Source organism: Primulina eburnea, chromosome 11 (assembly GCF_022965805.1).
Source record: "Primulina eburnea isolate SZY01 chromosome 11, ASM2296580v1, whole genome shotgun sequence".
NCBI classification, from domain to species: Eukaryota; Viridiplantae; Streptophyta; class Magnoliopsida; order Lamiales; family Gesneriaceae; genus Primulina; species Primulina eburnea.
Window position 1 is genome coordinate 9,080,156 of NC_133111.1, and position 144,179 is coordinate 9,224,334.

Here is a 144,179-nt window from a genome sequence, read left to right on the forward strand (position 1 = left end):
AGAGAGTTGGCAGTAACTATTGGGTGCAGAAAAGAGAATTGGCCTATCAAATATCTCGGGCTTCCCTTGGGAGGTAATCCCCACAAACTGGAATTCTGGGAATCAGTTTTATCGAAAATGTCCAAGAAGCTTGCAAGCTGGAAAAAAGGATTTCTATCGAGGGGCGGCAGAACCATCTTGATTAAATCTGTTCTGTGCGCTTTACCATCTCACTACATGTCGATCTTCAAAGTGCCGGTCAAGGTGGCAACAATGATGGAGAAATTGATGAGGGATATTTTGTGGGATGGAGCTGATGGGGAGAAACACTATCATGTGGTTGGATGAAAACAGGTTATTAAGCCTAAGGATAAAGGTGGATTGGCTTTGGGGGATATTTGTCTCCGTAATAAAGCTTTGCTGGGTAAATGGTGGTGGAGAGGGTCGGTGGAAAGGGGGTCCATGTGGATTAAGATTATCAAGAGCATTTATGGAATACAGGAAAACGGTTGGGACTTGGGGCGGGCGGATAGAGTGACATTCAGAAGTCCTTGGAAGTTCATTTCTCGATCTTACCAGGCTTTCCATCAACTAGTTAGGGCTGTGCCTAAGCAGGATAATCTGGTTCGTTTTTGGGAGGATATTTGGGAGGGAGAGGTCTCATTTAGGTTTAGATTTCCCTCATTATTTCGTATTTCTGTTTTTGTCAATAAACCTATCAGTCAGTTCTTAGAAGTTGTCAATGGGGAGGGAGGTTCATCTTTCAATTGGGATGTCAGGTTTAGAAGAGATCTTTCGGAGAGTGAGTTGGGGGAATTTACAATTTTATCGGGTGTACTTCAAAATACAACATTGGATATGAGTGTTGAGGATTATAGAGTTTGGTTGGGAGATCAGTCAGGGTTGTTTTCGGTTAGTTCTTTTTATAATTCTTTTTTTAGTCTTTCCAATTCCATTGCTTTCATCAGTTTCGATTATATCTGGAAAATACATGTCCCACAAAAGATTAAGATTTTCTCGTGGATTGTGGCATTGAGGAAGCTTCCTACGTCCGACTCCATACAAAAAAAGTGGAAGAATTGTTCAATGTGCCCACAGTGGTGTTGTTTATGCAGACTTGCAGAGGAGAACCAGGATCATTTGTTGTTGCACTGTTCATTTGCTACTGGTATTTGGCACAGAGTTTTACAAGATCTGGGATTTCAGTGGGCTATTCCGAGGCAAGCAAGAGATCTATTCCTTATGGAATTCGTGAATCAAGCAGATAAAAAGATGACCAAACTATGGAAATTGATAATTCATCATGTATTTTGGTCACTTTGGTTGGAAAGGAACAAAAGAATATTTGAGGATGTTGAGGACTCTGTCGATCAAGTATGGGAGAAATTGAAATTCAGAATTGCGGCATGGTCATCAAACTTGAAAGAGTTCCGGCATTTGGGGATTTCTGACTTAGTGAGGGATTGGAAATATGCGTGCATGTAATAGTTTTATAAGATGAATAAGGTCCTATAAGTTATGTCTATTGCAGCTACTGATGGGTTAGGTAGTAGCTTTGTATTGCGTTGCGGATTTCTTATCCGCAATCTGTTGTAACCCAAATCTTTATATATATATAAAATAGTCTTCTATCAAAAAAAAAAAAGAAAAATAAAAAATATTATAGCTGTGTGTATTTTAAATTTGCTGGAACCCTCAGCCAAGTGTACCTGATGTTGTATGTGGATGATATGCTCCTGACCAGCAAGGATAGAAAGGAAATAAACCAGTTGAAGCAACAACTCAGTGAGGAATTTGAAATGAAAGATATGGGAGCAGCTAGTAAGATCTTGGGCATTGATATTCTGCGTGACAAGAAACAAAGGAAAATGGTGTTGTCTCAAGAAGATTACATAAACAAGATCTTAAGCAAGTTTGGAATGTTTACCTCCAAATGTGTGAGCATTCCTCTGGCACAACACTTCAAACTCACTGGTCTCACAGTCTCCACAAGAAGCTGAAGAGATTCGATATATGGAGAAAGTTCCCTATGCCAATGCTATTGGCAGTATCATGTACTGTATGGTTTTGCACTCGTCCTGACTTGGCATATGCAATCAGTGTAACTAGCAGGTTCATGGCTAACCCGGGTAAAGAGCACTGGACTGCTCTATAGTGGGTTCTCCGATATCTGAATGGAACCAAGGATGTTGAATAAGTTACATGGCAGAAATAAATCCATCTAGAGTGGTTGAAGGCTATGTGGACTCAGATTTTGCAGGTTGTATGGATACCAGAAAATCTCTGTCAGGTTACATCTTTACAGCATTCGGTGGAGCTATCAGCTGGAAGGCCACTTTACAAAAGGTAGTTGCTTTGTCAACAACTGAAGCGGAATATATGGCAGCAACCGAGGCAATAAAAGAAGGAATGTGGCTCCTTGGTTTCATAAAGGAAGTGGGAATACAACGGGAATTTGGTTGTATACTGTGACAACCAAAGTGCTATACATCTCATGAAAAATCCAATGTATCATGAGAGGTCCAAGCACATTGATATAAAAGTCCACTTCATACGAGAAATCATTTCGAGAGGTGAAATTTAGGTTGAAAAGGTTGCTTCAGAAGACAACCCTGCAGATGCTTTGACTAAGGTGCTATCATGTCTCCAAGTTTAAGAAATGTCTAAACTTGGTCAGGGTTGGAAAGACGTAGCAAAAGGGACTGAAGCAGCCAGAAGCGATGGGAGCAACATAAGACAAGGTGGATACAATAATCACAAACAGAGCCAAGGTGGAGAATTGTTAAGAAGGGGTTGGCCCTGTGTGTGTTTGGTAGGTCTTGGAAAAGGTTATCAAGGACTGGGATAAATAACAGAAAGAGGATATCCATTCTTCAAGTGATTGCTAACGGTTTTTTAAATCAGTTTTCATGTATATATATATATGAAAGTCACACTTGTATATATAAGAGAGTCCATAGATTGATGATTTATTCTGTAAAACTCTCCTTGACTTTGATAGTGGAATTCTTATTGTTGCTGGCTGCCGTGGATGTAGGTTGAAAAACCGAACCACGTAAATTCTTGACTCGATTATTTTCGTGAATGATTCTTGATTGCTTGCTTGATGTGAATGATCGCTTCAAGAGCTTAAAACAAAGTGCAGAGGAAGATTGAGATAAAAGCTTCTGGTAATTGTTCAATCCATTCTTGATAAATTCTTCAAGGGTGTGATCGTGAATCATAATCACTACAAAAATCTACTATTAAATTTTCATTTTTGAAACATTTGACCAATGGCGAGGAAGATCAAACTCCTAAAAACTTTTCGGGCCATCGGGCAAGTTTGATCTTCCTCCTAAAAACTTTTCGGGCCATCGGGCAACTTTGTCATACAAGACTTGTCTGGTGTGGTTTACCTAATTAACGTAGTTTGTAGGTTATTGCGTTTGTCCCGGATTTAGTCAGTGTGAATTGAAATATAGCGGCTAAGGGGTTAAAGTTGATCGTAGTTGATATTTATCATATCCATATTCATTATTTTGAGAATCTTTTTACGTTTAGTTTCTAGCAGAGTTGTCAACTAATTTAAAAACTTCAGGAATTTTCTCCATAACTCATAATTGTATGTCTTACCTAAAATATGCTAAAATGTCTTTTGCTTATGAACCTGATAAATTTCTTGTTATCTTGGTTTAACAAGAAAGGTACCATCATTAAACCGAACAAGCTTAAAACCGTTTCTGAATGAACTGTACATATGTCCAATCTTATTCACTTTCAAAACAACTTGATGTATTGATTAATTATAAAAACTTGTGTGGTTTCTACATTTACCATACAATGCCAACATAAGCAATATGCAGGAGGCTTCTCATTCTCTGCAAGTAGGAGATGCTGCACAAGTAGAAGACGCTGCAGCTGATGTACTGGCTAATCAGAGACCTGGCAGTAGTGCTGCTAATTCTAATCCAACGCAGATCATGTCTGAGGAACAGAGAGCTCGCATTGAAGCCAACAAGTTGAAAGCATTAGAGAGAGCTGCTGCTAGAGGCCGTTCTTCACGACCTGTTTGATGGCTCAGCTTTTCGGTCTGAATTTTGGAAATTTGATGTATTTTGTCTGACTAGGAAAGTAACGCACGTGGTTGACTAATGATCAAAACATGTTACGAAATTTAGATATTGTCTAAAATCATTTGAAGAACATGATGTTTAAGAGTATTTGTCAATCTAAATAATCATATATGTTCACTTGTTCATATGACAAACTTTTCAATCAACCTGATTATGACATAATAACAACTCTATCAAACTATAAAAGATTTTTTCATCCAAATATAATTCATAAAAGAAAAATAATAAATATAAATTAATAGAGTAATGGATTTTACCCATGGTCCAAACAACAATGTACTTAATTGAAGTACACAAAAGATAATACTAAAGGTCACAAGAATATAATAAACGCATGAACAAAAAATAAATGTCACAAGACATCAATTTCTACCAACATAAATATAATTGAATGATAACTACTAAAATGAATTAAATCCTATTAACTTTAACATGGATAATGACTAAAATAACTCCATCAATTATGTCAAAATGCAAAACACGAGGTCATAATAGGAAGCTCACAAATAAAACTCATATACATACATATATATATATATATAACTCATTTTTACGTGACTCAAGTTTAATGTAGAAGGGGCATGATGGCTCCAGGGTATCTATATGTTTCTGCTTTATATACACCACTTCATGCTTCTTAGAAATATTACTCCACCATTCTGTTTTGTAGCATTCACAATTCACCTCCAACTATTAAAAGCGACAAGTCTGAGACGATTTTACTTCCTTTTTAGGTTAGAGAATAAAAAGGTCATAATAAAATTCTGTCATTTTGTAAGGCAAATGGCAGATTTGAATAAATTAGTCAATATTTATTTTAAATATGACAAGAATTGCTTTTCCAAGTGAAGGGACCACCGCATAAGACGTACTTCCCAAGCACCTAAACCTAATGGCACCCAGTTTTCAAACTTCACCCAAAAATATCCACTAAAGTAGCAACTGCAATGTAAGTAGGACAAAATTTGGCGATTTTCTTTGACTATGACAATTCCATCGCATTTATCCATCCCATACTTTCAACCACCCAACAATAATCAACACGTTTTTTTACAAAAACAAAATTTGATCTTTCTCCAAACAGAAAAAAGTGGTTTTGACTACTGCAAGTCTGCAACACAGCATACATTCCTCAAGAATTTGAAATTGTCAACTCCCACAATATTTTTCATTGAACTAGATCCATCTTTAGATTTCTCATCTAACTAGATTCATGAATGAAAATATCATAAGGACGATTGGAACTCTGAAAACCAATTTCTCTGTAACATATTCATAACTGTAACAACAAAAAAATAATTCAAATTCATAGACACATGTCTGGGAGTAACATCTCCCGTGTTCATTGTTAATGCGAAAATTATATACACTGGATTTCATAACTTACTCATGATAAAAGGGGAGAAGATTCATTGGGTATAAGACAACCAGTCTTGCACTGATGTGATCGAAAGCTAGTCGTCGAGTTGATGTTGTCAAGCCAAGTTACTAACTGCTGAGTACAAGGCCTTATCCTAGGACTCTCATTTAAACAAAGACAGGCAATCTCGAAAACGGCTAGCATCTCCTCTGCGTATTGTTTCTCATAAATGAACAGATCAAACACTTCGATTTCCCTTTTCTCCCTTTTCATTTGAAGCACCCATGAGATTAAATCTCGGTACTCTTTTGGTCTACACATGTCCATGGGTCTCTTGCTGGTTAAAAGCTCCAAAAGAACAACCCCAAAACTATATATATCTCCCTTGTAAGTGGCAACAGAGGCTTGGCTATACTCAGGAGGGATGTAGCCTAATGTTCCGACAAGATCCGTTGAGACATGGGTGTCATATGGTAGAATGAGCCTTGCAAGACCAAAATCAGCCAAACGAGCTTCAAATTTCTCGTTCAAAAGGATGTTGCTCGACTTAATATCTCGGTGAAGGATGTGAGGTTCACAAGATTGGTGCAAGTAAGCAAGGCCCCTTGCTGATCCTTGCGCAATCTGCAACCTGGCTTTCCAATCCAAATAGGGAGGGCCATCATTTTTCTCATGCAACCAATAATCGAGGCTGCCATTCTCCATGTATGAGTATACTAGCAGCCTGTCATTCTTGTACTTGCTATATCCCTGAAGACGAACAAGATTTGGATGCTGAACTCTCGAAAGAGTTTCAATTTCAGCATGAAACTCCCTCTCCATCTGATAATACTCACCTGAAAGGCGTTTTATCGCCAACTTCATTCCACAAGGAAGGACGGCCCTATAGACCAAACCGAATCCCCCACAACCGATGATATTTGATTGATCAAAATTATCAGTAGCCTTCAAAAGGTCATCCAGAAAAATTTCTTTATCGTTCTCGTTCTGACAAAGGATAACAAGACTTGAACCTAATTCGTCAAAATCCTTCTCATTAGCAATAGCGTCCTCCATTTCTGGATCCACGACTTTTTGCCTTATCCCCCTTAAAATAATGACAAAGGTGATAGCAAGAAAACTAACAGTTCCTAGTCCAATTCCAACAGCCATTGCTATGGTAGCACCTCTTGGTCGTTTCTTTGATTTTTCAGGTGGTACGCTGGAGGCTTGGACACAAGGATGAGAAGCATGTTCACCACACAGCAGTGGGTTCCCTTCAAAGCTTGAGTTAGGAAAGGTACTGAACTGAACTCCAGGGGGAATTGGCCCGGAGAGATCATTGTGAGCGACACTGAACTTTGACAAAAAGCTAAGGCTACTCAAAGAAGACGGTATTGTTCCATTTAAATTATTGAAAGAAAAATCCAAAGTCTCAAGGCTCCTCATGCCAGACAAACTGCTTGGAATAGTTCCAGATAAATTATTGCATTTCAAATCAAATATATGCAACTCTTTCAGATTGCCGAAGTCTGGCCAGATTGGTCCAGTAAGAAAGTTATTGCCGAGTTCCAGGGTAGGAGGAAAGCTCAGGATTTGTTTATAAGGGTACCCTCTGAGACTAGTGTTCTTTTTCACGAAATATGTAAAATCTGGTGAAGGTTCCTTCAGTGTAATATCACCGTAGATAAGGGTCTGCAGAGTAGTAAGTTCTTCTGGAATGTGCCCAGTAAAAGAGTTGTTCGACAAATCCAAGTAAAACAAAGATGAAAAGTTTCCAAACCAAGACGGAATAGTACCCTCCAAGAGATTCCATGACAAATCCAACAGTTGCAATTTTGTGGAGCCTTTCAACCACTGGGGAATAATACCAGTGAGTCCGCAATTGGCAATAACTAGAGCCCTGAGTCCCGAAAACTGTAGACTAGGATAACTTGGCATTGATTCACCATGAAAATTCAATGTAAGAATTAGAGTGGTCAAGTTCTTGCAGTGTTGTAAAATATCCAGTGCAGCAGTAAGGTTCAAAACACTAGAGTTCGAAAGGGAAAGGTAAGAAAGAGACTGAAAATTCATGAAACTTTCAGGGATTTGCCCCTTGAAGTTAATCTTGGCGAAATTTATGGCTTTCAATCTTGGACAGGTTGGAAGGTTATCAGGGATCTTACCATGAAACTGATTAGTAGCTAAATCAAGTGAAACAAGATTAAGCATTGCTGTACAGTTGAAATCAATGGTACCAACTAAAGAATTGTTTCTCAAACTAAGAGAAGTAAGAGTTCCTGAACTTGTCAATGAATTTGGCAGTGTACCATTAAAATAATTCGATTGAGCTGAAAAAGATTTCATATTCAGGAAGTTGTGAAAAACATCTGGAATATTTCCTGAGAACTCATTGAAGGATAAATCCAGGTGAACAAGATTTGAAAGATTACCAATGAGGCCACTGAGCTGCCCAGAAAACATATTTTCTTGAAGAGCCAAGTTTCTCAAATTCGAAAGACGGAACAGGTCTTCAGGCAATCTGCCAGAAAGATCATTTGCGGCAAGAGTAAAATCCTGCAATGAAGTACAATTCCCAAGTTCCAATGGAAGACACCGACTGAAATAATTGGCTCCCAAATTCAGAACAGAAATCTTGGTTGAATTGCTACAAATCCCAAGAGGAACAGGACCAATTATCGAATTTTCAGAAACATCAAGAACCCTGATAGAGGGCACGTTTATGTCGGCGGGAAACCACCCAGAAATGTGATTATAGCTCAAATCCAAGACTTCTAACGCTGGCAAATGGAACAGTGATCCAGGGATGGGGCCCTTAATAAAATTGTGAGAAAGATCAAGGGTTCTGAGCTGGTCCAAACTTCCCAAAGATTCAGACAGATTCCCGGCAATCCCTTTCCTTCCAAGATCCAACTTAACCACCCTACCGGTGACATTAGCTTCATTCAGACCAAGAGATGACGAGGAGTTGCAAGTGATACCTGCCCAACTGCAGCAATCGGGTGAAGATGAATCGATGCCCCATCCTTCAACTCCCAACTCCAGGTTCTTCCAGAAACTCACTAATGCATCCAAATCATTAGGGTTGCATATCAAGCTCTGAGAATTAATGATCTTGGCTTGTAAAGAAAACCCAAAAAACACAAAGATAATACAAAATTTGAGCACAGTCATCTCACGAAAATGGAATAAAAGGGACAGACACAACACCACCCTCAAATCAAGAATCTGTGTTGCCATTCTTTTTCGATCTAAGAACATCAAGAAAAAACTGGACGAAAGAATTGGTAATGAAAAAGAAGATCTTTACCACAAATGTGGAGTGGGGTTAGGCCTAAGCGGAAGAAACCTACAATCAGTAGTGCCAGAATTATAAAATAAAAACAATAATTACTACAGTTGGGAGGAAGAAAAGATTATATTTTTGACTTCAAGAACCACTTCGCTGGTCCAAATGAGGCAGCTGTAGAGTGGTGCACTGCTGCCTTTTCTACTCCTAATATATACATATATATATATATATATATGTATATATATTAGGCGTGGTAGAAGAAAGATGGTGTGTGTGTTGGTTGGGGAGGCGACTCTTATCATGAAAAGCAAACGCATTCACCATTATATTTGGACATCTGACTTTAATTAGAAATAAATAAAAAGGAATGAATAACTTCAAAAGGAAAGGAAAAATGATAGAAAAAATCAAAAAAATTTATGTGAGACAGTCTTATAATCAATTTTATAAGACGAATATCAAATATGACTCAGTTGTTGGAAAAATAATATTTTTTATATTAAAATTATTACGTTTTAATAATATTTATATGAAAAACGATGTTCTCAAAGCTTAATATTTATATATTTTTTTCGTAAATATAATAATATTTATTACATGAATTCTTAAAATAAATGATACACAAAATTACATCGACCTAAATATAATAGGATTTGTAAACTAAATAATGATTAATCAAATCTTTCATTATCTCATGGGCAAAAATTTGTGTAAGACGGTCTCACGAGTCGTATTTATGAGACGGATCTCTTATTTGGGTCACTCATGAAAAACTATTACTTTTTATGCTAAGAGTTACTTTTTATTATGAATATGGGTAAGGTTCACCCGTCTTACATATTATGACCCGTGAAACGATCTCACATGAGACCTACTCTATCTCATGAAATTAAAATTGCATTCAAATCACAAAATTTACTGTACACAAATTTATAATTGATCAAAATCCTTAAGCACAATAATAGAGCTATTTATAGCAACTAGTAATCATCACATAATTCCAAAACACCAAAATTTTATTTTTAAGAAAAACAAAACTTTTAGTTATATATTGACAAATCATATGAATAACTACATAATCAATCATATAATAACTGAATTAATCGGAGCACATGTTGTTTTATAAATTTCTAAACTTAGAAATTGAATTTTGGAGCCTTTTTCCGCATCCGAGCTCCCTTTGGAGCTTTTTCCCAAAGATTGGCTCTCTATGGGATCTTTTCTCTCACATGATTTTCGATGTGTCATCATTCAAATAATAATAAACAAACTTATCCCATTGGGACGCAACAGACAGATTGAATAGATCAAATCGAAATGAGACAGACGGAAGAATGGGATTGGAACAGAACTCACCAAAAGTTGCAAGTGCAAAGCAAACGATTTATAGCACATATACAATATACTATAGAATTTTAACACATACATAAGTCTTTAAAATATATATAAGCCCACTTAATATAATTCAAAGGTGTGGTTCGAACTTGATTGAAATTTGGACAGAACCTAGGCTGAACTCAAACAGGACTTGGGATATTTTGGATAGTACCTCGAATAAGTTCTGGACGTGAACCTCAGGCAGGGAAACACCTAAAGAAATGCGAGCTAGAAACTGCACAAACTTGACTGCGAACACACAATTTTGGTTTCTTGAGGTAGACTTGATCGTAACTAGCTTGGTGCTCGACTGCTTCTCGAACTCTTGGTGTTCGGTTGATCGCTAATTGGCTCAAATTCAGGTAGATAAATGGAGAGATAGACATCTTAAAATTATTGGCTAGATGTTGTGCGAACTCGACTAGTCACCCACAAACAAGACAATTTCTTGCTTGAGGAAGTCCGACTAGTGTGGTTTGAATGGCTCGATTGTAACACGATTGTCACCCGACTTCTTTGGACACTTTTTGGATTGAATTAAAAGTGAAAAAATGGACATAATGTTGCCTTGAAACGTTACTTCGCTACTGCACGAAATCGATTTGGAAGGCACGATTTTGGCAGCCTTGTGTTGCTCGAATTGTTGAGAGGCTTTGAGAGGATTTTTTGTTACATTTCTTCAACATATGATAGGGTATTTATAGGCTGAATTGTGGCACTCCAAGGGGTAGTCTTGGCTGAAAACTTGGTGTCCAAGTAGTCAAAATTTCATCAACAACCAAAAACCACTTTAGTTAACTCAAAGGTCTTTTCTTGCACATTAAATTTGTCCAATCCTTTATCTCTTCACTTGGATACAATTTTGGTTTAATCAGGACATAAGAATGAAGTTTCTTTGATCTAAAATTTCAAGTTCATGAGCTAGGGGTTTGTATCCTCGAGACACTCGACTTCAGTCTTGCGGTTTTTTTTTTTTGCGATGTCTCGAGCTCTGATATGCTGAATTTTGCACACCTTGAGCTGAAATTTCAATTCCAATTGTTGAGATTTTAATTAGACATCTTGAACTAAAATTCTTGATGTTTATTGTTTGTTTGATTTGTTTCGAAAATCCAAGTCCTCCCAAGAAAAATAAGAAGTTCAATATAAATGCAAAATGTCTTCCTTTGTTTGATCCTCTCAAAGTTGATGTTATTTTTTCTCTCAAGTATGTTAATTAATTTAGATGAATTGATATTTAAATCATAAATCTTGAAATTGTGACAAAAAACACTTTTTGTAGGCAAAGATCCATGAAAACTCGTAGCTAGCGCTGCCAGACACCCAGTGCTGCCCTCACGGTTCAAGAAAATTCCAGGGCACAGACGGGTGCTTAGGTTCTTCCTTTTCACAACAAGAGACACTTAATTAGGCACCACTGGGTTGTTCCAGGCCGTATTTGGGGCACTTAGACCATCTCCAATCCTTGCTCCACAATGGAGTTGCTCCATTGTGGAGCAAGGATTTTCACTCCAATCCAGCACCAAAAATGGTGCTGGACTAGAGTTGCTCTAAAAGCAACTCTACATGTGGCGCAGCACAAAGTGCTGCGCCACATCTATTTTATTTTTTTTAATTTTTTTTTTTGTTTTTTAATAATTATAAATATTTAATATTCTATTATATATTAATTATATAATTAATATTTTTATTTTTAAATTTTTAAAATAATTTATTCTTGAAACATAAATAATAATTTAAATTTTTTTAAAATTTTTTAAAAATTAAATAAATTGTATAATTCTATTTTTTTTAATCGATTTTCTAATAAATAATGAAATAATATAATTATATTTATTATGTATAATTGTGTAATGAAATTATAAATAGTTATTATTGAATTAAAATTAATATTATAAGAATATTCTGAGAATATTCTTTTTTAGTGTAGAATGTAGTGTAGATAGGTTGGAGATGAATTTAGTGTTACACTATTGTAGTGCAGAATATAGTGTAGAATGTAGTGCAATGGGTTGGAGATGGTCTTAGGCGCCCATTTCAAGCGCCTCTCTTGACGCATATAACAATCATTTGAGTTTTTCTTTATCTTCTTTTGCTTAATTTATTCATTAACCTTGAAACATTTCAAAAATTCCCTATACGAATGAAATTAATGCATAAATTTATGTGACATCGAAAGAGAGTTTGCATAGAGAAATCATCGCATCAAGAGAGATAGCTTTTAGTTTTGAACCTTTCTTAATAGTATATTATCGATTTACTAGACCACGAAGTGAACATGATCTCTTGAAATTCTTGGTTTTTTGTGCAGAACCAAACAACAATTACCTACACAAAAACTTTCCTATAATTTATTTTTGGTTTTTCGGTTGTGTCCGGTTTGGCCATTAAGCACATCTTGGCTTCATAAATGTTTTTTGAGGCGGCCCGTCCTCACTCTTACATAGGTGGTATCTCCTTTGAGGACTTTCCTACGATACTCCGTCATTTACATGTAAAGAAACTATTAAAAGTACAACCTTATCCTCGCTACATTTGTAGGAACAAAACTTTCCATTATATGAATGAGAAGAGAGTAATTATCAAGTGTTAGAATAAGTTATCATAATTTAATTATCCCATTGAACCAAGATCTTGGGATCACCAATTAACAAGAATAAGTTGCTATTATGATAACTTTATTTTGTAGATTTTAAACTCATTTCTCTTGACAAGCTATAGACTTGATCTCCATCCAAATCTTTTTAACGCCGTCAAATTATCTCATTATTTCACTCAATCAAAATTGACAACAATACTATAGATCAAGTTTAGCATGATATACTGTATTTGACGTACACGTTCAGACCTATCATCATTTTATTTAATTTCTGTATCGTACTTTAACATAGTATTTTTACCTTAAATATGACATCCCCACGCTTGGAGTTGTTTATATGATTTATGCTATTTTTGAAGTTACACAAACTTTGAAATGTATAGAGCGATATTAAACTTGAATTCTAAGTGTTAAAAATTATAAATCCAATTCCAAGAATTAATTTTATTCAAACTTGGATTTAAGCACAATTTCTTAAAGAATTCGAAACAAACTTCTAATATAATTCTAAAGTTCGAATTATAAATGCACAACTTAGAAATCCAAATTCAAGTGTTATATATTATAATTTTGGATATAAGAGCGAAAGCTTATAAAATTCACATGTAAAATTAAATTAGAAAGAAACAAGAAATCAGAGAGATGTAGTTCAAATACAGTTGTCAAATTCTTCCCCCCACAAATTTGGGCAAGCATAAATTTATCAGTTCTAAGAGACATAATAATGAAATTCAAATTCAAGATTTTATATCCCATTAAGTTTTGATTTAAGCGCACTTACTGAAATAATTTAAAGTCGTCCAAGTTCCTATAAAATTAGAAATCCAAAATTCAAGATTTAGCTTGCTAAATTTGGATGATTGATTAAGAGTGATTGTTTAAAGAACTCAAAACTTTATGATATTATAAGAAATATGAGCATATAAATCCAAATTAAAGATTTTATATTTTGCTAAGTTTGGACTTAGTCGTTATTACATAAAGAAATCAAACCTTATACAAAATTCTCAAATTTGACAACATTGTATTTTTTAAGTGTATCATATCACTTGTAGTTGAATTGTATTGAAACTTCCGAACTTTAAACATTATAACTTAAAAGAATAAACTCAAGATTTTAAATATCTTGTAAACTCAGATTTAGGCGTGTATGCTTACAAAATTTAAAATTTAGAATCTTGAATTTCATTCACAATTTGAATTATAAGCATAAAAGCTTATAAGGGTTATTTTAAGATTTAATATCTTGAAAATTCAAAATTTTAAGCGTACAAGACTTACAAAATTCAATTAGAATCAAATAACAAATATTACAAAAATTTGTCAACACATATACAACACATTGTATATAATTGATACATAATTCTTACGTCCATCAGAATCCACTAAAGATTCATATTTCATTTCGCAAGATAGACATTTCATATCTTGTACTGTCATCAATGAATATATAACGAATTTTTTTCTTCTTATATTTAAAGAGCCATGTAACTTTCCAATAAATGGATTAAGACCATAAATATTTCAACGCATATCATATTTGATGCTGTAAAATTTTAGACATATGATTGATTATCCGTAGTCTAAATTTAAATCTCGAGTGTCATTCCAATTTACTGTTTCTTTAGTTTCAAGAATTTTCTTAAAATCAACAAACAAAGTATTGAATTCTTGAGTTCATGCGTTTAGCATAAACTTCATGGTTCATAATTTTCAATATTTGCATATCGCTGAGAAAAATAACATATTCATATTTCAATCAAAAAATTCAAAATAATGTCACATTTAAGAATTATAGCAAAAAAAGCAATGAAAAATTTCAAAACCTGATATTTGAAATTAAAAGATTCGCAAGTCTTCATATTTTTGTGAGATTACATAATTTGAAGTCGTTTATGTTCATAGTCAACACATTTTCAAATACCAAATAACAAAAGAACAACTATAATCAAATTCGTCTCAAGATTGTTGGTGAAGATTTCTCAAGAACATCTTCACAAGATTTGCAACCTGAAGATAACAAGACTCAAGAAATTATGTTACAAAATTCTAAGTCGAGGCAAGAGAAAATTTTTTGTTCTTAAGACGAATTTGCCCATCACATGATGCTCAAGTGATATGCAAATTGTCTCCTTAGATACAAAGATTTCTAACTGGTGATAGTAACACTACAAATCACGAGTTTCATAATTAGAAAATGAAGCAAACTCTCTTCTGAGAAGAAAAAAGAAGAAAAAGTTCAATATAAATGCAAATGCTATTTCTTTGTTTGATCCTATAAAAGTTAATGCATTTTCTCTCTGAAGTATGTTAATTCATTCAGATAAATTGATATTTAAGTCATTAATCTTGAAATTGTGAAATAAAGACATTTTTTGGAGGCAAAGATCCATGGAAACTCGTAAATTTTGTCAAATAGTGTCGCCAGGTTCTTAGGCGCCACTTTACGGGAGCCTAGCAGCCTACCTCACGACACTGGAAAATTCCTAGGCACATAGTGGTGCTTAGGCGCCTCCCCTCCTGCCGAATTGTTCCGGACCACATTTGGGGAGCCTCATTCCATGCGTTTCAGCGCCTCCCTCGGCACATACAATAATCGTTTTGTGTTTTTCTTCATCTTCTTTTTCTTAATTTCTACTCATTAAGCCTTAAAACATTCCAACATAGACTATTTATATGGTATAACATAAATTTCACATAATATATTTATATGGTGTAACATAAATTTCACATAATATATCATATATTTTAATTCGACGAGATGAGACCACTACTATATATCTACTTTTAACTCTACAATGCAAAAAAAAAAAAAGAGCACAAAGAATTTTATAATAAAGTGCAGCATGGATCTTCATCTTGTTAATGTGAGTGCGTTTCATTAGAAATGATGGTTTGTCACTTTTGTGGTGTAATTTAAATACAATGTTTACTGGCCATACGTTATTTTTATTAATTACAATGTCCTATGAATTTTCATTGCTTACATAGTGGCCACTCGATTAAAAATATTTAAATAATTGTTGTCCATTTTTTTTATATGTGGTTCATTAGCGAATAAATCTTTTGTTAGGATCGATTAAGGGATCATCGTTGAGCTATGATAGCTCGATCTTGAAATATTGAACATCGATGAATTAAATCGAGTTTGATTTTCAAACTAAGCGGAAGACACTCAAAATAATCTTTCGTAGAAACCGATTAAATATTTTTGTAAAGCATTTAATATATATGCAAGTTGGATGAGTACAATTACTTTGGTTGAAGCATTTTATCAAACATTTTATATGCAATAATTTGGTATTTGAAGAACAAATAAAATGGTTCAACAATGCTTCTTGTGTTAATAATTTCACACTTGAGTAAATATGATAGAAACACAATAACAAGTTTTGTTAACATCAAATTCAGAATTACAAACATGAAATATTCCAATATTTTTATTGATAATTGTAAATTTAGAAAGAATCATTATGCGTTGGGAAGAATATAAAGCGATTTATATAGCATTTGATAAACAAAAGGTTGTACTAGATTTTCTCTTTAATTACATCATAATAAATAGAGTCCATGAAAGGTGGAAGGTTTTGACTTTTAAAAGGAAAATTTAGAATCAAATACTTGAAACTTTTCTATCGAAAAATTATATGATGTAATTAAAGGGACAAAATCTAGTACAACCTTTTGTTTGGAGCCTAATGTCAAAGTCCACTATCAAATGCTAAAAAAGTCTTATAAATCGAAAAATCAATTCCATTCAAGTTTTCTTACCTAGAAATCTTTAGATGAAATACTAATATTCTTTCAGAAATTTTCCCAGAGTAATGTGCTTGGATAACCAAAAAAAAAAATTTAGTTGAAAAGATCTTAGTTTTAATTCGAAATTATTTTACAATAAAATTTTTTTTATGGGTACCCAAATGGTAAATAAAATCCAATTAAAGGATCAGTTTTTATCAAGATTTTTATAAATATCTTCCATTAAATCTAGTGAATTTATATATAAAAATTTATTTTTTAACTATATTTAATTTATTAGTGAAATTTTAACAAGTTGTACAGATATAATCATTTATCTTTCACTAATAAAAAACCAGTTTTAGTTAAAAATTAATAAACTTAAAATTTATAATTTGAGTGGAATTTCTATGAAAATTAATTTTCAATCCAATACTAACTAAATGAGAAAGGGTAAAGTTAAGATCAAAAGTTTAAAAGGGAGGTTGAATAAACTCTTCAAAATTTTCTTCTAAGCTTGAGCTAAATTTAATAGTTGTTAGTCGAAAGTAAATGATACGAGGTATATAGAAGTTCGAAAATAAAATCTTTCTACGTCTCCCCTTCTTACAATCAATGAAGAAAATTACTAAAACACTTTGGTTTTATAACAATCCATTTCAGCCATGACTCTTATCAAATGTCTATACTGAAACTCTTAGTACCTATTCTACAAAAATACAAAGACAAACCGTCCGTTGAACCTTAAGTTTAGACATATACAAACACAACTAATTTGAAAGAACAACTTGAACCATTGGAGTTGGTATAATAACACAAATTGATCTTGAAAGATCAGATAACAATGTATGTGTGTGCTATGGAGCTGATTGAAGATAAAAACAATGACAAGAGATCGAGATCTATGATAAAACGGATTATAATAGCTTCGGTAGTCTTCTTAAATCTTGAAATGTGCCTTTATGTAGATGAACTCTTTCAACGATCACTTGTACAAATATCCAAGACAAAAGCAAGCTATCTTTTGTCTCGTTTTCATAATACTTCGCAATTAATGCACATTGACACGTATCCAAATACGACCATTAACGGATTTTGAAAAGTTGATTCATCAGAGAGAAAATGATACACATATCTTTGTCTTATTACGAGACATTCTTGAACTATAGATTTTGGTTAATGTGCATTGATTTTTTTTACTAATCTTCTGAATTGTTGTGCTGGTATGCAGCTATATTGTCTTGATGCACAAACACGTCAACTAGATACCAATTTGCAGCTTGAGCTCTTTACATGGTCCGACTTGAGTCTTGAGAGAAGTTTGATCTTGCAGAGAGATATGCAGTCTTATAGAATAATAACTAGATATAAAAATATGCAGACCAACTAGAGTCTTGAATAATAGGTTGTTCGGCTTGACTACATAGGATCCATCTCGAGACTTGTAAATACAAGAAAATAGTAGTTGAATTCTATATTAGCTCGATGTTATTTATTATCACCAAAACTAAGGTATTTTCAAACTAACAATTTTCTCATTTTAGGCGACTGAAAAAATTAAGCTGCTAGATTCAATACAATATATTTAAAACCAGTTCAACATAATTAGACAAAATTTAGAAAGATGAAATATCTCATTAGCGAATGAAATTAAATTATGTTACCAAAATTTGTAGAAATTTAAAAACCTATTATAGCTATAGTACCTATAATCATCCTTTCTTCTCATCTTTTCTTCCCATTTCCTTCTTCTCTGCTCTTCAAGCTTCTTATGATCTTTTCCTTTTTGGCATCACCACACTGCATAATGTCCATTATTTCATTCAGTTGGGCACCAATGGTTGATTGCATGTGATTTATCCAAGCATTCATTTGTTGTTGAACTTAGGTAAGTTGGTCGGAGAGAAGTAGAAGTGGAGGAGGTAGGGTGCTTTAAATTATCAAACTAGTCCATCCATTTATCAAAGAAAACCAGTCTCTTTTGAACAATTGTTGGATCTCGGTTTTCTCATGCTCAAACACAGCGGAAGTTTTAGATCCTGACAATCAAGATATTTGTTTGAGCACTCGTATGGTTTTAATAAATAAACATACCTAGGATGTTTAAAACTTTTACCTTGGTGAACAAATTTCACTTGGCTCCAACTACGCCGGTATAAACGAACGTAGCTCTTGTTGTAAATCCTACGTACGTTCTTTGAGGCTCCTTTCTTCAATCTTCTAATCAGGTTCACGACCGGATTATTTATTCCTTTTCCAACTTGCACTAGAGAGTTTAGAAGGATTTTACGTAGAGATTGATATGATGTGGCCGAAAACAAGGAGAGTGGGAGGAGGTGGCTTTTTCGAAAAGTCCTTGCTTGGAGGCCTAGGGTTTCAAAAAATAGCATGGATTAATTGTGTTAACCCTAAACCTAATACACATATATATAAGCTTAGGGTCCATTAATTAAATTAAATATTTAATGGGCTTAATCAATTGATTATTCTAGTCCAACTAGTTTAATTAATTAATTAATCCTTTTAAAGTTCAATTAAGAACTTTAATAATTTGTATGTTGGTCTTGTACTCTTAAAAGTCCAAAATACATACACCTATTACATTTAATTTAAATCCTTTATAAATTCAACATTTGTATTTAATATTTAAATTATAAATTCAACTCCTTGAATTTATCACCTCCAAAATTTAATATTTAATAAACTCAAATTTTGAGTTTAATAATTTAAATTTTCAAATTTTATAAATTCAACTCCTTGAATTTATTCTCTCCAAATTTTATAAATTCAACTTATTGAATTTACTATCTCATAAATTCAACTCCTTGAATTTATTTTCTCAAAATTTAATTATCATAAATTTGAATGTACTATATCATAATTTTATATAAATTCAACAACTAGAATTTATTCTCTCAATGTTCTCTATAAATTCAACTCCTTGAATTTATTATCTCAACGGAGACAAAAAAAATCCAGTACTTGTGTGACTCAATGGTTCAGGGATACAGCTAGCCGTGAGTTCACAACTCTTTGTGATTCAGGACATAATCCTTTATTCGGGCTTACCTTAATTTGCCCCATTCTATGTATCAACAATTGATCATAAGAATGTCAGAAATCATATTTCTGATTAAACCCATGGAATCATGGTAAGAGCGTCTAGTAGCATCGCCCCATGATTCCCTAGGTATCACTGATAGTGCCTGCAAGAATCAAGTCGGTTTATGATTAACGTATAGTAAGGTCCCGCCATCTCATATATCCTGATCGAATCTGCAACCATTGGTTCATCGAGGGTTGCATAAGAATTCCATAACTCTGTGACACATCTTTGAGAATAAATAGTGGCATCACATGTACAATTGGAGAACTCCTTCTCTAACGTACATCTCATACTTTGGTCAGAGATTCCATGCACTATTATTTCATCAGATCACATAGGATATCCACATCCGTAGGTGAGCTGTGAATTCCCGACTACAATGCACTGACTCCTATATGTGTCACAAGTGTACCCAATCTCGTCACCTGATGACTCTCCTGGAGTCGGTAAACGAGTCAAAGCACAGCCCTAGCATATAGAGCCTCAGTGTTGTCCCAGTGTCGTAAGGACTAATGGTGTACAATCATAACCACAGACTTATCCTCTCGATGAATGATAACCACTTGGAAAGTCTGAGGGAAGGTTGTTCGGTATAATCATCACATGACTACCCATCTGCATGTTTGGACATCTCTATGCCCTTACCAAGAAACGCAAGTACACAACATCACAGATGTTATTCTCGAGTTCAAGCTATCGTCAAGTCAAATTCCTGCAGAAGAAGGATCCAACGAATTAGCCTTGGTTTTACATTCTTTTTAGACATTAAGTATTTCAAGGCTGAATGGTCGGTGTGCACTACAACTTTGCCCCCTATTAAATATGATCTAAACTTATCCTGAGAAAAAACCACAGCAAGAAGCTCTTTTTCTGTAGTGGCATAGTTCAGTTGGGCAGCTGACAGTGTCATGCTAGCGTAGTAGATGACATGGATGCATTTTTCTCTCTTTTGTCCCAACACTGCCCTTAACACTGTGTCGCTTGCATCACACATCACCTCAAATGGCGACCCCCAATCAGGTGCTATCATCATAGGTGCTGTGATCAATTTCTCTTTCAAAATCTGAGATGCCTGTACACACTCAGCAGAAAAATCAAAAGGCACATCTTTTATCAGTAAATTAGTCATAGGCTTGGCAATGCTAGAAAAATCTTTTATAAAGCGTATGTAGAATCCTGCATGCCCAAGAAAACTACGCACTCCTCTAATGTTGGTTGGGGCTGGGAGTTTCTCAATCACTTCAATCTTTGCCTTATCAACTTCAATCTCATTTTCAGAAATTTTATGCCCTAACACTATTCCTTCTCTCACCATAAATTGACATTTTTCCCAGTTTAAAACCAAATTCGACTCCTCACATCTCTCCAAAACCTTAGACATGTTAATTAAACAAGTATCAAACGAGGAGCCAAATACAGAAAAATCATCCATGAATATCTCAATAAAGTCCTCAATCATGTCATGAAGAATCGCCATCATGCATCGTTGGAAAGTCGCTGGTGCATTACATAGACCGAATGACATTCGTTTATATGCAAATGTCCCATAAGGACAAGTAAAAGTGGTTTTCTCCTGATCTTCAGTGTCAATGGGAATTTGCATATAACCAGAATAACCATCCAGAAAACAATAAAAAGAATGGCCAGCTAACCTTTCTAACATTTGATCAATAAACGGGAGGGGAGAAATGATCTTTACGGGTGGCGTCATTAAGTTTTCTATAATCGATGCAAACACGCCACCCTGTAACAATTCTCGTGGGAATTAACTCATTATTATCATTTTTCACAACAGTGATCCCACCTTTCTTTGGAACAACTTGTACTGGACTCACCCACCTACTATCATAAATCGGGTAGATAATACATGCGTCCAGTAGCTTAATCACCTATTTCTTCACCACCTCTTGCATGGCTGGGTTTAGACGTCTTTGGGGCTGAGTAGATGTCTTGTGATCGGCCTCCATCAGAATCTTGTGCATACACATAGAAGAGCTGATCCCCTTAATGTCTGTGATGCTCCAGCCGATGGCTTTTATGTTGTCCCTCAACACTCGCAACAGCTTTTCTTCCTCCTTACCTGTCAAAGTAGATGAAACAATTACTGGCAATTTATCATTATCAAGCAAAAACAGATATTTTAAGTGCGAAGGAAGATGTTTCATCTCTAGGATCGGGGCTTCTTCGATGGATGACTTTAAAGGTCTTGGGACATGCCCAAGCTCCCCAATCCTAGAGTTTACCTGTTTTCGACAGTGGTATGCCTGCCTCCAAATAGGAGATACATTCATCAAGCTCTTGATTTCCCAATTCTTGTGGCGATGAATGAGTTAAGAAAACCTCCAAAGGGTCCTCAGCCTCCCTGTAAATCACACTCAACAAAATCATCAGTAGCATCAATTCGAAAACAATCAGACGTATCATTAGGATATTTGATGGACTAAAAAACATTGAATATGACACTCTCTTCATTAAACCTCAAGACTAATTCACCTTTTTGCACATCTATCAAAGCTTTCCCGGTGGCTAAGAATGGTCTCCCTAAAATAAGAGGAATCTCACGATCCTCTTCCATATCTAACACCACAAAGTCCACTGGGAAAATAAACTTGTCAACCTTCACTAAGACATCCTCCACTATTCCCCTAGGGTATTTAATAGATCTATCAGCCAATTGTAGGGAAATTGTAGTCGGCTTCACTTCACCTATTCCTAGCTTCTCAAAACATGAATAAGGCATTAAATTAATGCTTGCACCTAAATCACATAGCGCCTTGCTAAAGAATGAACTTCCAATAGTGCAAGGAATAGAGAAACTACCTGGATCCTTAAGCTTCGGGGTACTTTATTTTGTAGAAGCGCAGAGCAATCCTCCGAAAGCTTAACTGTATCAAAATCAACTAATTTTCTCTTGTTTGATAAGATCTCTTTAAGAAATTTTGCATACGAGGGCATTTGAGCTAAAGCTTCTGCAAATGGGATATTTATATGCAGCTTTTTGAAAATTTCAAGAAATTTTGAAAATTGAGTATCCAATTGCAGTTGCTTAGCTCTTTGGGGGAAAAGGGAGTGAATTAATATCAATATTGGAGTTTGAGTTTAGGGACTTACCTTTTTCCCTTGCGTCCTCTGACCTTTGCTTGGATAATTCCTTCTCCTTCACATCTGCTTCAACATCGACTACTTCCTGCTTTATGGGATACGTCGTTGTGACTGCATTGACACCTTTTGGATTCTTTTCCGTGTCACTAGGTAGTGTACCCGGAGCTCGTGTAGCCATTTGTGTCGCTAACTGCCCTAGTTGCGTCTCCACTCTTTGCATCATGGCATCATGGTTTTGCCATCTCATCTCATTCCCGGCTATGTATTTTGCAAGCATGTCCTCAAGGTTTGACTTGCTATCCTGTGGCTTGAAGCTGGGTGGCATAGACGGTCCAGCACCTTGCGGAGGTTTAGGTGGTTGCTGAGGAGGCTTTTGCTGTGTAGGATGTTGTGGAGGATTAAACTGCAGTGGCTCAAAAGAATTTTCTGACGGTCTCCACCCAAAATTCGGATGATTCCTCCAGCCAGGATTTTATGAGAAACTGTATGGATTATATTGCTGACGGCCCTGGTTTCCCACAAAATCTACTGAATCCCCTCCAAGCACTGTATTCCCTCACAAGACATATCTGGCATGAATGGCATGTCACTAGATGAACCACCAACCATTTCATCACTTCCTTGAATCTGATTCACTGACTTGAATGGTATTAACTTCTGTGCTTGTAACTGTGCCATCTGATGTGTCAATCCATCAAGTTTCGCTGTAATTGTTGTCAAAGCATCTATCTCAAGGAATCCGACCTTCTTCTCCCTTCGGTTATCTTGCCAACCCACATTGCTTTCCGCCATATTCGATATGATTTCAAGTGCTGCGGTTGGAGTTTTCCTATATAAGCTTCCGTTGGCTGCCGCATCAAGCATAGATCTCACAGCTGAATCTGCCCCGTAATAAAATGTCTCAACCTGCTGACCTGTCGAGAAACCATGTCTAGGGCACATTCTCAACATCTTTTTGAATCTTGCTCATGCTGAATTCAGTGATTCCCCATCTCTCTGCCTGAAAGATGTGATCTCATTCCGCAATTGTGTAATTTTAGTTGGGGGAAAGTACCTATGTAAGAATACCTCAACTAATCCATCACATGTAGTGATGGAACCAGCTGGCAGATCACGAAGCCATTCCATAGCGTCTCCTTGCAGGGAGAATGGAAATAGTCTGAGACGAATGACATCACTACTCACCCTATTGCAATTGATTGTATCACAGATTGACAGAAAATTTTATAGATGGGCATTGGGATCTTCGGAAGGTGATCCTTCAAATTTGAGTTGAAGTTGGATCATCTGATGATGCCCGGTTTAAGCTCAAATGTATTTGCCTGTATTGTAGGACGCACAATACTAGACCCATAACCTCCGAACGCGGGTCGATGAAGTTCCATCAACGTACGATTATCCTCTTCTCTGGCCATTTCCTCAACCTCTAGTTTACGGTCCTATTTCAGATTCCGCTTCAGATTCAAACTCCAGAGTCAAGTTGTTGTTCCTTCGAGCTCTGCGGATACTGCGGAGAGTGCTTTCAATCTCAAGATCAAGTGGCACTAGATTCCTGACGTCGTGAGCACGGCTCATATAACACTAGCTAACCCCTGAAATCAAAAATTTAAGTGCACGATTTAAGCTCCAAAAGAGTATAAAAAGCTGAAACAAAGTTAATTAAAATACTAAAGGAAGAATGGAAAATTTAAAGCTAGGAATAAAAGCCTAGTCTCAAACAAATAATTTATCCTAATATCAATAAATAGTCCCATGCAACGGCGCCAAAAACTTGACCGAGAAATTTCGGGTGGGAAAAATTCTAGCAAACGGACTAGGTCAAGTTATAGTAAATGAACGAAATGTCCAAGTATCGATCCCACAGAGACTATTATTTAATTACTAAGATTGAATTATTCTATTTAATCTAGGCAAATAATAACGATCGATTTGATTATTATTCAAACTAAGTAAATTTTAAACTAATTTATGCTAAATTAACGACTAAAATCAAATTTCAGAGAAGCTTGGACTTGGGGATTTTCAGATTTAAATAAAATGACCGAGAACACACGACGGTAACAAACTCTGATTAATATCATGCACTGGAATTCTTTAACCACAGATTATTTCGATGTCACGATGCAATTCTCTGAGTTAATTATAAATCTATTTCTAGAATTTATAACCCTATTTTTATTTAACAGTCCAATTATTTCTAATTGAATTTAATTAAACAAAAATGCATTTATCAACGATAGAATTACAGCTGTCGCCTAAAACCGCACACTGAAACCGAATACTACTTCTAGTCGGTTTAACCGTGCGTTGATTAATGTATTTGAAGTTAAATTCAATCTATTCTCTTTCGAGTCAAGATTGAACAACAAACATGCAAATAATTGGCCAGATTAAAAGCACGAAATTTACGCAAACATTAATCAATAACATAAAATAATTTTATAAATCAAACAATTCAACGAATAAACAAAATCAGTCGTTTGTCCCTATCGTGGTCCCGATCACAAGAGAAACTACTCCATAAATTCAAAACTAAAATCAAATTTAATGTTTGAATTCATGTCTGAAATTAAGAAAATAAAAGAGAAGAAAAATCTCAATGACGGTGCGCGGATCTTGCGTGTAAATTGCGCTATCTTTTTCTCTCGTTTCTCCCAAGTCGTCGCCGTCTTCAAGAGTCTGAAAGATCGCGCCTTTTCTCCTCCAAAGTCGGCTGCTCTCTCCCCAAAATTCGATAATCCCTTTTTTTTGTTAGGTTTTCCTTTTTATTTCCTCCCAAAAATTCCGAGCAAATCTTCGCCAAAATCTCGATCTGATATCAACGGCACGGACCCCGTGCCTGCATCCAGAGAAGGGTCTGTGTAGACTCGATCAAAACTTTCTTTTCGGAATATTGGACACGGACCCCGTGTCGAGGTCCGTCTCTGGGTCCGTGTAGACTCTGTAAGTAGTGTATCGGCAATTGAATGGCACGGACCTGTCTCCGGGGTCCGTGTCTGGGTCCGTGCTTCTTCGGCTGAATTCTTCTTTCATGGTTGAATGACACGGACCCGTCTCCGGGGTCCGTGTATAGGTCTTTGTTATCCAATTTTTGTGTTCTCTCCTATTTTTCCGCGTATTTCTGATGTGGCATTGCGAGGCTTGACTTTTCTTTCATTTCTTTGGCTTTCACCCTCTTTTGGTCAAACCTGCAAATAGCCATAATGAGACGAAATAAGCGCAAAACTCGGAATAAAAATCCCAGATAAGCACGAATATGACAAAATAGAACCCCTAAAATGCAATATATAATTCGTGCTTATCAACAACCCAAACGCGTATATGTTGCAAACTCGGTTTCCAACCTTTAAATAACTCAAACGGCGTCTTTGGGACAGCCTTAGTTGGAACTCGATTTAATATATACACAGCTGTCTTAAGAGCTTCAATCCACAAGGATTTAGGAAGTTTTGAGCTACTTAACATGCTCCTCACCATGTCCAATAATGTTCGGTTTCTCCTCTCAGCTACGCCATTTTGGTCTGGAGAACCAGGCATAGTATATTGGGCAACAATCCCATGTTCTTGGAGAAACTTCGCAAACGGACCAGGTGCTTGTCCATTCTCAGTGTATCTACCATAATATTCTCCACCTCTATCAGTTCTCACGATCTTAATATATTTTCCACATTGCTTCTCCACTTCAGCCTTAAAAACCTTAAAGGCTTCAAATGCTTCGTTTTTTTTATGAAGCATGTAGATATACATGTATCGTGAATAATCATCAATGAAAGAGATGAAGTATTTCGGACTTTGCATATCCATATCTGGACAACAAATATCTGAATGTATGATTTCTAATATTTCTGTACTCCTCTTGGCACCCTTTTTAAACTTATTGGTCTGCTTTCCCTTAATGCAGTCCACACAATTATCAAAATCAGTAAAATCTAAAGTACTAAGTACTCCATATTTACTAATCTTTTAATTCTCTCTATGGAGATGTGTCCCAATCTCCTGTGCCACAATATAGAGGAATCTTCATCTATAACACATCTTTTAATACCTCCCTGAACATGCATAGTGGTGTTATTATTTTGTAAAGAAATAGAGAAAAGACCATCAACCATTGTACCATTTCCAATAAGATTTGATTTATAAAACAAATTTATTGATTTATCCAAAAACTGAAATGAATAACCAAGAGGTACAAGTTTTGAAACTGAAATTAAATTCCTAGAAAAACTAGGAACATAAAAGGTCTTTTCTAATTTTAAAATATAACCACTATTCAACACTAGGCAACAAGTCTCAATAGCTTCCACATGCGAAGACATCTTGTTTCTTGAATATATGCTTCGCTCATTTTCTATTGGCTTCCTTAGGTTTTGCATATCCTGCAAAGTATTTGTAACATGGATTGTAGAACCAGAATCAATCCTGTTGGAAACTTAATTCCGATGCTTTGACAAAAAGACTCACCAACTGAACTGCTCATCAACTGAACACCAACTGAACTTAACAACTGAACTGCTCATCAACTGAACACCAACTGAACTCAGTCAACTGTTCTATACAACTGAAGTTCATTCTCGGCAACTGATTCGATTACCAGCTGACCTCTCAGTTGTACACGTCATCAGTTGAAAGCGACAACAGACAAAATAGTACATATACCTGCAACTTGTAGTAGAACGCCGCATTGCAGAATGAACAGTGTACGATTGTCAGAATATATCGACGTGGCAATCAACGGTTAGAATATTCAAACATTCTTTAATGTTACCGTTAAGAGAAGAGCCTATAAATAGTCGAAGAACAGCAACTGAAGAACCCCCGACTTTCAGTTATCCTGTTCTACTTGCTGTTACGCCGCAAAAATATCTACTTGCAATCAGAAATCAAAGCTCACGCTTATTAGTCATATCAGTAGTGTTCAAGACTACATTCTCGAGCTTATATAGCAATTTGTAATCTTTAATAGATTTTCTAAGTTCTGCTAAGATCAGTTACGATCTATAAAAGTGTTGTATGCTAAGAGTTTCAGTTTTGGCAAAGTGATAAGTCCAAACTGAAGTGGGTCAGTACAGTGTCGTGTATTTGATCAAAGTCTTTTAGTGGATATCCTATCTTCGTGATAGAAGGGGTGACGTAGGAGTTATTCAATTCTCCGAACATCCAGAAATTTATTGTGTCATTACTTCAGTTACGACTCTCAGTTAGATACTCTATCTTTCAGTCAGTTAGTTTTCCGCAACTGTTTTATTCAGTTTAACTGATTGTTGTTGACCGACGGGATATTTAGTTTCAGTTTGTAACAGAACTGAACTCATATTGTCGAAGAATATTTTAAAATCGAGCAGTGTTTATTCAACCCCCCTTTTAAACACTCTTTATTCGTTTAACCGATCATATCAAGTGGTATCAGAGCATAGTTATATCCTATCAAAGATTATCTTACTTAAACTGTTCACTATGTCTTCATTCAACAAGATTCCTATGTTCTCAAGAGAAGACTTTGACTATTGGAAGATCGAGATGCAGGCTCATCTAGCTGCTCAGGATGATGACATGTGGTACGTTATAACTGACGGACCCATGAAGATTTTGAAAGCCAATACAGCAGTTGCAATCACAGATGGGGCACCGCACAAAATTGAAAAGCCTAGAGATGAGTGGACTGCTGAGGACAAGAGGAAAGCAAATCTAGATAATGTAGCAAAGGACATATTGTACAAAACACTGGACAAAGTAACGTTCAGTAAAATCAAGATGTGCAAGACAGCCAAAGATATTTGGGAGAAGTTAATTCAGCTTTGCGAAGGCAACGAACAAACCAAAGAAAACAAACTTTCTGTTGCCGTGCAGAAGTTCGACAACATCAGAATGAAAATTGGAGAAACAATGCATGAATATGATGAAAGAACCAGCTGCATCATCAACGAACTTAATGCACTTGGAAAGGTGTATTCAAATAAAGAAGTTGCATTGAAAATAATCAGAGGTCTTCCCAAGGAATGGGATGTGAAAACCATGGCAATGAGGGAGTCTAAAGATCTAAACAAAGTTGAACTCCATGACCTATTCGCTGACTTGAAAGCATATGAGTTTGAACTGCAAACTCGAGAGGGAGAACCATCTACCCCAGCAACTACTACCGCCTTAACTGCTATAAGAACAGAACCAACTGGTTCAGTTGAGAAAGCTGCTGATCAACTAAGCAATGATGCCATGTCATTGTTCATAAAGAAGTTTGGAAGATTCATGAGGAAGAACCAAGGGAATTTTCAAAAGAACTATCAAAGAAACAACTCCAGAGAAGAGTCAAATGCATGCTACAACTGTGGCAAACCAGGTCATTATATTGCTGATTGTCCCAAACCCAAGAAGGACATTCAAGTTTCAACTGAAAGAAAGAAGAAAGTGTATGAGCACAAGAGGAGATCTAAGGACGACAAGAAGCCTTACAGAAAGAAACATGAAGTACTTCTAGCTGAAGATAGCAGAGCCAAATGGGCAGACACTGACAGCGAGGAATCAGAACCAGAAACTTCATGCAGTTCTAGTGACGATGAAGAAGAAGTAAAATGTCTGATGGCTGCTGATACAGAACTAAAGTCCAGCAGTCAACAGGTATTTGATTTTAGTTCAACTGATTTTATCAGAGAAGAACTTATTTCGACATTGCATGACATGGTTAATGAGTATCAAAAGCTTGCTTTATCGTTTGAAAAAGCCAGAGCGAAGCAAAATGATCCCAAAGACGATAAAACAAAAACTGATGAATCAGTTGATATGTTGAGTCTAAAAAGGGAAATTGCTGAGCTCAGAAATGAAAGAAGCAGGGATCAATTAATGATTCAAGAGTTGTTGCTTGAAAATTCAAAGCACACTGAGCTTATTCAGGCTTGGAACAAATCGTCTGATGCTTTAACTGATATACAGAATTCTCATAAATCAGTTACTGATAAAACTGGTTTAGGATTCTGTAGTAAAGATGATTCGTCTTCCAAAGATACTCAGCCAAAACTGAATATAAACAAAGGGAAATACATTCACTTTGTAAAATCAGTTATGGCACAAGAACAAGATGAGTCAAGTAAACTGATTGAACAGCCAACTCAAAGTGTGAACAAGGGCAAAAGATGTGGAATTGGTTATAGCCCAAAAGCTGTGACTGACTCTCGAAGTCAGCAACCGAAAATTTTCAGAAAAAATTACTCTATTGGCTACTCAAATTACTACAACAGCAAGCCAGTTCAGAAAAGATACTGGCTGAACAATCAGTTGAAAAAGGGCAAATCACATGTTGTATCTCCTGCACACACAAACAGGGAAAGACCATCTGGAATACAGCAACTGGACGGTCAGTTAGATTGATCCAAGTCTGGATTCCTAAAGGACTAATCAACTTTGGACACAAATAGAAAAAGGGGTACCAAAATCTTATCTTGTGTGTGATTGCAGGTAACAGGTACAAGCTTTGAATCTATATGGTACTTGGATAGTGGATGTTCACGCCACATGACAGGAGATTCAAATTTATTGTCTCAACTGGTCAAATACACTAGACCAAACATCAGTTTTGGAGATAATTCTAAAGGTAAAACTGTGGGTAAAGATAAGCTTATCCATGGTAACTTCACCATTAATGATGTATTATTAGTTGAGAATCTTAAGTATAATCTGATCTGTGACACCTCGACCCAATTTAATAAAATAGCAACGGAATTTAAAATTTTTCTTTCAATGGAAGGAAGTTTCAAATACAATTCTATAAAATCTTTACATCAAAAGTAAATACATGATCATTCAAAAGATATAACAAAATTACAAAATATCATTCCTATGATCATGTCCAAAATGCCATCCAAAAATCATCATCCTTCCAAATTGCTATGCATATGACCCCGGTCTCACAATCAACGTTCCGGTCCGTCGCTTTTATCTGCATCACATGAAATAACTGAAATGAGTATAAAACTCAGCAAGTGGAACTCTTACATAGCAATAGACATAGCATACTCTGAAAATCATAGCTTTAAAAACATGAATACCATCAACTCTGAAATATGAATATCATAGCATGAATAATAATAACGATGATATTTCTCTTTTCTCTGGTATGGATTGATATCAATAGTATCTCTGTCTCTTACCTATATCCCATCGATATAAATCGACAACTCTGAGGGATATAAGCCTATGGTCGTTGATCAACTAATTGTATGCAATCTCTGACTATGTATCTATCAATCCATAAATCAATTTGAATTCTCTCTTTGACATTTAAACAAACACTTTGCAAACTCTTTTCTCTCGTATTCCCTTTTCAATAATTGAGACATAAAATGCCTCCAATATATAAAACAAGTGAATCAATACATAACCATGAATCAAAAGAAGGGAATAGCACTTTAAAATCATTGAACACAATACATATACTATCATGTGAGCACAAAGGATGAAATTCCACTTACAACCACTTGAAACCTTGGTTCTAAACTCTTGGTTGAAATCCTACAACAATAAACCATAAATAACACCATTAACAACTCAATAACCAAGAACCCATGTCAATTAACCCATAAATCCAACCAAATCAACAAACCCATATCACATCTCCTCCAAACAAAGAAATAACTAAACCAAAAGACTTACCTTAGCTCTTTGAACAACCAAGAACCTTGATCTCAACTCAAATCACCAACTAAGAGCTTGGATTAAAGAAAAGAAAGGAAGAAAATGAGAGAACCCTAGTCTCCAAGGAGAGAAAATCGAGAAAGAGGAAAGTGAAATGAGAGAAATGAAGTCAACTCATCCAATTATACCACTTAAAATCTCGAGCTGTGCGCGACCGCGGGTGCGCTGAGCTCACGGCCTCCCAACCAAAATTCTGAAATCGACGACCGCGGGTGCGGTCCTAACTTTACCGCGGGTGCGGTGTGTCTACGGCATTTCTACACAAAATGTTGCAATCAAGACCGCGGGTGCGCTGCTGCAAGGATCGCGGGTGCGGTCCCCTCTCGGCCAAGACAAAATCTAACGCAACTAAAATCGAACCGAAACGCTGATACAATACAACCACCATCCATGAACATCAACAATACCACAAAATAATAATAACCAACCATACTAAAACCAATAAACACAACTCTTAACATCTAAACCAAATAACCCAATAAACATACGAAACTTAAACCGTACCGTACACCGGGCTAGGCTATTACAATCTCCCCTCCTTAAGGGAATTTCGTCCTCGAAATTGACGTCAGTGTACGAACAACTTAGGATACTTCTCTCTCATCTCATCCTCTGGTTCCCACGTGGCCTCTTCGATCAATTGATTCCTCCAAAGGACTTTAACAATGCCAATCTCTTTGTTCCTCAATACTCTAACTCTGCTATGCAGAATCTGGACCGGAATCTCTTGATAAGTCAAATTCGGCGTCAAATCCAATGGCTCGTGGCGAAGAACATGGGAAGGATTCGCAATATACTTCCTGAGCATAGACACATGAAAAACGTTATGAACTCTGTCAAGATCTGGCGGTAGGGCTAACCTGTAAGCTCGATCACCGACTCTATCCAAGATCTCAAACAGGCCAATAAATCTAGGACTCAACTTGCCCTTCTTGCCAAACCGCATCACACCCTTAAGAGGTGCAATCTTCAAGAACACATGGTCGCCAACCTCAAACTGCAACGGTCTGCGACGCACATCTGCATAGCTCTTCTGTCTCGACTGCGCTTTCTTCATCCTCTCTCGAATAACTGCAACAACATCAGCCGTCTGTTGGACCAACTCAGGACCCAACATCTTCCTCTCGCCAACCTCATCCCAATACAAGGGAGATCTACATTTCCTGCCATAAAGTGCTTCATATGGTGCCATACCAATCGTCGCTTGGTAATTGTTATTATATGTGAACTCAACAAGAGGCAATTTGGAATCCCAGCTACCAGGATAATCGATAGTACAAGCTCTGAGCATATCCTCTAGAATCTGAATAACTCTCTCTGATTGACCGTCGCTCTGGGGATGATATGCTGTACTAAATGCTAACCGTGAACCCATAGCTCTGTGCAAACTCTTCTAAAACTCTGAAGTAAATCTAGGGTCACGATCAGACACGATTGACACAGGAACACCATGAAGTCTAACAATCTCTGCTATGTACTCTTCGGTATACTGATTCATGGAATACGTCGTCTTGACTGGAAGAAAGTGCGCTGACTTGGTCAACCGATCAACAATAACCCAAATAGAGTTAAAACCTTTCTGCGTCCTGGGAAGACCAGTCACGAAATCCATTGTAATATGCTCTCATTTCCATTGAGGAATCGGCAATGACAACAATGTCCCAGCAGGTCTCTGGTGCTCGATCTTCACCTGCTGACAAGTTAGGCACTGAGAAATAAATATGGCAATATCTTTCTTCATACCTGGCCACCAGTAGAGTCTACGAAGATTCTGATACATCTTGGTGCTACCTGGATGTATCGAATATGGCGCGGTATGTGCCTCTATCAAGACGTCTCGCCGAATATCATCACCAACAGAAACATAAATACGGCCTCTGAAAATCGTCAAACCATCTCCATTCACCCCAAACTCTGAATTACCTCTCTCCTCTGCTCTAGCTCTCATCTCTGCCAACTGAACATCAACAGCCTGCTCTCTACGGATCCTGTCCGTCAAAGTAGCCCGAATAACCAACGCTGAAAAACGAGCAATGGTCCCTGGAACCACCAAAGCTATCTCCTCTCTCTGCAAGTCTAACAGTAACGGCCGCTGAATCATCGAACTCAAGGAAGAACTCGACTTACGGCTCAAAGCATCCTCTACAACATTCGCTTTCCCTGGGTGGTAACTGATCGTCACATCATAGTCTTTGACAAGCTCCAACCACCGTCTCTGTCGCATGTTGAGCTCTTTCTGAGAGAACAAATACTTCAAACTCTTGTGGTCCGTGAAAATTTCACACTTTTCGCCATACAAATAATGTCTCCAAATCTTCAGGGCGAAAACCACAGCTGCCAGCTCCAAATCGTGCGTCGGATAATTCTTCTCGTAGTCCTTCAACTGGCGAGAAGCATAAGCTATGACCTTACCACGTTGCATCAGCACTGCACCAAGACCCTTCTTCGACGCATCGGTATACACAACAAAATCCTCTGAACCACTGGGTAGTGAAAGAACAGGAGCTGTCGTCAACTTATCCTTCAACTCCTGGAATCCACTTTGGCAATCATTGGACCACTCGAACTTCACAGTCTTCCTCGTCAGATTGGACAATGGCAGGGCAATCTTGGAAAAGCCTGAAATGAAACGACGATAATAACCCGCCAAACCAAGGAAACTGCGTACCTCCGATACAGTGGTAGGAATAGGCCACTTCTGAATCGCCTCAATCTTCGCTGGATCAACAGCTATACCATCCTTCGAAATGACATGGCCTAGAAAAGAAATCTGCTCCAACCAGAACTCACACTTCTTCAACTTAGCATACAGCCTCTTTTCTCTCAACAACTGAAGAACAACTCTGACGTGCTCTGCATGAAGCTCTTTGGTCTTGGAATAGATCAAAATGTCGTCGATGAAAACAATGACGAAGCTATCCAAATACGGCTTGAACACACGGTTCATCAGGTCCATGAAGACTGAAGGAGCATTGGTCAGACCGAAAGACATCACAAGAAATTCATAATGACCGTACCTGGTCCGGAACGCTGTCTTAGGGATATCAGACTCCCTAACCCTCAACTGATAATGGCCAGATCGCAGATCAATCTTCGAGAACACGGTAGCCCCTTGCAACTGATCCAACAAATCATCTATCCGTGGTAACGGATACTTATTCTTGATAGTCACCTTGTTGAGCTCCCTATAATCAATACAAAGCCGCAACGACCCATCTTTCTTCTTGACGAAAAGAACCGGGGCTCCCCAAGGTGAAGAACTCGGTCGAATGAAACCTTTATCCAAAAGATCTTGCAACTGCGTCTTCAACTCTTTCATCTCGGTAGGGGCCATCCTATACGGAGCCTTAGAAATAGGAACCGTACCTGGAACCAAATCAATCACAAACTACACATCTCTGTCCGACGGCAAACCCGGCACATCATCCTCGAAAACATCAGCAAACTCTCTCACCACATCAATATCATCAATATTCAACTTAACCATTCTATCCACATCAACAATCGAAGCCAAAAACCCATCACAACCTCTACACAACAACTTCTCAGCCTCAAGATAAGAAATAAAAGGAAGGACCAGCGAAGTACCTGCACTGGCGAGCATACCTTCCCTATTGCCATCATCTGCAAAAGTCACCGTCTTAGCAACGCAATAAATCATTGCACGATAGGTCGAAAGCCAATCCATGCCAAGAATAATATCAAATGCAACCATCGGGATAACAATCAAGTCAGCATAAACCACTCGCTCATCGATTTGAACAGAGCACGTATACACAATAGATGTCGGGCACAACACATCCCCCGAAGGTAATACAACATTGAACTAGAGGGGAAGAACAGAAGGAACTATACCCAAAGATCTCAAAAACAATTCAGACATAAAAGAATGAGTAGCACCTGTATCAATCAAAGTCGTAGCTACTCTGCCTGAAATTAAAATAGTGCTAGAGATCACAGAAGAATCATAGTTTATATCTTCCTTCGTCATGGTAAAGATGCGACCCTGAACCTTCTCTTTACTCGCTCCCCTTGGACAGTCTTTGGCAATGTGGCCTGCAGTGCCACAACGATAACAAGTATGAGTGTCAAATCTGCACTCTCCCCGATGATGACGACTGCACTTGGGACACAAAGGTTTCTCGGGATCAAATGGGACTGCCGGTGGTTTAGGACTCGGCTCTATCTTGCCTTTCCCCTTGAAACGATCTTTTCCTCTTTGGTTCGAGCCCTGACCCCCTCTGAGCAATGGCCTGCTGTCTAGCCTGTCTCTCCCTGGCAATGTCTTTCTCGTCCTGCTCGACTAACAAAGCCTTAGACACGATTTCCTTGAACGTCACAGCCTTGGACATGTTGATATCTCTTCTGATCTCCGCTCTAAGGCCTCGAATGAAATGAGCACCTTTGTCCTTGTCGTTGGAAGCAATGTACGGGGCAAACAGACAGCCCTCCTCAAACTTCAAGATGTACTCATCAACATTCATGCTTCCCTGTCGAAGCTCCAAGAACTCCGTCACCTTCCTAGCTCGAAGTGCGTCTGGGAAGTACTTGTCATAGAAAAGATCGGTGAACTCTGACCACTTCAAAGCCGGTAGATCAACACTAACCTTGGTCGCATTCCACCAAATACGTGCAGCCTTGACCAGCATAAACACTGCACAACTGATTTTGTCTTTGTCCTCGTAGTTGAGATGATCAAAGAAAGCCTCGAGTGCCTTGATCCACTCTACGGCCACTAACGGATCAGTGCTACCTGCAAATTCTGGTAGATCCATCCTCTTGAAAGCAGAAAAGATCCCATCGGTACTAACAGCTTGGGCAACTTGACCTCTCACTTGACCTCTACCTTGGCCAGCTCCTTGCAACCGAAGCAACTGCTGGATCTGCTCACTATGGACTTTGGCTTGCTCTTTCAACAACTTGCCGAACTCATCGACAACTCTAGAGGAAGAACTATCCTCACCCTCTACGGCTTCCTCTTAGGAGGCATACTCTACAACGTGCTCACAAAAAGTAAATCAATAGATAACAATGAATAGATGTAGAAGAAGACATATCCGGACAGTTGAAAATAGACGAAGTCATATGCATTGGTCCAAGAACCGGTGCTCTGATACCACTAAATGTGACACCTCGACCCAATTTAATAAAATAGCAGCGGAATTTAAAATTTTTCTTTCAATGGAAGGAAGTTTCAAATACAATTCTATAAAATCTTTACATCAAAAGTAAATACATGATCATTCAAATGATATAACAAAAATACAAAATATCATTCCTATGATCATGTCCAAAATGCCATCCAAAAATCATCATCCTTCCAACTTGGTATGCATATGACCCCGGTCTCACAATCAACGTTCCGGTCCATCGCTTTTATCTGCATCACATGAAATAACTGAAATGAGTATAAAACTCAGCAAGTGGAACTCTTACATAGCAATAGACATAGCATACTCTGAAAATCATAACTTTAAAAACATGAATACCATCAACTCTGAAATATGAATATCATAGCATGAATAATAATAACGATGATATTTCTCTTTTCTCTGGTATGGATTGATATCAATAGTATCTCTGTCTCTTACCTATATCCCATCGATATAAATCGACAACTCTGAGGGATATAAGCCTATGGTCGTTGATCAACTAATTGCATGCAATCTCTGACTATGTATCTATCAATCCATAAATCAATTTGAATTCTCTCTTTGGCATTTAAACAAACACTTTGCAAACTATTTTCTCTCGTATTCCCTTTTCAATAATTGAGACATAAAATGCCTCCAATATATAAAACAGTTGAATCAATACATAACCATGAATCAAATGAAGGGAATAGCACTTTAAAATCATTGAAACACAATACATATACTATCATGTGAGCACAAAGGATGAAATTCCACTTACAACCACTTGAAACCTTGGTTCTAAACTCTTGGTTGAAATCCTACAACAATAAACCATAAATAACACCATTAACAACTCAATAACCAAGAACCCATGTCAATTAACCCATAAATCCAACCAAATCAACAAACTCATATCACATCTCCTCCAAACAAAGAAATAACTAAACAAAAAGACTTACCTTAGCTCTTTGAACAACCAAGAACCTTGATCTCAACTCAAATCACCAACTAAGAGCTTGGATTAAAGAAAAGAAAGGAAGAAAATGAGAGAACCCTAGTCTCCAAGGAGAGAAAATCGAGAAAGAGGAAAGTGAAATGAGAGAAATGAAGTCAACTCATCCAATTATACCACTTAAAATCTCGAGCTGTGCGCGACCGCGGGTGCGCTTCTATCTCTACCGCGGGTGCGCTGAGCTCACGGCCTCCCAACCAAAATTCTGAAATCGACGACCGCGGGTGCGGTCCTAACTTTACCGCGGGTGCGGTGCCTTCACCGCGGGTGCGGTACCAATACACCGCGGGTGCGGTGTGTCTACGGCATTTCTACACAAAAAGTTGCAATCAAGACCGCGGGTGCGCTGCTGCAAGGATCGCGGGTGCGGTCCCCTCTCGGCCAAGACAAAATCTAACGCAACTAAAATCGAACCGAAACGCTGATACAATACAACCACCATCCATGAACATCAACAATACCACAAAATAATAATAACCAACCATACTAAAACCAATAAACACAACTCTTAACATCTAAACCAAATAACCCAATAAACATACGAAACTTAAACCGTACCGTACACCGGGCTAGGCTATTACATGATCAGTATCAGTCAGCTATGCGATAAAGGATTCTCAGTTCAGTTTGACAAACATTCTTGTTCAGTCAAAAACTCAACTGAAGATATCATCCTAACTGGCAAAAGGTGTGGAAACACTTACAAAGTCAGTTGGAATGATCAACCTTATGCACCAGTATGTTTTATTGCCTCAAAATCTTCTAAAAACTGGTTGTGGCATAAGAGATTAAACCACTTGAATTTCAAGTCTATTGCATATTTGAGTAACCACGATCTTGTTACTGGGCTGCCCAAAATGGACTTTATCAAAGACAAAATTTGCTCAGCATGTCAGTTTGGTAAACAAATCAAATCTTCTTTTAAGAACGAGGGTCGTAAATCCTCTTCCCGATGCTTAGAGCTGTTGCATATGAATCTATTTGGTCCAATACCAGTCATGAGCTTAGGGGGAATGAAATACACCTTGGTGGTTGTAGATGATTTTTCAAGATTCACTTGGGTTATATTTCTCAAGTCCAAAGACCAAACTGCTGCTCAACTGATTAAGCTTTTAAAAAGACTATTAAATGAAAAATCAGTTGGAATTGATAGAATCAGATCTGATCGAGGAACTGAGTTTATCAATCAAATTCTTTCAAATTATTTAGAGAATGCCGGAATTAAGCATGAGCTCTCAGCAGCTAGAACTCCTCAGAAAAATGGTGTAGCTGAAAGGAGAAATCGAACCCTTAAAGAGGCTGCTAGAACAATGTTTGCTGATTCTGGTATCTCTCAAAGGTTTTGGGCAGAAGCAGTGAACACTGCGTGTTACACTCAAAACAGATCAATGATTAATAAGAATCATATAAAAACACCTTGTGAGACGCATGGAAGAAAAAGTGTGGTTTCCTACTTCAAAATATTCGGCTGCAGATGTTTTATACTTGTCAATGGTAAAACTCATTTAAAAACCTTTGATGCTAAATCTGCAGAGGGAATATTTCTTGGTTATTCTTCAGTGAGTAAAGCGTATAGAGTCTTTAACAAAAATACTTTAAATGTTGAGGAATCTATTCGTGTTGTTTTCGATGAAACTATACTAACTGATAAGCCAACTGATCAAGTTGAGCTAGCTGATAGATTTACAGATATAAGCTTGGATGATGATGATGAAGAAGATATCCATATCACTCAAAGCAATCTTCAAACACCGGAACCGAAAGTATTGGATCAACCAGAAGAAACAGAAGCTGTTCCAAATGATCAGTTATTAGAGCCACCGAATGACATTCAGTTACCAACTGAAACTGGTCCAACTGAAACTGAAAATGTTCAGTTACCCACAGAAGCAGTTGCTGATTCAGAAGCAATAAATGTTGAACTCAGATGGAAGAAATCACATCCTCCAGAGTTGGTAATAGGTAAACCATCTGATCCAGTAAGAACAAGAAATCAGATGCTCAATCTATTTATTCATTCAGCTTTCGTATCACAACTAGAACCCAAAAAGACTGATGAAGCTCTTGCTGATCCAAACTGGATAAATGCAATGCAAGAAGAGCTAAATCAGTTTGTCCATAACAATGTCTGGAACTTAGTTCCAAGACCAATTTCGAAAACTGTTATAGGTACAAAGTGGGTGTACAGGAACAAACTGAACGAAGATGGTTCAGTTGTGCGTAACAAAGCAAGGCTAGTGGCACATGACTATAGGCAGGAAGAAGGAATTGATTATGATGAGACATATGCACCAGTTGCAAGACTGCAGGCAATCAGGATATTCCTCGCCTATGCATCATTCAAAAACTTCAAGGTCTATCAAATGGATGTGAAGAGTGCATTTCTGAATGGTTAGTTGCAGGAAGAAGTCTACGTTGAACAACCTCCAGGTTTTATCAATCATAACTTTCCTGATCATGTATATCATTTGAACAAAGCCTTATATGGTCTTAAACAAGCTCCAAGGGCTTGGTACGAAACTCTTTCCAAATTTCTAACTGATCACGATTTTTCTGTTGGATCAGTTGATAAGACCTTGTTCAAATTTTCCAAGAACGATCATATTCTACTCGTTCAAATTTATGTTGATGACATTATTTTTGGGTCAACTAACCCCAAATTATGCGAGAAGTTTGCTAAGTTAATGCAGGATAAATTCGAAATGAGCATGATGGGTGAACTGACATTCTTCCTTGGTTTACAAGTGAAGCAACTGGATTCAGGAACTTTTATCAGTCAAACGAAATACACTAAGGAATTGCTAAAGAAATTTGGTATGGAATCATGTTCAGCTGCAAGCACTCCCATGAGCTCATCAGTTAAATTAGACACTGATCAAGGGGGAATATCAGTTGAGACGACACTTTACAGAGGTTTAATAGGTTCATTATTGTACCTAACTGCCAGTCGTCCTGATATTGTATTTGCTGTATGCATGTTTGCCAGATTTCAAGCAAATCCTATGCAATCACATTTTACTGCTGCCAAGCGTATTTTGAAATATCTTAAGGGCACACAAAATGTGGGATTATGGTATTCTAAAGATTCATCCTTCAATTTAGTTGGATATTCAGATGCAGATTATGCAGGATGCAAGCTTGATCGAAAAAGTACAAGTCGATCTTGTCAGTTTTATGGAGACAAACTGATCTCTTGGTTCAGTAAGAAGCAAACATCCATAGCAACTTCCACAACTGAAGCAAAATATCTCGCTGCTGGAAGCTGTTGTGCTCAACTGCTCTAGATTCAGCAGCAACTGAAAGATTATGGTGTTGATGCAAAGGAATCTCCTATATTATGTGACAACACAATCACAATTGCTATTACCTATAATCCAGTTGCTGCTGAATCTAGAGCAACTGTACATAGATGTCAGACATCACTTCATCAGAGATTATGCCCTGAAGAAGAACATCAGACTGGAATACGTATCAACTGAACAGCAAGCAGCTGATATCTTCACCAAACCATTGGCTGAGACTAAGTTTTCTTATTTTCGCAATATACTTGAATTAATTGATTTATCCTAATCAGTCATTACTTTTGTCTTGGTTCTTAATCCATTCTTCAGTTTTGTTGTCACTTACTGACTCCTCAGTTAATTGTTTAATTCTATAATTCTCAACTGATGTCAGTTGATCTTCTATTAGTTAGCGTTTTATCAGCTCATATGTTTGCATAGTATCTCACAAAGCTCATTACGTGCAGGAACAAGAAAAACGACGATAAACCAAAATAAACATTTTATTCAACCGTAAATATTCGCCAGGACTACAGTTTCATATTTTTCTTCTATATCAGCTATCCACATCCTGAACCAAACAGCTAGAGCTGAGGAAGATGTCTTGCAGAAGTTGTGCGAAGAAGCTATGCGATTGAGAGTCTCTAGCTCCTTTTGAAGCATCAGGTGGTAGAGATGACCATCTTTGAAGACGTCCACCTCCACAGAAATGTCTAAGTGCTCCCGCACTTCTCTCAGTTGTGCCATCCGTTGGAAGGTGGTAGCCCTTCCAGAGTTGTACAGGAGCTCAAGCTCCTGTAACTCTTCCCAGTAGGGAAGACTATCATAGAAGACCTCGTCTTCAATAGCAGACTTTTTAGCCTGCAGAGAGAATGAAGAAACGTTTGAGCTACTTGCACCTTTCATTTTTTTTTTATATCCTTGTGACTAACTCTTTAACTCTTATTTATAGACCAGGTCGAGGAAGGTGAAAGGACAATTCTTAATGACGATTACTCTACCAAGCATCAGGATTTCCTTAATTAATCTTGCTTATATTATCTTCATTTTCTTTAATGCATTTATTAAGAGGGAATATTGGTGTTTAAAAGGTTAACTGAGAACACAACTGATTAGTCAGCTCTCAACTGAAAGGACACAGTCTGACAACTGATCGTTCAGTTGAGCGTCTCAGTAATCTTCTCATATACGTTAACTAATTAAACCTATTATATTCAAAATCAAGTGACGTGATTGTCTTTCAAGCATTAAATGCTGTTTTTCAGAAAATGATTAGCGTCAACGTGAATATCTTTAAAACCGTTCAAATACACACGCATTTGGCACACGTACACACGTTGTAATTCAGAATTTCTATGGACTGACACGTGTCCAGAATTTGAATAGTCACGTACATATGTACCATTCCCCGCTTCATTTCAGTTTTACTTTGCGTATTATCCACAGATTCTTGAGAGCAAAAACTAGTTTCATCCTTCATTTTTCTTTCAGGCATTCAATCAGTTCGAAATGGCAATTCCAGTTCCCGCTTACATGCTCAATGCTATGGCTATCAATTTTGGGTCCATCTTATCCTTCGGTGATGAGGATGTCAAGAAGGTCTTTCAAAAACTGGAAGCTGCTGGATTACGGACGTTTTTGGGTACATCATCTCAAGAAATATACCCAAAAGAACTTCAAGATTTCTATTCCACCGGTAAGGTCGACTCTGATGGCAACATAATTTCTACGGTCAATGATCAGTCTCTGACCATTTCTGAAGACTCCTTTGATGAAATTTTCTCTCTACCTTATGCTTGTTTGGCACAACTCTCGGATGTTAAGGCATCTGATATTGAAGAGATGCAAACCGCACTCTCTGCTGATGGACGGAAGATCAAAGTCTCCGATCCAAAGAAAGAACTGAAGTATGAAGTTCAGTTACTTGCTGATGTTGTAGCCAAAGGGCTTTTGGCAAAAGCTGGATCGTTTGCTGCTCTCACTTTGGAAAAATTTCAAGCCATTTCTGTTATTATGGCTGATCGTCAATTCAACTGGAAGCACCTTATATTTACTGTTCTGAAGAACATGTTTCTGTCTTCTAAACAATCCAAGGGATTTGCTGTGCAACTTAGTTATCTGCTGAAATTGAAAGGGTTAGTGGCTGATGACTCAGAAAGATCATCAAAGTTTAAAGTCTTTAATGCGAAGAACACTAAGCCACTGAGAACCAAACTGGACATCTCTCCTGCTCAGTTTGTCAAAATCAAACAGGAGATTGGGACTGAGAAAGCAGCCCCGAAATCAGTGAAGAAAGCCAAAACTTTGCCTCAACTGAAGATGGCTAAAAGGAAATTAATCTTGAGCACTTCCGACTCAGAGAAAACTCCATCTCCACAGATTGCCAGAAACCGAGAACCCAAAGGGTTAAATCAACAACTGCCGAGGTATCCATTCCTTCTGATGCAATTATTCCTTCAAATGCTCAGCAACCAATAAAAGCAGTTCCTTTGAAAGTCATTCCACCAGAAGCTTCAGTTGGTGCCAAAAAGAATCAGTTAGGACCAAAGCGCCTCTGATTCAAATCTCTCGCCCTGCCACTGTGGACCTGCTCGACCCAAAGGAATAAAATTCATAGAGGTGGTGGAATCAACTCGAACAGGATTGGAAATCCTTCACATTCTGAGCACTGATAAAGGCAAGGGTAAGATGATTGAAGAGCCTAGACCTTCGAATGCCATTCACACATATTGACCTTGTTTGGGCAAAGGTTAATAGCTATGCTGCTTAAAAAATTAAGTCCTACGATGCTTGGACAGTCTTTCACACACAAATTTTTGCCAAGCAACTGAAAAAGAAATCTCAGCTGAACATCTTCATCAAATTGGAAGCTTATGTTCTCAGAACGGTGAAAGCTGCCACAATTGCTCAGGCAATGGAAAGGAAATCTTATTTGTTTGATCAAGTGAGAGCTAAGAAGTTGGCTCAAATTGTCAGCAAATTGAAAAACAACTATGTTCCAACAAATCCTACTGCATTTGCTGATCAAGCAGTAATTACTCAGCTTGATACCGATTTACTTGGATTACAATCTCAAATCAGATTCTGGGAAATGGATCAGGAATTGGTTCTTCATCAAGGCAATTCAGATACTGATGAAGATGATACAGTTGAACAAACATCCTCAGGACAGGCTTTGGTTCCAACTGAAAGGTCAGTTCAGGATATGCCTCAAACATCTCCTGCTGAACAGCAACTGTACACTGAAGCCGAGCTTTCTTTTGCAAACATTGAAGAAATTATCCAAGCAGTGGTACATGATACTAAATTGAGTGAACCGTTGTCTAATCCAGTTGATCAATCTGCTGATCAAATCCATCCAGAGGTCACCATTTCATCAGAAGAACCAGTTCAACAAGATCCAGTTGCTGACCAAGCTATTTCGACTGATGTGCCAATTGTTTCTCACGTTCATTCTTTAGAGGCACCAGTTTTGATCTTATCACCATCTGCCACTCATCTAGCCAGTTCTTCTGCTGATCAGAATCCACCCTCACCGCCTCCAGTTCAAGGAGAAATTATTGTAACTGATGTTCCAGTTCAGAATGTTGCTGATACAGTTTCAACTGAACAAGCCTTAGTCATTTCTGAACAGACGAATAAACAACTAGGAACATCTCATCAGTCTCCCACTCCATCTTCATCAGATATTGATCTTATTTTTGAAGAAGTTCAGCATATGCAGGAAAGTATGCAACAAATTATCACTGCCATATTGAAAATTCAGAACACTCAGCTGTCTCATACTCTGAAGTTGGACTCTTCCCATCAGTTCAACTTAGAAAAACTGAACGTCATACAAGCAGCTGTTACCTCTCTGACTTTTGCAGTTGACGATATACAAAAAACAGAGGGATATTTTCCAGTCTCACTGCCACTCAAGACTCCATCAACAAACGAGTCGACAGTGTAGAATCTCTTGTTTCAAGAAAAATCGATTTACTTCAAGTTGCCATGACTACTGCTATCAGCAATATTTCTTACTCTGTCCATCTCCTCTCTATTGATGTTAGAAAATTATCCTCTAAGATGGAGATGTTTGACAAAAAAGGGGAAGAGAAATGATTTTATTTTAGAAAAGCAGAAGTAATCTTAAATTCTTTTATCCATGAAGAATATGAGTTCAGTTGAATCTACATCTTATTTTATCTACAAGAGTTCAGTCATTCAGTTATACTTTATTCTGAGTTTTGTCAAACACCATAAAGGGGGAAATTGTTGGAAACTTAATTCCGGTGCTTTGACAAAAAGACTCACCAACTGAACTGCTCATCAACTGAACACCAACTGAACTTAGCAACTGAACTGCTCATCAACTGAACACCAACTGAACTCAGTCAACTGTTCTATACAACTGAAGTTCATTCTCGGCAACTGATTCGTTACCAGCTGACCTCTCAGTTGTACACGTCATAATAGACAAAATAGTACATATACCTGCAACTTGCAGTGGAACGCCGCATTGCAGAATGAACAATGTACGATTGTCAGAATATATCGACGTGGCAATCAACGGTTAGAATATTCAAACATTCTTTAATGTTACCGTTAAGAGAAGAGCCTATAAATAGTCGAAGAACAGCAACTGAAGAACCCCCGACTTTCAGTTATCCTATTCTACTTGCTGTTACGCTGCAAAATATCTACTTGCAATCAGAAATCAAAGCTCACGCTTATTAGTCATATCAGTAGTATTCAAGACTACATTCTCGAGCTTATATAGCACTTTGTAATCTTTAATAGATTTTATAAGTTGTGCTAAGATCAGTTACGATCTATAAAAGTGTTATATGCTAAGAGTTTCAGTTTTAGCAAAGTGATAAGTCCAAACTGAAGTGGGTCAGTACAGTGTCGTGTATTTGATCAAAGTCTTTTAGTGGATATCCTATCTTCGTGATAGAAGGGGTGACGTAGGAGTTATTCAATTCTCTGAACATCCAGAAATTTATTGTGTCATTACTTCAGTTACCACTCTCAGTTAGATACTCTATCCTTCAGTCAGTTAGTTTTCCGCAACTAGTTTTATTCAGTTTAACTGATTGTTGTTGACTGACGGGATATTTAGTTTCAGTTTGTAACAGAACTGAACTCATATTGTCGAAGAATATTTTAAAATCGAGCAGTGTTTATTCAACCCCCCTTCTAAACACTCTTTATTCGTTTAACCGATCCTATCAAATCCACAATGTGTATAAATCATATTAATCATATTAGATTCATAACAGACAAATGAAGTAGGAATACCTTTCTTTTCAAGCCAGTCCTTAGATTTATTGCAATCCTTCTTAATGTGTCCCGTCTTTTTACAGAAGAAACACTTGGATTCTTTCTTGATGTCAGGTTGAGGTGGAATTAGTCCTTTCCCTTTTTCCCTTGACTTTGGTTTGTTTCTTATACTTTCCTTGTGTAGTCATAAATACATTATCACTCGTTTCCATCAACCTTCCTTCCTCTTGAACACACATGGTCATTAATTCATTAATTGACCATTTATCCTTATGTGTGTTGTAAGAAATTTTGAAGGGTCCATATTGTTGTGGAAGAGTGCATAAAATGTAGTGCACAAGAAAAGTCTCAGACATTTCCACTTCAAGTGTCTTTATTCGAGCCGCTATATCCCGCATTTTTATTATGTGCTCTCGCACACCTCTCACACTAGTGAGCCTTAATGAAGAGAATTTCATAATTAGGGTGCTAGCAAGTGCTTTATCTGAAGACTGAAATTGTTCATCAATAGCCTTCAATAATTCTCTGACATTATTATGCTGATCGACAGAACCACGCATACCAGCAGAGATTTTGGTCTTTATTAACATTACGCAGAGTCGATTAGATCGCTCTCATTTTTCATAAAGATCAACATCATCCGGAATGCTGTTTTCAATAATAGCAGATGGTTCGTCTTTCCGTATAGCATAACAATATCCATCCACCTCAATTGAAGAAGAATTCTTTCTTTCTAAATTTTATAATTATCGCCCTTTAGATCTGGAATGTCACATTTCATATCAGAAAAGTCGCAGGTTGCATAACTGCACAAAATATCATATGCTTAAAGTTTTGAGACAATATCATGTTTTACCAATGTAATTCATGTTTTAAAAATCTAGTGACATAAAATTTGTCTGTGGGCTAAAATTTTAATTCAATAAGATTTTTTTTTTTTTTGTAACATTACGATAAAACTAGCAAAATGTATGTTCCTTAACTCCTGTGGGTAAATTAAGAAAAATATAATTTGATATTTGAACCTAATTAGTTATATAAATATAATAAAAATCCCTGTGGGGTAAATTTATTATGTTTATATAATTAATTACAATTGATGTCCATTATGTGATCTAAATCCACTTAATGCATAATTTTTCATAATTAAGGATGCTGGGGCTATTCCTCAATTATTTAAAATTATACGGTTCACTGGACAAAATTTTGGCTTTACTTAATACTTTATATAATAATTATTTCGCAATCAACACTTTCCAAGAGTGCTCCCAGGAAAGATAGGTAGTGCTAAGGCCCTTTAAATACCCAACTCTAGACAGAGCAATGTTCATCAGGGAGACCAGTGGCTAGTCAAGGCAGTTTAAACCGATCTATGAAGAACTCCCTCAGATCATGTTCTCTTACGTCACCTTATAATTATTATTCATCTTAATTATCCATATTTATGTGAATCTTTATAAGCCAAAATTTTTCATATTAAATAACTTTATATTCACATTTTTACTTAATATGAACAATTACTTTCCTCTATCAGTTTTTCTCTTCAATCAATGTAGTGATAAAGTGAGGATCACAAAAATGTGGACTTCTCATCAGTTTTTCTCTTTTATCATAGTAATGATAAAGTGAGGTTATTTGTTCATTTGTGAACATCTGAAATATTTTATTTTAAATATTATATCACATCTTTCTTGATATGTTCATTTTAAATTATGAACAACTCAATATAATTTAATATGAACATAATGTGAATATTGTTTTTCCAAAATATTTTTCAATATAATTTGCATGTAAAAAACTTCAAAAATAAATGCAAGTATAATATTAAATTTGCATGTACACATCAAACACTTATCTATAATATTTAACATTTTATCTAACATGAAAAATAATTTCTAAACATGTATTATAAATTACGTCGATATTTGCATTATTTTAATGTGTACAAATTATTTAATCAAATGTTATACATATAACTTAATTACACATTAATTATTTATTTATTAATATTATTATTAATAATAAATAAATAATATATATATATATAAGTCAACCGAGAATTGAAGGCAATCAAAATTATGTGGCTCCCTCATTAAATTATTATTATAAAAAAATTGAATTTATTTCCGACAGCCTGCAATTGCAATTCAATTTGTGGGTCTTTCAAATTCATTGTATTGCATGATTGAACAATATAATCATTTCATTCATGCCACAATCCTTCTTCCATCTTTCTTCACGCATGCGACGGAGAAATCCATTTCAGAGTTTTTTCAGAAACTTTTCGTCCGAGAACTTCAAAGTACAATGAAGACGAAAATTCTCCGAAAATTCTTTCAGGTATATCTCTTAATTTATTATGTTCATCCTCAAATTTCAAGTTTTTTACGCAAAAACTTCATAAAGAAAATTTTTTACGATATCATATTTTCAGAAAACGAAAACAAATTTTCAAAGCAGAGGTATCATGGCTCTGATACCAAATGTCAGAGATTTTCTCAAAATCATGTTTTTTACGTATACATTAACATAAAAAAATATATGCGGAAGCTTAAATCGAGTGTTACCTCCGGCCATTAAAAATTTTGATTTCTCTGCTTTTCTGATTTCTTTTCGACTGAAGCCTTCTAAACACTTCAACACTCCTTTAGATGATGTATTTTCTGTATGAAATTATGTGTTTATGGACCTCAATGCCTTCGGTATTTATAGGCACACTCATACCATCACCGAGTGTTTTGGGAGCTCGAGATTCAAACCAAATTTGTATACGCATCTCAATTTTTAAAATTTGAGGCTGCCATGTACAAATTTTTCAACAATTGTTGGCAATGACCGTCGTCATTTTCAACACGTTTATTTTACGGGTCACAATTTTCTTACAGTCATTACCACAAGTTTACAACAAAGCAACGAATAAAAGTCGAGTTTGATCTAAATTTGTTACTTCGATTCTCAGAAGCATTTGCGATGAACAATGGATGGTCCGCTTTCATCGTAATCTGCTTTGGTTACATGTTGGTTTTGAGGAAACACGACTTTGGCAAGAATGGCTCCTCCCCAAGGGCGGAGGCAAAGCCTCTTGTACTCGGGCTTTAGCCCGGGTAGTCCAAATGTCCAAATTTTTTTAAAAGAATTAATATGTAAATTTTTGTATAATTTTGGATAAATTTATATTAGCCTGAATAAATCAATTCAAAATATTAAAAGATGTTAGAGTTTAAAATTCTAGCCCGAATAGCGTCAGATTCCTGGTTCCGCCACTGCTCCTCCCACCCATGCCGAATACCTCAACAAATTATCAGGCATATATTCTGGAGGCTACATGTAATTAATACACAAAGAATGAACCATTATTAGACAAAATAACAGAGAGGTGTCCAAGACAATAACTAAATAAGCTATTTGTTTTCAAATATACAAATATCTAAGAAAATCATATAGAAAAACTATATAAAGAAAATGAAAATTACATATTTTTTAAATTATTAGGTGGAATAGGAAACCAGCCCAAATATCAGACGGTTTTCATCATCTTGATTTCATCGGCTTACACTATATTTTCAGGTTTCTGTCGACAGGATTACTGAATAGTAGCAGAGATGGATTTACATCTGAAAGACCCTAAAACCCTGTGTTTTAAAAATGAGTTTTACGGCTGATATTGATTTCATATGAGCAGGTGCTATAGGCCATTTGTGCCCGACCCATTTTCGAAAATGAGGTGAAATTTCTTTTAATAATTACATCCACTTTGAGTAACATACACTGCTTAAAACATATCACGTCAAGAAGATTATTTCCAGAACTTTAACATGGACTGCTTTGGCTTGTCAAGAGAACATCTTTATGTTGATATTCATGCAATATATTTTAAAACTCAAATGGTACTGTTGTTTGAGTGGGCATTAAAATGGGATTGAGAATGAAGAAAGATAGAAAGTGTCAATAAAAGACAACTATATTTAAATTACCTTCACCAGACAAGGACGGATAGCAGAGGAGCAAAGGCCAGCTTCTTTCTGAAAACTATCTTCGAAACCTACGACAAGACGCAACCGACGGCATCAGCCACAGCTAAATAAGACAAACTGTTTGCTCAGTCCAACCAAAAAATCCTCGTATAAAAGCAAGGGATCAAAACAGCCATGTCCATCAAGTCATCATAAAATCAACTGAAAATATTAACTTAAACACACGAACAACCGACCCGCATACAGGCAAAGCTGTCTTATTTAAATAAACAAATAATGTCACTTGGCAAAAACCAATTTCCAAACCCAGAATTCAGAATTAGTATTAAGATGTCTTGGAACCATGCTTGTCATGAACTACTTCGACCGTAAATGCTATTTAGAAATCAAAAAATCAAATTCCAAATAAGAAGAACATATATATATTCTTTTCCTTTTCTAAACGCGCTTAAACTATTGACTCATCTTTTTCTAATAAGTGCAAGGGTATGGATCCTGCTCTATCTAACAAAGATGAAGAGGAAGGCATTATACTGTTTATACTTCTTGCAAAGCATACAGATTTTGTAGTTTGCAGAAATTTTCATTTAAAAGGCATCAATTAAAATTATATGTTTTCTGCCAGCATCACGATTGTCACAAGGTACAAAGATCATAGTGAACAATGCATCTCATTCAGCTGATACATATTTTGGAGAATCTCACCAATCATCGAGGTACTTCAACCGCAAAGCACGGTATTTTCTAGTAGCTGACGATGATTTTCGGATGACACCGTCGAAACACATCTAACAAGCTGCTCCACTATTCCATGTGCCTCTAAATTTAAAATGGATGGTTGAAATAAGGCCTCACCAACAGTATATCTTCCTCTTCCAATTTTTATCACCTGAAAGAGCTACATAAAGATTTACATTCCATGAACACAAGAATGATCTGTTATGCGTTAATTATTCATGGCTGATTTAGTCTCTAATGTCAGGCATAAAATTGAAGCAACTTAAGTTGGTGACTGTTCATGCATACAGGCGATGCTGCATCATCTCGGACTTGGCAACATCGCGCCATCCAATCACAAGAAAGCTCTTCAATATTAAGTAATGGTACTGACATTGGCAGCAGCATATAAAACAAATTTAGAATCCTTTAAGCATGTATATTAGCAGTCCAATTAGCAAGGCAATGGCATCCAATCAAAGCAAACTCTTTCAACATTAAGGTCCTCAAAGTCGCAGAAGGACACCAAATTGTGTGGAGTATAAGTTAAACAGACATGCATATTTCTTAGAATTACTTATTCAACAAGTTTATGATGTTATACAGTCATGGGCACTCGGCCCAAACCAAGAATAATTGCTATGGGAAATCCAAATAAAATAGGATCTAAGCTGATTTGATAATTATCTTTTATTCTAGTTAAGTTTGAATAAGTGAGATAGTAATGATATTTATTGTAGTTAAGTTTGAATAAATGAGATAATAATTGCTATGGGCTCACCGCCATCTAGCACTTGTGCTTCATTGTTTCTTGTATTTGTCCTGCTTGCATATGATCTTTTTTGTATTTTGGAAAAGAACTGGATGTGATAGCTTACATGCATGAGGTAAACAAATATGACATACCTTTTTAGAGCCGAAAATAGAGAAGGTATCTAAAAAGGTCATATTAACTCAAAATTCAGTTATTCCTTAATTTGAAATCATAGTTTACTATCAAGACAGAAAAATAGATGCATGGACCTGTCCATCAGGAAGAGTATGTTGCTCCTCAGGGCAGTCATGCTGAAATTGATCATAAGAAGCAGCATCTTCATCACAGCATGCATAGTGCTCCTTTAATTTTTCACACTCAGAGATACTAAGGTTAACAAGTGGATTAGATTTCCCAAGCTCTTGAGCAAATAAATTAGTTAAATCAATTCCTCCGATTTCAAATCTTCTTGAAGATATATGCTGAACAGCACCTTCAATTACTGATGCGATATCTGAAAATATGGATGTCTGAGGGGTTACAGCAGAGTACAAAATATAATGGCTCAGCAAAGTAAAACTTCAGCTTAAAGATACCAGCGAGACAGAAATCTAGAGAAATATATGATTTCATGAGACCAAGTTCATCGTGTCACCTGAGCCTCAAATCACTAAAAGCAAACAAGAGAAAGTAAATGTTTGAAGGAAGAAGGCAAAAGATTAAAAAAAAAACTACGGAAATGCTTGGCTCAATTGGTTATGTTTTTAAAAAACATTCTCTCCACCAAAACAAGACAAAGCATAAATCACATTGTCCATTTCAATCTCCCAATTTTTTTTTATATTACTTTTATATCTTCCAGACAATAATTACTTCATCACTCTTCTCATTAATTCCCAAACATACTTTATTATTATATTATATTATAACTCAAAACATTTTATTTCAAAATTTTAATGACATGAATAAACCAACAAATTTTTAATGACATGATATCTGTAGTTAAAAATATATCCTCCCAACAATAAAACCAAACATGTATTACTCTTCAACACAATGTCTCAATACATAGTTTTTCGAAACATCTTCCAAAAACACTCAAAAACAGTACCAACCATTACCTAGTATGTGTTTTTCATTGGAATCATTTTTGTTCGTAATGTGTTCTCAACAGAAGTATTTATTTTGGAGATCATGGAGCCAACTCAAATTACAAAAGGTGAACTTGAGAAAATGTGGATGCCGGTGATAGAAAGAAAACTGCCATCAGCAGCTTCGAAGACAACTTTGGGATGATTCAGAGAACAACAAGCGCTTTTTACCAAATAGATACTGGAAATTGAAATGTGTGGTGTAGAGTGGAACACCCTAGATATAAAACCAAACCCCATTTGCTTAAGACAATATGCTTAAGTTCACAAGGTATGAAAAAAGGACAGTGTCAAAACGAAATGGACATAGTGACTTGTGACAGCTGAAATCTACAACCAGTTTCAACTCTGCCATCAATCAAAGAATCTATATTAACCAAAAAAACAAAGCAACAACTTTACCGGTCTTGCCATGGCCAATATCCACTGTTCAAACTGAGATAGGTCCAACAGCATATAGTGATAGCACTGCTTGCTCAGATGCATAAAAGCCTGAGATGTTGAAATTCTCAAACATCATTTGGACTAATTGCTCTCTAATGGCCTGTCCAAAAAGAATTTTATTAATCATATAATAGTAAAAAAAAAAAATAAGTTCTCTTCTTCATCACCAATATGACAAAGGGGTATCTTCCTGGTTAAAAGCACAATTTGAATTGAGCAACTTGTGTCAAGCCTTCACAAAATTCAGACGCTACAGTTCAAGATGTCATTCAAAATCTGCAAGATCTTCGTTTTTCTCACTCTTTCCTTTTTAAATTTCCCAGAGTTTTGGGGCCCAATTAGTTTTGCTTTTTTGAGAACTTCGGAAGGGAAATAGTGTAACTAGTATTGTGAAAATCCATGAACAAAAGACAAAGTAATCACAGATCATCACCCGGTACTCTAAATGATCCATTACCAAAATTGTTCCCATCAACAAGCTATGGTTTTTATTATTGTTTCTAGTCTTTCCCGTGTTGATATTCTAGTATTAGTCAAAACTCAAGAATAATTTAAATGTTGTCTCTGTTGTGTTCTGTTTTATGCACATTTATACATTTCAAATTCCTGAACATCTTTGTCTCCATCTATTGTGTTTAATCAATTTAAGTTATTTTTGTATTGACTTGAGCTATTGGTGTTCAGAAATCAGAATAAGTGAATAACATTTAATTCAAAAGGAAAGCTTGGAAGATTTGAGTTAGAGAATAATTTTGTTGGAAATTCAATGATTATTTTTTTTTCATTTGCTATCTTTGTGAAAAAATCAATTTATGTAAATATTATAATATAAATAACTTTATATATGTTGAATTTTAAAATTTATGTCGAATGCGTTTTACTTCGATAAAGCATGTGCATGATACCCTAGCGTTTTAGTATGTCTTCTGCCCTAAATAACTATGCACTGCATGACATCTCAAATAGAGAATATCTAATAGCAGGAAGTATCATGACTTCTTATGAAATTCTCATGGGCAGTATTTGGCTTGTCTATGCTACATCTTGAATGACAGAGATAATCTGGCCAAATTTGACTCTAAGATTGATAAATGAATTTTTCTTGGATATTCATCAAGTAGTCATGCATAGAGTTTATAATCTTAGAACAAGGACTGCTGTGGAATCCATAAATATTGTATTTGATGATTATTCTGATCTTGCAGGTAAGACGATAGAAGATGATGTTGATGACCTGTTTGAACTGTCCTTGCCACACCCCTCTGAATATATGGCACGTGATACTGAAGATGAGACAACACTACGGTAGCACAGCCAACATACAGCTGATCCATAATCCATTACATGAGATATCGAATCCGAATCACTCGCTGATGAAAACTTGGATGGGGATGATCCTGCTACAAATAGTGGAAAAGATTTGCCCAGCAGAATCCAGAAAAATCATCCCTCGTGATCATCACAAGTAAATGGAAAAATTGTTGATGGAATAAGGACCATACTAAAGGAAAGGATCAACTACCGCGAGACGGTAAGATAAGTGTGTGTGAATTCTCTAAGCAATTAGGTATGGTTTCTTGCTTCGTCTCCACTATTGAACCAAAGAGCGTACATGAGGCTTTCAGAGCATGAGTTTTGGGTTAAAGCGACGCATGAAGAACTAGATCAATTTACTAGTAATGATGTTTGTTCTCTAGTCCGTAGGCCTGCAAATGTGAATGTCATCAGAACGAAATGAATCTTGAAGACAAATCTGATTGATTTTCTGAAAAATAGACAATTTCTCTCTACTGCGGCCACTGTCCTTCCCTATGTTCCTTGAGTAGTGTTAGAATTTTATGTCAACTCGTAAGTGATCATCGGCCAATATGTTGAGAAATTCCCTACTCACCCAAAGAAGCTTCTCGCCTCCAAGCTGACATCATTCTACTCGGTGCTGCACAAGACTGGATTATGCAAATGGGTGCCCTCCAGCAACACTACGGTGGTTACCAAGGAGCAGAAAAAGATGTTATATTCTGTAGGCACAGGAGGGCCATTCAACTTTGTGAAATCGGCATTTAAATTGGTCATGCAACGGCCTGCCATTTCCCACACTAATATATGGAATGCTGCTCTCACAAGGATTTCAGAAGGAAGCACATGAAGTGGTTTCTGATGCTCCTGAACAGCTCATAAATGCATCTGTGATCTGCCTTACTCCAACGAACAGAAAAATTTATATACCACTTTGATCCTCTTATGGAGCCCAGAGTGATGTCCATATTACTACTAACACTGTTCCTGTCACTCTTCCTGTTACCGCTACCATCTTGCAGGAGCATATTGTGAACTTCACTCGTATGAGGGACACCTATTTCCGCTTACTGGACATGACTCCTGAACATACAGGGGGAGAAGGTGGCACAAAACCAACTGGGACAAATGATGTTGAGGCTGGTCCTTCCAATACTGCTGCTGATGAGGATGAAGCTGCTGATCAGTTCTTCGTTTTTAAGCTCCTTTAGCTTGTATTTAAGTTTCTGTTTGTGAACAACATTGATTATGTAACTGCTACTTTTAAATTTGCTGCTTGTAATGTCATCTATATTTTGTGATGACATTCACCCTAGTGCAGAACTTCCATCCAAAATAATTTTATATGTATTATTGTTTTTTTCTTTTTTAAATTCAAGTCCTCTATGAATGGAGGAATAAGGAAAGAAGAGTTCTCAGAATCCTCGACCTCTATACTAGAGGAGAAATCAATTGAGGTTGGTTAGCTTCACTTGGTAGCTTTAACATATCTGTCTTGAAATTTGGTGTATTAATTCAAATATGACAGTTAATAATATAGATTTCTATACTGGTTATTTTCCTAGAGAAAATGTTTATATTTCTCTTCAAATCATCTTATTATTAAAAATTAAAGTAGTGAAAAATATCCATCGTGATTCTGGTATTTTTTCGCTTACTTCTTACTCATTATATTTTTATTATTACCTTGGTATCCTTGGAAATCAATGTATCGAATCTTTTAACATGATTTGAATTATACTTCTCAAAATAATAATACATATTTGTAATATATCAAATAGTTCAGGTGCATACTACTTTAATATAGAGGTCAATGAAGTGAGTACAATTTTGTTAGTAATAATTGTACAAATGTAATTAATATATTAAAGATTAAAATAAACTTCTATAGTTCGAGTAGATAAAATTTCAGAATATATAGATATAATTAGAAAATGACAGAATAGCATGTAAGATGTAAGATGTTTGGTGATGGAATAAATAGCTCAAACAGTAAATACAAGGTATATAATAGAATATAAAGATATTTAATAATTAAATTGATATTTATTATTTAACAAATTTTTGTAAAGAATTTTGGCATAATCTGATTGTTTTAGAATTGTTATATATAAATCGGTTTCATTTTTAAAAAATTATATATCATATGTTATTTAACGTATCCATTCTTCTCCGATTTTAAGATAAAATTGGTGAATATTGATTTTGAGAAAAACTTTATATCACTTTTTTTGACAAAAATAAAAATAAAAAATCGATAGTTAGGTTCACTTTACAATCTTCGACCAATTTCGTATATTTTCCAAAATCAAATATCTTTTGGATATGTAATATTTTTAGTCAAATTTAAATTTTTTTGTGAAACTTGAAATAGTTTGTTAACAGTTTGATAAATTTATATATAAATTATATTATGAATGACTAAAACATGGAATTTATATCTTTTATAATTTAATTTATAATTGATTTCTTAGAATCGATTATGGAACATGGATTTATTCCTCTATTTAATTTAATATTGAAAAAAGGCCAAAATCCATCTCTCATCCAACTCAATATGAACCATATTTCTCGCGCTTGACATACAGTTAAATTTTGACAAATAACATTGTTCATTTAAATCACTTATATGTTTATATCTCTCTAGGGTTTGATTTTAAATACTTATCTCACAAATACATTCATATTAATTAAATTAAAACAAAAAATGTATATCAGAATCGATGTAGATGTTTAGACATGTGGATATACACCTCACAAATTTTTCGTCTCCTTTGAAAAAAGGTGATCTCAACTAGTGTCAACGGTCGAAATCAGATCTCAATCTTCTAGATTAAGGGGAAAACTAGAGAAATAGTGCGAAAAAAGTCTAACCAAACTTAGTAAAACAAAAAAATCAATAGAAATAGAGCAGTAAACAACTAAGAAAATATATTGCAAATAAAATGAAAGTTGATAAAACAAAGATTGTTTACGGCAGTTTGAAATATAATATATTCTTCCTCCAATATTTTCCAGTTAAATATCGTGAATGCCCAATTTATTTAACATCATATACGACCTTATTTTATTTAAGATCAAACGTTGAAAAATATATCATCCTAAATTCACTAATATAAGATTATCTCACTCTTATCTAAATTTGAAAGAAAATATCATTCATCATCCAAAAATTATAATTAATTTCTTAGAAAGAACTTGTATAAAGAAAATTCTATCACTAGATCTTTTACACAAAAATCAGTTAATACATACCTCATACTCTGCTAGATGTGTGGCGTCGTGAAAGGCTGCAAGAAATCACATGAATTTGACATCTTCTACTTGTTGCTCTAAGACAACGGTGGCAAGAGCAAGCCTGTAAGCAGTGGATCTCATATTCCTGACTAGAACATAAATCTCCTTCCTCCTCCGCATTACAAGTGATGCCTTCCACTGTTCCATTCGAAGCCCAGAAAATGGGCTTGCCTCACAAAGTGCACTGGCCATTGGTTTCCTGCTGTATGACCCAAAAAGGGCAAAGAATGATAGCGAAATGGCATTGACTATGAAAACGTCTGAAAGCGAGCTCTTCTGCATTAAAAAGACTTGCCTTCCCCGAACGAAACCTATTGGGCACCTATACAACTCCTTGACCGCAAGATCTCCAGGTACTGTGATGCTCCCACTTACAAGATGGCAACTGGAAAAAATATGATCTCAATGAAGAGTCAGGTATTCCAAGTCCATGGTTATCACATGCAGATCTGCATATGGTACAATGTGTTGAGAAACAATCGGTCATGAAACTTTTTCGAAAACAAGTATGATAAGAAGAATATTCTGAATAGTGAGAGAACCTCATCCATATTTCTCAACAGCGCTGGGCGACACATACAAACCAGTGCCCCTTGTTCAAAACCACCGCCTTTATAAGCGCAAAGATTAACTCGAAGAAAACATCGTGTTTTGTCTTGGCATTTTGTTCAAGAAGATCATCGTCCTTCATGAATTTTATTCAAGCTAATCTTTTGATCCTTTGTTCTTGGGAATAGAAGCAAACCATTGACACTGAAAGTGCACAGGAAATAACTCAACCTAAAAGATGTCGTCGCCACAAAACCATCAAATGGAATCTTATCAGGCCCTTGATAGTCCACGGACAGTGTTTCTCACCAAGTCTACAAAATTATGTTTCACACAATCACATGGAGCTGGTATTGGAATTTCTAGTGGTCTTTGAGAGGGAGGACGTCGCTCAGCTTTCTGATCCGTGGTAGTGGCATCCATCGCCATGAAATACTAGTAAGCATCGCAATCAGGATAGCTCTATGGGAAATATGACAATCCGGTCTACATAAAGATAAAGATGTTACAGGGGATGCCTTTAAACCTTACATGGAATAAAAATTTGTGCACTTACTTCACACACAATCCAGTCCTTCTCTCTCAAACCTATGCCATGAGCACCACTTGAAATAAAAGTGTTCCAAAATACTTTTAACCCAATTTGGAGGGAGAATAACTGAACACCTGAAAAATTATGAAACATAAATAATCACATACGTAAATACATTAACGGAACCACACTCATATCATAGCCAGATAAGTTTTCTCAAAACATCATTATCGAAACAAGAGCTGATGCTTTCGGACACACCTGAAAAAGTATGAAACATAAATAATCAGGTAAGTAAATACATTAATGGAACCACACTCATATCATAGCCAGACAAGTTAATGCAATCCAATTATACTCTCAAGAAATTATCTGTATTAGGCTTGGCCCATGAGAATAAGGAGGGTAATCAAAGTCAACAAGTTCAAAGGAGAAAGTCTGAACAATAAGGAATAATTAGAATTTAGGGGATCTGATCAATTTTACCTTAATTCCCCTGGCTATCATAGGAAAGGCTGAAAGTAAAGGATTAGAATTTCAATAAGTTGGGAGTGAATGAGGTGATTATTCCTGTATTTATACGAGGGATTTCCAGCATAAGTTTCTTATATCAATAAAGAGCAAAAAAGATTGTGTCTCCCTAAACGAGCCTCAATTCTCTACTCTTTAAAATAGGTAAAACAAGGCGGAAAAACACAAATAAAAGGAACAATTAATGAACTCAAAGATCGTTCTGTAACCAGGCACATAACCCGATCCTGCACCCAAAACATTATCACAAGTAATCTCTTGCTTAAAAAATAAACTGACACATAAATTCTTTACCACCATCCAAACAGATAAGTAAGATCACATTCATGGCATTAGATAACATAAAGAAGTTCGAAAAATTTTAAGGCTAAAACTATTGTTGTACATATTAATAAAATTTAATCAACAGCAGTAACAAGTGATTATGAAAGCCAAGGAAAATTGGATTCCTAAAATTTAATTACCTTCTAACAGAATCTTCCTAATTCTTATTCATCAGAAACAAAATAGGGCAACATCTAGAATATTTCTCCTTCAATAGAGCATTTTGAGTACCACAATTTTTGTGGCCAATTCCAATATGTACTCGTATTCGCTGATAATACTTTTTCATGCAAAACAATACTTTCTTCCATTGGAGGATATATTCCTATACTAACATCCCAAAAATCACCATCAACGACAACACTTTCATCTTCATGCTTCAAGAAAGCTGAATTAGTTTGTGTTTTAGTACCACCTTCATTACTTGAAAACTCAAAAGAATTTCCTTCACGAACAATTGAATGTCGTTTCTTTGTCATAGTACGAGGATCTGTGACAGTTAATGAAATAACTGAAGAAGAGCGGATTTGCTCATTAATCTTAGAGATGGATGCTTTCTCCAGTTCAGTAGGATCAGTATTATCGTCTCCAATCACATTACTTAAGATACCTTGATCTCTCAGATACAGTGCAACATCCAATAAATTCTACTGAATTTCTGCAAAGTATATGTTTGAATTGACATGAAAGAAAAAACAAAAGTCAGTATGTCTTACCAGCAGGCAGGAAGCAGCACCTTCTCAAGAAGCTTTAATGCTTTGATCCAACCAATTCTAACTTAGAAAGATGACCCTTAAGAAAAATACATCTAATTGAACCACGTGTAACATCCATCTGCAATAATTTCTTTTCAGCACTCGCTCAAAGAATAGATAAAAGCAACATTTGAATGCATTTTGAAGTGAAGAATATTCTAGTACATATATTTGTTACTCAAAGTAAGGTTGCACGATGTATTTTACTATCTGGTAAAGATGCATAACACTCAATATAAAATCGATGTGGAAAGTTTATCACAACCCAAGTCTATGTGCATATTAATATCTCAAATCTTGAAACATTGAATGAAGCATAGACTAAAAGAACTCAAATCTAATAGCTATAACTAAAGTCATTTTATCTGGCTTGGACGTACAAAACATTCAACACTCATTTATGTCTGAAGCAAAAACACACGAACCAGAAATCAAACAAGGACCTTCAACTTGAATAGAACTACTGAAAGACAATTTGATTTAAATGTATTCAAGAATGTCACGATGCTAAGTACATTTGTGTACATCAAGAATTCAAGAAAGACCATCACTGAAACAAAAAAAAAGTGTTCAAACTGATGGAAATCCAGTCATACACAAGTTTGTTACATGAGTGTGAAAACTAAGATTATGTAAACTATTGACACTATAGTTTGTAACACTATTGACATCATAGTTTGTGAGACTATTGACAAATAACATCTTTCTAAACTAGCCTCCTGTAACCCAATGCCTCTTATTCCTCCACAAAAAGAATCCGGAAATTTGCTCCATCCAAGAAGGCAATTGTGTGAGAAATAAGACCACGTAATCCGATCATCTGAGCGGCTCTGGCGATCAAAACCCTGTTACAAACTATCACACTTCTGCCAATGGTGAAGTGCGGTTGTTTCCTTTGATCACGCATCATGTTAATGGATGTAATATCAACAACCTCCATAACTATAACATAGCTAGTCGAGTGGAAGCCTTTTATCTTCGCCTCTATTAGCACTTGTCGCCGGCCTCTCCTCTGATGTGTCCGTTCCAGTTTTCTTGACTGTCTCTGAGCTTCTTGAAAAGCGAAGTGGACTACAACATTTGTTGCCACTTGAAGAGCCTCAAAGTCATTGACATGCTTCGTATATTTTTCCTGCTTTTTTCCTCTTTCTGATTCTTGTTTACTTTTGTATCTCTGAAATCTATTGTCAATTGACTCAAGTTCTCTTTCTGTTTGTTGCGGGAAGTAATTTGCAGCATCATAAGCTTCATGGAACCTATAAAACAGGTTTTCACAATAAGTTCTCTTTCTCTTTGATGCATTATGTGAAAATCTATTGTATAGATCGCAGGAAGCTTATGATGCTGCAAATAACCTCATGCAACAAAGAGAAAGAGAACTTGAGTCAATTGACAATAGATTGCAGAGATATAAAAGAAACAAGAAACAAAAAGTTGAAAAAAACGGGAAAAATACGCGAAGCATGTCGATGACTTTGAGGCTCGACACGTGGCAGCAAATGTTGAAGTCAACCGTGCTTTTCAAGAAGCTCAGAGACGGTCAAGAAAACTGAAACATTAGTCACATCAGAAGAGGGGTTGGCGACAAGTGCTAATAGAGGCAAGGATAAGAGGTTTTCAACCAACTAGCTATGTGAAAGTTATCGAGGTTGCTGATAATACATCCATTAACATGATGCGTGATCAATGGAAACAACTGCACTTCACCATTGGCAGAAGTCTGATAGATTGTAACAAGGTATCGATCGACAGAGCTGCTCAAATGATTGGATTACGTGGTCTTACTTCTCACACACTTTCCTTCTTGGATGGAGCAAATTTCCTGATTCTTTTTGTCGAAGAATCAGAGGAATTGGGTTACAGGAAGCTGGTTTAGAAAAATGCTATCTATCAATAGTCTTACAAACTATAGTGTCAATAGCCTCACAAACTATGGTGTCAATAGTTTACATCATCTTAGTTTTCACGCTCGTGTCTTCATGTCAAAAAACTCGTGTATGACTGGATTTCCATCAGTTTGAACACCATTTTTTTCCTTCAGTAGAGTCCTTTTTTAAATTCTTAATGTACACAAATGTACTTAATATCGTGACATTGTCGTAGACATTTAAATCAAATTGCCTTTCAGTAGTCCTATTCAAGTTGACGGTCCTTGTTTGACTTCTGGTTCGTGTGTTTTTGCTTCAAACATAAATGAGTTTTGAATGTTTTGTACATACAAACCATATAAAATGACTTTAGTCGTAGCTATTAGATTTTGAGTTCCTTTAGTCAATCTTTCATTCAATGTTTCAAGTTTTGGGATATTAATACGCACATAAGCTTGCGTTGTGACAAACTTTCCACGTCGATTTTATATTGAGTGTTATACATCTTTACCAGATAGTAAAATACATCGTGCAACCTTACTTTGAATAACAAATACATGTACTAAAAAAATTTCACTTCAAAATGCATTCAGGATGTTTTTATCTGTTCTTTGAGCGAGTGTTGAAAAAAATTATTGCATATGGATGTTACAGGTGGTTCAGTTAGATGTATTTCTCTAACCAGCAGGGCAGGCAAGCAGGCAGCATCTTCTCAAGGAGCTTTAATGCTTTTGATCCAACCAATTCTAACTTAGAAAGATGAACCTGCATACAATAATGAGGGAAAATGAGGAAATCGATACTCCCGCACGTATTATTTCAGAAAAAGAGAGCGACGTGTATTTTACTATTTTATCCTTTATTTAAACTTATTTAAAACCTAAATTTGTCAAATATTAGTGTATCTAAAATTTAATTTATGCATAATAAAACTTAAAATTAAATTAAATAAAAAAACCTAAAATATTTACACGAGCTCGTTCTTAACATCTCACTCCTTCACTCCCACTCTTCCCAATTTCGTTCTTCTTGTATCAATCTTCGCATCCACATTTTTTGTCAAATTTGTCTGGTTTCTCATCTCTCACATTGTAATAATGAGTCTATAAAATATTGATTTGGAAGAAATCAAAGAAATAATCATGTATTAGTAAGAGTTCAATTTAATATTTTGATTTTTATCACTAAATTTTTCCTTGACTCACAAATTCGGGTAGCATATTCGATGATCGATTTCTTGACTTCTTGGTTCGACCTGTTACGCACCTAAATCGATCGATTTCGAGCACACACACCACGCCCTAAATCGACCTTTTGGGTCGAGAGCATGACACCAAGGTCGAGCTTGACCCAGATGTAAACATCAACCCAAAAGAACTCGATCCACCAGTTCGGTCAAGCCTTAGGTTTAGACGAGGACTTTGGGTCGAGCCTTAGGTTCAGGCGAGGACTCGACAAAGAGCTCGACCCACCAGTTGGGTCGAGGCTTGAGTTTCATCGAAACTTGGGTCGACTAGGCTACTCGACCCAAATCTCACTCACTCAACCCAATTTTCGACAATAACACGATTCAATTTTAATTTTCGACAATTAATAACATTTTTTTTGCAGATTTACTTCTGCACGATACTTGGAAGATATCAATTCTTTGATTGTAAGTTATCTTTAGGATCAAAATATGTTGAGCTTTCGTTTTTGAATGAAAAAGAAAGGGAACATTTGGTTCTACATACACAATTTCGTAATTTAATTATATGGGCTAAATATTATACCAATTCGAATCAATTGCAGTGGTTTGTATGAGTAGACTGAGTTGTGATAATGGATGTGATAATATTGGATGATATATCGCAAACAACCCTTACGGTTTTCGTTGTTATAGTATTGTTAGGTCACTGGCCTGAATTGCTCTAAATTTTATCATGTGATACCTGATGATGATGAATTCAGGCTTATTAGGCTTTTGAGATGGAATGGTCAGTGAAGAAGAGGTTGTGGGGGGATGTGGGTGACTAGATAGAATGAATGAGTATGAGAATGAGGGGTAAGGTCGAAGAGAGAGGTAGGCACGAGATAGTAAGAAGCATATTATTTAACTATTTACATCCTAATGTGATTGTATGCAAACTCCCTTCGTAGGGAAGGAATTTTAGCGATAATGTGGGATGACGTAAAAATTAAGTATGGGATCATATATTTGTTAAAATTTAGGAAGGGACCAATGTTTGTGCGATAAATTAAATATGTGTAAATTGTGTATTTGAATTATATTTACTTCTTATTCTAAAATAAATATTTTAAGTATTTATTTTAAGTATTATTTAACTAAATGACTTTCACAAATAAAACAAATAACATAAAATTTAGGATCCGAATTCCAAGGAAGATGAAATTGACTTGTATATAATGTATGCTCCACTCACCTAGTAAGGCTTTCATTACACACACAGAGTTGGAAAATACGAGGATGAAACCTACTGTTTCAAAAAAAAAAAGGAAAAAAAGTATAATCTAGTGCAACAAAAGTAATGAGAATAGAAGAACGTATCAGAACCCTAAACCAATAAATGAAAATCAAAGCCACTGGCTTGAAATTCAGAGTTTAGCTGCTCATTGAAAATCAAGACAGAAAACTACTGAAAACAAATAAAAATCACAGGACATTATTTCAGGTGCTCGTGTGTTGTGGTAGGTTTACCATCAACGCCATTCTCTTGGAATTCAGGGTTCGTGAATGACAGACAAACAACAATTGCGGGATATGAACAATTTTAATCGATCGAGTATCCTAAACCTAAAAAAGAAGAAAGAAACATGGCAGGAGAGAGTCGTGAGGAAAACTAGGAGGGAAAACTCATTTGTAATAATATCTAAAGAAAAATGCCAGCTCAGTTATTTTTTTAACACTTATAATTTTGTACTTAAGCTAGACATACCAATTTACACTAAAATCTCTAGAATAATGCTGGGATCACAAAGTGATGATACCTGGGCTAAATAGCTAAACAAGCAATTTGTTTTTCAAATATACAAATATCTAAGAAAATCATAAAGAAAAACTATATAAAAAATGAAAATACATATTTTTAAATTATTAGGTGGAGTAGGAAAACCAGCCAAAATATCAAACGGTTTTCATCATCTTGATTTCATCGGCTTACACTGCTCTTCGGGTTTCTGTCGACAGGACAACTGAATAGTAGCAAACATGGATTTACATCTGAAAGACACTAAAACCCTGTGTTTTTAAAAATGAGTTTTATGGCTGATATTAATTTCATATGGTCTATGCTTTTTTGTTTTCATAGGAGCAGGTGCTATAGGCTATTTGTCCCCGACCCATTTTCGAAAATGAGGGGAAATTTTTTCTTTTAATAATATTACATCCAGTTTAAGTAACATACACTGCTTAAAACATATCACGTCAAGATGAGTATTTCCGGAACTTTAACATGGACTGCTTAGACTTGTCAAGAGATCATGTTGATGTTGATATTCACGCAATATATTTTAAAACTCAAATGGTATTGTTGTTCAAATTGGATTGAGAATGAAGAAAGATAGGAAGTGAATAAAAGACAACTATATTTAAATTACCTTCACCAGACAAGGACGGATAGCAGAGGAGCAAAGGCCAGCTTCCTTCTGAAACCTATCTTCGAAACCTACGACAAGAAGCAACCAACGGCATCAGCCACAGCTAAATAAGACAAACTGTTTGCTCAGTCCAACCAAAAAATCCCCGTATAAAAGCAAGGGATCAACAACATTGAGGTACTTCCACCGCAAAGCACGGTATTTTCTAGTAGCTGACGATGATTTTCGGACGACACCGTCGAAACACATCTAACAAGCTGATCCACTATTCCATGTGCTTCTAAATTTAAAATGGATGGTTGAAATAAGGCCTCACCAACAGTACATCTTCCTCTTCCAGTTTTTATCACCTGTAAGAGCGACATAAAGATTTACATTCCATGAACACCAGAATGACCTGTTATGCGTTAATTATTCATGGCTGATTTAGTCTCTAATGTCAGCCATAAAATTGAAGCAACTTAAGTTGGTGACTGGGCATGCATACAGGCGATGCTGCATCACCTCGAACTTGGCAAATTCGCGCCATCCAAACACAAGAAAGCTCTTCGACATTAAGTATTGGTATTGGTATTGGCATTGGCAACAACATATAAATCAAACTTAGAATCCTTTAAGCATGTATATTAGCAGTCCAATTAGCAAGGCAATGGCATCCAATCAGAGCAAACTCTTTCAACATTAAGGTCCTCAAAGTTGGCAGAAGGACGCCAAATTGTGTGGAGTATAAGTTAGGATCTAAGCTGATTTTTATATCTTTTATTTGATTATTATCTTTTATTGTAGTTAAGTTTGAATAAATGAGATAGTAATGATATTTAGGATTGTGAGTTAGGTTATCGTAATCTTTTATTTTTGGTTAGATTTTTGGTTAAGATATGATGATTTTTTATTTTGGTTAGGATAAGTTTATCTTTTGTATGAATCTCTCTTATATATGGGAGGATTGAATTATTAAAAAAGGGTGAAGAAGAAATATCATTCACAAGCTTATGATATGAGATCTGAAGTTTTCTCAACGAGCTCAAAAAAAAAATCAAGCCTTTAACGAGCCTGAAATTTAAAGCATCATGTTTCATGATCGGGCCATAAATCGCCTCATAACGAGATCCATAACTCGGGACCATAACATATGCATAGCGGCATTAGCATTCTGATGTATTTATTTGTATCAAATACGGAAAGTATATTTTGGCTATTGCAGAACAAAAAATAAAGTCCTGGAGCACAAGAAGAGATAAGCTATGGTGCATGAACTTTCCACATTGCCATTTAAAATAACATCTTAGCTACCGTTTTATCAATCTCTCAGTTGAAATCAACCCACAAGATTTCCGTGCCAATGAGAACTCAAATTCCAACCCAAAGAAAAGACTAAATGCAAGCATGCAAAGTCACTGAGAATGCACAAGAGTGCACACAATTTTCTAAAACATGCATACTAGCACCACCATCTAGCATTTGTGCTTCATTGTTTCTTGTACTTGTCATGCTTGCTTATGATCTTTTTTGTATTTTGGAAAAGAACTGGATGGGTTAGCTTACATGCATGAGGTAAACAAATATGGCATAACTTTTTAGAGCCGAAAATAGAAAATAGAGAAGGTATCTAAAAAGGTCATATTAACTCAAAATTCAGTTATTCCATAATTTGAAATCGTAGTTCACCATCAAGACAGAAAAATAGATACATGCACCTTTCCATCGGGAAGAGTATGTTGCCCCTCAGGGCAGTGATGCTGAAATTGATCATAACAAGCAGCATCCTCAGCACAGCATGCATAGTGCTCCTTTAATTTTTCACATTCAAAGTTACTAAGGTTTTAACAAGTGGATTAGATTTCCCAAGCTCTTGAGCAAATAAATTTGAAATCCATTCCCCAGATTTCAAATCTTCTTGAAGATATATGCTGAACAGCACCTTCAATTACTGATGCAATATCTGAAAATATGGATGTCTGAGGGGATTACAGCAGAGTACTAAATATAATGGCTCAGCAAAGTAAAACTTCGGCTTAAAGATACCAGCGAGACAGAAATCTAGAGAAATATATGATTTCATGAGACCAAGTTCATTGTGTCAGCTGAGCCTCAAATCACCAGAAGCAAGCAAGAGAGAGTAAATGTTTGAAGGAAGAAGGCAAAAGATTAGAAAAACTACGGAAATTTTTGGCCAATTGGTTATGTTTTTAAAAAACATTATGTCCCCCAAAACAAGACAAAGCATAAATCACTTGTCCATTTCAATCTCCCAAACATATTTTTTATCTCACTTTTTATCTTAATCATTACTTCATCACTCTTCTCATGAATTACCAAACATACTTTATTATTCTATTATATTATAACTCAAAACATTTTATTTCAAAATTCTGATGACACAAATAAACCAAAAAAATTTTAATGACATGATATCTGTAGTTAAATATATCTCCTCCCAAGATATAAAACCAAACACCTTTTGCTTAAGACAATATGCTTAAGTTCAAAAGGTATACAAAAAAGGACAGTGACACAGTGTTAAAACCAAATGGACATAGTGACTTGGACAGCTGAAATCTACAACCAATTTCAACTCTGCCATCAATCAAAGAATTTATATTACCCAAAAAAAACAAAGCAACAACTTTACCGGACTTGCCATGGCCAATATCCACTGTGCAAACCTGAGATACATCCAACAGCATATAGTGATAGCACCGCTTGCTCAGATGCATAAAAGCCTGAGATGTCGAAATTCTCAAACATCATTTGGACCAATTGCTCTCTAATGGCCTGTCCAAAAAGAATTTTATTAATCATATAATAGTACAAAAAAGAATTCATGCAATAAGTTCTCTTCTTCATCGCCAATATGACAAAGGAGTATCTTCCTGGTTAAAAGCACAATTTGAATTTAGCAACTTGTGTCAAGCCTTCACAAAATTCAGACGCTACAGTTCATAATATCATTCAAAATCTGCAAGATCTTCGTTTTTCTCTCTCTCTTTCCTTTTTCAAACTTTGCAGATATTTGGGGCCCATTTAGTTTTGCTTTTTTAGTGAAAACATAAACTTCGGAAGGGAAGTAGTGTAATTACTATTGCAAAAGGCAAAGTAATCACAGATCATCACCTGGTACTCTAAATGATCCATTACCAAAATTCTTCTCATCAATCTCAGCATGCAGGGTTGATCTAAATCAATTTTTCACTACCAACACATAGGAAATTATGTGACACCTTCAACTCTTTTTTCCTTACAAACAAACTCATAAGAAGATTTATTTGTCATTAAAACACGAAAAGTACTTCTATAGTTCTATTAGCTCATTGGAAAAACCACTCATGACTCTAACTTGGTAGCTCTCACCAGCACTATCGATATTCAAAAGTAATATATGGCAAACAATATGCCTCTCTCTTATAAGCAAACACAATTACATTTTCTCCTTCAATCTTCAGCATCAACCTTTACAAATTCACCTGATTGAACTTTGTAATTCAAATACAAGCACATGTCTCATGTTAACAGCACAAACAAACACACGCAGTGTTCTAAATGGCGGTCGAGGCGGCTCGCCTAGACGGCCCTCGACCGCACCGCCTATGCATGAGGCGGGTGTTGAGGCGGGTTGAGGCGTGTCGAGGCGGCGAGTAGGCGAGTCGAGGCGGCGAACAGGCGGTCGAGGCGGGCGAGGCGGCGAGCAGGCGGGCGAGGCAGTAGTCAACAATTTTAAAAACCTAGTCAACAATTTTTAAAACTTAGTCAACAATTTTAAAAACCAAGTCAAAGTCAACTAATTTTAAATATTAGGACTATTTAAAGGTCTTACTTGGAGAATGGTAGTGGAGGCCTCGGGAGAGGATGAAGTGCTACATCCAAGGAGGAGTGCAAGGAACATCCTCATTAGAGAACTTAATAAATATTTAGAAACATCGGAGGAGGAGAATGAAGAAAATGTTGATTGAGTCCGATGATGAGAGGATAATGGATGTAGTAGATGGTGCATATGTAGATGATTTGGAAGATTAGTTATGTTTAGTCTACTACTTGTTCTAATGATGGATAATTGATTGAAACTTTGAAAATTTAAACTTAGTTTTTTGGTAAAAAAAAATATATGTTACTTCGTTAGCATAATAACATTAATATAATGATAAATCTTTATTAATTGCACATTATCCAGATCATGATATTATATTTTGTGCTTAAACATTATTTAATTGCACATTTTACATAAAAATGATAATATTGCATGATTATTTATAAAAAATTACTTAAAAAAATCCAACCGCCTAGGCACCGCTTGGGCACCGCCTAGGCGGCCGAGGCGGTGACCGCCCCGCCACCGCCTCCCGCCATTTACAACCACGCACACAAGACACCAATAAAAAAAAGATTCTTGAGCACTGAGCAATCATAAAATGAGAAAACAAATGATGAAGCATATATTTGAATGATATCAAAACACTTTGCATAACCTTAGGAGTTGCAAGTGGATCAGTAAATAAAACTTGTCCTTCATTGCCCATCTCCCACCCTAGCCCAGTATAAAACACATGCTTTAATATATCTTCCATCGCATCCCAGTCGTTGACAAATCGTCGGACAACTGGATCGACAGTTTTGTTCTCAAACAAGAAAGGATCAGCTGAGGAATCATCTTCAGGTACTTGTTTCATTTGAGTCGAGATTACCTGCGATATGACATGCTAAAAATGACAGGGGAAAAAAGAAAACCTCGATAATCAAAGCACATGCATACAAAAAATCAAGAAGCATAGAGCTATTGACAAAGAAGAAGTCATTAAATAAAAATGTTGTGATCTTTCGTGCCATAAAAAGAAATCAATCACATTTTTTTGAAATGTATATCCTAAACGAATATCTAGAAACTAAAACGAACAAGGAAAACAAGTTTATAGCAAGAGTCCCACGATTGAGAAATTGAAACACTGAGGATCAAGTCATCAACAACACGTGATAATACTGAAACATAACGGATCAAGTTATTAACAACTCATGACAATTCGAGGATTTTCAAATTTAACAATCATATCGCACGACTTCTCTCCTGCAATTCCATGTAGGTATGGTCGAGAGACTGAACTAGACAGAATTCCCTTTACATCAATCTTGTGGCAATTATGTTAGGTTATCCACCGGATCGATTATTAAATGAGATACAAAAAATAGATAGTACTTTTTTAGGCAATGCCAAAAATGCTCATTAGTTCCTTAATTTGCATTCTTCTCCTGCATCTCCATTCTAATAGAACTGCGACCCTTGATAATCTCAAAACTCAACCCATCCTAAAAACCCTATTTCGGAGTCAAAATCTTAAACCCCTAATCAGAATACATTTACCATGGCCCTTTCATCCTAACTCCTAAGAGCTTCCCAATACAAACTAACCACAATTACAGATCCCTTTTTCTAAAAGAAGAAAACTAGGAGGTTACCATAGGGTCGATTTCCGGCAAAGCGTGATTAAATTTGATAACTGTAGAACCGACATCAACCACGGATGACTGCTTTGAATCCACAAAGGGAGAATCTAGGGGCTAGAGAATCCTAACATCCCATACGATTTTTTTGCGGGAAGGCTTAGAATAGAAACCTCATCTTTGTCACTCACATCCATGGTTCTCAATATCGGTATCGTTCCGGCCGTTCCATAACCGGAACTTAAATGGCCGATACAAATTTCCTACCTCGAAAGGATGGTGCTCTGAAGCTCCGATAATCACTAGGATAACGGTAGAACGGCCGTTATGTAGGAAAGTAACAGATTTTGGCTATAATCAGAGAGGAACGGCCGATCTACCCCATTTTCCTAATGTTGCCCTAATTTTTCCGGCATGTCTGTTGGAGAAAGGTTTTTGTGGGAGGGAGGGAGAGTTTGGACGTGAGAGAGAGAGAGGAGAAATGGGGTCAATTTTTTTCTTTTGGTTTTTTTTTTCCCTTCAATTTTTATGATTAAAAAACATGATATCAATAATTTTGAATATGATTCGTGATCAATTACGTTAACAAATAATTATATACGAATAAAAAAACAATTAGTAATTTTTCGTAAAATAATTAAATACGAATAAAAACAATTAGTGATTTTTTTCATAAATAAATGATATAGCTAACAATAAACAATTCAAGTTTTTATGATATTAATAAAAAATAATCGTGTCAAGTATAAATTTTAAAGAAAACAATTGAGAAAACTTATATCAATGTCAAATATGAGAAAAGTACTGAATTGAATGTTGTAATATATTAAAACATTGAGGTACATTATTGGTTTATTTATGTGTGATATGTTTGGGTACAAGATGATATGTTATATGTAGAAATTTATAAATTTAAGAGTTTGTAAACATTTACATTTTAATCTCGGTAAAAATGAACATGCATGTTGAATGTTTGTTGCTCTTATACAAAAACTGATTAGATAACCATTATTATTTTTCTGTTAAATCCATATGTATTATGATTACAATGATTTTTTTATTTTTATATTTGTATTTGTACAATTATTATTTCACAATGGAATTGCGCGTAAGAAAGTAAAAAACGCGAAAATAGAAGGAATTTATAGAAGTGAAAATAGTTAGGAAAATGATTGAATAAGCACAAAAACGGAAGAAGTTTAACAACATGTCTTAAATTGGACATACAATATATGCTCATCTTAAAATCGAGTCATATATCTACTCCGCAAATACCGTATTATAGATTTGAAAATGGAGTATCTATATTTAATTGATAGCGACTTTAAGGTTTTCACACCTAACAACATTATTGTCATTGGTAGATTTATGAATTTGTACTTTTATTTAAATATTAACTGTGATATGATCTATTAACAATCAATAAAAACACTTAAAAACTTAGTTTAATAAAAGAAATTTGAAAACATGTTAATATAGACATGCTCTCGATAGATATAAAGTTTTTTATTTAAGAATTTAGTTGAAATATATATAAATTTGGTAACCTTAATTTTTTATATATATTTAAACATGAGAGTTAATTTAATTAGTAAGATAAGAGGATAGATTACTACAATGAGATATTAATAAAAAAAAATTAAATTATATGAATATAAGTTTTTTGGAGCACGTAGTAAGAAGAAAGAAAAGTTCAGTCGCATATAAGCAAAAGAAAAAGAAATTCATAGAGAGACTATTGATGTAGTGTAAAGAAAATAAAATATAAATACACATATATAAGAAATGAAAAGTAGTTTCTATATACGTAGATTTGATAAAACATAATCTAAAAATTTTAATAAGTTTACACGTAACAATTAAACATTTTTTATGCTATAAGATAACTGTTTTAAAATTCATTTAATTACATGTTGGTTTTGGTGGAGGTCGTTGGTATTTAGTTCTGTTTCAACGCCATCTACGTAGTCTAGCAGGAGCGAAAGCTTTGATTCCATCCCAAGTACTCTTTGTAAAATGACGGACTATACTGGATTGGAGTAAAATCTTCTTGTTAGTTCGCCAATTTTTTTTTTAAAATAGATAGTTGCCCGTTTGCCGTCATATGACTTTCGCAAAAACCAAAACAAAACACAAGAAGATGTCTTTTTCAAAAAATATAACCAGTCTTATATCGCATTCTTTGACACAATACCCATAAAATAATTTCAATTCTCGAAATATTAGAGACCAAAAAACAAAACGAACATTTCTATAATTCTTCTAAAGAGACCGTGTTTTTTACATCAAATTCCTCTTGAAAGTCCATAAGAATAATATACATGTAATTTCAATTATATTGAAAGAAAGAACTAAACCAATTGAACAGAACGATGAAGCAAAAAATGAGAATGAAAATTTGTTGAAGGCAAAAAATATCCTTGGGGTGTGGGGGAGGAGGTTTAACTAATCACTAAATCTAAACCAGAAGAATCGAGATGCTAATTTTGAATCTAAAGCCTTAAATACAGTGAAAATGCCACTAAACCGAATCATAGTGAATGAAAATAAATCACTGGCTTCAGAAAATACTCGAAATCTCATATCCCATGTTTGTATACCAATTGCATCCAAAAAATGTTTTCAATAAAACGCTCCAAAATTTTTAATCGACCAAAACCGAACATCTAAACCCAAGAAAGGCACAGACAACTAATCAAACACCCATCGCTATTACACCAAAACCCAACTCCACCGCTGCAAAAGAAACCTTAATCAACAACAAATCATGAACACGAAGCAGCAAATGTGCTTATATGCACTATCGAAAAAGCTATCTATCTACAAAACAATTCAAAGATTACCGACAAAAGAAAAGGAAAAGTACCTGGCAGCAAGCAGATAGATCTAGAGAAAGCAGAATCAGCACTTTCAATTCAGATTCAGGAAAAACGGAAAAAGAGCGTACAACTCCAAGTGGGTTCTTCAACTTTTCAACCAGAATGTGAGATTTTTCAGATGAAATTTTTCGTGGGGACGGAATTTCAACCGAGAGGCGTTCTCTAACAACGAGAGCTAGCTTGTGGGCTACGGCGGAAAGCAAAAGATGAGAACACATCATGCTGACCTTTTTTGGTGGACTTTGTTCGGTGCAAAGGTAGGAGGCCGAAAACCAAGGCTCCAAAATGAAAGAAGACGAAAGGAAAACGAAGAGGGAAGAAGGAAACAAACCGAAACTGTAATCTGCAGGTGTGTGTTGCGGTGGAGACAAGAGCCCATCCCACTTGCTATTGTCCCTGGCTCGTAGCGTGGTGGAAGAGCAGGCTCATGACACGTGTTATGGATGTTACCGGCCACAGTACAAAAACAGGCCCATTTCGATTTTTTCGTGCTTTCATATATGAAGATAAAAGTCGATTTTATTTTAAATAAATGATTTTTATGTTAACAAATATTTTAAATAATTATATTTTATCTTCCAAAGTTTTTACTCAACTATTTTTTTTTATTCAAAATTAAAATTGAATGTATCCGTTTATGAAATGTGGGTAAACCCAGAGACGGATTTACTCTAGGTCTGTACTGAGCTGTAGCCCAGCCCACTTTTTTTTAACGACGGTTTTTCAGCAACCGTCGCTAATATTTGCAACGGTTTTAGTACAACCGTCGCCGATGTGGATCGGCGACGGTTTTAATTCAAACAGTCGCTATTAGCGACAGTTTTTTGAAAAACCGTTGCTAATAGCGACGGTTGTTTCAAAAACCGTCGTACATCAATATCTTAGTCCAATCAAGTCTCGTCCATTTACAAGGATGAGACCAAATTCATACTCATATCCTCTGATCCGCCCCACCTCAATTCTACAAAATTTCTCTCTCAAGTCCCAAGCCCTTTAGCGACAGAATAGAATTGCGGACTTCCGAAGAAATCGAATTGCTCATCGGCAAGGCAACAATCTAGGTAAGAATCGGCTATACATTTTTTATTTTGTTTTTTATAGCTTCTCTGTGCGTGATTTGTGGTTTCTTGATTATTTGTTGTTGAGTTGTTGATTGACTATTACTTGTTTATTTGTTTAATAATTATTTTATTCTTGTTTAGGATTATAACTTGAACTATTTCAAAATGGAACATCAATCTGCTCCAAAGAAAGGAAAAAGATTGATATCCTCTTTCTTTAAGAAGAGAGATCGTCAAGCTAGTGAAGATACTTCAATTCCTACGGTCCTTACAATGCAACATCAATCCAGTGAAAGTCTTCTATTTCCCAATATCCAAATTCCTTCATGTTCCTCTCCTAGAGACGATCATCAGTCTTCGTCTACTTTTATTGAACGAGATCCGAGAAAATGAAAACAGATATGTGAATATCATGTTAATATACGAGATGAGATAAAACGTTCATATCTAAATATGGGGCCTTATCAACCAGATATGTTGGAGTATCCAGGTACAAAATTTGGAAGCCAGAATCGTCGTTTTCAGAAAAAAAATGGTTTCAGAAATTTTATTGGTTGGAGTATTCGCCTTCAACAAATAAGGCATATTGTTTCTATTGTTTTCTTTCCTGAATGATGTTAATTCATCTAATGTAAATTTTTTTTAATAATATATAACTTATCATATTGAGTTCAAGCCCCCCCAACTCTTATTCCTGGATCCGTCCCTGGGTAAACCAATTTTGATATCTATACTATCTATATTATTTTATATTATATTATTAAATTTGAAACACTTAGAGTAACTATCTTTTAATGTCATGGTTTATTTTAATGTCATCGATTGTAAAATATTGATTTTAGTTGATGTTAAATAATATGTAACTCTAAAGTAAACTTTGAAGAAATTTGATTCCAATTTAGGTTAACACATGTACCTCCAATTGATTTTTTTTTTAAGTTTAATTAATTATAACCAAAAACTTTCTTAATAGTATATTTCAATTTTGAGAGAGTGGTAAAAATTTCGATATATAACAAAGATATACTTTGTGATTCAATAAGACATGAATAAAATTTTAAAAATATATTTATTACATTGTTTTAATCAAATACTCTATTTAAATGATATTTATTTTGATTTACATATTTTTAAATATTTTTCCAAAATTTTCAATTTATATTAATTTTTAAAAAATATGCGAGCCGTGACCGTTCAGCGAAATGTCATGAGAACTGGAACGGTGACTTCCGCGACGGTCTCTGTGATCGCGATTGCGAACCACGCTCACATCCCAACTCACAGTAAAACCCACCCGGAGAAATACGACATGTACATCGAATACATTTGATGGGATTAACCAAGTGGAAGTAAATAATACAACTTATTTTATATATCAGATTATTCTCCATTTAATTTCTGGAGTAGGTATCTTGTGAACGGACTCACGAATCTTAATCTGTGAGACAGATCAACCCTATCGATATTCACAATAAAAAGTAATACTCTTAGCATAAAAAAAAGTAATACTTTTTAATGGATGACCCAAATAATTGATTTTTCTCACAAATATGATCCGTGAGACCGCCTCACACAAATTTTTAACATTTGAAGTTTTATATTATTTGTATTGTATTCCGTTTTATTCAAAAAATATTGATATTTGGGAAAAGAGTAAGTCTCATGTGAGACCGTCTCACGGATACTAATCTGTAAGACGGGTCAACCCTATCCATATTCACAATAAAAAGTAATACTCTTAGCATAAAGAGTAATACCTTTTCATGAATGACACAAATAAGATATAAGTCTCACAAATATGACCTGTGACACCGTCTCACACAAGTGTTTGCCTTGAGAAAATGAGTAATAACTGATGCATAATTTGATTTTGATATTATCCTATAATTAATAATGAGATTTTGTAGATAAATATCACTAGTAGTTTAAGTTAATTGACTTATTTACCTTCTTTGACAAATAAAATCCAGTAATACGGTGCTATGGTTCTAGAAGCCAATTTCATTTTGAAGTTTTGGCTTAAACAATACTAACAAATTGGTTGGTTATATTTTATCAACAAATTAGAAGGAAGCTTATTGTATAGAAATACTGGGTTTTAAGAAATTAATAATTCGGAAAATAAAAGAGGCAAAAAAAAAAAAAAAGATATTAGGATATGTTAGTGATTTGGAATATGAACAGGTTAGAGATATTATTAAGGATGTGGCAATATTATTATCTAATTGGAATAAATTTGGTTCTTAGATTTTGATAATTCTCGAAATTTCTTATTAAGTTACTGTAATTAAACTAAAGACATCAGGTGTGTATATTCATATTATGACATTATTTCGCAAAAGCTCCATAATAATGGATTTGGATACATATTTTTGTTATTGGTGCTTTATTGTTTCCTTATCTGTTAGAATTCTGCATTCGGTTATGTTCTTGTGATATTCGGGTTGATATGTGTGTCATGTGAGTCACTTCTTGGTTATTGTCGGTCAAAGTACTGCATGTGAAACACATCTCGTTTCCCTGTGATTAAAGTGTTGCATAACATGGTTAATCGTGGATGTTATTTTGAATAGTTTGTCATGTGAGTCACCTCAGGTCAAAGTATTGCATGTGGACATATGCATGTGGGCCACCTCATTTTTCTTATGGTCAAAGTGATGCATGACAGGGTCTCATTGTAGATGTTGTTCTGTTATGTCTATCATGTGTGTCACCTTTTTGTTCATGCAGGTCAAAGTGTTGCATGTGGGGGGCCACCTCTTTTTTCTTGTAGTCAAAGTGATGCATGATAGTATTCCATTGTGGATGTTGTTCTGTTATGTCTGCCATGTGAATCACCTCTTGATTTTTGCGTGTCAAAGTGCTGCATGGGGATCATGTGAGTCACTTCTTGTTTCATTATGGTCAAAGTGCTGCATGATAGAGATTCTGATATGAATTCTATTATTTCGTTCTTCTTAAATTTTGGCATTCCATGTGCATGTTTATTTATTATTTGTTATTGCGAAAGCTTTCGTTATTGACCTTGATATCGATTTAGTGCTGGATACAGGAGTGAACTGAATAATTTGTCTATATATACATAGAATATGTGAGAGATATTGTCAAAGAAAAAGACAATTTGAGACTTCGATTCATAGGTCTTGAAGATGTAAATTTTTCCTTTTGCAAGTTTCAATTAATGATATTGAGTATTTAGTTTTTTAAATAAAGTTTGTGTTCGGAAATAAACAAAAATAGAAACATTCACTTAGAAAAAAACAACTATATTATTTAAATATCGATTATCTTTATTAATGATTGCATGTGATCCGAGAGTGGAAATGTGCTTTTACACATATTTTATAACGAAATCATTATCCATATTACTGCAAAATCATCTCTTAAAAAATTTAATTGCTAAAAATAATCCTATTAGTAGTTGCTATTGAAATTAAATAGAAAGAAACCTCAAAAATATTAAGCCGGGGAATATAATATCAACTATTAAATTTGTATAATTTTGGCAAAAGAATTGTTTGATCATATGTTATATCGAAATTTTGTGATTATAAAAATAGCACTCAAAATTTATATTAACATACTTTTTTTAATTGGTACATTAGAAGATTGAATGGGTTCTATCTTCTGATGAAAAATTAATTTTGTCCACATGCAACTTAAGCGAATAATACATTATTATACCAACTTCCTGCAAGGCTTCTAGTAAAATGTTGGCACGAGTCTCGCCACTGGCTCTCCCTCATATTTCAGGATCTTCCTCTACCCTTATTCCTACATGTTACAACTTCTCTTTGGCATTCTAAATTTGAGAAATTAAAGTATAATCAACGTCTTTATCTATGTTGTTCACATGAGTATACAGATAAAGAATTAACAAACCATGAAATAATGAATTATATTAAAATAAAGATTGTTTATTACAATTGAGTCAATAAAATCCCTAGCCAACAGTTGGCTTATAAGACATCTACTCTAACAACAATATCATATATTCGTTTAATATCAAGTAGCAACACTGATGTGTGCGTTGGCGTTGGCGTTGGCGTTGGACAACTTTGCAGGCTCCTCAATCAGTTTACCCTTCCCTTCTCCTTAGGATCAATGATAGGTAACCCAGACCTGGTAGATGCAACTTCTATTTCCACTATCTTCACACCATTCATCATGTTGAGGCTCAAGCCTCTCAGAAGAAAATCAAGAGGAAGAGAGCAGTTGTCGTGACTGATTCAGACAAGACCATATCTGAAGAGTCTGCTGCTCCAACCAAAGCCTCAGTCCCAACCACCCCAAGCAAAAAGAGAACTAGAACCACCCTTCGTATCAAGAAAACAGCAGCCATTGCTGATCTTGATATTGTTCTGCTGAGACAAGTTTTTCCAGAAGTTACCTCATCAAAACCAGAATCTGTCCCCTCCTCAAAACCAACTGCCACCTCGACTTCTTTTCCGACTCTTAGACCCATGTCTAGAGTTTTTTTTAGAGAACCACTTGCGGGGACTTCTGCCTTTAGACCCGTACTGCCTGCATCATCAGAAAAAGGCAAGGCAAAACTCACTGAAGAACCACAAATTCATGGCGCCAAGTAATTTGTTCATACTGCTATTGATCTTCACATGGAAGAAATTGAAAAATCTGCCAGTGAAGACATGATTTTCTTCGATGATTGGCTTAAGGCTAGAGTTTTCCACCCAATCACATATCTAAGAACACCAGGTGCCTACGCAAAAATGGTGAAGAATGAAAAGCAGGTCTTTGCCTCTGCTAAGACCAAAAATGTGATTGAGGCAATCAACAGAAGGAGTTGCATTCTTGATCAGCTAAAATATCAAAAGCTGGATTCTGTCTTGAAGACCTTAAAGTCAAATTTTGATTCCATGAATCCTACTGCTGTCCAAGACCAAAATGTGATTCAAATTCTGACTGACCGATTGAGAGTGATGAATGAGCAACTTCTTGCTCAAGAACATGCTTTTGCAGAGCCTTTGCAGTACCAAGTCGGTTTTGTCCCAGACATTCTTCAGATTAAGCCAGTTGAGGAAAGGAGCACAGCTCCTTCAGAAGCCAAGGTCTCCAGTACTCCTGCATCCCCGACATTGCCTACTCAGTCATCATCTCTTATTTCTGTTCGTGAGTTGGCTTTAGTTGATGAAGTAATTCAATCTATATTATTCTTGCTGCTTCTACTGCACCAGAAGCAGCTCAGGCTGTTGATATGGTACATTCAGAAGCTCAACCAGTAGATCAACCAATGGAACAATCAGATGCTGCTCCATCCCAATCACTGCCAAATTTGGAGAAATTTTTTGCTGAACAACAACCAGAAATATAAGCTCTTTTGAATATTCCATCTGAATCTATTCCAGCTGTTGAGCCACTGGAAGCCATTGACGCTGCCCAACCAGAAGAGAGTGGAGCTCCTGAACTAACTACTGCTGCTGGAGGAACTTCTGCAAAACAATCTACTGCTCCATCTGCTGCTCCTCCTACAGAAACTGTCACTTCTACTGCTTTGATTGTCCCTCCTGCCGGTTCTCTTGCTCACATCGCTCATCTGGCAGAGATCAGAAAGCGTATGCTAGAAAGATCTCCATCCCCAGAAGACTTGTTTGATCTTGAATTTCAAATAGATATTTTGCAAAGAAATCCGAACAATCTTTCAGAGATAATTAAACAGTTGTCTTTTGAACATGCTGGTGAGGTTAGTGCCACCAAATTCTTCCGTGACCACATCTCTAAAGATGTCACTCGCACGACAGAATCGTTGGCCAAGCTACATGTTGAAACCAATGTATTCCGGCAAACTGTTCTCTCAAGTCAGGGTAACATCTTGATTGGTCAAGCTGATATCCTTAAAAATGTCTCTGATCATGATTCGTCGATTCCCTCAGTCTCCAACAAAGTTGAATCTATGGATTCGAGACTGGAACTTATTGATACCAAGAATGAGTCCCAATCTCAATCCATTTTACTCTTAATGAACAAGTTTTGAATCAGGCACCTTATCTGGAGATGCTGAATCATGGGATTATTACTCTTGCTGACCGAGTGGATGACTTACTCACTCGAATTCAAGTTCATGATGATAAAAAAGAGGAAGCAGAAGGAAGGACAGAAGAAGGCAGAACTGGAGGACATCATGCAGAATCTTCCTTCAGAAATCAAGATCCTCAGGATGAGAAAACGATGCTCAGAGATATTGGAACTGATTATTAAACTCTTTTGAACTCTTTCGTTTATTGACTTATCAACTATCTTGTTATAATTGCTATCTACTTCTTGTTATAACTGTTGTTCTCCATCGTTATTAATATCCAGGTTTTGGCATCACCACAAAGGGAGAAATTGTTAGACTTAATTTAATTGTGGTGATAAGAGTTAAAACTAGTAGGCTGTGATAGTAAAACCAGAAGACAATATAAATAGCAGAAGCCCTTGTATCGCTTTAACAGAAGCAGTACTTTTCAAAATACTTATCGGTTTATAAAAGTAGAAGCAGAACTTGGCTTATAAAAGCAGGATCAGAACTTAGAAAAGCAGAAGCAAAACTTATCAGAACTTAACGTTTTTTTTATCGTTACAGTCTTAAATGTCACCGTTACTTTACCTAGTACTAGTATTAATTGCACCATTAATGCTGTATGAAGTAATTTAAAGCACCTTACTAGTTTTGGTATAAAACAATGACTGATTATTCTGAAGCTTTTTGCAGGGCCCTTTTCGGTGATATAACTTATTTGCTCGGAAGTAAAAGAAGCCGTTTTGTTTATAGATGTTGGATTTAAAGCTTTCTATATATATGAATCAACCCTATATAGAAAACAACAATTATCATCATCAAGCAACACATTCTTCCAACGCTATTTTTGAGCAATCAAAGAACTACTCGTTATCTTCAAAGCTCAACATACGGAAAATTAGCACACTCATTATAGCAATTATCTGATCTTTTGAGATCATATTGTGCTGTTGTTTTGTTATCTCTTCACAAGCTATTCACGTTACTATATCTTATTGAGATGAGTCTGTAATATGGAAAAGAATCTTTTCTAGAATTTTGTTATATTCATTCTATTGTGTTGTGAAACTAAGATTTTCAGTAGGCTAAGGGTAAGTCCTACTAAAGTGGGTGTGTACAAGAATTGTAGTGTAAAAATCAAAGTCTTTTAGTGATACCTTCTGGAAACAGAAGAAGGGGAGACGTAGAATATTTTATCTTCGAACTTCCAGAAACAACCACTGTCTACTGCCTACTGTTTTATTGTTTTCACCCCATACCATCAGATCGTTTCCGCACTTATTATTGTGATATGATGGATATTTATTCGAACAAGATTAGCTATAATCTATAACAGGATTCGAGAACCCTTTGCAAAAACGTCCAACAAAAGAACGAGTTTATTCACCCTCCATCTAAACTCTACATCGATCCCCAACAGATTATGAATATATTATTTTTAATTTACTTTTTATTTTTAATTTTTTGAAAATTGGTTTACTTCTAGTTAATGTTTATATATTATAATTGTTTTGTCAATTGATTTTTTATTTGTTATCTTTAGACAATATTGTGCTAGATAATAATATATTATTCTTGTTATTAATTATATAATGTCATTATATGCTGGACATGTTTATGGTACTGTTCTTTATGAATAACAATACATATATCTAGTTTTATTACATATAAAAACTTGGATAACACCCTAAGAGTACGTAGATCAGATAATTTAATTTGAGAATTATGGAAAAGTGATTTAATACACCATCGTGTTCGATCATGTCTACATGAAATGGGTTTTTATGGCATCCTCCACTGTTGTGATTTTGTTTATGATAATCATTTGATAACTGCTCTTGTCGAAAGATGGCTCCGAGAAACTAATACTTTCCACATTCGAGTTGGCGAGACAACACACTAAAAGATGTCGCGATAATTTGGGGGCTTAATGTTGACGGTGACCCTATCATCGGGACTGATGTATCCTGCAAGTTTACTGTATGACATGGTTACTGTTATGATTGGTTAGGTTTTGTGCCACTTCAGACAGACTTCATATCAAATAGTTTAAAGTTGACTACTTTGTATTTACACTGTACACACACGGTAATTGATGAAAACAGTACAAACATAAAATTCGCACAATACTCCCGATGTGTTGCGCTGTTGGTTATTGGTGGTTGTATGCTACCTGATTCTGAAGGTTGTGCGGTCAAATTGTTGTACTTACATTTTTTGCAAGATTTGCATAAGGTTCGTAGTTATAGTTGAGCAAGCGTTGTACTAGCATATTTATATCACGAGTTGTGTCATGCATCTGGATTAGGGAAACAAGAAATCGTAGGTCTTTTATACATTTTATAGGTATGTTTATTACATTTTTTATTTGAATATATACTATTCTTTGGTGCACATTTATTGAACCCAATTATTTTATAGATTTGGGCATGGTCTAGAATGACTTCTCTATGTCTTGACCGCTTAGGATACAACCTAGTAATGCGACATGAAAATCAAAATAGCGGTGATAATATTCTTCCAAATCCACCATATGGAGGAAAGTAATAATTGTAACAGATGATATAAAATTAATAAAGGTGTCGATACATGACCCAATCCACCAGTATGTGCATTCGGTGAACAATCGATACCTGGATGATTTGGGTCAACTGAGTCCATCCTCTTGCACCAGAATCCCATCCTCGTGTGGAAATCAGCCATCAAACATTTTATTCTAAGGTGCCCATAATATACCGATCCCATTCCCCAGTACAATACTCCGAATTAGAAATATTTTCATCCACTGCTCCGAAAATAGCAACTGTAGAAGTACCAGCTGCATCCTTAAATCCCATTGAATTGAACCCTTCAGTTATACATGGAATGTATGATTCAGTAACCTCGACATGTGCAGTATGCTCGATGGAATCTGTTTCAATATACAATTCAACACACTGCATTTCGTTACTAGAATCCAGTATAAACTGTAAATTGTTTTCATCATTGATGTCAAGATGCACTTCTAAACAACGTGACTTGTCCATGTAAGAATATTTTGTTGATAATTTTAAGTTAAAATTTGAAGTTTCAAAATTTGTTAGCCATTACACTATTTCCTCCAATTCACGAAAAGTAATAGATCGTGATACTCGTGTAAGAGTGTGATTTCAACCGTTTTTAGGCGATTGAAAACGTCTTCTCAAACGGTTGAGAATGTGAACCACTATTAAGTGCAGAAAACAGTTCACAATCTTCAATGCAATTTAAACACAATATCAAGATAAAACAATGAATAGGGACTAGACATATAAATGATTGTGGAAAGTAAAGTGACACAGGTTTATTATGGATGTTCGGAGAATGAGTACTCCTACGTCACCCCTTCTTCCTCCTTACGAAGGATTCCACTAAAATACTTTGGCTTTACAAACTTCTTGCAACAGCCCGCTCCAATCAGAACTTATCACACTGCCTGTTTTGGAACTCTTAGTGATCACTTTACACTTCTGGATATTTAAGAACACTTAGTTCACCAGATATCAAAGCTGAATCAAATAACCAAAGGGTTAATGATATGAATAAATAGTTTTGATTTAGTAGCACGAAAATGATCCTTAGATGATGAGATAAATTTCTTTTTTTGTGCGTGCTGATTGAGTGATGGAGTATATGAACTTTTAAGAGCGCTCTGAGATCTTTTTGAATATGCAAGCGAGTTTTAATATTGCAGCTGAGAATCGAGAACCTTTCTGCCAGCAAACTCTTCCGTTAATAGACACGATTTCCTCAACGGTCGGAAAGGACATAACAACGTTAACCTGATCCTCTGTACAGAAGTGTTGCTGTTGATATGTTGAGCATTAAATGATCTTTGATAAACGCATTTAATGTTCCTTTCGCACAACATCGTTCTGAATCGCTTTTCTTGAGGAGTTCCTTTTAAGAAAACTGTTTTGTGCAACAGAACTTTAGGTATATGTTTGGTCTTCCTTTTTCTGGGAAAGATAATTAAATGTAGATCAATCTTGGAACTGATGTAAGAAATTGTTGACTTCAAAGCGGTGTAATACTTGAATATATTTAAGCCGGTCACAGAATGTCTTTGAGCAATAAGTAGTTCTCTTTAATGATCCGGTTATGATAAACATTAAAGTCCAAGCTGAATCTGCTAACGGTCTGAAGTGAGCGGTTGAAACTGCTTTGAGCTTTGATCAGTTATAAAAATTCACCAGCTGAGCTGAGCGGTTGAACTGTTGCATATCTGATATACAAACCGCAGCTGAATACTTGTTTTTGTCATACACCAAAATTCTTGGGAGTAATATTTTCTTAACAATTTCCCTCTTTTTGGTGATGACAAAAATTAGCTGTATGGCTCAGGAAACATTAAGATATTGACGAAGATACATAAGACCGAGAAATATTGTATTTCATTAAGTGAATGAAATTACAATTAACAGAGTAACTGGCTGTAATTCGTAAATTTACAAGAAAAGTTACTATGGATCTTTTACTTTGTTCCACTGCTTTTCGCCTCATCTCCCTTTTCATTTAACTTGTGCAATTCCTTCATGACCGATATTTCAGCAGCTTGAACAGCTTTTTGACGCTCTCTTTCCCCCTTTTTGACATCACCATGTACGAGGAAAGTCATGATTCCGCAAGCTGAGCACCTTGGGCATCGAGGCGTTGTTCTAAATTTTTCTGAAGACTGGTCATTTGCTCCGAGAGGCCAAGGCACATGTTAAGATGTTTAGTGTTGTGTTTAGCTTGCTTTATCGAGAAACTGGTTTCCATGGTGGAGAGATCATTTCGGAGAGCCAACTTGACTGATCGAATGTCTTCTTTGAGATCAAGTTGTTTTCGAGTGAGAGCCAAAATTGATTGATCCATAGTACTTAACTTAGTCAAAATTTGTTGTTGACGACTTTTTTCTAGATCTTCTTCTTCTTCAAGTTGTCCTTCTTCGGATAGTGATCTGTCTTTGAGAAGAATCAGTTCAGAGGAAGAGCGCTTCTCGGCAATGTTTGATTGTTCAGGCTCATGAAGTTCAGCAGTGATGTTCTCAATGATTTTATCAAAATCATCAGTGGAAGTCGAGGTTTTAGTGCTGGTTACAATTGGTTTCTCATGTTTTGTTGATGAAGGACTGGTTGGAGGAGATTGAGCAGGCAGTGAAGATGTGATCAGCTCGGTGTCCTGTACTACTTTTGGAGAGGTCAACAGTTGTTCTTGAAGAATTGTTGAATCATTTTTAGTGGGAGAGCTTGGTGGAGAAACTGTTTGATCCTGAAAATAGACAACTTGATCAAAGTCGGATAAAAACTTTTCTGCCTCATCAGTAAAAATAGTTTGAGCAGCTGAAAAATCAGGCCGAGGCAGTTGGGTAGACATCTCCATGACAGAGACTAGTTGGAGACTTAGATGGAATATCAGTGTCAATCAGATGGCTCTGTAATTCAGTGCTTAATAAGTCTTCAGACAGTGTGTTTTTCAGAAAGAGGCACAGTGGTTTCTTCATCACCCGGTTGAGCTGACATTGTAAGTACTGGTGAAGAGGGTTTTGTACCGGGAGATTTAGATGAAGAACTCTTTTTGGAAGGGATGGTTCGAAACTGTTCTGAACTCAAACCTTCATTAATTTCCATCACAGAATCAAACTTGCCCTGTTCTGCAGTAGCTGGAAGATTGAGATCCTGACGCATCTGAGCGACTCTCGTAGCAAGTCCCAAAGCGTCCATCTCAAGTTGAGATATTACTGCAGAATCATCCATGGCAATAGGGCTTACAAGATCAAATTTTGCCTTTTCAACTGAATAATGATTCGGAGAGTGCTTTCCTTCATTTGAAGTTCCAGAAAGTCTCGTCGACGAAGGGTGGTTTGAATATCAGCCGTTTCTGCCCATTCCAAAATGGACCGTTCAAGCTTAGCATCTGTTTTTATTTTTCCGGATTCAAGTAGCGAATCAAAAGTTACAGCCGTCCGATACTGAACCCACGTATCAACATCTTGATCTTTTTCTGGACAGCCTCATTTACACGCTCTCTTGCGAACTATGGCTGTATGAACTGCATTGTTTTGTGGTGGATTTTCAATCATGACCTGTTTGACCTTATCTGAGGATAGAATGATTGGAATTCCAGGATAGGATGACTGAATTTCTGGTTCTGCAATTTGAATTCCCTTCAGCTTAGCGATTGCGATTGCAGGAATTGGGGCAGGAACGAGTGGTGCCGAAAGATGCTTGACCTGCTTGATCTTAGTTGGTTGTGCAGTTCTCTTTTTCTTAAAGACCTGAGCAACTGGAACGTTATATGTGGACTCTTCATCAGAGCTGGTCTTTAGAACCAGCTTCCTTTTAATTGCCTTGACGGTCGAACCGATTTTTGCTGATTTCTTTTGTTTCACAAACTCTTCCCCGGCTTCCGTCTTGATTGAGACCAACACTTCATCTGTCGGCCGATTCTTTTTGATGAACTTTTCAACCGACACCCAGGTGAAGAGTTTAGTTTTGCCAACATCTATCATATCAACCGGTTGAACCCCGACATCATTCAGCATATGGCATATTTGAACCGCAAAACCTTGCGATTTATTTTCTTTGTTAATCATGGCCACCAATATCTTAAAAAGAACGTCAGACTAGTTTACTCGTAATTTGGAGGAGATAGTAGCCATAACAAGAAATTTTTCCAGGGTGATTTTATCATAAGCTCCAGCTTTGGCAAGTAATCCTTTGGCAACGATATCTACCAGAAGTATGAATCCAATCTTCAAGTCCCGTTTTTGACAAGTTGGATGAGAGATTGGAGAGTCTGTGTCTGAGAAGGTACTGCGACATATATCAATATTTCTATTTGGCAGTGTGGAGAAATCAGTCACTCCTTCGGTTGGTAGGCTGAACAATTCAGCAAACATCTTCTGTGTGAACAAAAGTTTTTTGTTTTGGACGACACATATAATTTCGCCGTTCTCATGTGTGTTGACTCGAAGAACTCCTTTAGCAGTGTGTCGGAATATTTATAGCTGCAGCCCAGAAATGAGCGAAGCCTAGAGTGTTCTATATCTCGAAACATAGCATGCATTGATTTGTTGGGCATGGCAAAGATGGATGCGAAGTTAACCGCGACAGTGTTCTGAGTGATAGAGGCAGCCATTGTCTTGATTTACTGAGAGAGTTTGAATTCAGCACCTACAAGTTAGATGAGAGTGCTATCGAGTTGCAAAAACAAAGTAAGCTCAGCGCGGTTGCAAATGTAGAGTATGTATGTGCAGTTCAATTACTCACCAGTCAGTCCACGTGGAGGACTGTTAGTGGAGAGAATTTTTGTAAATTTTGAAAATCTTGGGCGGCGGTAAAATAAGTAATTTTGTAATTTCAAAAATAACAGCTGTCACGTCAGTCAAAGGCAGTTGAAAGGTTTGAGTAATTTTTACGCAATGACGTGGAGGTATTCTGCCCAAGTAAAATGAACCGTATCAGTAATTAGTTAGGTGGAAACAGTTGAGAAGTCTATTTGATTAATGACTGAACCGTTTTCCCCCTAAACATGTGGATTAGATACTAATCCAGGATTTTGAACCGACGATGGCTTATAAAGAAGGCCTCTTTAAATCCTAGTGTCTGTCAATATTTCATCTGGTCGATGGTGGTTGACGAATAAGTTGGGGATGTACAACGCCGATTTTTCTTTCCATAAAATATTTCTATTTTGTCTTGTCGATTGTCTCTTTGTTTCCATTTATTACCTGCAATACAAGCTAAACAAGCGCAAGAACTAATTATATCAAGATAAATCTATTAATCCATGAAAATTTCGAAAATGAGAGAACTTAGCCTCTAAAAATGGTTTTGTAAAAATATCGGCCGTTTGTTGATCTGTGAACATATTCGAGTCGTATTTCTTTCTTCATGACGTGTTCTCGGATGAAGTGGTGTCTAATATCAATATGTTTGGTCCGAGAGTGCATGACTGGATTGTAGGTGATGGCTATTGCGCTGGTATTGTCGCAAAAAATAGGTGATTCTGTAGCTTGGATGCCATAATCTTTTAATTGTTGTTGTATCCAAAGCATCTGAGCACAGCAACTTCCAGCCGCAAGATACTCTGCTTTAGCGGTTGATGTAGCAATTGAAGTTTGCTTCTTACTAAGCCATGATATCAACCGCTCGCCTAAAAATTGACATGAACCGCTTGTGCTCTTTCTATCGACTTTGCACCCCTCATAATCAGCATCTGAGTACCATACAAGATAAAGACTTGAACCTTTGGGATACCAAAGACCCACATTAGCAGTTCCTTTAAGATATTTAAGAATACGTTTAGCTGTAATAAAGTGAGATTGTATCGGTTTAGCTTGAAACCGTGCACATAAACAAACCGCAAACATAATGTCCGGTCGGCTGGCAGTCAGATATAGCAGAGAACCAATTAACCCTCTGTACATTTTTGTGTCAACAGAGAATCCCCCTTCGTCTTTATCCAACTTGATTGATGAGCTCATTGGGGTGGAAGCTGGAGAGCAATTTTCCATGCCAAATTTCTTTAGCATGTCTCGAGTATATTTGGCTTGATTTATAAATATACCGTCTTCGGACTGCTTGACTTGTAGTCCTAAAAAGTAATTTAACTCCCCCATCATGCTCATCTCAAATTGCTCCTGCATCATCTTGGAGAATTGTTCACACAGCTTAAGGTTAGTTGATCCAAAAATAATATCATCCACACATATTTGTACAAACAGTGAATGATCATTTTTTGAAAATTTAAACTACTTTTTATCAACCGTTCAGATTGTGAAACCTTGCTCAAGCAAGAAATTGGTTAATGTGTCATACCATGATCTCGGGGCCTGTTTTAGTCCATATAGAGCTTTGTCAAGTTTGTAAACATACTCAGGGAAGGTGTGATTAATAAAGCCAGGTGGTTGTTCTACATGAACTTCCTCATTCAAAAAACCATTCAAGAAAGCAGATTTAACATCCATTTGATATACTTTGAAATCTTTAAATGCTGCAAATGCTGAAAAATATTCTAATGGCCTCTAGCCTGGCCACAGGGCAAAGGATTCGTCAAAGTCTATACCTTCTTCTTGTCTATAACCCTGAGCTACTAGTCTAGCCTTGTCTAATAATCAAACCACTTTCATCTATCTTGTTTCTGAATACACATCTAGTTCCAATTACATGAGTGTTATTTGGCCGAGGAACTAGATGCCAGACCTTACTCCTTTCAAACTGATTAAGTTCCTCCTACATGGCTTATATCCAATTTGTGTCAAGTAGTGCATCATCGATTTTCTTAGGTTCTATTTGAGAGACAAACGCAGCATGCATAAATTCATTTATCATTTGATTTCTTGTTCTAAGAGGAGCAGTAGGGTTACCGATGACCAGTTCAAGTGGATGATCATTTTTCCAATGGAGACATGGTCCATATGGATTTAGCTCGGTTGGTTGAATGATTTCTTCTTCTTGTTCCAAAGCTCCTTCTTCATTTTGTATATTTTGCGGTTGCTGGATTTTCTTTTGATATGCTTCCACTTGTTTTTCTCAGATCTACCTCATCCTCACTGCTTGCTTCAACGTTAGTAGCATCAAAATTATTTATCAAATCATGTATGCTGCTATTGCTATTGTCATGACATATAGATGATTCATCAAAGACAATATGTATGGATTCTTCAATAGTGAGAGTTCTATGGTTGTAAGATCTATATGCTTTGCTCACTGCTGAATAGACTAAAAATATACCATTATCAGCTTTTACATCAAAGGCAGTAAGATGTGTTTTACCAGTAATATGAATGAAACACTTACAATCGAATATGCGAAAGTACCCAACTTCAGGCTGTTTACCGGTCCATATTTCATATGTGTTCTTCTCATGAATTTATTAATCATGGACCGGTTTTGAGTGTAACAGGCTGTGTTGATAGCTTCAGCCCAGAACCTTTGTGAAATACCAGATTCAGCTAGCCATGGTTCTAGCTGCCTCCTTCAAAGTGCGGTTTCTCCTTTCAGCTACTCCATTCTGTTGTGGAGATCTTGCTGCTGACTGTTCATGTTTTATGTCATGATCTTCAAGATAGGATGATAGGAATTGGTTTAGAAATTCAGTTCCTCTATCACTCATGATTCTGTCAATTGCTTTATTTTTCTCATTCTGAAGCCTTTTGAGCAGCTTGATTAGTTGATCAGCGGTTTGATCTTTGGAGTTCAAGAATATCACCCATGTAAATTTGTAGAAGTCATCAATTACGACAAGATTATATTTCCTTCCCCCTAAGCTCATCACCGGTATTGGTCCGAACAAGTCCATATGAAGGAGTTCCATGCATCTAGTTGATGAGTTTCTTCCTCTATTTTTGAATGTTGAACGGACCCGTTTTCCTAATTTACATGCATTGCAAACTCTATCTTTGGCAAAATCAATGTTAGGCAAGCCAGATATAAGATTAAGTTTACTGATAGTAGCAATGGATTTAAAATTGAGATGATTAAGAAGCTTATGCCTAAGCCAATTTTTTTTCCATTTAAGGTAACAAAACAAGTAGGTACGCTAAGACAATCATCATTCCATTTGACTTTGTATGTATTTTTCTCTCTATGTCCAGTTATCATTATATTACCAGCTGTGGTTCTCACATTGCATACGAGTTTTTGAAATTCTACGATGTAACCACTGTCACATAGTTGGCTTATAATTATCAGGTTATAACAAAGATTTTCTACTGGAAGTACATCTCTAATGATAATTTTGCCAGTGGATAATCTTACCCTTACCCACAGCTTTACCTTTAGAATTGTCACCGAAGGTGATTGTTGGACCTCTGCATTTAACTACTTCTGATAAGAGATCTTTGTTTCCAGTCATGTGTCTAGAGCATCCACTATCCAAGAACCAGATGGATTCTTCCAGGTTCCTTTTCTTTGACACCTGACATTATTGAAAATAAAATTGGTACCCTTTTCTATTTGGGTCCTGAGTTTATCAGTCCTTTAGGGATCCACACTTGAATTATCATGAAGGATTTTTCATGATGTGTCCTAAAATAGTTGTTATGATGTTTCAACCGTTTGCCATTGTCACTCAATCGATACCTTTTTTGAACAGGTCGGCTGTTGTGGTAATGGTTAGGTCTAGTTTTTGAATGATTTCCAGTTGACCCTGGCTTTCTGCTCGCCCAATTTGAACCGTTGTGAGCAGTTGTAATAGGCCTGCGTCTGAGCCATGATCTGTTGGTTTTAGCATTCTCAATTTTGATGTATCCTAAGCCACATCGCCTTATGTTATTTTCAAGATTTTCATTTTGAGTGTCTTGATATTCAGTCTTATCATGTTCATATACCATGCTTAGATCTGACAAATTTATTTGGTTTTAAAGTGTCTTTCTCTAGTAGAGGTTGAGTTGATACTCCGGAAGTACTGCATTCATTAATGCTATAACCTATTCCGGTTTTGTCTCCGGCTGGTTTCTGCATTTCATGCATCTTGTTAAGAGAAACAGAGGACTTGTTCCAAGTGTTGAATGTATCAATCAACCGTTTGTTTTCTTTCAAAGTAGCATGGAAAAATCTTCGCAGATCATCGTTCTCAGCCGTTAGCAGACTTAACTTCACTCTCAAACCGTTAACCTCTTTTTGCTGCGAACAGCTAGGGAAAGTTGACTTGTTTTCCAAGTTTTGTTTTTCTGTTGTGGCTTCATTGAACTGCTGTGATAGCCTCTTAAACTCATCTACCACGTCGTGAAGTGCGGTGACAAGATCTTCTCGTGTGAATTCATCAGAATTAAAGTCAAATACCACCTCATCAGTAGATTCTTGATCTTATTTTGCCATGAGACACTCTACTTTCTCATCTTCGCTTTCACTTGAAGATTCTTTAGAAATAGATTTTTTTGATTCTGAATCAGCCCATTTGCCTTTATCTTCTTCTGCAACTAGGACTCACTGATTCTTCTTTTTGATGTATCTTTTGTTTTCTTTAAACTGTCTTCTGTCACCTGATTTCTTTTCATCTTTCTTTGGCATGTTGCATTCTGCAATAAAGTGTCCTTTCTTTCCACAGTTAAAACAAGCTCGACCATCATCAGTATGGTCCTTGTTGAAGTGAGGTTTATTCATGTATGATTGATTTTTACGCATGAATTTACTGAATTTTTTAACAAATAAAGACATGGCTTCATTGCTTAATTGCTCGGCTAATTTCTTACTTGAGGACTATTCGACTTGAGGAGTCACTATAGTAGCTGGCAGTGCCTTCACCTGTTGAGAGGTGGATGGATCTTCTTCAGTTCGTATACCAAGCTCGAACTCATATGCTTTAAGGTCAGCAAAGAGATCGTGAAGTTCCATTTTGTTCAAATCTTTGGATTCTCGCATTGCAATAGTCTTCACGTCCCATTCTCTGGGAAGAGCTCGCATAATCTTTAGAGCAATTTCTCGGTTAAAATAATCTTTACATAATGAAATGAGTTCGATAATGATGCCACTGAACCGTTCGTCGAATTCTGCTAGATTTTCTCCTAGCTTCATTTTTGCATTGTCAAACTTTTGAATAGCTACCGTCAACTTGTTTTCTTTCACTTGATCATTGTCTTCACATAATTGAGTAAGCTTCTCCCATATTTCCTTGGCAGTAGTGCACGTCTTGATCTTGGCAAACATATTTTTTTCCAAAGTTTTGTAGAGGATATCTTTTGCAACTTTATCCAGATTTGCTTTCTTCTTATCCTCAGCAGTCCATTCGGATCTGTGCTTTTCTAAAATCTTAGGAGCACCTTCGATTGTAGCAGCAGCTGTGTTTACTTTCAGGATTTTCATCGGCCCACCAATGATAATGTACCACGTATCATCATCTTGGGTTGGTAGATGTGCCTGCGTACTTGGCATATCCGCCAATGACTAGGCATCTCCGCCCATGACTCAATACACGCTTGCTATAAATCAATAGACTAGACACATCAATCTCATTAAATTGCAAACATCAATGCAATAAAATAAAGTATGTGGTTTTGGGAAACTTAAGTCCAATCTGACTCAAGTCGATCTCCCGGTTAACATTTATTTATACCTTTCTTTCTGTCAATCTGACTCTGTCGAAGTCTCGAACTCAAAGCCTGTCAATACTCAATCTGGCAATGGCAATATCGAGGAGTATAAATGTATAATATCAATACACCACTCAAATCAATACTGGATATAATCAAAACTAAATCAAATTATGTTTCAACGGCATAACTACTCAATCTCAATATACCCAACAATACAAATCAACAGATATCAATTCTCACATCTTATAACCGATAACAACACAATGATATCGAATCTCAATCAAATCCATTCTGAAAATCATAAAAATTTCATACGGTATTTGTTCTTCAATCCGGTTTCGATTATACAATGTTTACTATGTCAAGAACATCATATATGAATCATATCCGATTCCTTCACTATCATAATTTCAAATCATATAAAAACATATGAAAACTTACGTCTGTGTGAAGACTGTAACGAGAGGATCACATTACTGAAGTCGGATTGAAAATCAGACGGACGGATCTTACACAAACCACAAATCTACAAGATAAAAGGCGTATGTTAGGGAGAATCTCGGTTTCTTTCTGCTAAATTATGACGGAAATTGATATATATATGTCAAGTTGTATGTTAGAGAAACGTGGCTTGTTTTTCTTGAACATCAAGCATCGCTCGAGCGGTCACAAACTACCGCTCGGGCCCGGTACTTTCTGTCCGATCCTTTACTTGTGGTGCACTGGCGCCCGGGCGGTCAAAAACTACCGCTCGGGGGCCAGACTTTCTGTCCAAATTCTAATCTTGTGATGTATTGGCGCTCGGGCGGTCTTTTCCTACCGCTCGGGCGCCAACAGTTCTGTACAATATATTGATCTTTCATTGTACCGACGCCCGGCTTCTCCACTCGAGCTCCTAAAACCTCAATTCCGTTAATTAATCAATATCTGATCATAGTGATAACATCTCGGGCATTACATTTCTCCCCCCCCCTATGATACAATTTCGTCCCCGAAATCACATGCAATTAAATCATATCAGTAAGAAGGTGTAATAGAACTGAATAGAAAACTCACATCAATGAAATAATTCTGGGAATCTCTGTCTCATGTCTGACTCCACTGAATCTTCATAAGTGGAATATTTTTCGTTCTGAGATGCTTTTCCTTCCGATCGAGAATCTGAATCGGCTTTTCGAAATAGCTCAATGTCTCATCAAGTTCAGCCTCGTCTGGCTGAATAACATGTGAAGCATTAGGAATATACTTCCACAACAAAGATACATGAAAGACATCATGTATTCCAGATAGAGAAGGCGGTAATGCGAGTCGATAGGCACGATCTCCTATCTTCTCGAGAATTTCATACGGCCCAATATAACATGGAGACAACTTCCCTTTCTTGCCAAATCTGACAACTCCTCTGAAAGATGAAATCTTCAAGAATACTCGGCCTCCGGTCTCAAATACCAACGGTCGACGACAAACATTGGCATATTTGGCCTGTCTATCTTGAGCTGCCTTCATTCTTTTCTGAATCAACTTCACTTTTTCTGTCATATCTCTGATCATATCAGGTCCAATCTCAGGTACCTCAGAGATATTATCTCAATAAAGAGGTGATCTGCACCTCTTATCGTACAACTCTTCAAACGGTGCCATCTCAATACTCGTTTCATAGCTATTGTTGTACGAAAACTCACAAAGTAGCAAAGATTCTTGCCAATTAGTGCTAAAATCAAGCACTACAGCTCTCAGCATATCCTCAAGTATCTGGATAGTCCGCTCTGACTGTCCGTCGGTCTATGGATGATATGTGGTACTCAGATGTAACTTCATACCTAGAGCCTGCTGCAAACTCTGCCAACAATGCGAAGTAAACCGAGGATCACGGTCTGATACAATCGACTTCGGCACACCGTGCAATCTGATCACTTCTCTGACATAGATCTCTACCATCTGGTCATGTCTGTACGACATCTTATACGGAATGAAGCACACTGATTTGGTCAATCTGTCAATAATGACCCAAATCGCATCGCAACCTCGGGAGGAACGTGGTAGCTTCGTCACAAAGTCCACGGAAATGTGATCTCATTTCCATTCAGGAATCGACAAGCTCTGTAACAAACCTCCTGGTTTCTTTCTTTCTGTTTTCACCTGTTGGCAATTCAGATATTTTGATACAAATTCAGCAATATCAGCTTTCATCTGTTTCCACCAAAACTTTCTTTTCAAATCATTATACATCTTTCACTGCCTCATATTCAGCTCTGACTGTAAAAACAGATATTTCAGGATTTTGTGATCAGAATAAATCTCAAACTTCTCACCGTATAGATAATGTCGCCATATCTTCAGTGCAAAGACGATGGCTGCCAATTCAAGATCATGAATTGGGTAGCGAGTCTCGTGTGTCTTCAACTGTCTCGAAGCATAGGCAATGACATGGCCTCGCTGCATCAGAACACAACCCAATCGTCTGTGAGAAGCGTCACAATAAATAACAAAATCACCAGTACCTGAGGGGATAGTCAACACCGGAGTACTGGTCAATCTCTTCTTCAGTTCAAGAAAACTGGACTCACAGTCTTCTGACCAAACAAATGGTGCATTCTTGTGAGTCAACTGCGTAATAGGTTTAGCAATACTCGAGAAATCTTTAATAAATCGACGGTAATATCCTGCCAAACCCATAAAACTGCGAATCTCTGGCACTGATGTCAGTCTCGGCCAAGAAATCACGGTCTCAACCTTGCTGGGATCAACTGATATACCATCTCCAAATATGATATGACCCAGAAATACAACTTGTCTCAACCAGAATTCACATTTCGATAGTTTTGCATATAATTTCTCAGCCCTCAAAATTCTCAATACGATTCTTAAATGTTCAACATGATCAGTCACATTCTTCGAAAAAATCAAAATTTCTTCAATGAATATAATCACAAAATCATCGAGATATTTCTGAAACACACGGTTCATTAGATCCATAAACACAGTTGGAGCGTTTGTTAAACCAAACAGCATGACAATAAACTCATAATGTCCATACCTGGTTCTGGACGCTGTCTTCGAGATATCAGAATATCTGACTCTCAGCTGATGATGTCCAGATCTCAGATCGATCTTGGAATAAATAGAAGAACCCTGCAACTGATCAAATAAATCATCGATATGAGGCAAATGATATTTATTCTTTACCGTAGCCTTGTTCAGTTGCTGGTAGTCAATGAAGAGCCTCATTGAATCGTCTTTCTTTCTCACAAACAGTACTGGAGCACCCCAAGGAGAAACACTCGGTCTGATATACCCCTTGGCCAGTAAATCCTCCAATTGATCTTTTAACTCTTTCCATTCAATTGGTGCCATTCAGTATGGAGCTTTAGAAATCGGAACTATACCTGGTACTAATTCAATGCTAAATTCTATCTCTCGAATCGGAGGCAATCCCAAAATCTCATATGGGAAGACATCAACAAACTCGAATACCACTGGAAAATCCGTCAATGATGGACTCGATTTCAGTATGTCAACTGAATAGACAAGGAATCCCTCTGCTCTTTTCTGTAATAATCGAGTCATAGATAACACGGATATCAAAGGAATTCTAGATCTAGAACCCTTACCGTAAAATTTCCATTCTTCAGCCATCTCAGGTCTGAATCTCACAATCATATGGAAACAATCAACGGTAGCTCTGTACTTGGTCACAATTTTGATACCAATAATACAATCAAAATCAGACAACCCAAGTACAATACAATCTAACTCAATCTCATGCCCGTCATACTGCAGCATACAATGTTTAACCGAATTCACGGATATCAAACATGTCCCCAAAGAAGAAGAGACTGACACTTACAGCAGATAATGACTCAACAGACAATGCATGACTCAATGCAATTCGTTCAGATATAAATGTATGAGAAGCACCTGTATCTATCAACACATAAGCAGCGTAACCACATAAAAAACAGTTACCTGCAACAATGTCCCTGCTGTGACTGAGCTGGTGCTGGCTGGAACGAGTGAACAGCAGCTGATCGTCTATCAGTCTGAGCCACTGATCGAGCTGATTCTGCTCCCTGGGATCCCTGGGAACCATCTCTATGGACATACTCTCGCAAAATGTCCCTGCTGTCTGCAAATACGGCAACTACCAATCATTCCCTGGCATTGCTCGGTCAGATGTCTCCCTCCGCAAGTTCTGCAATAAGCCCCGGTATAACTCTGGCTCTGTCTGGAACTACTGGAGCTAGAAGAACTGCTGCCAGATTTCTTAAACTGTCTTCCTCTGGCTTTCAGAAAATCTTTCTTTCCACCATTGCTGCTGCCACTCTCAAATCTGAGAGGTGGTTGCTGTGGTCTTGGTATTGGAGGAACATAGGAAGCTCTTTTCTGTTTCATCAGACCGGCTTCAGCTTCTTTGGCTACTGTTCAGGGCATCAACAAAGTTATTGGGTCTCCCGGTGTTCACCAATGTAAAGATCTCGGGATTTAATCCATTGATGAACTGATCAGCAACAGCTTCATCATGGTCAGCCACATGTGGAGCAAAACGCAACAAGGTAGAGAACTTGGCCACATACTCTTCAATGTTCAACTGGCCCTGTCTCAAATTTGCAAACTCTGCACCTTTGTCTTTTCTGTATGAAACTGGGAAAAATCTCTGATAAAACTCAGTCTTAAATACATTCCAAGTGATATTCGTACCTTGATGCTCCAATGCTCTCTTTGTCGTAATCCACCAGTTCTTTGCAACGTCATGCAACTTGTGTCCTGTCAATCTGACTCGGCGCTCATCTGTGTAATCCAAGGAATCAAACATTATCTCAATATCATCTAACCAACACTCACAGTCAACAGAAGTCTTTGTTCCTTTCAGGGTTGGCAGTTTGAAAAACTGAAATCTCTTCAGTAGCGTTTCCATCGGAGTTGCTGTCACATCCATCGGATTAGATGAGGTACTGCCCTGTTATGGGACTCTTCGAGGAGACATATCTGATTATCAAAAGGATTAGAAACCCAATACAACAATTCTGTTTCAGTTCAGTCCCCCTCTGATCATCTTACTGCTGAACAAGAATCGGTTCTGATTCATTCTCAAACAATACATATTACCAATCAAATCAGATAAATCAAGTAACATGTATTTCAAAGCAGTAAAACATGCTAGCATTCAAAAGCAAGGAAGAAAACTCAATCTACCTCGCTCACTAGCTTCTATCTCAATCTAAGGAACCTACAGTTCTGGAACCTACTGCTCTGATACCACCTGCTGTGGGGACCCGGACGGTAATTCATTTCTTAATCGTTTTTGGGGAATAATTTGATCAATTAAGATAAACATGGTCTAAATTTTTTTATATAAACGTAGTGTAATCAATGTGATATACATATCAAAAGTAAACGTACAAGTCCTGTACTGGATACAATAACATCAAACTAGGGTTCAACTACTATATAACAAGTGTTGAATCTTATTCTACTTAACGCTAACTTGTCCTCTCTCATCCTCTTCTTGACCCTGATCGTGTCCCACCTGTTGTCATGCACACATACAAACATGACAACATCCGGATAACTCCGGTAAGAATATAATTCCAATATAAACAATGAATAAATGCAATCATATAAAAACATATGTAAAAGCATAAACAAGCATCAATAACATGTATCAAGTCCGAAAACATGAATCGATATAAAACTGTAAATAACTCGTGACTCTTCATCTCAGACTCGACTCATCTTTAATCTAGGGATCCCGGTTTCTGGATATTGTCCCATATATCGAATCTCAGCGATAGGAGTTGATCTACTCCTAAGCAACATCGATATAATTCAATCATCCAGTGTCTCGACATATCTGTCAAAGACTTGGCATATCCGCCAATGACTAGGCATCTCCGCCCATGACTCAATACACGCTTGCTATAAATCAATAGACTAGGCATATCAATCTCATTCAATTGCAAACATCAATGCAATAAAATAAAGTATGTGGTTTTGGGAAACTTAAGTCCAATCTGACTCAAGTCTATCTCCCGGTTAACATTGATTTAAACATTTCTTTCTGTCGATCTGACTCTGTCGAAGTCTCGAACTCAAAGCCTGTCAATACTTAATCTGGTAATGACAATATCGAGGAGTATAATATCAATACACCACTCAAATCAATACTGGATATAATCAAAACTAAATCAAATTCTGTTTCAACGGCATAACTGCAAAATCTCAATATACCCAGCAATACAAATCAACAGATATCAATTCCCACATCTTTTAATCGATAACAACACAATTCTGATATTGAATCTCAATCAAATCCATTCTGAAAATCATAACAATTTCATACGGTATCTGTTCTTCAATCGGTTTCGATTATACAATGTTTACTATGTCAAGAACATCATATATGAATCATATCCAATTCCTTCACTATCATAATTTCAAATCATATCAAAACATACGAAAACTTACGTCTGTGTGAAGCCTGTAACGAGAGGATCACATTACTGAAGTCGGATTGAAAATCAGACGGACGGATCTTACACAAACCACAAATCTACAAGATAAAAGACGTAAGGATTTCCAGGGAGAAATATTGGTTTCCTTCTGCTAAATTATGAAGGAAATTGATATATATATATATGTGTGTGTGTGTGTGTGTGTGTCAAGTTGCATGTTAGAGAAACGTGGCTTGTTTCTCTTGAACCTCAAGCGGCGCTTGAGCGGTCACAAACTACCGTTCGGGCGCGGTACTTTCTGTCCGATCCTTTACTTGTGGTGCACTGGCGCTCGGGCGGTCAAAAACTACCGCTCGGGCGCCAGAATTTCTGTCCAAATTCTAATCTTGTGATGTATTGGCGCTCGGGCGGTCTTTTCCTACCGCTCGGGCGCCAACAGTTCTGTACAAAATATTGATCTTGCATTGTACCGACGCCCGGCTTCTCCGCTCGAGCTCTTAAAACCACAATTCCGTTAATTAATCAATATCTGATCATAGTGATAACATCTCGGGCATTACAACATGTTTCTATATGTGTGGCTTATTTTGAAATTGAAAATTGTAAAAGTTCTATAACCAAAAAATGGTATAAAATCTCTTTCTTTATGAAGGAATACGCGCAGACAAAATGAACGCAAAAATGTATTCAGAAAATTTCAGAAAAAGTACATTTAAATTATTCTTTGATCTTTTATTTAATGTTGTTAATCGGCAGATACATGTTGTTTCATAATTTTATTGTCTATTGGTCCAAAATTCTGATAAAAAAAATCAAGAGACACCATTTAGGAATGCATTAATCCGTGCAAACTTGCATCACTTGCGAAAACGAAGTTTCTTAAAGTTAATGTTCATCAAAACTTTTCCCTCCAATCAACCATAGTGTAAGAAAATATTGAATGAATTGGCTATGCTATCAATTGAGAGAAAAATTACTAAACAATTTGATTTATATTTGAAAACTTACTAAACAATTTTTAGTGATTATTTTGTAAATGTTTGATCTTATTACTCAATTATAATAAATATATATACATAAATATTGACTATTGCGTATTGTTTATTTTTTATATTGTCTTTAAGATGAAGATTTAATTAAAAAAATTTATTATGAGTTTAAAAGAATATGAATGCACATTATGATGTAGGAACCTCTTTTTAAAGTTAGACTCGAGCCTAAAAGTTTTTAGGTTCTGTCCTGGGTGTTACTACATATAATTTTTTAAATCGTACAATAACAAAAACACCATGTTTCAATTACTCTATTAAGTAGACACAATTATTACACACCCAACATAAACTATGGAATTTAAATCCAACCGTGCCCATTCATAAACAAATGCCATTTTCCAAATAAATCAACGCCCAAATATACATCATTTTCAGAAACAATTTATCAAGTTTCTTTTTGAATTATCAAAGTAAATAAAATTTATTCTCTGATTTCTTATTTGGGAAAATTTATTGATATTTTTGTCTTTCAATTTTGTTTTTATTTTGAAAATCTTGGAAGAAACTGTCAGTCGAATTCCAACAACAATGTAGTAAAAACAATCCTTAAGGACTATGAAATCACATTCAAAATAAAATCGTATCTTTGAATATTTTATCTAACAATTAATTTTACAATCAATTGTTGTGCTCAATTCTTCAACATTATTGATATTTACTTCCTCTTGTTTCATTTTGAGCGACATTTTAAAATTCAAATATATTTTTAAATCACATTCTTTTATTAACTAAAAGTCATAAATTTACATTAAAATATTTATCAATTAATATTCAAGTTTTTAACATTAATGAAGAGGGAGTGTAAATCCACAATTGATGCACATTTCTTGAATATTTATATTTATCAAAGAAATGATTGATTAAGATTATAACTTAGTTGTAATTTACAACTAAGTTGCACTAATATATATTGTACTTCATATATGTGTGTTTGTGTAATATTGTCTTTTCTTTTTTCATTTTTTTTTCAATAAATTATGTCTCATTGTTACATTTTAAGATTACCTGATACAATTGATAAAATTACTTCGATCAAGCATTAATCGATATTTTTAGTACAAGCTAAGCGCCCTCAGTTATGCAAATTAATAACTATCAATATTACTACAACGATGACATTAAATAACACCACGAATATTGACAATACTCAAGCATGATACTGAAAATTTCAAGCAGCCGGGGCATAATCATAGCCTCCATCATCGTCATCTCCGTCGCCTTCTTTTATCGGATGTGGAGGGTAATAGTACCCATCCACCGTCGTTTTATCGTCACCCATAACTTGTTGGTTATGATGAAACATGGACATTTTGCTTCCAAATTTGATTATGCAGAAACAAAGAAATGTTGATAAAAGGATTCTGGTCTTGTGTGGTTTTGTTTGTTGAATGAAATGTAGGGGTGGAGGCCAATTATATATAAGCAAGTTATAAAGGTGAATTATGTTAGCCATGTTGAGGCACGTGGGTAATGGCGGTCTTGAAGTTTGAGATTGTGGATGAGCCTAGCCGTCGATATGTGTCGATCGTTCATTCGTCCACGTCGGAATCCACTTGACAAGTCAGATTGTATAGTTGGAATTTGAATATAATGTTTAGAATCCTTTTCTTTTAAAAAAGGATATTACTTTTCATAATTGTGGAATAATATTTATTTTGGCTTCACTTTTAGTTATTTGTTATGAAACAAATCTTAGAGATGTGGATAGTTAAGTTAGCGACACATGCTTGGTTTCACTTAATATACATGAGATGTACGATAGATTACAAATATTAAAAAGTTTCTTTCTAAAAATTCAAATTAAATGTAATAAGGTTTATTATATTTACATGCACGGATGAAGTTGGTACACCAACATTGAAGCAAACTTGATATTGTGTACGACTAATTAAATAATCAATTCAGTACGTCTTAGTTGACAATCTTGTCCTAATTATGAAAAACAGACAGAATCTTTAAAAGTCGTTGTTTAGTTTGATTTGAATTCTGTTAAGATCAAGTTAAAGTTTAGAGAAGGTGAGCAAATTCTTTGAAATTTTTTTCTAAACTTTGTCGAGTAGTGCAACCGAACTTGATGGTATTAAATATTAAGATCAGATTTTCTCAATTTCTTAAGAAACGATCGGTCCACATTATGTGTGGAAACAGTATGAAGAATCTTCTGACTACTTTAAACTCAAATAAGAAATTTAATTAAGATAAATGAATGTAGTAAGGAAATAAATAAGTGATATTTATGGATGTTTGGAGACTCAAACTTCTACGTCACATCTTCTTCCACTTATGGAAGGATTTCGGTAGAACACTTTGATTTTACTACTTGTAACAACCTGCTCTAATCTTAGGACATATCAACTGCCTAAATTAAAAATCCTAGTAACTTCTTACTGCGGTTGAGATACACAGTCTAACAATCAATGTAGAAATAAGATGATGAATCCTTCGACTCAAACTGTTGAGAAAATTCTTCAATGATCTTGGCAACAAACGGTCTAGTAGTTTGACAGAAACCTCAAGATCCTTGACAATCTGAATAAGTATTCTTTGGAGCGAGGACTGATGAGAAGTGAGTAAGTATCCAAGTGACAAGTGCTCGTAAGTCTTTACATGAATGCAAGCTTGAATAATCTACATATTTTGTCTTATGTGGCATTCACTATATAATACCTTATGTATTTTTCCATTCAACGTTCGACTGTAGCTCAATAAATGAGCGTTAATGCATAGGAATTGATGCTGTCATTCTTTCTTGTTTTATTGTACATTTTATTTAAAGACCAGATAGAAATATACCAAATGTGATAGAAAACAAAAACCTACCGTATAAAGTAACTAGATCTACACATGGATTTTGTAGAAAACATTATGATCTTCTGACATCCTGTTTGTTGGATATGTTCAGTCAACCAACGTTTCTGAAAAAAGTAGGTAAGATCATTGTAAGATGTGTTGACTCGATTGTTTATAGATATTCTTGAATACAGTGAGTAGTTAAGTAGGTTGCCACAAACTAATGCGCAGAAGGAGGTTGAGTAGCTTAGTATTACGAGACCCTTTGAAAATATTCTTCTAAAGTAGTTTGTGATACAGAGCAAACGATAGCTTGATCTAATACATTAAGTTACTTTTTGTCATTACCAAAACTAATGGATCTAACCATTTCTCTTTTTTTTTTTTGTGATGACAAAACCTAAGCTCCAGATATAATATACGATGAAAAGAAAAATGAATTTTATTGAGATAATGAATTTAATTTTACAGATAGAGAGTAGTAAAAACAAAATATTAATCTTACGTAAGAAAAAAAGTATATCTCGTAAATGAGGAGCTTCCACCACCTCTATTATGATATTCTCTCTTCTTCTCTTCTGCTGCTGCTCTTCTTTTGGCTTCGTCTAACAACTGTCTAGACTTTTGTTTCCTTCTCTGTTATTCTAACCTTTTTGGAATTACTTGTTTGAAAATGATCTAAAATTATTTGCAGCTGGGTGACAATGGTAGCCTGAAGACCAACAATACGAGACCCAAGTCTTTGTTCAGTTTGTATTAACTGCTCAGACAATGTGACTATATCATTGTTGGTGTGCTTCTTTGAGCTTTTGAATTCATACATTCAACTTTTGATATATGGTTTTAATTATGAGATATTGTGCATGACAGCTTGGCAAAGATTAAAGATTCTAAAGTCGAAGGCTGGCAGACAAGCATCAAATCTACCATGAGTTTTCGAACCTTCTCAAGATGGAAATTGACCTAAGAAAAATGTGCATCAGTCATAATATGATCAGGTTGACTTGATGGTTCAACATAAGAAGTGTCTTTTGAGTCCAACGGGTTGTCTGTATTGTCATTTTTTGCCTCCACATACTTCAAGTCATCTGCTCCAGAGGTGCATTCTCGACTGGGGAGGATGAGAGGCATATTTTTTATTTTCAAAATTGACTAGCAAAGAAGAGATACGAGGAGAGTCAGCTCGTGTAGCTATCTTTGGAGATGGTGGAAACTGAGGAGCTTCTTTTTCAAAAATATCCGAGAGATGCACTCTTGGGACCAGTATTTTGTTCACTTTCCATTTGGATAGAACGATCACCAAAAAGGTTGAAATCCTTCATAGATTTCATCACATCATCTAGTGAAGTAAAAGGTACTTCCGGTAGGGACATCTCCATATTAGTAATCGTGGAAGGCCATGTTCAGGGTTGTTAGGAGAGAGGATAGAAAATTGTACCACCGGTTGGGTTTTCCCAGCAGCTTCAGCTGGAACTATGGTCGTGATTGGATCAGTGTTAGAATATGGTTCTTTGACCAGTGATTGTTTTACTGCAAAGGAATGGCCCTCTCTTTTTGGGATAGCTAATTTCCTTGAGGATTTCTTCCGCCTCTCTGGCATAAACCTCAATGGTTTTGTCTAGATGCATCTTGGTTCAAATTCTCTCCGGTGATCTCTGATCTTTGAGTTATGGTGATAACATTGTGCTCCAGCTTTGAAATAACATTAGCATCATCGAGAGCATTGTGGCTGTTGTAATCGAAATTATTTTTTTCGTTGAATAATAATAAACCGAAGAAAACACTCTACAATTTATAATCAATGAATGTTCGATGGACGAAAACGATTTCTATCTCAGCTCAATCCAGAATTTGGGCTTCTAGAATGACCAACTTCTCTAGAAGATCTTCCTCACAAATTTTTTTGAACGGTACTGATGTGTGATGTTCAAACCACTCATCAAACATCTTTACTTTTCTTGCTACTGCATTCAATACTTATGACAGAATCAGAGTGACATCTATTTGAACCATTGTGGGAGGTTTGGAAGGTGGTTGTATCTTCTCCTTACCCTTGTCCTTAGGGTTCACTAAGGGGAAGCATGAGCGGTTGAAGAAATAGATCCTTCAGAGATATGGATGCCAACCACCGGTCGAGTGATCTGGACTTGTGGAATTGATTCCGGTTGTGTAACCTCGGACACAAGCTTTATTTTCTTCTTCTTGGGCTGCTTAGCCTCATCCAACCATTTAGATGGAACGGTCGGAGTCCTGTGCTTGGTGAAAACTTATTTAAGAGGCACGTTCTCTGTATCATCGTCTTCATCGGTCTCGGTATAGAACATTTTTCTCTTCACCGGTGCCCTAGCTGGTGTCTCATTTTTGAGGTGTTGAGCCACTTGCTCAGATACGTCTACTATCTTAGTGGTTGAAAAGGAAACATTCCTCTTCAAAATAATCAGCAATAGTCGCTTTGAACCATTTCTTCATGTGCAATGTATTGGTGATTCCAAAGCTCACCTTTTGAAAGTCGAGCAGAAAGCAGAACTGCAAATCAAATCCTTCAGATTGCCCATTTCCCTTGACCAATTCACACAGGGTTCCGAATAAAATTTTTGTCCAATTGACGACAATATTTGAGGCAATCAACGCCATATACTGAAATTTTTCTTGAGTAATCTTTTCGTTTTGACAAGAAATGCTTTGGCCATGATGTTGGACAGGAGTCGAAATTCTACTTTTAAATTTTACTTCTCTTCCGGAATTGAAATGGGATTTTCAAATAGATAGAAACCACTCCTCCATATGTCGGTGTTGCCTCCTAGTAGATCAGAAAATTTTCCTAGACCCGTTGCAGACAGTTATAGTAAGTTCTCAAAGAACTCCTGAGAAATAATGATGTTGGAGCCATCGATAGTATAGATGATATTGTCGTGCTTCATTTTAGTAGAGAGAAATAACTACTGTCGCCATAGCCAAACTAAAGATAGAACAACAAGAGAAAAACTTCCTCATACCAGACGCCTCAAGTATCTCAAGAACATAAGAGATAGCTTCATTCTTAATGGAGTAGATATCTTCAAAATAAATGCGAGACATGTCTTTTGGATAGGCATCTTGAATATGTAGAAAATCTTTTGAAGAGAAAGTTAAAGGTACAGAGAGAAGTTTTGATAGTAAGGAGAGTTTGAAGGCACTAAAACTTCAAAATAGGTGTGAGTGTTAAAGATTTCTAAGATTTGAAGATGAATTATATATATGTTTTGATGAAAGCAGCCACAATAGAAAAAGTTTCAGTTCAACTATGGATTGAAATTTTAAAATTTGGAAAGAATGTAAAGAGACGCGGAATCTTTTCATATTGATAATTGCATATTTAATTAATGGAATATCATCGTCGGTCAATGTTTTAAAGTTTCAATGGTACATCATTCATTTTCCTTGAAAACTGAATATATTTAAGAATGAAGTCATTTAATTGCTAGCGGTCGGGACAAATTACAGATTTCAAAAGATCATTCAACTATTTTGATTTGAGACTTTTTGTACTGGCTAGATAATTATTTTATCACTGGTTGACATATTTTAACTTTATTTTAGGGCAATGAAATGATATGGAGTATTTCTCATAAACATATAGACTGAGATAAATCTACCAAACATAAAATATTTTTAAATTAAAATAAAATTATTGTCTGGTATAGGTTTGGTAAGAATAAATGTTGCTTGTTGATCGGAAGAGATGCATTTCATTCAAATCTTTTTTCTGTACAAGAAGAAGCTGTAAATGAACTTGCTAAAGATGTGGACCGAGATTCTGGCCTTGGACAGCTAGCTGTTGTCGATTTCAGTGGGAAAAGGAAAAGGAAAGCCCAAGCTGTTGCTGAACCCTTGTCTCTTGAACTGCGGATCGCAAATAATGTCATGCTCGAGAATATAATGTCCATTTTGATGGATCTTGGGTCTAAAATATATCAAGTCAAATCGACTCAACTGCTCCATTCTTTAAGTCTAGGACACTCTAAAAGGATCATACCATAAAAGACTTAAAGAAACTGACTAAGGGATTTTCTATCATGTTCACAACTGTTGAAAAGATTAAAAAAAGTTACTGACTTCTAAACTGGTCACCTCCCAGGAACTACTCAGCAAGCGGATTGATTTTGTGCACACGAGCTTGTCAAAGAAAATTGATATTGTGCAATATTAGCTAGCTGAAGTGTCCACACAGGTCAGTTCAACATCCTTCTATTTTCCAAGATGGCTGATGTTGACAAAAAAGGGGAAGAGCAGAAGAAGGCAGAATCCAACAAGAAGATAAGTGAACCAGATAGTAAGATTGATAAAAGACCAGCTGACAAGAAAGCCAAGAAATGAACATAGTCTGATATAAGTTAGTAGTCTGAGGAAGCTTAATATTGTATACATTTTTTTTAAAAATGTTTGTACGAAGTTGTACTTACCTCTTTCAAAATTAATGAAAGTTCATTCTTATTAATGTGCTAATCTATACTTTTCAGAAGACTTATTTAATCTACACAACAGTTTCAGTTGATCGGTTCAAAATTCTAAGTTTTGTCAAATACCAAAAAGGGAAAAATTATTGGAAATTGTAAGTTTCAGATTTTGACAAACCAATCTATAACCAAACTGAACAGTAACTGAACTGAAAGCACGCAATGATCTCAGATCTGAAAAAGACCTATCAGACTGAAATAGACCAAGTAGTAAATTCTCAAAAATATAAATAAAGTGTCAAAACTGATGATGCGAAAATAGACAAACTTACCGATATCAAAACTGAAGATCAAAACTGAACTTGATATTCGCAGAACTGAAATGATCAAATTGGAACTAAAGGAAACAGAACGTGTTAACTGAAAAGACATCATTAGAACTTATATAGACCAGCTGAACTGATTAGTCGACAAGTTTGACTCCTGATCAATTGGTCACATCATCAGTTACAAGTTTGAATCTCATAGACAAATTGACACTATGTTCTTAAGCAGAACAGACGAAGCATAACAGTTTGATACACCGTGCCATTGTTAGAAAAAGATGTCTACATGGACTAAAAGACTATTCAACAGATATTATTCATTAGATGCATTCAATGTTACCGTTGGAATCAAATACTATATATAGCTAGGGAGTTCAGTTGTGGAAAATGTTAACAAACATTTTACGAACAACCATATCAACGAGAACAATTAGTTATCAGTCAGTTGCGATTTATTCTAAAGATTATATTCAGTTTGCAAATTGCAATCTCAAGCTCACACTTCACTGAATTTTTTTGTAGCAATCAGGCTACTCATTTGAGCTATTCAGTTAAAAATGATAAGTGTAAGAAAAATAACTAAGAATTTCAGTTTGACAGTATTTAAGTCCAAACTGAATTGTGTTATTACATTTTATTGTACTAATCAAAGTTTTTTAGTGAAAACAGATCATTGAGATAAAAGGGGTGATGTAGGAGCATTTCAAATCTCTGAACATCCATAAAAATCTCCATGTTCATTTCTCCTTACTTTCAGTTATTACAATACTCTTGCCAAACTATTCAAATCCGTCATTCAGTATAAATTTGCACTATTTTAGTTAACTGATCGATATAGACGTATAAAATTTCGAGATCAGTTCCTTAAAGAACTGACTCACATTTGAAAAAGAATTCAGAAAGGCTAAAGTGTTTATTCAACTCTTTTTCTAAATACTTTATCTAAATTAACCGATCCTAACACTAATGCTCACACGAAAATACATTCAGATCTTCACGAGATCATGAAAAAGGGATTGATTGCTTGCGATATGTCGATGATAACAAAGCTCATCCGATAACTCTTCGTTCTTTAATGTTGGAGGAGTGCCTTCACAGAAGCAAACACTTGTAACAAATTCATCAAATCACGCCGAGATTATTGCACTAGATGAAGCAAGCCGTGAATGTGTGTGGCTAAAATCAATGACCGAACATATCCAAATTTCATGCAGATTATCATTCGACAAGAAGCATGTGATACTATATGAAGATAATGTTGCATGTGTTACTCAAATGAAAGATGAATACATAAAAATCGACAAAACTAAACATATTCCCCCTAAATTCTTCGTATTCACCCAAGAGTTTGAGAAGAATAAAGATATTGATATTTATTACATTCAATCAAATAGAAACTCATCAGATCTCTTCACAAAGTCACTTCCCACGACAATATTCAGAAATCATATATATAACATTGGAATGCGCAATCTACGAAATTTGTGAAGAATTATTCGTGTGAACATGAAGAGGAGTTTACGTGACTGCACTATTTTTCCCTTACTATGATTTTTATCCCAAAGGGTTTTTCCTAGTAATGTTTTTAACGAGACAATATAAAAACACATAATGAAGACAATCATCATATTATGATCATCATTACAAGAGGGAGTGTTGAAAATAAAGAGTTGTTTTGAAAATAAAGAGTTGAAATTATTGATTTTCGAAAATAAGAGTTGCAGATATTGAAAATTAGTGTGCGATGATGTATGTAATGATTTATTTTTGGATTATTTCTAAAGAAAATCTATAAATAGCTCTCTCAATTTGTGAAGAAGAACAAAATTGAGTGGATAAAATTTTATAAAAGTATGTAACTTAATATATTTTGTGAGTTTGAGATTTTTATTTTTTACATCTGGGTTCTTCTACTTCCTAATACATAATTCCGTCTATGGAGCCTAAAGCTTCAACCATGGCATGGTTGGCAGCTCCGCATCGTGAACTGCATCGGCAAGGCCAACCGTTAGATTAGATCCAGACTGGACTTCGTGCCTATGCTATGAAGGTGGGAATGACTAGCCTCGGATTCGCAGGCGAGTTCATTTAGTAGTCCTTCCCGTTAAGGCGATTGGTCATCCCAGTTTTGGGACTCAATATTGATAAGCAAGTGTTCCTGTACCAGTAGCTGTCCAAGGACGTGAACCTTGAAAGCAGTCTAGGAGCTCTTGCGGTTAAGGAACAACTTCGGGCATGGCCAGCTCCCATAGTGTGATGGGTGTATTTTTTCTATTTTATTTCCGTTGTTTGCTTTTTCACCTTTCAAAATCTTCGCCGGAAGAGAAGCAAATTCGAAAAGAAAGAATACCTTCTTTTTATTAAAAAAAAACGGTCTCTTTGTAACCAGTAATCCATAATATCAAATAAATCATTTTCGTCTTTTGGTTTTATTTGACCAAATTTTAATATTTGGATTCTTGATACATAACATGATTTTTCATTAAACCTAGGCGCGTGTATAGCTTTTTTTAATAATTATCGAAGGATTAAAGTGAAATTTGACAAATTATTAAGGGACAAAATGCTAATTGAATTGTTGTAATTAAAAATAAATAAAAACAAAAGTGTTTTTTGAAATTAAGAAAAAAAAATGTAATATTGATATCAGATAAAGACAAAATTGAAAGAGTAAAAATTGACCAAAACACCATTTTTGTCTCTATTATAAAGATTCGTAATAATAATAATAGAATATAAGTATCTCATATATATTGTCACAATTGGAAAACATATTATTTTTCCATTTGAAATATAAGCTCATGCCAAAAAATTAAATATTTGTTAATAAAAACCAAGGGGGTGGCAACCCACCTTATATGCACAAGGAAATTAATTTATATATATAATAATGCCAAAAAGATTTTAAATATTGGTCAATAAAATGTAAGGGTGCCACCCAACTTCCCACGTGTATGAACCACGATTGATGTGGCACGAATAACATGGCATAATCGGCAGAAAGTCTCGAATCGTTCGCATTCTCCACAAGCGCAAGTAACACTGAACACGAGGATATCCATGCCAATCCATCTACCTTTCACCCTTTTTTTATGCTTACATGTGTATATATATGCAGTCGGAACCCATAATTTGACCTAGACAAACTTATTTCACCTCTTCTATTTTTTTTTTTTTTTTAAATTTACGATCTTAATCTACTAATTTTATATTTTTTATTTTCTAAGTTTATCCCATAATAATATGATATCAAAAAATAGGCAACGTATGTCGCTATTTCAGATAATGTCAGGTCACACATTTTTCCAGTTCCACGGAAACTACCGATCGAAAAACTAAAACAATATAATAAAAATTAGTGGACTAAAAATATAATTGACGTATAACATTATCAAAAATAAAATACATGCCAGTCTCAAGACCTTAATTTTTGCATTTAAATAATTTTTTTCCAAGGAAATTCAGTATAATTATTTACATTTTAATTCAAAGTTGCTAGTAATGTTCGAACTATAGGGATGGGCCCTTCTTGCTAAAGTAGTTCTTATTTTGGCCATTCATACCCTCCAAAGGTCGGATCAAGGGGACAATATTCGTTCCCAAACATTGATTCGATGTCTCTCCATTGGGTCGGAAGTGGTTCCATAAGTATTTAATTTGCGCCATCTTATGGATTAATTAAAAAAACATAAGGTCACTTGAGTTTTGACCTTAAGATTTGTTCAAAAAATTAATTATTCGATCATCTAGTATAAAATTTTAACATAAAATTTTGACTTTTCTCTAGTCAATCTCGATCAAGAATAAAAAATTTGAGTCCGAGTTTGCGACCCGATTCGTAAAATAATTAATAATTATATTTAGTTTTTTATATGACGATGAAACAAACAACTGATATTTTTTACACTGATAAACTTCATCTATATTAATATTTTACAGTTTAATAGTATTAGATTAGAAATATTTAAACATGAATTGTTTTATGTGCCCCAATAAATCAATAAAATATTATTATAGTCTATAGAGTGTTTACAATTTTTTTTTAAAATAATACTTTTTTTTTTTGTAAATTTGTTTAGAAAATCTATAATGCACTTTTGACGGTTGACTTGTTTTACTTAATTTAATTATTGAAGAGGGAGACTAACGGTCAAAATCATCGCCTTCTCTAAACAATTATATTGATATTATTTCTTTGGTCTCAAATATATACAAGGTTGTTTAATTTTTCACATAAAGTTAAAATATTGTTGGAAAATCAAAGTTTACGTAAAATTCCCGGTTTATTTTAAATAATTTGAGACCATTCTCGGGTTAGTCTTAAATTAATTTAGACAAAAACTTGTGTGAGACGATCTCACGGATCGTATTTTGTGAGACGGATCTCTTATTTTGGTCATCCATGAAAAACTATTATTTTTTATGCTAAGAATATTACTTTTTATTGTTAATATCGGTAGGGTTGACTCGTCTCATAGATAAAGATTCGAGATACCGTCTCACAAAAGATGTAATCATTAATTTAATGAGCTAATTTAGTTCCATGCGTTTTAATTTTTTTTCAAAATTAAATCTTGCTGTTAATTTTATTGCCAAAGTAAACGAGAGAGCTTCTACAGCTCCAAAAATCTCATTCCTCAAAATTCTCTCCAAGAATGATGCCCAAATCACTTTGTGCCGTAATTTATTTATTCTTCTCCCAAGTGAAGAAGACAGTATCCCTCACTGAAAATTGAGTCAGCACTAATGCAAAAATGAAAACTATACTACTATCAAAACGGGTCAATGAAATAGGTAGCCCGTAATCCGCCATTTTGACGGGGGCAAAGCTACCAACTCAACCATCTATGCGACGGGACGAGCCGGTTGGGCCAGAGAGCTATAGAATTTTGTATTTAAATTGGCGGACCGAGTATTTTTGTCGGAATATCATTCTCTATTTTGTGATCATCGTGTTTCTCTATGTTTTGTTTTCGAGGATTTTTATCCTTTGAACTGATTGGCCTTCCATGCTTCAAGCGTTTAATGACATCATGAATGTCTTCTATTTGTTTATTTGGAATTTCAATTCGATGAGGGGCATTTACATCATGTATATATGATTTAGTGACCTCTTTTGTATCTGCAAATGCATCTGACATTTGATTTGCTATTCTTTGCACAATTTGCTATTCAACTTTTTACATTGTTTAGTTATTGGATCCAGATGTAACAATGATGATGTATCCAATGTAATTTCATTTTCGATACGTTTCTTTTCTCCCCCTAACATTGGGAAGATTTCCTCATTAAAATGACAATAAGAAAAGCGTGCTGTAAACACGTCGCCTGTATGAGGCTCAAGATATCGAATGATTGATGGGCTATCATAACTAACATAAATTCCGACCTTTCTTTGAGGTCTCATTTTTGTTCGTTGGCATATGGGAAATAAGTGCTATGCAAGGCAAAGTGCTACGTGCAAAGGAGCCACCTCTTGAACCTGCGGGGCAAAGTGCTACATGACGAGAACCACCTCTTGAACTTGTAAGAGCCACCTCTAGATTTTCGGCGTTGGTGGATCGAGGGGTCAGGCCGCGACGAGGACGTCGCGTTCTGAAGGAGGGGTGATTGTGATACCCTTGTCCCACAGCTTAAAAATGAGTTTATAATGACTTACAATGGACTTCTATAGCAATTTGGGTTAATCATTTTCGTAAAGTGAGGACGAATACGAAGTAGTTGCTATAGGGGCCCATTGTGCAATCACGCAGCCACGGGCCCGGGCTCGGGGCGTGACACTTTTCTCGGGGGGGGGAGGGGGGGAGTCAGAAACTCTAGTACGAGACATCAAGAAACCACAATATATGATGAAAAATGCAATGATGTCATGTATTCATAGGTGCAAGATATCAAGAGTCAAATGATTGGTCTCAACAATCATATATAATATGCTCTAACTGGTCCACGACTCAGTGGATTGTGCTTGGGATATGGCCATGCCTCGAAGCCAGTAACTACATAAGCCGGAACGAATCAAGGTAGCCAAACATCTCCATGACACAATATCATAGCATGTGTGTGTGTGTGTATAACGGATCACAACTGAAATATAATTAGATCTCAATAACAGACATGATCAATATGATATCTTCAGTGGTATTGATGTGTCTAATTAAAATAAAAATGTGTGTGGATAAAAGAAATATTTTATTTTATTTTGCACATTAATTACCCACTGATCATATGCAAGTAATCATATATCACTTAAATCACAAATAACAAATAAATCATGCACAAGATCATCCATTGCCTCTGTCAAACATCATGCAAATAATAAACTCTACACACGTAAATCAATTTACCAGTATTTTAGTCCTCAAAAAAATCCTAAAAATGCCAACTCAAACAATTCACCTCAATATTAATTTAAATTGTCTTATTATCATACTCAATATCATAACCATTTAAATTCAACTAAATTTCTAACTTTAACTATTTAATCACTTTAAATTCCTAAAATTCCAATATTCAATTAAAATGGATAAAATCAATCATTTTTATTTTAGTTTATCGCAAAAAATTCTTTTTAGGTTTAAATGGCGCTAAACTAATATTTGAGGCACTACTTTCCTAATTAATCAAACTTTACATTTTATATCAAAAATTCACAATCTTTGAATTTAATTATTTTTATCTAAAATTATTTCGACAAATTTGAATAACTCTCGTAATTTTATTAAATTATCAAATTATTAATTCAACGATACATTATAGGTTCGTCGGGTTATACCTCCAAATCGTTCAACTCCGGAACCTACAACAAATAACTCAATAAATTAATCAATATTAATGTAATATTTGGACCAAAATTGAATTAAATTGAAAGATTAAAGTTCTATCGTCGGGCAACCTTCGAACTCGCCAAATCAAAGATGAAAATCAAAACTATATACTAGACTCGTTGGAAACAGGCGGCGTACTCGTCGAAGAAGACTACTAGAATCGCACAGAAAATGGTGCGGATTGAGCAACGAGTTTTATGCGAAATTTTGGTATCAAAACAAAGCTTGAGACATAGGGAACAAAACTCCTCGGTCAATTTTTGAGTTCTAAGTAGCAGAGGGCAGCAATTTCGAAGGTGGAAGGGGTGGCGGTTCGTCGAAAAGTTTAAAGAAACCCTTCAATATTGGTACCAAAACATCGCTCCAGTCAGTTGATTCATTCACAATATTGCATGATTTCACATTACTTGGAAGAGTTTGTTTGATCACCGGAGGTGCTAGTGGCAATGGCTAAAGCATCGTATGATTCTTTCACAAGCTCGGTGCCAAATTTGTATAATTGATATTCAAGAAAATCAAGAATGGTCTCATTTGTTTGAAAATATAAAAATTATTCTATGCACTCCGACTTTCCTATATACTATTAGTAGTAGAAGTTTTGACGATTTGTATGTCAGTCATATGGTGTGTCTCAATTTCGAGTATGAGATCTTTTGTTAGAAAGGGAGAAATGTAATGAGCTGATGCTGATTACCATTTTATTTGGAAAAAAATGAGATAATTATTTTAAAATGAGGAATTTAAAATAACTATGCCTAAAAATTAAATTGGGTGTTTAAAATATGTATTAGAAAATATCTGTTTATAAATGATAATGAATACATGTTTTAATATCGCACACAAGTGTTGAAATAAATTAAATCGTGTCACTTTTCCTACTATACATATATATATATAACACTAACCCATTTCCAAATTTCTTCAACTACAATCGCCACCTTTGACCGGCCATAACGTTGCCACCGCCACCAGTTGCCGAAAATAAAAAATGATAACATTTTTCTGTTCTCAAAGTAACTTCGGATGAAATAAGATCCCCAAAAGTAATATGTACATCTATATATCATGTCATGTTTTTTCGAGTTCAAAAACAAATCTTTGTGTCTTGTATCATTTTTCGTTGCCGGCCTGATCAAATTTTTTTTAGTTGTTGTCCAAGCAAACATGCTCCATCAATTCCATGTCTACTCTACTATATCATAACCAGTGGAATCTTCCTATTTCGAAGTAGCTTATCCTTTTGATCAAGAATTTGTATAGGATACTCAACATAGCTAAGAGAACTGTCCAACTCCACGTCCTCGGGTCTTTGAACATGTGATGGATCCGGCTCATACTTCCGCAACATAGATACATGAAATACTTCATGTATAGAAGACAAACTCTGAGACAAATCCAATCTATAAGCCAATCCTCTTAACAATAGTATACAATCCAATATACCGTGGAACTAACTTACTTTTATGCCCAAATCTCATTGTGCCAGAGAATGGTGACACTTTCAAGAAAGAAAAGTTGATCGCCAACCTAAAACTTCAAGGGCCTGCGTCTTAGCGTAGCTAGCTTGACGATCCTGAAATGATCATTATTTTCCTAATCAAATTAATCTTTTCATTCCTCTGTTCAACAAACTAAGGTTATACAAATGGTTTTTCTCCAATCTCATTCCAACATATGTGCGATCGACACCTTCTATCATACAAAGTTTCGAATGGTGCCATCCCAATAGTTGTTTGAAAACTTTTATTGTAGGATAATTCAACCAATGGTAAATATTATTGTCAGCTTCCACCAAAATCCATGACCATTGATCATAACATATCTTCCAAAGTTTTATAGTCCTCTTTTTCTGATCATCTGTTTGGAGATGATAAGTTGAACTCATTGCCAAATTAATACCCAAAGCATTCTGAAGACTACTCCAAAACTTGGAAGCAAATCTAGGATCTTGATCAGATACAATAGACACTGGAACTATATGTAATCGAACAACATTATCCAAATATAATCATGTCATTTTAGTATAAGCATAAGTACGATCGTATGTGATAAAGTTTCTTATTTGGACAAGTTGTCGACTATCACCCAGATAGCATCTCAACCTTTGTTTGACCTGGAAAAGTGAGTCACGAAGTCTGTTGCAGTATTTTCCCAGTTTATTTCTAAATTCTTTAATATACCCCTAGGTTTCATCCTCTCGAATTTAACCTGCTATCATGTCAAACATCTCACTGCAAATCCAGAAATATCTCTATTCATCCCATCCAATAGAAATATGGCTTCAGTAAACCGTACATTCTAGGACTACTAGGATGAAATATCTCTATTCATCCCTAGGTTCTGGGACATTTGGTACCACTAACTTGTTATTCATTCGTAAACAACCATCTGATAAGATATTGTATTTATATGTGTTGCCAGACAAAACCAAGTCTTTGATTTTTGAACTCGTGGATCAATATTTTGAGCTTTCTTGATCATCAAAATAATCTTCGGCTCAAATTGTAAAGAAGAAAAAATAAAATGATGGCCTTTTTGTTGAAAAGTTCATCTAGAAGTACATAATTCATCATAATTCTGCCAGACATGGATATATTCTATCTTAACATCCTATTACTTTAGGCTTAATGCATCTGCAACCTGATTCATTCAAATCTTTCAATAAATCTAACCATCATCTCTGCCTCGTATTTAATTTTGATTGAATAAACAAATATTTCAAAATCTTATGAATTGAGTGAATAATAAACTGTTCACCATATAGATAATGTTGCCAAACTTTTAAAGCAAAAAAATGGCTGCTAGTTCAAGATCATAAAACATCCCAAACCTCTCAATAATGCATAATTACAAACCTCTCAATGATGCATATACAATAACTTTTATATGCTGCATTAAGAACATTCCAAACCTCTCAATGATACATAAGTACAAACTACAAATTCACCTGATCCAGATGGCAATGTCAACACTAGTGTTGTCAAATTCTCTTTCAATTTAATAACATTATTTTCATATTTGTCTGACCAAATGAATCTTGCATCTTTCTTGGTCAGTACGGTAATAGGTCGGGTAATGTGCGAAAATACTTCAATGAACCATCTGTAATACATGACCAATCTCATAGAACTTCGAATCTCTGGTACTTTGGTTGGTCTAGCCAAATTCACGGCTGCATCAACTTTACCTAGTTCTATAGATATTCCTTGGACTGATATCACGTGACCCAAAAATATCACACTATCCATCCAGAATTCACACTTCAACAATTTAGCACACAATTGAGAATCTCGAAGTGTTTGAAGAATCAATTGTAAATGCTCCTTAAGTTTCTGCTTTGATCTTGAATACACCAGTATATCATCAATAAAGACAACAACAAACTTATCCAGAAAATTTCTGAATACTCTATTCATCAAATTCATAAACACTGCTGGTGCATTTATTAAACCAAATAACATTACTATATATTCATAATGCCTGTATCTAGTTCTAAAAGCTATCTTAGGTACATCTTCTTCTCTAACTCGAAGTCGATGGTGTCCTGATCAAAGATCAATCTTCGAATGAACAAAATTTACTTGAAGTTGACCAAACAAGTCATCAAATCTATACAGATGGTATTTGTTTTTAACACTGACTCGATTGAGATGTCTATAATCAATGCACATTCTTATTGAACCATATTTCTTCTTTACAAATAGTACAGGTATTCCCCAAGGTGACATACTAGGGCGTATATAACCATTTTTTATGAATTCATGTAATTTCTATTTCAAATTTTCCAATTTTGCATGAGCAATTCTGTACGGAGCTCTAGAGATCAGCTTAGTACTCGAAATCAATTCAATGCTGAAATTGATATTTCTCTAAAGTGGAGGGATATCAAACAATTTGGGTTCTTTATTTGTAGCATCCACAACATAAACCATATATCCCTAATTTCCAAAGGATAATAATTTAAACATTTATATTGTTGAGACTAAATGTTCTTATCCAGTGATCCTTGACCATATAAATTCCATTTTCTACCATAGTATGGCCGAAATCTTACTACATCGTGAAAAAATCTACACTGGCTCATTAGCTTGACAGTGTGTCCATAGCAATTATACAATCAAAATTATGCCTAGACAATACAATCAAAACATGATCATAATGCTATCATGAAAACAATTTTCCGCGATGGAACAAATCGACCAGCTGACATAGACACAAATACAGTTTCATGAAATGGTATAGTCCAAAGTTTATATTCTTCAACATAATTGGATTCAATGAATGAATGAGATGCTCCAATGTCAAATAAAGCTTGTGCAATATGATCGTAAATGAGACAAGTAACTGCTATCACCGCACCTAGAGCCTCTCTAGCACGATCCTCAGCCAAAGCATGCACTCGAGCCTGTTGGGGACCTAAAAAGGCTGTGGCACATTACCCCTAACCTGTGGGTAACTAGACTGTTGGTATGATGGTGCAGGAGCAAAGATCCACTAAGATGAGCAACCTGAAAAACTATCTCTGGCATAAGGAAACTATTGTGGTTGGATCTATCCCTGTGGACGGCTCGAACAAGCTCTAACATAATGACCTGGTTGACCACAAGTGAGACATGATCCATGTACTCCACTAGAACTAGATGGGCAAGACTGATATTTTGATTTGAATTGTTTTCATTTAGGTTTAAATTGTTTATTCTTCTGTTGTTGGTATGACTGCTGAGGTATAAATGACATGTATTCCCTGAAAAATATGGACTGCCACTAGGTATATGTGGAACATGTGGTTGTCTACCTCATCTCAATTATGTCTCAATTCCTATCACCTTGTACACGACTTCTGCATAAGTGGTAAACGATCCAGCCATGACCACAACATGTATCCAATAGTCCAATCCTTCCAAAAATTTTGAAAATTTTATTTTATCATTGACAGCCAATGTGGTACATAAGTGAGAAGTGCAGAAAGTTGTCGAGCATATTCTTCAACAGGCTTATTGCCCTGAACTAGTCGATGAAATTCTGATTCTCTGGCTGCATATTAGGATGGTGGAGCATATTCTTGGATAAATTTAGAACGAAACACCTCCCAAGTGATATGACTACTGGTTTGATGCAGTACATCGGTAATAGCCTCCCACCAACGTTGTGCATGATCCCATAGTTAGAGAACTGTCATAGTTAACCTTTTATCAAGATCATATCCTACCGTGTTAAACAAGAATTGAGTGTGCTTCAACCATCCTTATGCTCGCTCACTTTCTTCATTCCCAAAGAATTTCGTAGCATGAATGTTTTGCAACGAACTACAACCAATCCCATTTCATCAGCTGTATGCGCCAACTGTTCCACCTCTGCATCAGCCTTATGGGCTGCTTATCCAGCAGGATCACCACGTGTACACCGAGAAAATTTGTAATTTCCTCCGATATTCTATACCTGAGCCACTTATTTTCCTTTCTCTTTATTTCCTCTAGTTACCTTTCTACAAAATTTAAGATTAAATTCCAAAAATATTTATTATCCTAAATATAATTCAAACACCAAAATAATTCTAAATGCATAATCTACATATCATATCCCTAAGATATTAACATGTAATTCATACCAAGAAAGAGCAAATAATTTCAAATAAACAAACACATGCGCACAAATTTCTTGTGCCTAAAATCAAGTGTACTAACTCTAATACGAACGTATCACATTCTACTCTTTGATACCAAGTGACAGGCCCGTTATCCTAATAACTATTTATTAACATACAATCATGATTAATCAGTAAACAACTGAAAAATGGGTTAAAATTTGCGTATAAGCCTATAAAAATTTCGGCATGGCCTTCCCATAAACAGGACATACCAGAAAATCAAATATTCAAAATAAACAGCATATGCCCCAAATAAACACAACATAAACAAGTGTCAACCAGGCACAATTATGAAGTATATAAACCAAAAATATCATAGAGCCGAAAAAGCTCGATAATAACTTAATACAATCCTCCAAGTATTTACGTATAGTATCTAGGGGATGAAAACACTAAACAATACTTAAATAGAACCTAGACACTCTCAAGGAAATTTGGTACTTCCGATGCTTCCTCTCGAGTACTTGAGGTCGAACCACATGCACCACCTGTCATGTCCACACACAAAAGATACTACAGCCCTTTTCGGAGGTCATAAAATGCAGTACGATACATCAACATAGAAATGAAATGATGTCATGCATGAGTGCAATGAATGAATAGGTGCAAGATATCAAGAGTCAAATGATCGGTATCAACAATCATATATAATATGCTGGAGTTGGTCCTCGACTTAGATGATCGTGCATGGGATATGGCCCAACCTTGAAGCCAACAACTACCTAAGCCGGACCGAATCAAGATAACCAAACATCTCCATGACATAATATAATGTCATATATAACGGATCTCAACCCAAATATAACTGGATATCAATAACATATATGATAATATGATATGTTCAATGGTATTGATGTGTCTAACTAAAATAAAATTATGTGTGGACAAAAAAAAATATTTTATTTTATTTTACAAATCAATTACCCGCTGATAATATGCACGTAATCATATAATATCACATATATCACAAATAGAGAATAAATCATACACATGATCATCAGATGTCTCTGCCAGATATCGTGAAAATACAGATCTCTACATACTTTAACTAATTTACCAGTAATTTAAATTCTCAAGATAATCCTGGAAATGCGAACTCAGACAAATCACATGAATATTAATTTAAATGTTCTTATTATCATATCTCAATACCTTAACCATTTAAATTCAACTAAATATCAAATTTTAACTATTTCGGAACTTTGAATTCTTAAAATTACAATATTCAATTAAAATACCTAAAATCAATCATTTCTACTTTAATTGACGCTAAACTGACATCCAAGTGACTACATGCCTAATTTCCCACACTTAACATTTTATATAAAAATTCACAATATTCGAATTTAATTATTTTATTAGTTCAAATTATTGCTTCAACTTTTAATAATTATCAAGTTATCGTAATTTTCTTAAATTATCGCATTATTAATTCAACAATAAATTCTAGGTTCGTTGGGTTATACCTTCAAATCGATCAACTCTAAAACTTACAATAATAATCCAATAATTAATCAATATTAATGTGATATTTGGACCAAAATCGAATTAAAAAATCGAAATATTAAAGTTCTACCCTCGGGTAGCATTCGAACTCACCAAAGAAAGGCTAGAAATCAATCCTAAATGCTAAGCATGTCTGCAACAGACGGAGAACTCTTTAGAGAAGACGACCGGGATCACACAGAAAACGATGCCGACTGAGTCGCAAGGTTTCTGCAAAATTTCAAAACAAAACTGGGAACAAAAACCACCCCTCAATTAATTTTGAGTTTTGAGACGCGGAGGACGGAAAATTTTGACGGTGAAAGGGGCGACGGTTCCTCGAAAAGTTTCAAGAAACCTTTCAATATTAGTAACAAAAAACGTAGCTCTCGTCATGAACTTTCTGAATATATGATCATTTTTTATTGTTGGCAAACGGTGGCGGCATTGCGGCAGGTCAAAGATGGCGATTTTAGTTGAAATTAGGAAATGAGTGTCAATTGATGCAGACACATGAGAGAGTTGATACATCGAGTCATTATAGTGACCGTACGTCTCTGATACTCTTATGTCACACCCTGAACTCAGGCCCACAACTACGTGTCTGCACAATAGGTCTTATAGCAACTACTTTGTATCGATCATCGCTCTACGAAAATTGTTAATCCAAATTTCTATAGAAGTTCATTGTATCTCATTATAAAATTATTTTAAACTTCTAATTTTATTCATGTATGATGGGGTATCAAACTTAACTTGACGTAAAGGACTTAAAAATAGATATGATCTCATACATGACTGGAAATGAGCTATGAAAATCATGCAGGAACTCTCGATCTCAACAAAGAAGGATTCATAAAAAAGAATTTAGAAATGAGTCATATGGTTTCAACCAGATTTCTTGGGACATGACTATTGACGTGACATAAATCCAAGAGTCAGTCTGAGATGGAGAATCTCTTAGCATAATAGTCGGAAGAATGCCACCCTAGTCAAAATACAATTCATATGGCTGACGACCTTGAATTACATGACATTTTTTTAATAGATGAATAATATTATTTACTAAATATATATGAAGTTCAAGAGTCAAAGAAAATATAGCATTGCAGATTTTCTTTGCCAAAATGCAAAGTCTCTAGAGAGAAATTCTAATAAGAAAATATGTTCATGTCAATCTAGATACGTTGGTAAGAATAGCCTCTTTTATTAAAGTAAAATTGAAAAATTTGTGTCATCTAGCATCGTCACAAAAGAACTACAAGAGATTAAGGTTATTAACAAATATACTCATTTATTTTGTAGAGAAAATGATCTTACAGCAATTATTAGAAGTGAACCAGAAAGACAAAAATAAATAAATTCATATTTCATAATTATGCCAAAAGTGGAAAAATAAAATGAAGTTCTTGGAAACAAGGAACAATATGAACTAGACAGAATGTCATATCTTACAAATATGGACAAATAAGTGGACCATCAAAACACAAAATTTCGTCCCAAGCATCAAATTCATCTCGAACCACCGATTGAACAACAACAAGAAAGAATTTCAAAAGAGCTCACACCAGAGCTAATGAAAGTTTTAAATACTAAAATTGTTGGACATGTAGAGAAATAGGACATCTCAACCCACTATCCATACAACGAGGAAAAAAATAAAGCTCTTTGAGCCAACTCCAAATATTGAAGAAGCGGTTTATTTTCAAGATCTGATTCAAGTATGCCAATTTGAGGATTTTCCATAAGAAGAAAGTATATATGAAGAAGAAGAATTCTTCAGCCAAGAATAATCTAACAGAGATAGAAAATTAAAGTTCGAGAGAAGAATAAATGTTTTGACACGAACACAAGAACAACTTTCTGGTTTCTTCAGGTAGACAACAATATCTCATAATATAATCCAAAATATCATTATTGAAATCCTAGCTTATAAAGATATTAAGATTTCTCTACATGACACGCACAATTTTTTTTAGAAAATTTTGGTATAAAAATAGAAAGCATCACCTAATCTACAAAATTTTTAGAAGTTGACAATCCTAATAGAACATACCTGGAAAGCAGATGGACATGTAGCTAATTCATTTCGAAGAGGTAAGAGATAAATTACATAAATTCAATCCAAAATTTGCATGAATCATTTCCTAGATTCATATTGGAGCAGTCTCGATAATGATAAAATTTACTTCCAAATAAGGAATATGTTCATCAATAGATATTGTAATATGTGATAAACGAATGGATAACCATCAAGATACAATAATGAGAGCAATCTCAAGCAATATTTGCTAAGGAAAAATTGCGGCAGTCATTAGAATTTCCAACAAACTGGGAGATCGGGATTTCAGTCGAACCTTAACATTCCATTAAAACTTTAAAGAAAAAAGATTGATGAAAGAAGGTAACAACTCATATTCTATTGAATATTAGGTTTCATATGATCTTTCTAATACACGTCATTCGTAATTATTTATTAGAAATAAGTTTATTGAATAACAAAATTCTTTGAGAAGGTTGCTCATGCAATTTACCCAGAAAGAATTGAGTTTCCGTTATTACATGAAAAATATTGTTCGCCTAAGACTTAAAAATCCAAGAACACGACTTAGACCCGTTGCTTTTTCAAGAAAGAACCTCAGTATATGATTCTGCATAACCCATTGTCGATAATTTAGAAGAGAACCTTGGCAGTGGAAATCACACTCGACCCATCTGTGCAATGAAGCAAGAACAAAAAATTACACGTAAATGTACCTTGATCCATTGCCTATAATCGTGGCAAAAACCAAACGTATCTAGATTTGAACGCCACAAAAATTTACCTTGATAAGTTCATGAATGGTCACAAGGAGCGAAGAGATGAAAATAATGTGCGACTCTTGGATCCCTCAAATTTCAGGATGCATTTCAGTCAAAAAGATTTTTTTTATATAGATATATAAAATAACAAGTACAAAGTGTATATTTGACAATTCAAGCCCAACTTAACCATAATGGCTTTAAAATAAGCTCTAAATTAACTACTTTCAAACTAGCACACAAAATTACGTTACGAAAATTACAAAAATAAATCAATAAAAACCCTAATATTACCTATTCGAGGTCAGAAAAAGTCGAATAACTAAATATTAAAACTATAAAATCGTCCATGTGATTCATCAATTTTTTTTGTAGCCCATTACTTCATTGATTTACTCAAAATTCCAATAAGTTGTGTTTTTTACGTTTGATCAGTGATATCACAACATTCCTTTTTTTTCCTTTAGAAAGATTTTCAACTTTCATGTAATAGCCTCCAAAACTAAACATCAGACCAACCTTTTTCGAGACATTGAGTAATAAAGGTTTTGAGTTATGAACTAACTGAACAAAAAGCTAAAAGATCAAAAAATATAGGGATTGAAGTGCAATTATTGGACTAAAATTGAGTGAAAAGTTTAAAACTGGATATGATAGGATGATATAATGTAAGATTGAAAGAATCTATAATTTTTATGAAATCTAGATTCAAAAAATAAAGAAAAATCAATCAAAAATCTCAGTTGAAGTAAATAAGATCTATGAGAGGTTTTCTTATTAAAAACTTTTCGAAATCATATTCACGCATTTGAACATTTACACTATTTTGATGAATTTTTTACTCGTGTTTACTAAAATTTTGACTCTTATCATATATAAAGAACAACACAACATAAGTAAAGAATAAGAGACTCAAAAAAACAAGGATAAAAATGAAAATTATGACAATACAACTCATAGAAATGATTAGTTTTTTAAAAACCAAATATCTGTTACCAAATGATATGACTCTCGCGTGAAAACATTTGATTAGCCAAAAACAACGAAACACGAGAATAACATCTAAAAGATTTGTTGGATCGGGAAAATCCTCTAAAAATGTGATGAGCTGCAATAGCTCGTGTTCTAAGAATGTTTACACTAATGAATTAAATCGAGTTCGAAATAAAAACAAACGGAAAATTCTCGAAGTAATCCTTCTTTAAAAAATACTGATATATTTTATATATCACGTGCTACTGAATAACTGACAATTACATGGGATCAGTTCTGGCTTATATCAGTTCAGTTATGGATAGAACTGAACTGATATCAGTTGGACTGATCAAATCAGTTGAGAATAAAAACAAGAAGTTAAACAGAAATAACACAAGATATGTTTATAGATGTTCGGAGACTTCAACTGCTCATACGTCACCCCTTCTACCACATCGGATAGGATCCATTAGAAGACTTTGATTAATTACATCAACTGTAATAACCCACCCAACTTAGGACTTACCCACTGCCTAATTGAACTCCTAGACTAGACTGAAGGCAGCACCTTCCAGTCAACACTTGTTTAACGTCTGTGTGTCAAAGACTACATACACATATTTTACGTCTGTGTGCAAGACGAGATTTGAGTGGTGGTGTGTGTGTGTGTGAGAACTAATCTCTGAAAACTACCCGAAATGTGATTTCACACATCGAGAGAAATAGGCTTTTAATCTAAGATGATAACACGTTGAAGTGTTCTCTCTGGGCTGATTGCTTCTTCAAAGCTGATAAGAATTATGCGTGCCCCCTTTCTTTCTAATGAACACACTCTGTGTATATATATAACGTGAATATCATGTGTGTATCAACATCTCTGTCTTCACTGATCTTCATCTTCTATTTATATTCGATTGGTTGATCATACAGTGAGACTCAATGATTGTATCCGTTGCAGTTTGAATTTATTCCCACAAATAGATATCTGAAACAATTAGCTTTAAGCGCTGCTGCAACGTCTCTTATTGTACTATGATCGTACAATACTTTTGTACCTTTGTGCACAGCTGGATTAAGCTTGTCGTATCTGAAAACTGGTGAGCTCCTAACTGATGTTTTGAACTGGTCTTGAACTGGTGAGGTGAAATCAGTTGACTCGTCAGCAGAACTGATTTCACCGATTCAGTTGAACTGGTCAGTTGGGCTCTTCATCAGTTGAAGACTTAATCAGCTGGCCGAGCTTCTGAAAGTCTTCTGCTGAATCACCTATCAACTAGACTTAAAAATCAAGCAAGATTTGGAATTATCGAATAATGTCTATTACTTATAATAAGGAAAAAAAATAGAGAAGGAAAACAACACATATTTTGAGATGGACTTCGACATATTGTTTATCCAAGCAAGAACCTTAGTACATGATTCCACCTAAACTCGTGTCGATAATTTAGACAAGAACCTTCGCAAATGAAATCACATTGAAATGACCCATTGCCTATAATTTAGGCAAGAACCAATGATGTCTAGATTCGAATGCACAAGGGTTTACTTTGATAATTTAATGATTGGTCACAAGGTTCGAAATTGGGATGAAAATCTCGTACAACTCTAGGAGCCCCCAAATTCAAGGATGAATTTCAATTAAAATTATCTTTTTTTTCCCCATAAAATAACAAGCACAAGGTGTATATATGACGATCCAAGCCTAACCTAACTATAATAGGCTTAAAAAAAGTTTTAAACTACCTATTAAATATCTCACAAAATTAAGTTGCAAAAGTTACGAAAATAAACTAAGAAAAATCCTAATAGTGCCTATTTGAGGTCATAAAACACCCGATAACTAGATATAAAAGCCCTAAACAATAAAATTAATTAGAACCTTTGATGTTGGACCTTTATTGCTCCAAAATCCATGGTTTGGGCTTGACTCAGTCCATGTGATTCATCAAATTTTTCTAGCCCATTACTTCATTGACAAAATATCAATATGTTGTGTTTTTATGGCTCATTAGTATTTAACCTGTGCGATGCACGGATGCTATTATTAAAAATTATTGAAAAAATGAATACACATTTAAATTGAAAAATAATATAATTATAAAAACTATTTTTTCGCTAATTTTAATAAACTTTCTTAAATACAACGCATGTCATATATCAAAATTTTAGATTGTGTTAGCCTATGACAATGACATTATGCTGATCGTGTTTAGAGTATTGATGTCGACCAACAACCTTCATACATATTTAATTCTTTAATTTTTGAGAATCTATTTATTATTATTTTTTAACATGTGATAAAAAATATTTTTAAATCAAATTCAATAAAATTAATGAGAAATATTTTTTTAAAAAAAAATCAATAATTTCATCTAAATCCATATTCACAAACAATTTTGTGCCATGACACGTGTTTGACACATTTTAATGATAACAACAATTGTTTCATCAATATCTTTATCCAAATGAGTTGTGATTTTATCTACAAAATATCTTCATAATATACACAACAGCCTATTATTCCTAAAGAAAAAATAAATATGCTATTATGAATAAATTATGTATAACCAGAAAAGTTATTTTATTAAAATTTACTATGTGTATTCCAAAACAATGCCAATAAATTTTATAATGTGTCTCCTAATAAGATGCATGCTTTCTTTATAATTGGTTTAATCATTCCATTACTGGACATTTTATACTATCATGTATTCGTGAACTTTGTAATATAGAAGAAAATTATCACATTAATAAATACTTAATAATTAAAATTTTGTACAAATAAAATAATAATATTTTCTACTTCTCGATCATGAAAGTCATATGTCAAACTTATTATCACGTTGTTTCCATATGTAGGTAGTTCATAACAATGAACAAATCTAAATTTAAACGAACATTACATCTTGAAAGGATTCAACTCAGATATGTTGCTGAAAAGATGAGTCATTTCAGAATTCAATTTTGAAGTAAATAAATTTAGCAAGATAAATAGAATAAAATTGATTTTTAATATAATACGCAATATTGCATTATTTATAATTTAAAATTCAAATAAGACATCTCAAGAGAAAAATTATATATTGGATGCTTTTGACATAACTATATCATACATTAACTCTTTGAAATTATGGAAATCTCGAAATGCATGCATTGGATGTCGACATTTCTGATTATTGAGGGTAATATACATGTTTATTGAGGGTATTTTAATGTACATTTGAAACTCTTTTGAATCTATCTCTTTTAATTTTCTTGGACTCCCTTATTTGAATGTTTAAGATATATATATATATATATATATATATATATATATATATATATATATATATATATATATATATATATATATATATAATTGAGGAAAATGTCAAACAAAACCCATCTCCATGTTCCTTCAACAACACAAAAAAATAGATTATTACATCAAACTCGTTTTAGTACCGAAAGGTAAAAAGCTGGTAAGTTGGATTATTTACCTCGAAAGAAGGGAAGAACATTGCAAGATTATTATTAATTACCTTTATACTTAACTTTGTTTTGGGGTAAACCACAGCAAAAAAGTAACACTAATCTCACTATACATTAATTAGTGAATAGTCGTACCTTAAAAGCTAATTAAATCACGAGGTCATATAATAATAATAATAATAATAATAATATAATATGGGAATTAATATATAATACGTATTATTAAAGCTAAAGTTTACCAAAAGAGTCATAAATAATATATAGTTTATATTTTAATATTTTTTTATATGAAAAAAATTTAAAGTAAAGTAATCTGTTTTGGAGGCTTTAAATGTAATGCATAATGACGTATAATTAGATTATTTAAAAGTGATACTAAAATTAGTGTATGCGACAGAAGGTGAGTGACCAGCATTTGTGAATCGGTTTCATTTGGTAAATGTCATAAATAATATCAAAATGTAGCAAAGTACTTGAAATAAAAATTAGCAATACATTTAGAGTGTGTTTGGTTGAGTGGATTAAATAAAGATAGATTAATAGTCAAATATTTATCGTTAAAATTTTAAGTTGTTTTAATAATCATTTTGACCCGGTTTAAGATCCAATTTTATAGATAATTATTTGATTAATAAATTTTAGTGAATATTTGATGAAAGGATTAGCAATTTTAGATTAAATTATTATTATTTTTAGTAAGTTTATATAAAGCCATTGGTTATTTAATTTCAAGGACAATTTTTTCGTTTCTTTATAATATGAATTAATCCCTAATTTTTTTAAATACATTTTCAACTAAATTTTATTTGTTTATTTATTTAATTTTCATGTAACTAGCTATAAGCTTTTGGAGTGAATATGAACTTGCATGCACTGTTGAAGTCAAAAATGTTATCGGGGGCCTGCAGGTGTGTGTGGGGGTGGGGTGGGGGTGGGGTGGGGTGGGGGTGGGGGGGTTGTTTTGGGGTTCTAAATATTTATTATATTCCATGTTAAATTAATTTCTCTGGGTGACAATAATTTAAAGCTATCTTTATTGATGCATTTATCTCTTCATTTCTTTTCCACCAAGAAAAATCAATGCACACACTTTAATATTCCACCCAATTCTATTTTTAAATTCTGCGGCCAACGATAGTGTTTTGTGTGGCGAAGAACATGAAGACAAGACCTTTCTCTTGAAATTTTTAAAATATTTTTTCTTTTATATAAAATAAAATACAACAGATTTTTGTTCTTTATAATTTATATATAAAAAATCAATTTTCAATTTCGTCCTAGTATTTAGTTTTTCCAATCCTAAATCCATCATGAATTTGGTTGATACGCGGGTTTGAAAGAATGTGAAGTAGGTCTCTTGTGAGACGGTATCACAAATCTTTATCTATGAGACGAGTCAACACTACCAATATTCACAATAAAAAGTAATACTTTTTAATGGATGACTCAAATAAGAGATTCATCTCACAAAATACGACCGTGAGATTGTCTCACACAAGTTTTTGCCAAGTATGTGTCTCGTTATCAAAAAAAAAAACTATAGCCTCCGTAAAAAACGCTTAATTGGATACAAATAATGATTTACTCAAAAATTATTATTTGGTATTCCATGTGAGTTGCAATGTCGGAAAATATATTGTTAGTGCGAACAGATGAATATCATTAAAATTTGTTTAAAATGAGCAGAGGAAATTATTTTTTTTGTCTTCTAACTTGCAATTTTTTCATTTTTTGTTATATTGTCGTTAAATATAAGGTTTAGTCTATTAATTTGTATTTCTTTCAATTTTCGGATTTTTTCATGATGACTTGACATCGAACATTGTTGACATTGTCTCATGTCAAATCAACATTGTTGAATAAGTGTCACCAATATAAGGGAAGACAAGAATCTTGGAGATCAAATTTATGAGTTCATCAAGATTCTTGATGATCTTGAAATTCTTGAGGTTAAATTGGGAGGACAAGGCACTGATTTTATTGAATGCTCTTCTGAAAACCCTTGAGAATTTCATGGATGCATTGTTGCATGGAAGAGAACATTCAATCACTCTGGAAGAAGTCTGGCCTGCCATCAATGCCAAATAACTTTAGAGAAGGCTTCAAAGTGAAGAGACTCACGACGAAGGATTAACTGCTCCAGAAGAGCAGAGAAGATAAACCAAAAAAATAATTGTAAGAGCGGGTCTCAATCCAAAAGCCAAGGGAAATACAAGTGTTTTCATTGCCACAAGTAAGGACATTTAAGAGAAATGTCCTAAAAGAAAGAACAAACCACATGACAAACCAAAAGGTAATGGAAAGGATATGGTAGCATCTAATTACTATGATGTAGTCGAAGCCTTGGCTGTTACAAACCATGATTCAGGTAATGAATGGATCTTAGACTCCAATTGTTCATTTCATATGTGTCCTACCTGATCATGGTTTGAAAATTTCAGTGAGTCGGATGATGAATAGTTCATTTGGGAAGTAATAAATCCTGTAATGTTAATGGAGTTGGCTCTATAAGATTGAGGATATTTTATGGGGTGGACAAAATTTTACATCAATTAAGATTTGTTCATGAAATCAAATGAAACCTAATATAATTAGGTACTCTTGAAAAACAAGGCTACATTTTCAAATATGATGTAGAGTATAAAAGTCTCAAAAAGGAAGTTAGTAATAATGAAGGCAATCAGGAAGAACTCTTTATACATCCTTGTAGGTAACACGGCAATAGGAGAGTCGTCTGTTGTTCAAAGAGGTGGAGACTCAAAAAAATTCTAGCATATGAGGTTAGTCACGTGGGAAAAAAGGGTTAATTGAGTTAGTAAAATAGAACAACCTCTTATGTGATGATAGAATCCAATCTTAGGACTCATGTGAATTCTTTATTCTTGGCAACTCGAAGAGTTTACATTGATGTTGGAAAAAATACCCGTAGGATTGGTTTTGACACACTTGAAGGTGCTTCAAACACAATATTCTACATAAGATGCAATAGCTTGTGTGCTAAGAATGAATACATCGATTAATTAAATTGAGTTTGGTTTTCAAACCAAGCGGAATTCACTTTAAATAATTATTTGTTAAGAAAACTGGACAGTTTAAAGATTTTAGCTTGTGTAACTGAATAACTGAAATAAACGGGATCATTTCGGGCTTGTATTAATTCAGTTATTGTAAGGCTCGAGATTATTAGTCTTCATTGACGTGAGACTCAGAAGATATGAGTATGCATGACATGCAACGGGAGGTATTAAGTGAGATGAGAAAATATTCAAAATAGGACAGAACAGATGGCGCACATGCGCGAAGATATGCGCGCATATGCACGGGAATTACAGTAGCATCGGCGCACATGCGCGAGATAAGGCGCGCATATGCGCGACACATCCAGAGACATTGGCGCACATGCGCGAGATAAGGCGCGCATATGCGCGACACCTCCAGAAGCCTTGGCGCATATGTGCGAGGAGTTGCATTGCCGAGACCAGTAGGTCTCGCGCATATGCACGAGTGATGTCGCGCTCGCGCATATGCGCGAGACGTGTACTCCAAAGAATAAGCCACGTGGTCTTAGCCATGCAAGATATATATATTGTGTGTCTTCATTTCCTCTCCACACACCAGCTAAGGACCGAGAGAAACCCCAAGAAAATTCAACAAGTTCTACCAAGCTTGTAATAGTGATTGTGCAAGATTTAACCATCCCAACTTAAATTCGATTTCGGTTTTGAGTTCCTCTCATCAAGGGCTACAAGAGGATGTAAGTTTAATTCATTTCCTGCATGATTTGAGATACTGATGTTGGGGAAATTATGAATTACACTAGATTATGTGTTCTTGTGAAGTTGGTGATTATATATTCGCAACCGGATCAAAGAAATAGTATCGTATGCATTTGTTATGAATTTTAGCATATCTTGATTGAGAATATGCAGATTTTGAGTACTATCATATGATTATGACGATGTTTATGAGTTGAGAATTATGGATTGGTGATATGTATTGAAAGTTGGATTGACCGGTATCGAGAAACCATGCCGATATGCCGTTGAATTGTACTGAGATTGATTGTTGAGTACAATGTGTGGATTGAGATTAGAAATTGATAGAATATGTGTCAACATTTCTATTTCAGATTCGATATTGACAGATTCGTCTTCGAGACTTCGACTACGACACAGATTGTGCGACGAAAGGTATAATTCATGTTTTGTTTGGGGAAGACACAACTCAAATGAGATTCAATTTGAGTTTCCCAACAAAATCACATACTAGATTTATTGTTTATCTCTTTGATATGATTTGGATTTGTTTATAGATTTATATTCAAATCTCTTGATATAATCATGCTTTGTCTATAGATTTATATTCAAGCATTGAGATAGGAGAGTCATTGACAGAATTGTCAAACTAGACGTTCGGTGTATCGACGCATAGGAGCAGATTTCCTCCGATTGTAGACATTCGATACAGACACGACCGAAGTCTAGGAGTAAGATGTACAGTTACCCTGATTGGGAGGGTAGGTAACAGACAGTGACGTCTTATTCACCCCGGGATCCATAGAGTAGAGTCGAGTTGAGTCAAGACATGATTTGAATTGTATTGCATGCTTATATAGGTTGGTTTCATAGACTATGAAACCCATTATTATTGATTTTATGCATGATTCATGATTTTATGTTAGCATGTATACATGTTTTATACTGGGATTTGTTCTCACCGGAGTTTCCGGCTGTTGTTATGTCTGTATGTGTGCATAACAACAGGTGGGGCAGGATCTGGGTCACGACAGAGATGAGATCGAGATAGCGTGGTGACTACGGGCGCAGAAGATGACTAGTGGCTCTTATTAGACTTGGACTACTTGTAGTTTGTATTTTGTATTAAACACTAGTTTGGATTGATGTATTAGAATAAGACATGTTTGTATGTTTATAAAATAAGACATAGAACTCTTTTGTCCTTGATTTCTAAACATTAGAATTAATGTTAAAAAGCGAAAATTTGACCCACATTTTCTCACAGATCCAAATAATCCCAGATCGAATCGATTTAGAGCCCGGGTCCCCACAACAGGTGGTATTAGAGCAGTAGGTTTTGTAGACTGAGATAAGATAGAATGAGCGGGGTAGATTGAGTTTTCTTCCTTGCTTTTGATGTGCTAGCATGATTTACTGCTTTCCTTATTATATGTTGCATTGTATTGAGTTGATTTACAGCATATAATTGCCAAGACTGAATCAGAACCGATTCTGGATCAGAGGTATATGATCAGAGGAGGGCTGAGACAGCTTGTATAGACTGTGTACTAACTTGTTTGATAACCAGATATGCCGCCTAGAAGGATACCGCAACCAGCTGCAGGACAAGTGCCAGAACAAGGGAGTATGCCAGGTACTCAGATGGACGTAACCGCTACCCCGATGGAGCTCTGTTGAAGCGGTTTCAGTCGTTTTGACCCCCAACTTTGAAAGGCACTGAGAATGCAGCGGATTGCAAAAGCTGGATGGATGATATAGAAATGTTATTTGAATCACTTGCCTATACAGATGAACGTAGAGTAAAGCTGATTGGGCATCAATTGCAAGAAGTGGCCAAGAGTTGGTGGCTAATGGCGAAACGAGCCCTAGAACATCGAGATATTGATATTACTTGGAAAGTCTTTAAAGATGAATTTTATCAACGTTTCTTTCCAGTGTCATACCGAAAAGACAAAGGGGTAGAGTTCGCCAACTTGAGACAGGGGCAATGGAACATAGAGGAGTATGTTGCCAAGTTTTCTTCCTTGCTTCGATTTGCACCACATGTAGCAGGGAATGACGAGGCTGTCGCCGATCAATTCATAAATGGTTTGAATCCGGATATCTTCACCTTAGTGAACACGGGGCGACCCAACACTTTTTCTGAGGCGCTGAACCAAGCAAAGGGAGCAGATGCTGGCTTGATTAGGCAGCTAGGAGCTTCCTATAGTGTTCAGGGTCAGAGACCGACGCCACCGCCCGCCGCACAGTTTCCACTACCTCCTCCTCGATTTGATAGTGGAAGCAGTAGTAGTGGCAAGAAGGATTCGTTGAAATCTAAGGGTAAGCAGTTTAAGAGAGCAGGGAGCAGTTCGTCGAGCTCCAGTGGGTCAAGACAGAGAGGTCCTGGCCAGAGTTTAGATTATGCAGGTGCGTATTGCAGTTCTTGTGGAGGTAGGCATGCCACTGAGCAGTGTCAGGGAGTCATGGGCCGTTGTAACTATTGCAGACAGCCGGGACACTTTGTTAGAGTTTGTCCCCAAAAAGGTGCCCAGAGATTTCAGAGTGCAGGGTCATCAGCTTCAGTAGCTCAGCCCGAGAGGCAAGCTTCGTCTGTCCATTCCTTCCAGCCCACGCCTACACAGTCCCAGCCTAGAGCCAGAGGTGACCAGACAGTGAGCCAACCTCCCAGACAACAGGCTCAGGTGTTTGCATTGACAAAGGAGCAAACACAGGATACGCCAGACGACGTGATTGCAGGTAACTGTTTTCTTTGTGGTTATCCTGCATATGTGTTGATATATACAGGTGCATCACATACATTTATATCAGAACGTGTTGCATTGTTGCATTCCTTGCCTGTAGAGTCAATGTCTACTGTAGTATCTATTTCTTCTCCGTTGGGAAGTGGTCTTATATCTGTGACTTCAGTTGGATATTGTATACTACAGTTTGAGGGACATGAGATTGATTTAGATTGTGTTGTACTTGGTCTATCTGATTTTTATTGTATTGTCGGGATTGACATGTTGACTAAGTACAGAGCCACCGTAGATTGTTTTCACAAGATTGTCAGATTCAGACCTGAAATGACAGAAGAATGAAAATTATACGATAAGGTTTCCAGATCTCGGATTCCCTTAGTATCTGCTCTGACTATGAGTAGATTGTTACAGAAAGGAGCAGAGGGGTTCCTTGTTTATTCGGTAGATCTACAGAAATCGAGCCCGGCATTGGCAGATTTGCCAGTAGTACGGGAGTTTGCAGATGTATTTCTTGACGAGATTCCAGGGTTACCTCCAGCCCGAGAGGTTGATTTCAGCATAGATCTTATTCCAGGTACCGTTCCTATTTCGAGAGCTCCGTATAGGATGGCGCCGATAGAGCTGAAAGAACTGAAAGTACAGTTAGAAGATCTTCTAGCCAAGGGATATATCAGACCTAGTGTATCTCCTTGGGGCGCTCCAGTGCTATTTGTGCGAAAGAAAGACGGTTATATGAGATTGTGTATAGATTACAGGCAACTGGACAAGGCAACGATAAAGAACAAATATCTTTTGCCTAGAATCGACGACTTATTTGATCAGTTGCAGGGATCTTCTATCTATTCCAAGATTGATTTGCAATCGGGATATCACCAACTCAGAGTTCGAGATGTTGATATACCGAAGACAGCATTCCGGACCAGGTATGGACACTACGAGTTTGTTGTCATGCCTTTTGGTTTAACGAATGCTCCAGCGGTGTTTATGAGTTTGATGAACCGCATCTTTCAGAGGTACTTGGATGAGTTTGTGATTGTTTTTATTGATGATATTTTGGTGTATTCTAAGAATCTGAATGAGCATGCCAATCATTTGAGAATTGTGTTGCAAACACTGAGAAATGAAAGATTATATGCTAAGCTGTCAAAATGTGAGTTTTGGCTGAGACATGTTGTCTTCTTGGGTCATATCATATCTGGAGACGGTATTTCTGTGGATCCGAGTAAAGTTGAAGCTGTTATCAATTGGCCGAGACCGACTTCTGTGCCAGAGATACGCAGTTGCATGGGTCTAGCAGGGTACTATAGAAGATTCATCAAAGATTTCTCCAGCATTGCGAAACCGATTACCCAGTTGACACAGAAGAATGCGCCATTTGTGTGGTCTGAAGATTGTGAGTCTAGCTTCTTAGAATTGAAGAAGAGGCTGACCAGTGCACCTGTCTTGATGATTCCTTCAGGTACGGGTGATTTCGTTGTATATTGTGATGCATCTCACAGAGGGCTGAGGTGTGTTCTTATGCAGCGAGGTTATGTGATTGCTTACGCCTCGAGACAGCTGAAGACTCACGAGACTCGATACCCAATTCATGATCTTGAATTGGCGGCTATCGTATTTGCATTAAAGATTTGAAGTCATTATCTTTATGGCGAGAAATTTGAAATCTACTCGGATCATAAAAGCCTGACGTACTTATTTTCTCAGTCAGAATTGAACATGAGACAGCGCAGATGGCTCGATTTGTTGAAAGACTTTTATTGCGAAATCAAATACTATCCAGGGAAGTCAAATGCAGCAGCAGACGCCTTGAGTCGAAAGGTTTGTGCTTTATCCTTGTCGACGATAGGGGTTTCAAATTTAGTTGAAGATTGCTGTTTGTCTGGATTAGCATTTGATACAGGTAGTAGACCATTGCTACTTTCTTCGATTCAAGTTGAGCCAGATTTAATTATGCGAATTAAAGAAGCACAAAGAACGGATCAGAATGTTCAGAGATCAATTCAGATGGTCAGATTAGGGCATGTGCCAGAATATCAGGTACGTGATCATGTGCTATACGTGAATAACCGTCTTGTAATGCCAGATGTTTCAGATTTGAAACAACGTGCACTGTAGTCGGTTCAACATTCATCCTGGAGGTCGTAAAATGTACAACGATCTGAAGACACAATTCTGGTGGAAACAGATGAAGACAGATATTGCAGAATTTGTGTCTAAGTGCTTAAACTGCCAACAGGTGAAGGCTGAGAGAAAGAAGCCCGGAGGTTTACTTCAGAGTTTGTCTATTCCAGAATAGAAATGGGATCACATTTCCATGGATTTCGTGACGAAGTTACCTCGATCATTTCGGGGCTGTGATGCGATTTGGGTCATCATTGATCGACTGACCAAATCAGCATGTTTTATTCCATACAGAATGACATACCGACACGATCAGATGTCAGATTTGTATGTCAGAGAAGTTGTCAGATTGCATGGTGTGCCGAAGTCTATCGTATCAGATCGCGATCCACGATTCACTTCGCACTTTTGGCACAGTTTGCAGCAGGCCTTAGGTACGACATTACACCTGAGTACTGCTTATCATCCCCAAACAGACGGACAGTCAGAGCGGACTATCCAGACTTTAGAGGACATGTTGAGAGCTGTAATGCTAGATTTTGACACTAGTTGGCAAGATTCACTACCGTTGTGTGAATTCTCGTACAACAACAGCTATCAGACGAGTATCGAGATGGCACCGTTTGAAGCTTTGTACGGCAAGAAGTGCAGATCTCCGTTGTACTGGGATGATATATCTGAGGTACCAGAACTTGGGCCTGATATGATCCGTGAAATGACTGAGAAGGTAAAAATCATTCAGAAAAGAATGAAGACGGCAAGGGATAGGCAAGCCAAATACGCCAATATCAGACGTAGGCCGTTGGTATTCGAGCAAGGAGACTGAGTGTTTCTAAAGATTTCTCCTTTCAGAGGCGTTGTCAGATTTGGCAAGCGTGGAAAGTTGTCTCCAAGATACATCGGTCCTTACGAGATTCTTGAGAAGATTGACGATCGAGCATATCGACTTGCTCTTCCTCCTTCTTTATCTCGGATACATGAAGTTTTTCATGTATCGATGTTACGTAGATAAATGCCAGATATGTCTCATGTCATTCACCCTGACGAAGCCGAGCTTGATCAGACATTGAGTTATGTTGAACAACTGATACAGATTCTTGATCGGAAAGAAAAGAAGCTCAGAACGAAGACTATTCAACTAGTGAAAGTTCAGTGGAGTCGTCAAGGCATCGAAGAAGCGATTGGGAGACAAAAACAGATATGAGACATAAACATCCCGAGTTATTTACATGATGTAAGTGATTCTTCAGTTTTGATTATATTACTTTTCATGTATGATAGAGTGCCTGGAATTTCGAGGACAAAATCATTTCTTAGAGGAGGAGAAATGTAAGGCTCGAGATTATTAGTCTTCATTGACGTGAGACTCGGAAGATATGAGTATGCATGACATGCAACGGGAGGTATTAAGTGAGATGAGATGAGAAAATATTCTAGGACAGAACAGATGGCGCACATGCGCGAAGATATGCGCGCATATGCACGAGAATTACAGTAGCATCGGCGCACATGCACGAGATAAGGCGCGCATATGTGCGACACGTCCAGAGACATTGGCGCACATGCGCGAGATAAAGTGCGCATACGCGCGACACCTCCAGAAGCCTTGGCGCATATGCGCGAGATGAAGCGCGCATATGCGCGAGGAGTTGCATTGTCGAGACCAGTAGGTCTCGCGCATATGCGCGAGACGTGTACTCCAAAGAATAAGCCATGTGGTCTTAGCCATGCAAGATATATATATTGTGTGTCTTCATTTCCTCTCCACACACTAGCTAAGGACCGGAGAAACCCCAAGAAAATTCAACAAGTTCTACCAAGCTTGTAATAGTGATTGTGCAAGATTTAGCCATCCCAACTTAAATTCGATTTCGGTTTTGAGTTCCTCTCATCAAGGGCTAAAAGAAGATGTAAGTTTCATTCATTTACTGCATGATTTGAGATACTGATGTTGGGAAAATTATGAATTACACTAGATTATGTGTTCTTGTGAAGTTGGTGATTATATATTCGCAACCGGATCAAAGAAATAGTATCCTATGCATTTGTTATGAATTTTAGCATATCTTGATTGAGAATATGCAGATTTTGAGTACTATCATATGCTTATGACGATGTTTATGAGTTGAGAATTATGGATTGGTGATATGTATTGAAAGTTGGATTGACCGGTATCGAGAAACTATGCCGATATGCCGTTGAATTGTACTGAGATTGATTGTTGAGTACAATGTGTGGATTGAGATTAGAAATTGATAGAATATGTGTCAACATTTCCATTTCAGATTCGATATTGACAGATTCGTCTTCGAGACTTCGACTACGACACAGATTGTGCGACGAAAGGCATAATTCATGTTTTGTTTGGGGAAGACACAACTCAAATGAGATTCAATTTGAGTTTCCCAACAAAATCACTTACTAGATTTATTGTTTATCTCTTTGATATGATTTGGATTTGTTTATAGATTTATATTCAAATCTCTTGATATAATCATGCTTTGTCTATAGATTTATATTCAAGCATTGAGATAGGAGAGTCATTGACAGAATTGTCAAACTAGACGTTCGGTGTATCGACGCATAGGAGCAGATTTCCTCCGATTGTAGACATTCGATACAGACACGACCGAAGTCTAGGAGTAAGACGTACAGTTACCCCGATTGGGAGGGTAGGTAACAGACAGTGACGTCTTATTCACCCTGGGATCCCTAGAGTAGAGTCGAGTTGAGTCAAGACATGATTTGAATTGCATTGCATGCTTATATAGATTGGTTTCATAGACTATGAAACCCATTATTATTGATTTTATGCATGATTCATGATTTTATGTTAGCATGTATACATGTTTTTTACTGGGATTTGTTCTCACCGGAGTTTTCGGCTGTTGTTATGTCTGTATGTGTGCATAACAACAGGTGGGGCAGGATCTGGGTCACGACAGAGATGAGATCGAGATAGCGTGGTGACTACGGGCGCAGAAGATGACTAGTGGCTCTTATTAGACTTGGACTACTTGTAGTTTGTATTTTGTATTAAACACTAGTTTGGATTGATGTATTAGAATAAGACATGTTTGTATGTTTATAAAATAAGACATAGAACTCTTTTGTCCTTGATTTCTAAACATTAGAATTAATGTTAAAAAGCAAAAATTTGACCCACATTTTCTCAGAGATCCAATTAATCCCAGATCGAATCGATTTAGAGCCTGGGTCCCCACAGTTATTGGAAGAACTGGACTGATATAAGTTGAACTGATCAGATTAGTTTTAAAAAATAAGTAAGAAGTTAAAGACACAAGATATGTTTATGGATGTTCAGAGACTTCAATTGTTTATACATCACTCCTTCTACCACCTCGGGTAGGATCCACTAGAAGACTTTGATTTATACAACATTGTCGCGTATTTTCAGCTCGCAAGCGCACGATTGTCACGTTTTAATAAATGAGAGTAAAGTATCGTTCTCACGAGGAGTGTATAAATAAAAATAAATCAATGCTTGTAATTAAAAAATACTCACGACTTTATTTAGAAGAATCAATATAAGGTTTGGTCTATTTAACACAAATTAATTGCAACTAACTAGTAATCTAAACACCGAATGGAGAAATATCAATGAGAGAAAATATCTAGAGGAGTTATTTCACTAAGTTTCCACGATAATTATTCCCGATTAAATTTATATTCATGGATTCCAAGTATTTAATGGCCAAAAACACTTAATTATTTTATTCTCTCTTTCCCAAGTGACGAATAAATTGTATCATTCAAAATTTGATCCAAACATTCCTATTAAGAATATAAGTTTAATTGATATATGCGAACGATGATCTTACCTAGACCTCGCTAAAATTATATGTCTTCCGAACGATATAAACATTCAACGATGTGTCTCTAATGATCTATAATCATAATCCCTCTCCCGAGTTGTAGAATTAATCAGACAACAAATGATTTATGGTCGGTAAATTGAATTCGAATAAAAACAAAGAAACACAATTAAACTAAAATGAATTCAATCGTATAAACAACTGAGTCAAAGTTATCGCATCAACAAAGTTACGTCACCCTCTAAAATGGAAAATTTAGTTCATAATGAAATCTAAACAAAAACAACATGTTCGATAGTTTAGACATCGCAACGCAAGAAAATAAAAAGGAAAAAGATATATTGCAAATCAAAAGTGGCATCTTAGTCCCCAGATTCATCTCTCTTCGTCTTTGTGATCAATCCTTGCGCTCCAGATGGTCTCTAAGTGTATGCTCTTGTTCTCTCCCATGTATTCCCTCAAAAAATGCCTGTTTTTCTCTCTTTTGTGAAACCCTAAGTTTTCTTCTTTTATCCTCATCTGGGCCAGAAGTTGAAAGCCCATTTATTTTCTCGCGGGTGCTAGCACCGCAGTGCTGCTTGGGTAGCGCCTAGGCGCCCCGTGTGTTGAGGCTGCGGCGCTGTTAGGTGCTTGGTTATCGGCATTGAAGTGCCGCGGCGCCTGATGGTTAACACCTAGGCGTTAGTTCTATTTTTTCAAGCCATAGCGCTGTAGCGCTTGATCCTTGGTGCTGCGGCTCTTGTCCACCAAAATTTCATGCTAAAAAACGCATCTAATTACAATCAACCATCCAATAATTGTTTATCTCCTGCACGACAAAAAAAAAATACAAAGTGTAATTCAGTACGAAACTAACATAATTCAAATGGATTCTCATATAAATTAAGTGCAATTATTGCACTTATCAAACACCTTTTACAATCCACTACAGAAGGGCATCACCCAACTAAAACTCTTAGCACTCAAGATTGCAGACAGTACCTGACAATCAACATAATGTTTAACGTATTTTATGCCAAGACTACAAACAAAATGTTTAATATCTTTGTGAAATACTCACTCAGCTAAACAATAAGCTCAACTCTCTATATATATGAGTGATTGTGTGTAAATATGTGAGAACTGATCTAATTAATACAACACGAAAGTATTCTCACACAACTGAGCTAGCTGCTTTTAATAAGCTGATATGAAATGGGCATGCCCTCTGTTTTCTTC

At 35.7% G+C, this 144,179-nt stretch overlaps 3 protein-coding genes, 1 long non-coding RNA gene and 1 pseudogene across 6 annotated transcripts in view; 1 reads left to right on the top strand and 4 right to left on the bottom strand.

Annotated features, from left to right (window-relative positions):
* Positions 1–4,034, top strand: part of LOC140804243 (uncharacterized) — a 12,479-nt gene extending 8,445 nt beyond the window's left edge. The window contains exon 5 of one of the 2 annotated variants that reach the window (XM_073160133.1): positions 3,847–4,034. In XM_073160133.1, the coding sequence (XP_073016234.1) occupies positions 3,847–4,034 (188 nt within the window). Of the gene's footprint in view, positions 1–3,824 lie in introns of both variants that reach the window. The other variant, XM_073160132.1, reaches the window with a different exon arrangement.
* On the bottom strand, positions 3,967–8,972 carry LOC140804242 (phytosulfokine receptor 1-like). 2 transcript variants are annotated; one of them, XM_073160130.1, is made up of 2 exons: positions 5,482–8,972; positions 3,967–4,084 (listed from the first exon to the last, which is right to left on the bottom strand). In XM_073160130.1, exon 1 carries the CDS (start codon positions 8,695–8,697, stop codon positions 5,482–5,484), a length of 3,216 nt encoding a protein of 1,071 aa, XP_073016231.1. In that variant the 5' UTR covers positions 8,698–8,972; the 3' UTR covers positions 3,967–4,084. The 2 variants fall into 2 exon arrangements, with proteins under 2 accessions (XP_073016231.1, XP_073016232.1); XM_073160131.1 differs by lacking the exon at positions 3,967–4,084 and adding an exon at positions 4,643–5,373.
* A 12,465-nt stretch (positions 8,973–21,437) lies between these two features.
* Positions 21,438–23,592, bottom strand: LOC140805364 (uncharacterized). The gene is made up of 6 exons (XM_073161637.1): positions 23,198–23,592; positions 22,660–23,108; positions 22,369–22,517; positions 22,026–22,264; positions 21,792–21,910; positions 21,438–21,628 (listed from the first exon to the last, which is right to left on the bottom strand). Exons 1-6 carry the CDS (start codon positions 23,590–23,592, stop codon positions 21,438–21,440), a joined length of 1,542 nt encoding a protein of 513 aa, XP_073017738.1.
* Positions 23,593–48,397: 24,805 nt separating this feature from the next.
* Positions 48,398–74,510, bottom strand: LOC140804261 (actin-related protein 7-like; annotated as a pseudogene).
* On the bottom strand, positions 58,325–68,078 carry LOC140804262 (uncharacterized). The gene is made up of 6 exons (XR_012112145.1): positions 67,512–68,078; positions 66,131–66,164; positions 65,815–65,882; positions 60,311–62,982; positions 58,764–58,873; positions 58,325–58,693 (listed from the first exon to the last, which is right to left on the bottom strand). It is a non-coding gene; the product is annotated as an uncharacterized lncRNA (long non-coding RNA).
* Positions 74,511–144,179: the final 69,669 nt, after the last annotated feature.

What these genes read in the sequence shown, in the direction of transcription:
- LOC140805364 (XM_073161637.1), bottom strand. Translation starts at nt 23,592, where the DNA reads ATGTGCCCTAGACATGGTTTCTCGACAGGTCAGCAGGTTGAGACATTT. An exon ending in AGAGGACGCAAGGGAAAAAG is followed by an intron (nt 22,518 to 22,659) that starts GTAAGTCCCTAA and finishes TCCCATTTGCAG; the next exon opens with AAGCTTTAGCTCAAATGCCC. An exon ending in AAAGGTGAATTAGTCTTGAG is followed by an intron (nt 21,911 to 22,025) that starts GTTTAATGAAGA and finishes TGTGATTTACAG; the next exon opens with GGAGGCTGAGGACCCTTTGG.
- LOC140804242 (XM_073160130.1), bottom strand. Translation starts at nt 8,697, where the DNA reads ATGTTCTTAGATCGAAAAAGAATGGCAACACAGATTCTTGATTTGAGG.